Source organism: Vipera berus (genome assembly GCF_964194415.1).
Source record: "Vipera berus genome assembly, chromosome: 5".
In the NCBI taxonomy this organism is placed as follows: domain Eukaryota; kingdom Metazoa; phylum Chordata; class Lepidosauria; order Squamata; family Viperidae; genus Vipera; species Vipera berus.
Window position 1 is genome coordinate 82,166,553 of NC_138207.1, and position 143,380 is coordinate 82,309,932.

The window sequence follows — 143,380 nt, forward strand, 5'->3', positions numbered from 1 at the left end:
GGGCTGCTTATCCACCATCCAGACTATCCTGCGTTGCAACCTTTCATCAATTTTTCTCTTCTGTCCACGACCAGGGAGATTCGCTACAGTGCCATGGGTTGCAAACTTCTTGATAATGTTGCGCACTGTGGACAAAGGCAAATGTAGATCTCTGGAGATGGACTTGTAACCTTGAGATTGTTGATATTTGTCCACAATTTTGGTTCTCAAGTCCTCAGACAGTTCTCTTCTCCTCTTTCTGTTGTCCATGCTTAGCGTGGCACACACAGACACACAATGCAAAGACTAAGTGAGCTTCTCTCCTTTTTATCTGCTTTCAGGTGTGATTTTTATATTGCCCACACCTGTTACTTGCCCAAGGTGAGTTTAAAGGAGCATCACATGCTTGAAACAATTTTGTTTACCCACAATTTTGAAAGGGTGCCAATAATTTTGTCCAGCCCATTTTTGGAGTTTTGTTTGACATTATGTCCAATTTGCTTTTTTTCCTCCCTTTTTTGTTGTGTTCCAATACATACAAAGGGAATAAACCTGTGTATAGCAAAACATGTGTTCCTGCAATACTTTTCTGTGAGAAATACTTGATTTTCTGAAAAAATTTCTGGGGTGCCAACAATTTCAAGCATGACTGTATATTTTAAAGGTGTACCTAAAACTAAGATGATTTGTTCTTTTCCATTTCATAAACATTTCACACAGTGAAGTGAATGCTATTTTGTATGTAGGTTTAGCCATTCTATCTTATTATTTATTTTATTTATTTTCTTTTATTTATTTATTTTTATTTTAATCCCATTTATATCCTGCCCTTCTCCGAAGACTCAGGGCGGCTTACAATCTAAAGCACAAATCAATGTGCTTAGCAATAGCCTTCATTCTATGTATATGCCTGCTTATTAGGGCTTTCGCCCGCCCCCCCAAGCGGCATTATTACAAAGTCAGCTTATTGCCCCCAACAATCTGGGTCCTCATTTTACCTACCTCGGAAGGATGGAAGGCTGAGTCAACCTTGAGCCTGGTGGGACGCGAACCTGCACTAACTGCAGGCAGCTGGTGTTACTTAAGGAGGCATTAGCCCACTGCTCCACCAAGGCTCTTATCTTAAGTCCAAACTAAGATCAAGAGAAGAAGCCTAGATTTTGGGGCTCTTGAAATATATTCAGAATATCACAAATACTGAAGTTTTTTTTCCTCTTTCCAGCCTTCACAAAAATAAAGCCTACATGTATTGATAATCGACAAAAGTACACCACAGGTTGGAGCAATAGTGAAAGGAAATCTCAGCCAATGAATTTGCATTTGTACTATTAAGAATTGTTACATCATGCCAGATGTTAGACATATGCAAAAAATGAGCAGTACACATATATCCATCTGGGCTTTTCTCAATCCTATGACCTAAGAGTAGAATATTTTGGCTGCACTAAAATCACTCAAAATGATTATTGCTGGTGGATTTGGTGTGTCTCTTGTGCTGCAAAAGGCACTAATTCATTACTTCTAATTCTTAAAATATTTTCTTTTTTAAAAAAAACATTTCTTTGAGCAATGTTTCTATAGAATATGTTACAAGGAACACTTAACCTGGAACTTTACTTCACAGTTGTATGGTTTGAAAGACAAAAGAAACCCCAAAACTGTGGGTTGTTTAGAAATACCATGTTGCTATAGCCAGAACACTGAAAATATTTTGATTTTTTTTTGTCCCATCAAAACATTGGAATCCTTTCTTCCTTCTGAAGACAGACAACAATGGAACATTCTGAGCAGGACTGTTTTGTCCTGTGCTTAAAATAAAGCAGTAAGTTTTTTCTGTTTCAGGCACATCCTTATCACAAGGACATTTTTGTTTGCACAAAGACAATAACATCTAAACTTTTAGGCGCATCTAAGGTTATTTACAGCATGAGACCCTAATCTTCAAAACTATAAAGAGCACGCAATGAAAAATCTCTTCTGCTTTGCTTGGTATGAGCATTTTTGGTTGCTTCACCTTTTTGTAAGAGAAGGACCAGCAGAGCAGAGAAAGGAGTAAAAAGAAGGATCAGTTTAGTTGTTAAGGAGCCACAAGCAAACTAAGTGTAACCCCTACCCCCTTTACTGCCATTGACCCTTGTCTAATCCTAACCAGCTGTTGACCATTAGGATTCTTTTGCATAGGCTTTTAGCAATAAATCAGCTAATCAAGGTTGACTCAGCCTTCCATCCTTCCAAGGTAGGTAAAATGAGGACCCAGATTGTTGGGGGCAATTAAGCTGACTTTGTAATAATGCCGCTGGGGTGTGTGTGTGAAAGCCCTAATAAGCAGGCATATACATAGAATGAAGGCTACTGCTAAGCTTGTAAGCCGCCCTGAGTCTTCAGAGAAGGGCGGGATATAAATGGAATTAAAATAAAAATAAAAATAAATAATCTGAACTTTCACAGGTAGACCTGTCTTTTTTTTTCAACTGACACCTTTGCAATTTAAAGCAGGCTTGGTTCGTGCTGTGTGACAGATATATAGCTCAGCCTTAGGTAAAGTTATTTCAACTGAGCAGAGCTCTTTAGCACCTGCTTTTAGAACTGGAAAGCAGCCCTTGAACACTCAAATATGCAAGCGTGCCAACCTCACACAACTGTCACATGTGGGTCCTCATACATTTGGGATAAAGAATATTCTTGTAGCAATTAATATTTCTAAGAAAACTGCTCTGAGGATTGTCTCAAGGACAAAACACACCACTGAAACATCATACTACAGGTTGTCCCTGACTTACAACTCTTCAAAGTTACAACGGCACTGGAAAAAATCACTTATGACTGTTGCAGCATCCCTATGGTCAAGTGATCAAAATTCAGGCACTTGGCAACTGGCAGATGTTTAACAGAATAAGAGAATAACAGAGTTGGAAGGGACCTTGCAGGTCTTCTAGTCCAACCCCCTGCTCAGACAAATGTCCAGTCTCTTTTTTAAAAGCTTCCAGTGAGGGAGCAGCCACAATTTCTGAAGGCAAGCCATTCCACTGGTTGTTCTCACTGTCAGGAAATTTCTCCTTAGTTTATGACAGTTTGTGTGTGTGTGTGTGTGTGTGTGTGTGTGCACGTGTGTGTGTGTGTGCGCGTGCGTGTGTGTGTTTGTGTTCATATGATCACCATTTGTGATCTTCCCAGCCAGCTTTTGACAAGCAAAGTCAATGGGGAGTGAAGGTGGGAGCCAGATTCTCTTGACAACCACATGATTCACTTAACAACTGCAACGCTTCGCTTAACAACCCTGGCCAAAAAAAAAGTCATAAAACAAAGTGCAACTCACTTAACTGCCTTGCTTGGCAATAGAAAAGTTGGGCTCTAATTGCGGCCTTAAGTCAAGAACTACTCAATAGCTCGTTAAACATTGATACGTTATGTGCCCGTTTCTGATTTCTAAGACCACGTGGTTCAAGAGCCGGTGGGCAACCTTACATCACCCATGTTAAAATTTAAAGAAAGGGCAGGGAGCATGGGCAAAGGTGGTTTGAAAGAGAGCCACCTAGCATTGTGATCTGGTGGAGGCCCACCCACGCCGTTTTGAAAACAAAATCCATCCTAAACAAGGGGACCTCGTCCCACTAATTCGGAGTGGAGCATGCCATGGCTCAAGTTTCTTTGTTCTCGACGTCTGTGTGTGTGTGTGTGTGTATAGATGTATAGATATATATATATAGATATTAACAAACAAATGAATATATATATAGATATAGATATAGATATATAGATATAGATATATAGATATAGATATATATATAGATATAGATATAGATGATATAGATAGATATGAGTTTCGAGAGAGAACAGCAGAAAAATAAGACCTGGAAGCAGGGCGCCACAGGGAAAAGGGGCCGAGGGCTTCCTCCTTGGTTGCAAACAAGTGGAGCGGTCAGAAAGCGAGGACTCAACTGCTGGGAAGGTGAGAAGTCCGGTGGGTGGGGAGGGGGGGAGGAAAGATCACGCTGGGAGAGCGCGAGGAAAAAAAAAACCCTGGGCGAGCACAACACGCGCGCCAGCGCCAGCATTCAATCTTCAGACAAGCCCCTGACACGCAGCCGGCAAGGAAGGGGAGGGGAGGAGATCGTGTGAAGGTCGCAGAGGAAGCCGGGCGGGGACCAAAACAAACGCTCTGCTCGCTCCGACTGCAGCCAGGCTGTGTCTTTGAAGGGCAGCCGCGCACGTGGGGATGAGCGCGAGAAAAGACCCGTGGCTCGTTCCTCCCAGGAGGGCGACGTTGCAGGTTTGGGGAGAAAGGAAACCAGCGCCACCGGTCCCCAGCAAAACGGCACAAGAGACTGCCCCTCACACACAAACACACAGCCCTTTCCCTGCGCGCTCTTACCCCTCACAGAGCAATTCGAGCTGCGCCCCATCGTCTCGCTCGGCTCACGCTCCGCAGGCGCTCTGCTCTCCAAGCAAAGGACACGCGAGGGTTGTGCCCAGAGGACGAACTGCGCCTGCGCTCCAAGGTCCCGAACATGGCGACGAGGGAGGGCCTCTGCTCTTAAAGGGCCAGCTGAGCCCGAACCGAGGAGCACCCCTTTGAGAGGAAAGGATGCTGACGGGATTCGTTTTATGGAACTGGGTTGCCCTTCTCCTAGTCTACGTTCGAGGCAAATAATACGCTATGGTTGGTTTGGTCCCTGAATGAACCACAATTAAGCAGAGCACCTCAACGAATTGAACTGTCAACTCTGACTCACTAGGTCAGGGGTAGGCAACCTCGGCTCTTTTATGACTGGCTCAGGAATTCTGGGAGTTGAAGTCCATGAGTCATAAAAGAGCCGACGTTGCCTACCCCTGCACTAGGTAAAGGTTCCCCGTGCTAGTCGTTTCCGACTCTAGGGGCCAGTGCTCATCTCCGTTTCAAAGCCGAAGAGCCAGCGCTTGTCCGAGGATTTCTCCGTGGTCATGTGGCCGGCATGACTAGATGCCAAAGGCGCACGGAACGCTGTTACCTTCCCACCGGAGTGGTCCCTATTTTTCTACTTGCATTTTTACGTGCTTTCAAACTGCTAGGTTGGCAGAAGCTGGGACGAGTAACAGGCGCTCACTCTGTTACGCGGCACTCGGGATTCGACCTGCCAAACTGCCGACCATCTGATCGACAAACTCAGCGTCCTAACCCACTGAGCCACCGCGTCCCTTTCTCTGACTCACTAGAGTACCCCTAATGGCTTCCATTCACATAAGATAATTATAGGACATATTGTGGCTTTGTAGTGTATGTGGATAAACTCTGATTAAGCATATCCCACAAATGAAATGAGCCCCTAGGCTGGGTTTAAACAATAGTTTTAATCATATTTCCTTGAACGTGCAGCAAGGATTCACATTTTATGCTAATTTTTGGGTTTGGACAGAATTGGGTCAAAAACACCCAAGCAATACTATCAACCCACAGCTTGAAAGGTTGTGTACATGTATATCCTCACAATGGCACACACTTTGAGATAACTAGCATTTAGCAGAGATTTATTGTATTTGTTTCATTTTACCACAAAGAAGAGGGAGTCAAGCTGTTCTCCAAAGCACCTGAAAGCAGGACAAGAAGCAACGGATGGAAACTAGTCAAGGAGAGAAGCAACCTAGAACTAAGGAGAAACTTCCTGACAGTTAGAACAACTAACCAGTGGAACAACCTGCCTCCAGAGGTGGTGAATGCTCCAACACTGGAGGTTTTTAAGAAGAGACTAGACAGCCATTTGCCTGAAATGGTATAAGGTTTCCTGCCTGAGCAGGGGGTTGGACTAGATGACCTCCAAGGTCCCTTCCAACTACTTCTTCTTCTTCTTCTTCTTCTTCTTATTATTATTATTATTATTATTATTATTATTATTAATTTCAACTTCATTGAACTACATTTTCTGAATGCTAGTTGAATTTCTCATAATTCTTTAGTAACCTGATAAACTGAGGTCTTTTTTAATACCAGCTGTGCAGCTATTCAGACTGGGGAAAATAACTAGGTACATATAATGCCCCATTTTTTTTCCTTTTTCCAAGACCAAAGCCAGCTCTTCTTAGGGTTGAATAAAGGTCAATACATAGCTTTTATCTGTTTTTCACTTTAAAATGGTGGAATATAATCCTGTCAACCATGATCAGAGAGGTTTTCCAGAAAAATAACTGTGACTGTCCCTATATGGCTCTGGGGCTAGAAGCTGCTTACTCACCTATGTGACATAAATGAATGCAGAAGTTTTAGCCGCAACTGATTTTAATATTGCACTTTAGTTTGGAAACTAAAAAAAAGCTCATCCTCCCCCTTCTACCTTAGCTCAGGTGACCCACGCACAGTAGCAGAAATAAATTGAGAAGTCTGAAGGGTAGTTGAGAGAATCACCCAATTGTGACCAAAACAGTAATGCCCACTTCCAAGAGAAGAAATATCAGTTGACTGGAAAGAATGCTGAAATTTGCAGAAATTAAAAAACCCTTGATATTCCCTAAACAGAGAAATGCTAAAATGTTAAAAATGTTTTTTTTCTTTTTCTTTCTTTTTTCTGTTTTTCTTCCATTTCTTTCCTATTTTTCACTATTCTCTTTACATGTATATATATATATATATATATATATATATATATATATATATATATATATATATATATATATATATATATATATATATATATATATATATATATATATATATATATATATATATATATATTTGCAAAATTATAAAAATTATAAAACAACTGCCTAATGTGCAATCAGCCCAGGTTTGAATCTCAGAAGGGTATGGCTGACTGATGAAAACAAATAAGTTTGAAATGCGTATCAGTCTCCCTTTAATTCTTTGTTAGCAATCTAAAAAATTTACACAAATATGAGCTGTCACTGTTGTGACTACTGCCTGTCGATGGCCTTCGGTTAGGCCGAAACAGGAAATAAAGATTTGTCCCATGTTTGGGGCCTAGCAAGGTAATCTAAATAGTTAACAAGCATTTTCTATATAAGGTAAAGGTAAAGGTTCCCCCGCACATGCGTGCTAGTCGTTTCCAACTCTAGGGGCCGGTGCTCATCTCCGTTTCAAAGCCGAAGAGCCAGCGCTTGTCCGAGGACGTCTCCGTGGTCATGTGGCCAGCATGACTAGATGCCAGAGGCGCACGGAACGCTGTTACCTTCCCACCGTAGTGGTCCCTATTTTTCTACTTGCATTTTTACGTGCTTTCGAACTGCTAGGTTGGCAGAAGCTGGGACGAGTAACAGGCGCTCACTCTGTTACGCGGCACTCGGGATTTGACCCGCCAAACTGCCGACCATCTGATTGACAAGCTCAGCGTCCTAACCCACTGAGCCACCGCGTCCCTACCATTTTATATATATATATATATATATATATATATATATATATATATATATATATATATATGGGACGCGGTGGCTCAGTGGGTTAGGATGCTCCCTACCATTTATATATATATATATATATATATATATATATATATATATATATATATATATATATATATATATATATATATATATATATATATATGGGACGCGGTGGCTCAGTGGGTTAGGATGCTCCCTACCATTTTATATATATATATATATATATATATATATATATATATATATATATATATATATATATATATATATATATATATATATATATATATGGGACGCGGTGGCTCAGTGGGTTAGGATGCTCCCTACCATTTTATATATATATATATATATATATATATATATATATATATATATATATATATATATATATATATATATATATAATATATATATATATATATATGGGACGCGGTGGCTCAGTGGGTTAGGATGCTCCCTACCATTTTATATATATATATATATATATATATATATATATATATATATATATATATATATATATATATATATATATATATATATATATATATATATATATATATATATATATATATATATATATATATATATATGGGACGCGGTGGCTCAGTGGGTTAGGACGCTGAGCTTGTCGATCAGAAGGTCGGCAGTTTGGCGGGTCGAATCCCAAGTGCCGCGTAACAGAGTGAGCGCCTGTTACTCGTCCCAGCTTCTGCCAACCTAGCAGTTCGAAAGCACATAAAAATGCAAGTAGAAAAATAGGGACCACTACGGTGGGAAGGTAACAGCGTTCCGTGCGCCTTTGGCATCTAGTCATGCCGGCCACATGACCACGGAGACGTCCTCGGACAAGCGCTGGCTCTTCGGCTTTGAAACGGAGATGAGCACCAGCCCCTAGAGTCGGAAACGACTAGCACGCATGTGCGGGGGAACCTTTACCTTATATATATATATGTTGTTGTTGTTGTTAGTTGCGAAGTCGTGTCCGACCCATCGCGACCCTATGGACAATGTTCCTCCAGGCCTTCCTGTCCTCTACCATCTTCTGGAGTCCACTTAAGCTCACGCCTACTGCTTCAGTGACTCCATCCAGCCACCTCATTCTCTGTCGTCCCCTTCTTCTATTGCCCTCAATCTTTCCCAGCATTAGGCTCTTCTCCAGTGAGTCCTTCCTTCTCATTAGGTGGCCAAAGTATTGGAGTTTTAGCTTCAGGATCTGGCCTTCTAAAGAGCAGTCAGGGTTGATCTCCTCTAGGACTGACTGGTTTGATCGCCTTGCAGTCCAAGGGACTCGCAGGAGTCTTCTCCAGCACCATAGTTCAAAGGCTTCAATTCTTTGGCACTCAGCCTTTCTTATGGTCCAGCTTTCACTGCCATACATTGCAACTGGGAAGACCATAGCCTTGACTATACGCACTTTTGTTGACAGGGTGATGTCTCTGCTTTTTAGTGTGCTGTCTAGATTTGCCATGGCTTTCCTCCCAAGGAGCAAGCGTCTTTTAATTTCTTGACTACAGTCCCCATCTGCAGTGATCTTGGAGCCCAGGAAAATAAAATCTGTCACTACCTCCATTTCTTCCCCATCTATTTGCCAGGAATTGAGAGGGCCAGATGCCATGATCTTGGTTTTCTTAATGTTTAGTTTCAACCCAACTTTTGCACTCTCCTTCTTCACTCGCAACAAGAGGCTCTTTAGTTCCTCTTCACTTTCTGCCATTAGAGTGGTATCATCTGCATATCTTAGGTTGTTGATATTTCTTCCAGCAATCTTAATTCCAACTTTTGACTCCTCTAGCCCTGCCTTTCTCATGATGTGCTCTGCATATAAGTTAAATAGGCAAGGCGACAGTATACAGCCTTGCCGGACTCCTTTCCCAATTTTGAACCAATCAGTGGTTCCGTGTCCAGTTCTCACTGTTGCTTCTTGGCCTGCATATAGGTTTCTCAAGAGACAAATAAGATGGTCTGGTATACCCATCTCTTTAAGGACTTGCCACAGTTTGTTATGATCCACACAATCAAAGGCTTTAGCATAGTCAATGAAGCAGAAGTAGATGTTTTTCTGGAACTCTCTAGCTTTCTCCATGATCCAGCGTATGTTAGCAATTTGATCTCTAGTTCCTCTGCCTCTTCGAAATCCTGCCTGTACTTCTGGTAGTTCTCGATCCACATACTGCTGGAGTCTAGCTTGTAGAATTTTAAGCATAACTTTACTAGCATGAGAAATGAGTGCAATGGTGCGATAGTTTGAACATTGTTTGGCACTGCCTTTCTTTGGAATTGGAATGTAAACGGATCTTTTCCAATCCTGTGGCCAGGATATATATGTGTGTGTGTGTGTGTGTGTGTGTGTGTGTGTGTGTATGTATGTATGTATGTATATATATATGTATATGTATATGTGTATATATATATATATATATATATATATATATATATATATATATATATATATATATATATATATATATATATGTATATATATATGTATATGTATATATGTATATGTATATATATATATATTAACAAACAAACACTGGGATAGAATCAAAAACTAAAACAGTTTTTATTGATATATATATATATATATATGTATATATGGGATGCGGTGGCTCAGTGGGTTAGGACGCTGAGCTTGTCGATCAGAAGGTCGGCAGTTTGGCGGTTCGAATCCCGAGTGCCGCGTAACAGAGTGAGCGCCTGTTACTCGTCCCAGCTTCTGCCAACCTAGCAGTTCGAAAGCACGTAAAAATGCAAGTAGAAAAATAGGGACCACTCCGGTGGGAAGGTAACAGCGTTCCGTGCGCCTTTGGCGTTTAGTCATGCCGGCCACATAACCACGGAGACGTCCTCGGACAAGCACTGGCTCTTCGGCTTTGAAACGGAGATGAGCACCGGCCCCTAGAGTCGGAAACGACTAGCATGCATGTGCGTGTATATATATATATATATATATATATATATATAACTGTTATATAACTGTTATATATATATATATATAACAGTTATATATATATAACTGTTTAACGCCTCCCCAGATTACTGCAGCAGCGAGTTCATAACTGGAACCCTCTCGACCCCTGGCTGTTTAACAACCAAGCGCTTCCGAGCTGAGGGGCCGGCCATCCGGACGACCCCGAAAGTCTGCAACTCCGGAGGATGCGGCATCGCCCGTCCTGCTGGAAACTACCCGTCCCAGAATGCATTTCGGGGGCAGCAGGAGGTTGGTGGGTGGGCGGGCGCGTGCGGTCTGTGAGTAAGGAGCGGAAACAAAAGATCCGTCGATTGAGAAGCGGAGCGGCACCTCGGCTCCGGCCTTAACACGCCCCGCGAGCGCCCGCCCTCCCCCCCTTCCTGGAGCAGCCGACGCTCTCCTCCTCCTCCTCCTCTTCCTCCTCCTCGCAGCTTCCCCACACCGGTCCGCCCGCATTTCCCGCTGCCCATGGCGCTGAAGCGGATACAGAAGGTGAGCGCGCCCGAATGGGCCGGGCCAGGCAACCCCCCTGGTCGGTTGGGAACCCGGGCCTGGGGCGAGAGGGGGGGGGGGGAAGACGAGAGAGAGAGAGAGAGAGCGGCAGTTAAGCCAGAGTAGACTGGAGGGGAAACCGCTTTGCGTTTCGGGAAAGAGGCGTCTCTGAGGGGGAGGACAGCGGGACCCGGGCCTACCCGAAAGGACTTGAGGGCGAAAGGGGATGGAAAATAATGACTCCCCACCACCACCTTTTTATTTTTATTTTTATTTTATTTTTATTTCCCCCCCCCTTCTTTGGGAGGCAGGTTCTCTCAGAAACTCTAGGGATAATTGGGCCAACGATATTTATTGATTGATTTATTATTTATGTAATTTTAACGGGGGTTTTATTTATGCAGGGACAAATATATAATTTTTTTTTTAAAATTTGTTTTTAACTTTTGTATCTCGGTTTTTTTAATCACCCTGTAAACCGCCCTGAGTCCTTCGGGGGAAAGGGCGGTATATAAATGTAATAAAATAAAAATAAATAAATAATAAATAATTGGATTTGTACTACCGCCCTTTGGCCGAAGGACTCAGGGCGGTTTCCAGGGAATTGAAACGAGAAATACCCCAAATTGAAAACAATTGAAAAGATTGGAACAGTCCCTGAAAGAGTAAAAAAAAAGCCCAATGAAAAGGAAAATGAAAATGAAAAAAAGAGGCATTCTTCCTCTTCCTTCCCCCACCCCCCCACCCAGGGAAAAAAATGCTCCGTTCTCTTTTTTTTTTTTCGACAGGCACCCTTGTATTTCCTCCGGATTTAGTGAAATTGTCAAAATAAGGGGAGGAAATGATGCACGGGTATTTATTTTATTTTATTTATTTATTTGATTTATATACCGCCCTTCTCCTGAAGGACTCAGGGCGGTGTACAGGGCAATAAAAATAAGAATATAGGTTTTACAAGATTTAAAGTTAAATGATTCTGCCCAATGTTGTAGGTTAGTTAAAATAATGTTAAAACCCAAACCCATCACCACAGAAAAGAAGAAGAAGAAAGCTTGTCCATAGAAAACTAGCAAGTTAAGAGGTGTTTAGCCGTTCTTCGATTAAAAAAAAGAGTCTCAGTCTCCGCTGGTGTAATATTTTTTTTCCCTCCCTGGCCAACCGTTGAACCACCCAGACCCAGAATGGTTTTTTTTTCCCCAAGCAATGTTGTTCAAGGATGCTTTGCGTAGAAATTGAAGGTTAATACCCTTGAATTGAATGTTAAATGTTCCATTGCTGTAGGAAATGTTTTCCCCTTATTTGGGTGCTTTGAAAAGCTGCAACTGCTCACCACGTAAAATTAAATCTATTGCTGTCAGATTTTTTTTTGTTTTGTTTTTATTTTTTGATTTGTAGATTTTTCCTAAGGCTTTTTAACATTGCCTGGGCAAGAGAAGAAGGGGGAAAAAAGAGTTATTTCTGTACAGGCTTTTTTACTGCATCTTAGTAAATATACATATCAGACCTGGCTGGGTTGAAGTGTGTTGTAAGAGTGCCTCCTGCTCTGCTATTTTTTTTTTTTTGCAGCCTTTTGTGATGTTCTTGGAAGTGCATATGGGCAAGCAGTTGGTAGGGGTTTTTTTTTCCTACTTGGCAGGTTTTTTTGCCTAGCAGGGCAAGTGTATTTGTGTTTGGAATAAGAGGATGCGATTATGTGTATTCCACTTAAAGGTGAGGATCAACAGTCTTACTGAAGAATTAGTTTGAATAATTTGCTTCTGAATGCCTTATTTCTAAAGTAGCCTTTGCTTGTACCAGTTCTTGGAAAATTTCTGGTTTTAACTGGCTCCTTAGACTTTGCTTAATTAGTGTTAATTTTAAAATGTGAGAGGATTCAGATGTTGTCATTTGTTATTTATGTTGTTAAATTAGAGAAGCTGAGGAAGAGCAACTTAATGTCTTACCAAAAAAGAAAATGAAGTTTTTACTGATGACGTTAGCAATGGGGGTCATTTAATGAAATTTTATTTGCAAAAATAGGCAAGGAAATATTGCAGAAAACCATTATAATTACTCTAGTGTACTCTGTTCCAACCACGGGCATTGCTTTAATTGTTGGGAGATATTTTTGGGTGAAGATTTCGATCTCGGAACACTGTTCATAAAATCACCCTGTCATCTTTTCTTTCTTGAATTCACAGGGAGACCTTTGAGACAAGTTGACTACCACAGGAAATAGTATGCTGGGCTAATCATAAAAGTGTTCTTGTAATTCTTCACTTTATTAGATCTTTGTAGCCTCTTTGAGAAGTCAGTTAATTAGAAAGGCAAGGTTTAAATCAAATTATTTTTAAAAATAGAGTCCTTAGGATATGTTAAACGTTATGTCAAGGTTGAAATCTTAAGTGCCTTTAAAAAAGCCCTATTATAAATTTATTAAGAATTGCACATGTTTACATATGTCATATATTCTAATTAAGAATAAGCAACATTGCAACGTGAATGAATAATAGGAGGTAAACTTGCTTTTTAATAAAGTTAGACCCTAGTCAGATTATTAGTTTTTTCTTGGGGTACTAGGATATTTTAATATTATAAAATATTATTTATAAATATGTTGAGACCATCTAGTTGGTGGCATATTTGTTTGAAAATGTGGATGTCAAAAGGGTTTTTTTTCTCTCACTTGCCTGTATTTTTCAAGTACTCCACCAAATGGTTAGAAAGTAACAGTCAACAGCCCACTCTGGAAATGTTTCCCATAACCCAGATGTATTTGGAGTTCTATAGAAAAAAAACATTTTGTCAGGGTAAACAACTTATTTACATACACAAAATGCACTTAATAATTTGATGTTTGAAACCACAATCCTTTTTTACTCCTTTCACCATTAACTTTGTGTTTCTAAACGTATATGTAGATTTTCTGTATAGATATTGATGAAAGATTTGACTTAATATCAGATTGATCCAAAAACTTACAGAAACAGACTTTAAATGTTACATGAGATTATTTGTTTAAACTTCTGTTTTTTATTATGTTCTTAAATCTGATGATTAAGTGATTTTAAAAATATAGAGTGGATAACTGGAAATGTTCTGTTTTTGTTATCCTTAGAATAGATACAAAAGTATTTTGTTAACTAAGCAGGGAACATTTAAGAATTGAATAACAGTTGTGTCTTTAAGGCAGATAAAAATATTTGTAAGGAATTTCAGCTATATTGAATGAATTGCACTATCTCACTTGACTCGTACAATTTACTTTTTTCAGCTAAATGATTGGTAAATACCAATATCCTTATACACTATGTTAATTAAATGTGTATGATTGTTGTTGCAAGTGTAGTAATATTTCTTCCACTCATTCATATGAAAGAATCTCCATTAAGATTGTTAGAACTTTGTGAAGTTTCTGGGAGAGATTAAAATCTGAGACAGTTTCCCAATTACCCTTCCAATAAATGATATTTAACCCATATCTGAAGCTCTTTTTCCTTTTTCTGTCTTTTTGATGGAAGTCAAGGGCTGGTCAAATGTCAGTCACCTTGATGATCAGAAATTTTAACTGCAGTTTGGCCAGGTTATCTTTGTTTATATCATGACTATCATGACTAGCACATTTGAAATTGGTGTGGATCTGTTGGAGTTCCTAGCTAAACAGTATAATACTATTTTTAGTTATCCATTCAGGGTTTTTTTTCTTATATCTTAAAAAACCTCCCAATCTCCAATAGCTATATGTGTTTCAGTTTTCTGAAATCATCTTTATGATACCAGTTTGAGAGACGAGCTAGATTGAGAGATGACAAAGTGAACGGGAACTCTGGTGATAGGCAATAAGAGAAAGCAAAATAAATATAGGTAAATGAGGAAAATGACTTTAGGTTGTAGAATAAAACATTTCTTTAATAGATCAAGCATCAGAAGTAGAAACAATTTGTGAGTCTGCCAGCACTATAGCTGTTCAATCTTTGGACCTGACCTGTAACCTGCAGCTTCCCAAAGAGATTCCCCCTCAAATATTGAAAAATATACATTGAACTTCCAGTTTCTTTTCTGGCAGTGTTCAAAGAGCTTGTTTTTCCATATCTAAGTTTTGGGTTTGAACATGTGTATGTTCTGAATCTGTGTTGAATCTTAGTTTTCCATTTAAACAGTTGGGATTTCAGATAGTAGGAGAGGCTCTGTGGATCAGGGCAAATTAAGCGAGTGCACAGGGTTGCTTGAGAAGCATGCTGTAGATTGGTAAGGGTGCGTGTGTATATGCGAGAGGTACAGCATTGGTCAGGGTGTGTACGTGAGTGATGCATGGGTTGGGGAAGGTTGGGAAGAGTGCATGGGAGTGTTTGAGAAGGGCAGCATGGGTTGGAGAGAAGGGGGCGGGTGCGTAGGAGGCGCTGGGTAGATTGGGGAGGGTGTGTTGGGGCCTGCAAGTGGTGTTGTGCAGGTCAGGAAGGCGATGTCAGGATGTGTGCAGATTGTGCGAGAGGCACCATACAACTTTGGGGAGGAGGCTTGGGGATGCAGCATGGATTGGTGACCCATGTGAATGCAGAGGGATTGGGGGAGAGCGCAGGAGACGTACCCCCAGCAAATTACAAGCTTCCCTGCCAGCTTCCCTTTTACTTTCTAGGGATGCCGGCATGGAAGGTTGCAAATAGCAATCGTGTGGTCATGGGGTGCTCAGCAAATGGTTGTAAACGTAAGCAGTCAGATCACAATAATGTGACCCCCCCAGTTGTTGGGATGCACTCCAGAGACCAGTTACATCTGTCATGTAAGTTCCATTATAACTTTGAACAGTCATTGAATGAAGAATGAAGTTGAGAAACACCTAACAGCTGCTTTCGAGGAGCATTTTGCTTGCAGCAATACCCTTTCTCAAACATTTGCAGAATATTCAAAAACTTAACAGAAAGTACTTCTGCTTCTGATAACAATGGCTCAAGGTAGTCCAGAGAGCAAGAGTTCTGGATTTGAATTGCCCCCTGTGGTGCTTAAAGTGGAAACACAGCCAAGGTTTTGAAAAATGTCATGGCAGTTCAATATTTTATTGACATTGAGGGGATATTGAGGTTGGAAGCTTAAGAAAAAAATACAACTTACCAATACATTTAAATATGTATTTTGTGAATTCAAGAGATGGATTATTTGCAGCATTAGGTTTCAGATATTGCAAACAATATTTATAAATTTATTGAATTATATTTCTACTTCAATATTCTATAAAATTAAAATATGTTAAATATACAGCGTTCAGATTTCAGTCAGGAATTAAACATGTAAATGTATCTAATATATCTAACAAATGATAGCTATTTACTTGAGAAGCATATTGCTGCAGATCTCAAAAGATAATATTTCTGAGAGTTTGTGAATATAAATTGCAAAATATTTAAAAACCAATTCATAACCACTAACACCACCTCTGTTGACAACATCTAATTTCAACAGGTGAACCTGCCATCCGACACTTTGCAAAATGGCTCCGTCTTTAATATTTTCAGAAAGAAAGAAATATAGTGTTATTCCAGAGTGTAGAGGCTATTATCAAAAATACTGCCTCTCATCAACTTCTCAGAGGGAAGGTACCCATAATATTCTCTTCCAAATTAAGCAAGCAAGAAGGGCAAGTTGAACTTTTAACAAGACAATCCTGGAGATCCCTGGGAGTCAAGTCATAAAGAGCTTTATAGCCTAAAACCAGCATTTTGAACAAACTGGAAACATTTGCAGTGCTTGCACAATTGGAGTTGTGTGTCTTTAAAAACTTCCATTTCTCAGTAGATGGGCTGCTGCATTCTCTGCAAGGGCAGTTCGTGTAAAATATGTTACAGCAACTCACTTAAAGGTGATAAGGACATGAGTGGCTGTCACTAAAGGCATGTAGAGCCCCATCTGGGGCCTCAGCTGAAACTGGCTGAAGACATCTCTGGCAGTGGCTTTAACTGAAGATCCAACAACAGCTGTCAGCCTTAAACATTTGACTTACAGATCTTGTCTTAATGGAGACTTCAAGACTTCCACACTTCAACCCCTTCCAGAGTCAGTAAAAACCAGATTCCCACCTGGTTTTTAGATGAATAACATATCCATCTTGCTTCTGTCAGTTTCTCCTCATGCGGTGTTCTGCAGCTCCAGACATTGGATCAGGACTCTGCTGCATCTCCAGCTAGGTGTGGAAACAAGATTTACAGTAGGATATAATCAGCATATTGATAATAAATAATCCCAGGCAGCAAGTTTCCTCTCCCAGCAGCTTCATATAATATCTGTTAAAAAGCAAAGACGAGAGCCAAGCTAGAGGTGAGCCCTGCTGCCAACTAGAAGAACCCACTCAGGAAAGAATAGAGCTCCTATCCCAAATCCACACAGGTGACCGAGAAAGATTCTCTGGTCAAAGGTATTGAGCAGAGTGAGTGATGTGGCTTCTGTTCCATCCTGAGGCATGAATGCTGCCCAAAAGGATCCAGATGCTCTGCTATATCTGGGAAACTCTGCAACTGGACTTGGACATCCCAATGAACCAGATTCCATTCCTGAACCCCATATGGAGATTGTGTTCCATTTCCACAATGGCACTGCCTCCTATGGTCTATTCAGCCCAGCAACTTTGACATCATTCAGCATCCGTAGCTTTGCCTGGACAAACCTTTTCTGGAATTCTGTTTTAAGCCCTCAGCCTGGAAAAGTTCCAGAAATACACAGAGAACATAACAAAGTTGTTTGGTGCAATCTGATCCTATACCTAGTTGACTATCCTATTGATTTCAGTGGGCTTTGCTGTGCTTACTTCAGGTGTCAGTAACAGTGGTGGGGTATAATGAAACCATCTGGAGGTCAGTTGGAAAAAAGAACATTATTGAAATGGGTTATCAACAGCTTTCCTTGTTCAAATTTATGTGTTTTTTTTCTTTATCCATTACAATATCACTATCTTCCATTAAACTACTGGTGGTTTTGTTTTTCTATTGAGAAGTGAATGCTATATTCTATGCTCTATTTTGCTAGTTGTTTGTATATGATTTTACTTATTTGCTTCACTCTGGATTTTTTTTAAAATTTTTGCTGGTCATTGACCAACTAAATATTATTAAATTATATAAGCTCATTATAATATGGAAGCTACCTTCTGTAGGTTAGCATATGGTGAGAACTCAGTTTAATAGACTGGTTCATAAAACATACATTTGTAAACAGGGTTATGTAAGTTTGATGGGTGACTATTAGAATTTAAATAAATAATTGACTCCCCTGATTTTCTGCCAGGAGGGAACAGTTTTAGCAAAAAAAAAATTAAAAAAAGAATACCAATACCAGTATGAATTCTTGAAACAATTCACAAATACATTTTCCAGTGTAATAAATAAACATTAATTTTTATGGCTTCAGAACAAGGAATTACAAAAATATTGAAATAATATGTGGCCTAAAATAACATGTCATATATTCAGTTCCAAAGCAATGTCCTCTTTTTTCAAGATTCCCTCCCCTTGTTCCCAGCCGGTGATTACATCAATTTAGTTTTAAACGTTAAAATTGCTTCAGGTTACTACCTTAGAAAGAAATAGTCTTATTCTATATTAGGCCTCTAATGCTGGGTCCAATGTGGCAGTTACAGTTGAGATCTTTTCACTGGTTCCATTGTGCTAGTAATACACCTGCTTTTAAAAAGGATGACTGTGGTGCACTTGAATTTTTTGCAATTTAATGCTGACCTGATTTCTGACCCATCAAGTCAGAGAAAATTCACACGCTAATTCCAACAGAATTAGTTGGTTAAAAGTACAGGTTGCCCTGCTTTTTAAAGACCATTCACTCAGCAGCAGTTCAAAGCTAGTGATGCTGAATGAACGGTACTTACACCCAGTCCCTGATGTTATGGCGGTGATCAGCACTTACATCAATCACTTCTTGCTATCTCCCCCCCACCTCCAATCTCTGCCCTTTTCACCAGCCTCCCAAGTCATGGTGCAGATAGCAGTTGCCTGACAGGACGGACACCCCTCTCACCAGTGGGAGGAAGGTGGCAGCTGGGTGTAGCACAGCCAACAGATCTCAGATTGGTGAGGCTTTGTATTGTGATCCTGGGATGGTTGGCCATGGAGCTTGAGCTGGCACTTTTTGATGCCGGTAGTAGCACTGGGGGCGTGAACTACAGGTCAGGGGGCTTGTACTTCAATCCTGATGCTGCCGGGTGCCTACCACTGCTAAGAGTACAGAATGGCCACAAGGAGATTGGGGTGGGTGGTAGGAGTTCAAAAAGAGGCAGTCCCATTCCTTATCCCAGTTTGGGGCTGAGACGGACCAAGTTGGGAAAGCTTGGGTTGAGGTGGATCCTTGCCTAACGACCAGTAAAGGTCAAGGTTCCCCCGCACATGCGTGCTAGTCGTTTCCAACTCTAGGGGCCGGTGCTCATTGCCGTTTCAAAGCCGAAGAGCCAGCACTTGTCCGAGGACGTCTCCGTGGTCATGTGGCCGGCATGACTAGATGCCAGAGGCGCACGGAACGCTGTTCCCTTCCCACCGTAGTGGTCCCTATTTTTCTACTTGCATTTTTACGTGCTTTTGAACTGCTAGGTTGGCAGAAGCTGGGACGAGTGACAGGCGCTCATTCTGTTACGCGGCACTCGGGATTTGACCCGCCAAACTGCTGACCTTCTGATCGACGTCCTAACCCACTGAGCCACCCCATCCCTTGCTAATGACCAGTAGGATTTATTAAATAATTGCAGTGGGAGCTGCTGGGAGCAACTGCATCATTAAGCAATGGAAATTTTTCTCCCAGTTACCATTGTTAAATCAAGAACTAACTGTGCTATTATTTCTGTTTGGTCATGATCGGAAAACAAGCAAGTCGTTTATTTTATCTCTATAGCAATCTTTCTCAGAGAAAAATTCCAAGAAAAGTTTTAAAATCACCATAAAAACCAATAATTCTTAAGAACAGTAATGAAATTAAAAGTAATAATTTATTTCAGAAGCAAAATAAGGCAAACCTAAAAGCAGTCAAGTAGTCTCAGTGATTTTAGCATCAGCAGCTTAATTTCTTATGTAGACAGGAGCCATTAACACATACAATCTCTTGCATAATTAAGAGCATCCGCTGTGTTTCACAGTGAAGTAGATCTCTAGGAAGATTTTAGGGTAGTCAGCATTTTACAGATCTTTTATTTAATCTGGAATTGAAAATTGTAAAAAAGATCAACAGGTTTTTCCACTGCCTGCAGTTCAATAGCTTTGTTATAGGCCTTTGCTACATTCAACTTTCATGAGACTTGGAAATTGGACACTTGTGGATTCTCCTTTGGACTTGTAGTATCAGCGCTTTGCATAAATAAGTTATTTTCTCTTCTCCCTGAAACCTGAGCTCTTGGATTTAAAAAGGCACTGTGCTGGGAAAGATTTTGCCATTGGTTTCTTTGGACAAGTACACACTGAAATGACCTTTCAGGAGTGACACGCAGCACGTTTTTCAGAATAAAATTATTTTCAAATAAGCTTAATAGTTTTTGGACACCTCAGTTTCCCCAAGAAACACATTGGAAATTCTAAGAAGACCAGAGGAAAAAAAAATTTCAAATATTTTTTTCCCCTTCTGGAATTGAAGCTTTTTCAAAAATGGGTAGTGGGATGGCTATGTAAAATTATAATAAGATATTAATGCCTATTTAATACTGTGTTTAACAACTGCTATTAGTCCTTATTATGATTATAATTCTAGTGCTGCCTCAATATCTTTTTTGCATATGACATAATTTCTAATTTTCAGCTGTTTTTTACATCTAAGCTATAAATAATTAAATTAGTTAGTCCACTGCAAAATGATTTATAATAGTCCTATTTTAGGCATTTATTTTACATAAAACAAAGATATTCAAACTTTTAAAATTATAATCCTAGTTACCTTTAACTCAAGGTTATTTTCATTTCACAAAATGGTTTCCTGAATAACTATGCACAAGATATAATGTATTTATGATCCAGTCAAAAATTAATATTGTTCTGACTATGGAATTCTGTTAGCTTATTCCCTTGAAATAAAATCAATCAGCTTTCCCACTGCAAAGTCACTCCCACCCATCCAATTTGGGTGAACTTCCAGAACAGATGGGTGTGATGAAGATGTTAAATCCATCAATTCCAGTGAGATTCTCCAGTCTAAATAGCATTTGAAAGCATTAATGTTTGCCTTTAATGTATTACTGTTCTGAATATAATTTTGACTTCTGGCCTCTCTACCTTTTTGCTTCACATAGGTTTTTTTTATGGACATGTATTCTTAATGTTCCAGTTTAAAATAATCTTCACTAATTCTGTTGGTTGGAATGGTTCTTACCAAGTTTCTACCTGTAGCAGTACACTATTATTATTATTTTCTAACTTAATGTTGTCTTTTAGGCAAGAAGTAATTAACTACTAAAAATACAGTACTTAATAGTTTGTGTAAAGAATTTTTAAAAATTCTGTCCTACTGAACTGCTACACTGTATTAAGGGAATTAGTTTGTATTGAGTTGAATAAGACAAGAAATAGATTAGAACATTTTCATTTAAATTGACAACACATATAAACAGCCAAGTAGATCAATAAAGTTTGTACTAAAAAATAAAAATTTCCTTTAGTGCCTAAAAAGAGAGATTATAGCATTTTACAGTATATCACCCAAGGCATTGCTTCTTTTGTTTTATATTGGATTTAAATTTTATTTTATAAAAAGAGATACATTATGCATACTGTATACTATATCTGAAGTTGAATTGAGGGCTAGAACTGAAATATATAGATCAAACTCATGATTATCCTAGAGCTGGATTTAATACTAATATACAGGGAGGGAAAAAATTATTTGATCCCCTGCTGATTTTGTACGTTTGCCCACTGACAAAGAAATGATCGATCTAGAATTGTAATGGTAGGTTTATTTTAACAGTGAGAGACAGAATAACAAAAAAATCCAGAAAAACAACAGTTCAAAAAAAGATAAATTGATTTGCTTTTTAATGAGTGAAATAAGTATTTGATCCCCTATCAGCAAGATTTCTGGCTCCCAGGTGTCTTTTATACAGGTAATGAGCTGAGATTAGGAGCACTCTCTTAAAGGGAGTGCTCCTAATCTCAGCTTGTTACCTGTATAAAAGACACCTGTCCACAGAATCAATCAATTAACCAGATTCCAAACTCTCCACCAAGACCAAAGAGCTGTCCAAGGATGTCAGGGACAAGATTGTAGAACTAAACAAGGTTGGAATGGACTACAAGACTTATCGCCAAGCATCTTGGTGAGAAGGTGACAACAGTTGGTGAGATTATTTGCAAATGGAAGAAACACAAAATACAGTGGGACAAAAAAGTAGTCAGCCACCAATTGTGCAAGTTCTCCCACTTAAAAAGATGAGAGAGGCCTGTAATTTTCATCATAGGTATACCTCAACTATGAGAGACAAAATGGGGGGAAAGAATCCAGGAAATCACATTGTAAGATTTCTAATGAATTAATTCGTACATTCCTCAGTAAAATAAGTATTTGGTCACCTACAAACAAGATTTCTGGCTCTCACAGACCTGTAACTTCTTCTTTAAGAGGCTCCTCTGTCCCACTCGTTACCTGTATGAATGGCACCTGGTTGAACTTGTTATCAGTATAAAAGACACCAGTCCACAACCTCAAACAGTCACACTCCAAACTCCACTATGGCCAAGACCAAAGAGCTGTCGAAGGACACCAGAAACAAAATTGTAGACCTGCACCATGCTGGGAAGACTGAATTTGCAATAGGCAAGCAGCTTGGTGTGAAGAAATCAACTGTGGGAGCAATTATTAGAAAATGGAAGACATACAAGACCACTGATAATCTCCCTCGTTCTGGGGCTCCACACAAGATCTCACTCCGTGGGGTCAAAATGATCACAAGAACAGTGAGCAAAAATCCCAGAACCACACAGGGGGGACCTAGTGAATGACCTGCAGGGAGCTGGGACCAAAGTAACACAGGCTACCATCAGTAACACACTACGCCGCCAGGGACTCAAATCCTGCAGTGCCAGATGTGTCCCCCTGCTTAAGCCAGTACATGTCCGGGCCTGTCTGAAGTTTGCTAGAGAGCATTTGGATGATCCAGAACAGGATTGGGAGAATGTCATATGGTCAGATGAAACCAAAGTAGAACTTTTTGGTAAAAAGTCAACTCGTGTTTGGAGGAGAAAGAATGCTGAGTTGCATCCAAAGAACACCATACCTGTGGGGCTGTTTTTTTGCAAAGGGACCAGGACGACTGATCCGTGTAAAGGAAAGAATGAATGGGGCCATGTATCGTGAGATTTTGAGTGAAAACCTTCCATCAGCAAGGGCATTGAAGATGAAACGTGGCTGGGTCTTTCAGCATGACAATGATCCCAAACACACCGCCCGGGCAACGAAGGAGTGGCATCGTAAGAAGCATTTCAAGGTCCTGGAGTGGCCTAGCCAGTCTCCAGATCTCAACCCCATAGAAAACCTTTGGAGGGAGTTGAAAGTCCGTGCTGCCCAGCGACAGCCCCAAAACATCACTGCTCTAGAGGAGATCTGCATGGAGGAATGGGCCAAAATACCAGCAACAGTGTGTGCAAACCTTGTGAAGACTTACAGAAAACGTTTGACCTCTGTCATTGCCAACAAAGGGTATATAGCAAAGTATTGAGATGAACTTTTGTTATTGACCAAATATTTATTTCCCACCATAATTTGCAAATAAATTCGTTAGAAATTCTACAATGTGATTTCCTGGATTCTTTCCCGCCATTTTGTCTCTCATAGTTGAGATATACCTATGATGAAAATTACAGGCCTCTCTCATCTTTTTAAGTGGGAGAACTTGCACAATTGGTGGCTGACTAAATATTTTTTGTCCCACTGTAACTGTCAATCTCCCTCGGTCTGGGGATCCATGCAAGATCTCACCTTGTGGAGTTTCAGTGATCATGAGAACGGTGAGAAATCAACCCAGAACTACACGGGAGGATCTTGTCAATGATCTCAAGGCAGCTGGGGCCCTAGTCACCTAGTAAATAATTTATAACACACTACGCCGTGAAGGACTGAAATCCTGCAGCGTCAGCAAGGTCCCCCTGGCTCAAGAAAGCAATGTACAGGCCCGTCTGAAGTTTGCCAATTAACATCTGAATGATTCAAAGGAAAACTGGGTGAAAGTGTTGCGGTCAGATGAGACCAAAATTGAGCTCTTTGGCATCAACTCAACTCGCCGTATTTGGAGGAGGAGGAATGCTGCCTACGACCCCAAGAACACCATCCCCACCGTCAAACATGGAGGTGGAAACATTGTGCTTTGGGGGTGTTTTTTTGCTAAGGGGAGAGGACAACTTCACCACATCAAAAGGACGATGGATGGGGCCATGTACCATCAAGTCTTTGGTGAGAACCTCCTTCCCACAGCCAGGGCATTGAAAATGGGTCATGGATGGGTATTCCAGCATGACAAGTGACCCAAAACACATGGCCAAGGCAACAAATGAGTGGCTTGAGAAGAAGCACATTAAGGTCCTGGAGGGGCCTAGCCAGTCTCCAGACTTTAATCCCATAGAAAACCTTGTGGAGGAAACTGGAGATTTTAGCTGCCAAATGTCAGCCTCAAAACCTTAATGACTTGGAGAGAATCTGCAAAGGGGAGTGGGACAAAATCTCTCCTGAGATGTGTGCAAACTTGGTGGCCAACTACAAGAAACATCTGACCTCTTTGATTGCCAACAAGGGTTTTGCCACCAAGTACTAAGTCAGGTTCTGTGAAGGGGTCAAATACTTATTTCACTGATTAAAATGCAAATCAATTTATAACTTTTTTTGAAATGCGTTTTTCTGGATATATTTTTTTGTTATTCTCTCACTGTTAAACCTACCATTAAAATTATAGACTGATCATTTCTTTGTCGGTGGGCACACATACAAAATCAACAGGGGATCAAATAGTTTTCCCCCCTCACTGTATGTTTTTTTGCTTCTGTGACTCTGCATACATTTCAACACATATTAAAATTATTTGGGCCATCAAATCTAATCCTGGTCTTTCATGCAGGTATTCAGATTAAAACATCCATGACAGATGTCTAGCTTCTAATTGAACACATTCAATAAATTGCCTTCCCTGATTAACTGGGTTCACAGTCAAGCTATTGTTACTATTAGAATTTTGTTTTCTAATATTCAGTTGAGGTCTGCCTTAATGTAATTTAAATCTACTAATTTTGATTCCTATTCCCTGGGAGCACCCTGAGGTCAGATCAAGTCCTAGCCATTGTCTGTGACATCTTTCTGGGTATTTTAGGTATTTATCTACAGTTTAGTCATATATTCTTTCAAGTTTGTCTTTTCAAGCTAAATATCCCCAGATATTTAGTCATGGGACTTAGTTTCTAGATCAGGGATCCCCAACCTATGGGCCGGTACCGGTCCATGGCCTCCGGGCCGCAGAAATGGCTGGCGAGTGCGGACACGTGTGCATGCATCCTCCCCACTTGTGCTAGTGCTGCTGTGTGGGTGCTAGGAGCCCCGTTTGCCATTGCACGGGTGCTAGCACCGCCCCCAGCATAATGCGGGTACTAGTGCCCCACGTGCACAGGCACTAGCACCCTGTTTGCACAGGTGTGCAGGCGCCAGTGTCGCCACCAACACTGCCATGGGTGGGCGTGCGCCCCGCTTGTACATGCAAGCGCTAGCGCACCGCCACACGCGTAGACATTTTGCACATGCGAGCACGCGTACATTTCCCTGCTCCTTTCTTTCCCTCCAGGCCACCAACCCAGAAAATTTGGGGAGCTCTGTTCTAGATCACTCTTGTGTCCTTCCCCCCCAATATCTGTTCCAGGTTCTCTAAATCATTATTGCTATTTAATGCTAAGAATTGCACATAATACTTGAGAAATGGTAGACTACTTAGAGAAATCTATTTTTCTTACTTACCAGGATAATATTGAATTTTATTTCTGTTTTCTACAGTATAAACCTACCCAATTTTATGCCTGAAAATTTGAGAAGCATTTCCTTCACATCAAAGTCATGAAAAAAAAATTACTGAAGAGTACCAGATTCAGGACTGATTTCATTTCATCACTCCACTTGATATCACACTCAGGTAGAAGAACTCTTGAGCAGGCTTCAGATACATTTCTTGGACCAGCGATGTACAGTATTCGTTGCCTTCTTTTAACTGGTAATCTTGCTAAGCAGGATAGTTTGGGTTCTTTGTCAAATACTTCAATTACATTAAGATCTATTCTGTCTATAGCATTCCCCAAATCTACTCAATCCATGATAACCACTGGTAATCGCAGTTTCATTTTTAAGGGTGTTTGGATCATCCTTTTTACAGTATGGTCTGGAATCTTCCCAAGTTCCCTTTTCTCCCTTCTTGAAGATAAATATAATATTTGTTCTCCAGTTGTCTGGAATTTCATCGTTTCTCCAAGAGTTGTCAAAGGCATCATGGCACGCCTGATAATCAGCAAATTCCTTCATACCATAAAATCTAGTTCATCTAATTTTGGAGATATCATCTCACTTCAAGTGAGCAGGTATTCCACGACTGCATTTCATCCTGCCCCTTCATCCTGCTCTTTACATTTGCCAAATGGAACGTCTACAATGGTGGTGGCGAACCTATGGCACGTGTGCCACAGGTGGCACGCAGAGCCCTCTCTGTGGGCATGTGTGCTGTCGCCCCAGTCCTAGGCCTTCAGCTGGGTTCTATAAAATCTTTTCGCTTTAGGCCTCTGCAGCCATGTGCAAAAAACAAAAAAGGTTCAATCAATCAATTTCAACTTCTCGTGGGGAAAAAAAAAGATCTCGCAAAGTTGGAATTGAGTGATTGAACTTTTTAGTCCCACCCAGTCTGCCGTTACCACAGCCATGCCCACCCAATTTGCCACACCCACCCAATGGGCCATGCCCACCCAGCACCCAACGGTACATAAGTGGGTTTTGTCTCTAAAAGGTTCGCCATCACTGGACTACAAGAATAGGTTCTGCTTTTTCTGTGTGACCTGTTAGCATTTTGTCGTTTTCACTGAGCAGCTAATTCTTTTACCTTTTGTTATGAATACAACTTGGGACGCTCTTGTTAATAATTCATTGATTTTTGCATCTTCACCAATATCAGCTCATTTGGAGCTATAGCTTTTCTGACAACTGTAATTCTGGGCTGAATAAATGAGTTTATTTAAAACACATGCAAGCTGAGCTTTGCATTTGAAAATGAAGCAGATGGGCATTGAAAATGAGTCATTTTAGTCGTATTAAATTGCTTATGAAATTCTTTCACAAAAGAACCCCTTTGGCCCAATCATTTGGCATCCCTGGAAGCTTGCATTTTCAGGCAGTTGGAGAGCTGATGCAGTTATGACGTTCTTAAAGTAGGGCTTTATTATGTTAATACTTTTTAATATACTTTATTACTATAGTATATGTAAGTTCATTTCTGTTGTAATGTAAAAAAACAAATGAAGTACAACATACATTAATATTTGTATACTCGGGTTAGAATTAAAGTTTGTAGACTTATTGCTCTTCATATATATATTGTATGCCCGAGAATGTTATTTTTACCTCTTAGAAACTTCTAATTTAGTTTGCATTGTTAATGAAATTGTGCAATAGCTAATAAAATAATAACTTCAAAACATGGTAGTATAAATTATCACTGGCTCTTTCCTTGGCCCATGCAGGGTTTTGACTTAATTCATTGCAGAGGTCTACTCAGATTAAATCATGCTCAACTTTTTCCTTAACTCTTATTTAATCAGGGTGTTTGGAAGTCTGCATTTATGTCTTTCCGCATAGGCTAACAACTTTAGAATTGAAATAATATGGGAGTCATTGATTGTATTCATGAAAATGTATAAAATACATTAAATGTATGGAGATCAGTTATCTCACAGTAATGCTCAATACTAATTATCTTAGTTCCATTGTACATTTATTGAATTTTACATTGACTAAAATTTATTTTGATTTTTTTTAGTTATACATTTTGATCAAATCAATAAATTGGATCCAAATTTGAATAATTAATTTTGAGTTTGCTTATAACCTTCCAAATGTTTTTATGTTTCTTACAGGAGCTAAGTGATCTGCAGCGTGATCCACCTGCACATTGTTCGGCTGGACCTGTTGGAGATGACTGTAAGAGCTTTATAGTTGATGGCAAAATATTTTATTTATTTATAATGTATGTCGTAGTTAAATATTTAGTAAGGTAAATAATATTTTGTGTTTTTCAGTGTTTCATTGGCAAGCAACTATTATGGGACCTGTAAGTATGTAATTTTTATAACTGAGTTCATTTTTTGTTTACTTTATTAATCATAAACTACATTTTAATGTAATTGATTTCTGCATATGTATCTTAACCTAAATTCAAACGTATATTGTTTAGGTTTAGCACAGAGTGATGTGTGAATAAAGTCAGTGAATAAATTTTGGTTGGCTCTAAATAGTAATAGTAGAGTGTAGGAATGAGGTGTTGTATATATCCTGCACTCCAGCCCCCTACATTGCCACTTACTGGTTATCAAATCTTAGGCATTCCTGGACATACAGAATGTTAGGTTGGCTTCTAATAAAACTCTTCTCATCTGGGATGTGATCTTGGCTGAGTGAAGCAGCTTGGTATATATTACTGAGACCCATCTCAGCAAATAAGAAAATGCAAACTAATACTATATTGTAGGAAGTTGCTATGTGGCTTGTAATATATTCTGAGGTTTCAGAAGCCACCTTGTATAAAATCCTTCTTAAATACCTTTAAAAACTAAATAGAAGGAAAACCATTTCTCACTGATTAAACCAGTTTCTGATTACAAAATTATATGTTGACTGTTTAATATATAGTACTGTACAAAAGTTTTAGGCAGTTGGGTAAAATGCTGTAAATTAAGAATGCTTTCAGAAATAGAAGTGTTAATAGTTTATTTTTATTATTTAACAAAATGGAAAGTAAATGAACAGAAAAGAAATCCAAATCAAATCAATATTTGGTGATTAAATGACAGAATGTGTTTGTCGGGACTTATTACATACATTTGATGAAGTGGATTCTGATCCATGAACACTTATATAATACACGGTGTGCACAACTATTGGGCAAGTGAGTATTTTCATGCGTTATTTTCCACCTTCAAGCTGTATAAACTTGAATGCTTAGTGGATATAAGCATATCAGGAGGTGTGTATTTGTGTAATATGGGAGGGTGTGGCCTAAGGAGATCAACACCCTATATCAAGGTGTGCATAATTATTAGGCAGCTTCTTTTCCTCAGGCAAAATGGGCCAAAAAAGAGATGTAACTGACTCTGAAAAGTCAAAAATTGTAAAAAAATAAAATAAAAAAAATCAGAGGGATGCAGCACTCTTGAAATTACTAAGATACTGGGGCGTGATCACAGAACCATCAAAACGTTTTGTTGCAAATAGTCAACAGGGTCGCAAGAAACGTGTAGACGCACATTAACTGACAAAGAATTGAGAAAAATCAAACGTGAAGCTACCAGGAACCTGTTGTCCTCCAGTGCTGTCATATTCCAGAACTGCGACCTACCTGGAGTGCCCAGAAGTTCAAGGTGTTCAGTGCTCAGAGACGTGGCCAAGGTAAGGAAGGCTGAAACCCGACTACCACTGAACAAGACACATGTTGAAACAGCCTGATTGGGCCAAGAAATATCTGAAGACAGATTTTTTCAAAGGTTTTATGGACCGATGAGATGAGAGTGACCCTTGATGGACCAGATGGGTGGACCCATGGCTGGATCAGTAACTGGCACAGAGCTTCACTTCAACTCAGACGCCAGCGAGGTGGAGGTGGGGTACTGGTATAGGCTGGTACTAGCAAAGATGAGGTAGTTGGACTGCATCTTTCAAGAAAACCTTGATTTTTATGCAGGACAATGCTCCGTCGCATGCATTGAAGTACTCCACTGCGTGGCTAGCCCGTAAAGGCCTCAAAGATGAAAGACTAATGGCCCCCTTCCTCACCTGACCTAAACCCTGTTGAGAACTTGTGGGCCCTTCTTAAGTGGGAGATTTACAGTGAAGGAAAACAGTACACTTCTCTGAACAGTGTCTGGGAAGCTCTGGTTGCTGCTGCACAAAACGTTGATCGTCAAGAGATCAAGAAACAGAGAGACTCCATGAATTGGAAGGCTTATGACCGTTATTGGAAAGAAGGGTGGCTATATTGGTCACCGATTTTTTTAAAAAAAATGTCAGAAATGTTTATTTGTACATTTTGAGTTGCTTATTATTCTCACTTTAACAGATGCAGTTAAACAAGTGAGATGGGCAATTTTTCATTTGGTTGCATAATTCTGCACGCTAATAGTTGCCCAATAATTGTGCAAACATATTCTCCTAAGAAAGGGAAAACCTCGCTTTTACTTTCTTCAATTTTCAGGTTTGAGGTTTATTAACATTTTGGATTGACTGAGAGCACTGTAATTGTTCAACAAGAAAATTAATCCTCCAAAATACAGCTTGTCTGATAATTGTGCCCACAGTGTAATAAATTTGTTAGTATTGTACATGGTACCATAAATAAGTAGCCAATTGTAATTCCCCTTAACCCAAAATAGAAAGAGGAAACATGGAAAGCTAAACAGGTGGTCTAGATCTTAGGTGTGAAAATGAAATGGGAGTAGAAGATGCAAAAGTAAACAAAAGAGATCAACTGTCTCCAGTCTACAATATCACATGTTGATTAAACAGAAATACTCATCTGCTTTACTTGTGGTTAGAGGTGACAGAGTAGAGAGAATTTATTCCAGAGAAGAAGGAAATGAGGACCAGCAAGGTATAATAATGTGTTGAATTAGAAGTGGGGAGAGCCAGATTTAAGTATGTCTTTAGCCTTGGAGAAGATATTTCATAACGTAGGGTCAATCATATTCTCTTAGGCCAGGCTAATTCAAAAGGTGGTGCTGTGTACATTAATTTATTATTTTAGAGGCTTATGATATTGCATAATTGTTTTCAACCACTATTTTACTTATAATGAATCTTGCTACTTTGTTCCTGGGTCTAAGCAGAACAAGATTAGTTCAACCATATATTTATTTTTATTTGTAATTTTGATTTCTACATGCATGATTAGGAGCAATTCTTATTTATTAGAAATGCTCTTTAAATATTTAGAGCAAGGGTGTCAAACTTGCAACATCACGTTTCATGTCACAACATACAACTTTTTTTTCCATTGCCAGCAATGGGGTGGGCATGGTTTCACCATGATGCATCCAGCTTGTGGGCCGGCAGTTTGACACCCCTGATTTAGAGAATTCATTCATTGTTTTGTCTATGGAAAGTCTCAGTCATCCAGGTCATAGTTGTCCCAAAGATGCCTTTTCACAAGGCAACTGGACTGTCTTGTGTTTCTTTGAAGATGTTTCACTTTGAGAGAACATTTTTTCCCACCAGCAAGAAATCTACCAGTCACTTTCCTGAACATATACTTTAAAGCTGTAAGAAAATCACCATTTGCCAGCCTTCTTACTGAGATAAATTAGAGCTTAGCTGTCAGCATGAGGCTGAGTGCTGTCTGAATGATTTCTCTCTAAAATGTATAAAGATTAAAATAGTGGTCATAATCGGGTTTTTTTTTTTTAATTCCATTTATATCCCGCCCTTCTCCGAAGACTCAGGGCGGCTTACAAACTTAGCAGTAGCCTTCATTCTATGTATATGCCTGCTTATTAGGGCTTTCATACACCCCCCAAGCGGCATTATTACAAAGTCAGCTTAATTGCCCCCAACAATCTGGGTCCTCATTTTACCTACCTTGGAAGGCTGAGTCAACCTTGAGCCTGGTGGGATGCGAACCTGCACTAATTGCAGGCAGCTGGTGTTACTTAAGGAGGCATTAGCCCACTGCTCCACCAAGGCTCTTATTATTTTAAGAAAAAGATAATCAAGGTTTTCTGCAGGTTTGGATGAAAATCGGCTAAAAAAATGATTGCAACCTACGATCTGCATTCCGAATTAAGTATGAATTTCATGCAAAAGATGGAAAACCTTATCTTTTTCATTTTGTTTGTTTTCCAGCCTGACAGTGCTTATCAAGGAGGAGTCTTTTTCCTTACAGTTCATTTTCCAACAGATTATCCATTCAAACCACCAAAGGTAAACAGTAATTTTAAAATGCCATTTGTTCATTTTAATTGATGGGAAAATTTGCTGGGCATAGATATTTTATTAAAATAAGAGAATAGAACAAATAGATCAGAGGATAGAGCATTTTGAGATAATCACAGAAGAATTCAAAAGACAAATTATTTCACAATATTTTAAATTGAACATGGTGGCTTCAGCCATGCCTGTGCTTTTTTTAAAAAAATCTATTTTAAATGTATGTCTTCACAACAGACTCAAGTTGATGGAAATCTGAAATCCTAGAGAATAGGAAACAGATCCTACTAGCTTTTGATCAGCTTCTCCACCCTCAACATTTATTTGCCAGTATGCATTTTAGAGGAAAACTAATGGTCAATCTGTTACTTAAGGTTAAGTTAGTTCTTGGTTTTGGATCTGTATGTGCAAACTAGAATAGGAATACAGGCAGTCTTCGAGTTACGAATGTAATGGAGCCAATGCAAGGGTGAATACGTAGTTCGTTAAGTGCATATAAGGTATCTCAGTGTGGGGAATGCCATGGAGGACTTGGCAATTACTCTGATAACATGCCTTTAGTAGAAAGCTATATAAAGATCTAAAGGATGGCTTAAAGCTCCAATCATTTTATGTGGTGGTGGTTATAACTGTTGTTGTATTAATAACAGGATGAAGTAAAAGTATCAAATTCAATCCCTACCAAAAGTAGCAGAAAAAAATAACATAATTCCTACATCATAGAAACTGATTTTCTTGACATTTTTGCATAGACATATTAGGGTAGTATGAAGTCTCAGAGGGGCACTTTGCTTCAATTGTTCGTTTTAGGCAGAAGATGACTATTGATATTAATTGAATCGATTGTATTATGGATGTATATATCTCACAATTTTACACAAACGTATGAATAAAATATTAACTTATTTCATTATAATCAGCTATACATATTCTACATCTAAAAGCAACTCATTCATAAATTACAATTAACGCCGTCTTTAGTCCATTGAGTAACTAGCACCATAAATTTATATTTCTAGTGCTAAATAAGCCAGCAATAAACAAGAGCATGAATAATCTATTTCTGTTGCCCAGCCATGAATTTCAGTGTAATAAGTATGCAACAAGAATATGGACATCCAGAAATGTTAAAAATTGTCTCAAAATCAAATTAATACACATACTGAATTCTGCTGAAAACATAATAATTTTAAGACATTGTAAAAAATGTGTATTTGAATAAATTCATTACACTTATATTTATTCATTCTGCCAGATCCAATACCTCCTAAGACAGACATGTCAAACACAAGGCCCGGGGGCCAGATCCGGCCCGCAAAGTGGTTTCATGCGGCCCGCGAAGCCATCCTGGAAACAGTGAGGGAACAGCCCCCACTGCCTTGGCCCTGGCCCAGAGACCCTCCTTCTGCCAGAGACCCTCAGATCTGTCCCACTCCTGCCCAGGCCCCCATAGGCACCCTAAATGCGAACGATGTAGAGCTGGCCATGCCCACCCAGTAGGCAATACGCACTTTAGCCACACCCACCCAGTAGGCCACACCCACCCAGGCCACACCCACCTGGCCCCCTGAGGGCAACCGCAATGCTGATGCGGCCCTCAATGAAATTGAGTTTGACACCCCTGTCCTAAGAGATAATTGGGAGCTGCCAGAATTGGTAATAAGGTGGGTGGCTATATAAATGTTCTAAATTAATAAATTTTACCACTAATGATATCTTAGGGTCTGGAAAAATGAATATGTGTTTTATGAAAATATGACCTTGATCAGATTTGGGCACGAAGATAGCTCTGTCCTTCCAAAGAGAGGTTGAGTTGTTAGTTAATACTTAGCGTATATAATGTCTGAGAAACTTTCTAAAAACCCATCCAACAGATAGTCTTATTTCTTGATTTTGCATGGAATGACTCTTTACTGCTCATTCATAAAGGGTATTTTTCTTTGAAAAATGTCAGACAAAACAAAATAGAAGTTATCTAGTGCATGTGGTACAAGCGATTGAATTTTACTTTACATGCTTCTGTTGCAGATTGCATTCACTACAAAAATATACCATCCAAACATAAATAGCAATGGAAGTATTTGTCTTGATATCCTGAGGTCACAGTGGTCACCAGCACTAACTGTATCTAAAGGTAATTCTGTTTGTGAAGCATACCAGTGACATACTGTTTATGTACATATTGTATAAGGTTTATATTCTGCATGGATCCCTAAGCGAGATAATTAAATAACCAAGCCTGAATTTGTTAGTGTGGATTAAGCAATAAGACCATTACTATTGTCTTGGGTTGAGATTTTAAACTATGATCAAAGTAGTGACTGTAGCGGTCAGAATAGAGCCTTTGGAAGACGGGAGCATGCATAGGCTGAGAGAATTCTTCTAGAAAAAGTTCTGGAGAACAGAAGACCATTCTAGAAGACCAGAAGACCATTAGTAGTTGTAAAACTTCACCTAGACAGCAAAACTCATTGTAGAAAGAGTTAATATATGGTAATTTTAAAAAATGAATTTAATAGTTTATTTTTCGATTGGCACTTTTTAATCTGCACACAGCTCACAAACGTTTGTGCCTTTTAATAAAATTTGTTAATGGGAAAAATGCTACCAAACTCCTGATATTTTTTTTTAATAGCAAAATTCAGTATCAGGCATATTAAGCAAAAAAAAAACAAAAAACCAAACAAACCCCAAAATAAAAAGGGACTAAGAATTCGTTTCTGAAATATCCAAATCATCTTTGATGCCAGAAGCAATAGGAGAAACTGGAGATAGGGGAATACTGCTCCCTGGCATTTGTGCTAAGTTCTGAGGGATTAGTTGGAATAAACATTAGGAAGATCTAACTGAGAGACAAAGCCATAAGGCAGCGGTCTTCAAACTTGGCCCTTTTATGACTTGTGGACTTCCAACTCCCAGAATTCCTCAGGCAGCGTGCCTGGTGGAGGAATTCTGGGAGTTGAAGTCCACAAGTCATAAAAGGGCCAGGTTTGAAGGCCCCTGCCATAAGCTATGACAGTTTACATAGCTGGGAAAAACGTTATGTTACAAATATAAGTATCCCCGGATAACTAAGAACTACATGTAAAACAATATCTTACCATCTGAAAAGCAAAACTTTACTCCTTAATCTTAATTTTACTCATCTTTTAAACTGTTCTCTCATGATGATGTCAACTCCATACTTAGGAACCAAAATATTGAGTTTCTATAAGGTACAGTGGAGTTATTTTGGTGGCAGTGGTTTTATTAAATAATGTAGCACTAGTTTCATAGTCTTAGGTCTCCATGAATGAAAAATAATACAATTCTGCACAATTTTGTTTTATTCCTCTGTTACTGTCACATTGTTTTGAATAAAAAGTTACCCATGTTCTTTTATCTACAAAGAAATACAATTTAGTTGAATGGAGCAATTCCACAATTGTTTAAAATCTGCACCACAATTTTTGAAGATGCGCCTCTCAGATAAGAGCCCTGTGTTGTGTAATGAGTGCATGGAAACAATTTAGACAAGGCGCTGCCTTCAATTGAAATACCCTTTGCCTATGGAACCCAATTTCAAGTTGCCACTCATATACTATGTAGACCTTTTTTTCCCAACTTCAGTACCTTGGACCCATTTTAGATACCTCACTTATTCTTAAATAAAGATTTAAAGTGTTTTAAGTATTAAAATATCTTACATTCTTAAAGTAAGTAGTAAAAATACTTAATGGCCAGATACGTGCTTTAAAAAAAATCAGCTCAGGAGAGGGGAACTGGAACTTCTTACTAGAAATATGTCATTTATACTTCTCAAAACAGCTATGCTTAAGCACTTTTTAAAATATTTGGGAAAGGGAAGCTCTCTAGCCAAAAAAAGGAAATACAGAAACAGCCTCTTTTAAATTAATTGCATTTTTAAGATGCTAACTCCCGTATTAGTGTTTTGTTCTTAAAAATGAAAGGATTGCTAAATTTAGTTTCATGGTAAATTCTTTTTTTTTTAATTGAAAAGAAGTAAAATGTTTCCCTAAAGCATGTTGTAGCCCAATGCAGATATTTGGTATCTACTTATGCACATTTGGAGACGCGGTAGCTCAGTGGGTTAGGACGCTGAGCTTGTTGATCAGATGGTCGGCAGTTTGGCGGGTCGAATCCCGAGTGCCGCATAACAGAGTGAGTGCCTGTTACTCGTCCCAGCTTCTGCCAACCTAGCAGTTCGAAAGCACGTAAAAATGCAAGTAGAAAAATAGGGAACACTACGGTGGGAAGGTAACAGCGTTCCGTGCACCTTTGGCGTCTAGTCATGCTGGCCACATGACCACGGAGACGTCCTCGGACAAGCGCTGGCTGTTCGGCTTTGAAACGGAGATGAGCACCGGCCCCTAGAGTTGGAAACGACTAGTACGCATGTGCAGAGGAACCCTTACCTTTACCTATGTACATTTACATATGGGACTTGAATTCTCATGCTGCCCTGTTTTGGGGAGTGGGATAAAAAGGAGAATATTGCATGCTTATTTTGGCAATAGTTCTTTAAAAGTAAAGACGGGATGTATTATAGACTACTACAATAAAGACCCAAAATTTCTTTCAGAGTAGGAAGCACCTCTGGAATTGGGCAAAGTTACAATTGTGTTAGAATACGCAAATAATAATTTGCAGGAGCTAGTAAATCTGAGGAGCAGCTAGTTTCCTCAAATGTTGGAAAACAGGAACTACTGAATTATAAACAGATGAAAAATAAGTAGCTACTTTTGAGGCCTAATTATTACCTTACGTCATGAAAACTATAATGGATTATTTTTACTTTCCCTCTAGTGCTTTTGTCCATATGCTCTCTACTTTGTGACCCTAATCCAGATGACCCTTTAGTACCAGATATTGCACAAATCTACAAGTCAGACAAGGAAAAGTACGTATAAATATTATTTCAAAAATTGTAAGCCACTAGTTTGTTCTTTCCTGCTTTTTTTCCTCTTTGCACCCAAAGATATTGATGAAATGATTCAGTTATTTTACTAGACTTTATTTTTCCAGTCACATTACTTTTTGTTTTAAAACTGCGCACATGGTTTTCAAGTCCCGTTTCCCTTAATATATATGTTAAGTATGTAAGTTGAAGGGGAAAGGATACAGCCTTGTATCATGTTTCTCATGTTAGTCTGAAGCATGGCTTTCTAACCTGTATATGGGTTTCTCATGAGGACAGTAGCATGTTCTGAGATTCCCATTCTCCTATGCACATTCCACGTAAACGTTTTTCTGTAATCCCCGAAGCACTTATTGATGTATTGGCTTTCTCATTATCTAGCAGGCATCAACAATAATACCATTTGCACTTTTCAATTCAGGCATGGAGCATTTTTCATAAACCTAGCCCTATTCATTTAAACAGCATGAGCTGACTTCAACTTGAGAAAGTCTTTATGTTTAACAAGAAAACCTTTGAACAAAGATTTAAACTGATTTAAATTTAAAATACTCTGTCTTAAAACTGTTGTCTATTATGCTTTGGAGTGGTGAGACAACGGACATTTTGCATGTGTTCTTAATCTAAGAAAAGTAAGTAAGCAAATTGTATGTACACTTCAATTTACAAAACTTGGAAAATGTTTCACATACTAAACTAGCAGGATTCTTTTTAAATATCTCCTTAACTATCCTAAGATAAGAAGAGGAGAAAAGACATGAAAGCACAACATAATGACGATACTTCATAGCATTGTTATCCTTCAGTTATTACAGGAGTGAGCATCATGTATTTCTTGAAGCGTACCACATGCTTGCTGATTTGTGCCTGTAAAACTCCACCTTTATCAGAAAAAGTTGCTGTACAAATATATTGCTATGTTTTCTCACTGAGCCAGCAATTTACCTCTGGGTTTCCAATCCCTTGAGAAATCATTATGGATCTGGGTTTTTTCTATCTAATTCTCTCTTTGTCCATGGAAATCATCAACAACACATTTTGTATTCCAGCAGTTACAAATCTATCCAGTTAAAATGGTTCCTCCAAAATACTTGCTTTTTTATTCCACTGTGACCAGATAGGCTGCTACAAACCAATCTTGTACTCTTTAAATTTCTACAGTACCAAACAGATATGTCTAATTTTTTTTCCAGTAGAAAGACCATAACTATTTTAAGCCAGCTTTCCCAGTTGTGTGCCTTCGACGTGTGTTGGAATTGCAGCTCCCAGAATCTCTCAGCATCATTGTTTTCATGTAAATTCTGGATGTTGCAATACATCTGAAGGGTGCCAAGTTAAAGAAGGCTGTATCTTGTAGTTGATTGTATTTGCAATGTGATAACACAGCTGTGAATCATAAGCTTGTATATTTTCACATTTTTTTCTTGGACAGATATAACAGACATGCAAGAGAATGGACACAGAAATATGCAATGTAAACTTTGAAGACATTTTCTTATATACCAGAGTACTGTAAATTTTAGGGTTTTTCAAAATTAGAAGTAAATGGAGCACAGTTTACTGTTTTCAGTGTACCATGAAGCCCTTTTTGATTTTTACCCATGTAAGTGTGTTTCTGGAACAAGGAAATTAACTACAAAAATTAACCTGAAGACTGTGACGAGAGTATTTATCCTTTCTGTATGCTTTGCAAAAGACATTTATTATGTTTTTTAAAGATACTTGGACATCTGCATCTTCAGCCTACAAGATTCACAGTGCAGTTGTAGAGCAACCAAACTATTTTTGCTGACAACTAGGTGGTACATAATAAATATTCTGAGTATTTGAGATGTCAGTCTTGTAAGTCTGTTTGAATGTCATTCTTTGTTAGCTCATTGTATAATTTGTATTTTTTTACTGTATAGACTATATTTTATTTACCATATATTTCAACTCATTTTAGACTTTCTGCACAGTATTGAAAAATACAACTGCTACTAAATGAGTGAAGTATTCCTTCCCAAAGGAATATTCTATAAACTGATAGACTTCTAAAAACAAACTTTGCACTCTAATCTTCAGTATGCTGATTATGGGGAAACACATGGTTTTGATTTTGTTGCATACTTCTATTGCAATGTGAACTACTTGCACTGCTCTGTAGAAAGAAATGTAACTAAATTTGTTCTATTCACAGCTGACTTTTTATCCCATATGGGCAATATAATCTCTTGACATGTTAACAAAATTGACTTGAAGCTTTTCCGTATAAATAAAACATGTTTTTTACTACTTGTCTTGGCTGTTCTTTAAATCTAGCACATTCTTCACATGTGCATGCTCTGAAAAGATCAAAATATTGTTCAGTATATAAAGCACCATTGGGAATAACTGACCTATATGCTTGAAAATGCTCCTGAGAGCATTATAGTAGCTTTTCAACAAATTACTTATTCATCGTACACTATTGATTAAGCCGATTGATCTTTTTATCCAGTATAAACAATGTACCTTCAAGCTTGCAAAGTAGTTTGGAAAATGTGCTTATGATGAAAACAGTTGATTTTAGAAAATCAGAAATGCTGTGTAACAATATTTTGATCTGATATTTCTACACACAAGCTAATGCTAAAGCCAGTATGTGCATACTGCATGTTTGGAGAAAAACAGCCTTTGGTTCCTTACAGATAAGTGCATTATTTTTTAATGTAGATTTTATGGTACAAGCCAATATGAAATGCATTTTAATTTGTAGCTGAAATAATTCTAAAAAATGATTTAGCTAGAAGATTTTGCTGCCATAGATAAGTTAACGCTTTATTATCCTAGTGCTTTGCGACCCCAAAAAGTATTCAAACAAAAACCCATAACTGGAATCCATCAAAATGTGGCAAACATCCCAGAGGCTATTTTTCTGTTTAATCTTAATCTCAACATTTTTGCATCATGCTAATTGCCTATGAAAAAGTTGTTTTGTCTGCTTTGTTTTACCTCAGTACAATCTAAAGATGGAAGCTTTATAAGATAGCACTGAATTTTCATTGCATTAGTGTCATTGCATACTGTGAAACAGGCCATCTCTGCAAATAGCCAATACATGTTTCCATGCAGTAAATTAATCCTTCGCTATACTTGAAAAAAAGGGGTGCCATTGCTTGTGAAGCTATTAACATTCTGTCATCAGCATTTAAAAATGGTGATAAAAGATTGATTTTCCACATTTTATCTGTATTTAATGTTTAAAATAGGTTTGTCCCAGAATATTCCATATCTCTTCTTATAATAGGCTCTGTGAAATTTGGTAGTTTGATTTGCATGGCTGTTAAGTGAAAGAGTGTTTAATCTGCTTTGCTGAAATTATATGGAGGATGGTTTGAAATTGTTTAGATGTTATTATGCTTTGAAGTATACCTAATCGGAGGAATTTACTAACCATAATGCAAAATCTTCAGGCTGAGCAAAAGGTGCAAATCAGGTTGCTGCTTATTCTTCATTGGGTTCTATGAAGTATCGTTGCAAGTACCGCAAATGTCTTCAATTGACATTTAAAACAAGTTCAGAGACTGGTTTCATAAACTGAACTTTCAGACTAACCTTAATAAATAACAGTAACATCTTTAAGCAGACATCTGGACAAGAAATTCAGTTAACTAAAAGGTGTTAAGAATTCTGTAATTATTTGTGTTTTTTTGCATTTTCTGGAAATTGGTCATGTTCTGTTTTTAAGTGAATCATTATGAAGGGTGGTTTTATTCCCATGCCCCATCTCAATATTTGCTCAGTCCTGGTCCATCCATTATGGTGGCATAAATGTGTCTGTACTTCAGTCCCTCCACCAAATGCCAGTTTATACTGTACAGTGCCTTAGAGAGGGCACTAACTGAGCCATCCCATTTTCTGTATAATCCTCACTTGGCATTATTGGCATGACTAAAGCAAAGGATCTCTGTATCAGTGAAATTCTTAAAATGTAATCTTTAGTCATTCTAGTTAATGTTAAATAAGGCGTGCTTTCTAGCTACTTCTGATGTGGTATTTTTCTGCCTGAAGATGTCAGCTGAGGCTTGAACGAAAATAAAATTTTGATTTGAACTTGGAACTTGTAAAGTTGTATTTTTAACCCAGCAGTTTGACCTTTATTAATGAAAAAAGGAGTGGTGGTAGTAAGGTTGGTTATTGTATTACAAAAATTCCAATAGGGCTGCTTTGAGCACAGTATCCCCACGGCTCTTCCAAAAGGGGATATAAAGGCTCCTATAACCCACAGAAATATTGAAAGAATCCTGTGTCCACTAACATGATTCACAGAAATAAAAGATATTTATGCCCCGCGTTAAAGAACTAGAAACAAGGGGAGAGGCAAACGTAACATTAGAATGTTAATTCACCATTAGCAAAACAACAAAACCCTCTTCGTTGTTCGTGATCCTGAGCAAAATTAGTCGATTTCTGCCGTTTTCGAAGCATTAGATCAGGGGTCTTCAAACTTGGCCCTTTTATGACTTGTGGACTTCAACTCCCAGAATTCTGGGAGTTGAAGTCCACAAGTCATAAAAGGGCCAAGTTTGAAGACCCCTGCATTAGATGAAAAATATGGTAAATTTTAGAAGGGTGAACAGGAAGCCCAAGTGGAAAAAAAATTCTCCAGAAACGAAAGAGCACAAGCTGTTGAAACATACCACAGTCTACTCTGCAGAGATTCATATATCAAATGCATACAGCAGGGGGTTTTTAAACTTGGCCCTTTTTATGACTTGTGGACTTCAACTCCCAGAATTCCTCAGCCAGACACGCTGGCTGAGGAATTCTGGGAGTTGAAATCCACAAGTCAGAAAAGCACCAGGTTTGAAGACGGCCACCACCACCAAGCCTTCATCACCTACCGCCGCTGCTTTCAGATGGTAGCGCGCATGCGCCACTTTCATTTCCAATCCCATTCCGTCTGGGCCAGGGGTAGGCAACCTCGGCTCTTTTATGACTCATGGACTTCAACTCCCAGAATTCCTGAGTTGGGCGGACTTGACATACACGTGACCCATTGAACCCGCCTCCTATTCCTCTATGTTTGTCTTCCCGGCGTATGGGCGGGAACAACTCCTTCCTGTTCCCCGATTGGTCTTGCCGTAGACAATTAATTTCCCGCCAAAGCGATCACGTGCACGCGTTTCACCAAAGGGCTTTGAGGGACGGGGTCAAGGCTGGCTCCCAGCGTTAACCAGGATAACGGCCACAAGAGTTACTTCTTTGTCGGTGGCAAAAAAAATAAAAATAAATAAATCCTCCACTCCCTTCCTTCCTTCTTACGTTGTGGACTTTCGACTACTCTGCACCACGCGCAGAAACCGGAAGTTGGCGTAACCCCAAAGTGTGTCTCCCCCCACACACTCTCGGGCTGCCTGGCGCATGCGCCTCGCGGAGCCCGCCTCCCTTTATGCCTGAGGGGCAGGGCTAGGCAACCTCGGCTCTTTTATGACTCGTGGACTTCAACTCCCAGAATTCCTGAGCCAGCATGGCTCAGCTTGGAAGCCTCTCCCTTTCTCCTTAGCATGGCTGGCTCAGGAATTCTGGGAGTTGAAGTCCACGAGTCATAAAAGAGCCGAGGTTGCCTACCCCTGCCTGAGGGGGAAGGAACATCCGGGTCGGCCTCGGACCGCATCGATCGTGCGCGGGGGGTGGGGGCGGGGCGGAGGCGCGAGGGTCGCCTGAGGGGAAAGTGTGATGGCGGTAGCGCTGGTCGCTCGTCTGTTAGCGTCGGTATCCGTGTCTGGGCCACGCCGCGTCCTCAGGTAAAGCAAAGCCCGTCGCTCATCCCCGCTTTCCTTCCCGCCTTTTTTTTCCCTCTTCAGTCTTCGCAAGGCCTGTGCGTCCCTCCCGCTGACCTTCGTTTGGCGGGGATCGGGCTGGTTCGCCGAGTCGTAACTCGACGCCGCTTTATAAAATGACCCTCGGACTCTCTCTCCTGACACGAATTGGGGGTGGGGGGTGGGGGTGGGAGGAGGTTTCCAACGACCCTGGCCTTTGGGAGGTCCGGCCGGTTTATTGATTTTTATTTCTTTTAATTCCATTTATATCCCGCCCTTCTCCGAAGACTCAGGGCGGCTTACAAGCTTAGCGGTTGAGAAGCGGCTCCTACCTACCCACAGACTCCTCGTCTTCTTCACCTCTCTCTGCATGGCTTGCCTACTATCCTTGGAGGGGTTTTTTTTTCCCCTGTGGCTAAGTCGTGAGGGGGCCAAAGCACAGGAGGAGTTTGCTTCAGAAACGGGGGAAGGAAGATACAGGACCCTGCGCTAAGAATTGGGGCGTTGAGGCAGCGGATTAAAAAGACGAGCTTTAAGCGTTGGGATTTTATGCTTGCTTGCAATAATGGTTGTTGTTAGCTGCGAAGTCGTGTCCGACCCATCGCGACCCTATGGACAATGTTCCTCCAGGCCTTCCTGTCCTCTACCATCTTCTGGAGTCCATTTAAGCTCACGCCTACTGCTTCAGTGACTCCATCCAGCCACCTCATTCTCTGTCGTCCCCTTCTTCTCTTGCCCTCAATCTTTCCCAGCATTAGGCTCTTCTCCAGTGAGTCCTTCCTTCTCATTAGGTGGCCAAAGTATTTGAGTTTTAGCTTCAGGATCTGGCCTTCTAAAGAGCAGTCAGGGTTGATCTCCTCTAGGACTGACCGGTTTGATCGCCTTGCAGTCCAAGGGACTCGCAGGAGTCTTCTCCAGCACCACAGCTCAAAGGACTCAATTCTTTGCTGGAGTCCCTTGGACTGCAATGCAAGGTGATCAAACTGGTCCAGTCCTGGAGGAGATCAACCCTGACTGCTCTTTAGAAGGCTAGATCCTGAAGCTAAAACTCAAATACTTTGGCCACCTAATGAGAAGGAAGGACTCACTGGAGAAGAGCCTAATGCTGGGAAAGGTTGAGGGCAATAATGCTACTACACCCGGGCCTCCAAGAGAAGAAAGAGCCCCTCTCCTGGATACAGATTACTATGATTTAAGGTGAAATGTGCTAAATTGCGGGACAGATAAGTTGCTTCCTTTCTCAGCCCTTGTGCCTCGCTTATGGCCCCCTTGGCCTTTCATCCTGGGGTTATTTTATTGGGAATGTCTTCGCCATTGTTTCCTTCCTCCCCTTCTTTTGAATTATAAATAGGCGTTTAGGTCAAGAAGCTTTTATTAGAACGTGTTTGTTGGTTTTGAATATACTTAAGGGATTTGAGAAGGGTGTATCTTTATTAGTATCTACCTCGTTGGCTATTTTTTTTTTAAACTTGTGTTTCTAATCCGTGAAAGGGTTAATTAAGTGTTTTGGCTAGAGTGCAAAACTAAATCATGCAAACTAAAGCGCACAAATGTACAAATGTTTTCTGGCATCTGCCCCGTTGCAATCAATAAGCGAACAAAAAAAAACCCCGTGTTTTCTAGCTATGATTTACTGTTCTCAGATTTATGCTACATTTGATACCAACTGCTAAGCCAGAAATGAGCTATTTAATATGAGTCCGTGCACATTATTGACTTTGTGGGCTTGAGAATTCTGCGGACATTGAAAAAGATATACGGTATATTCTCTTTTGAATTTTGCGCGCTTCACAATAGTGCACTCCACAATAGTGCACTCGCAGTGGTAGGAATTTCCAGATGCTATGGTTCACCTTCCGGCCTATTGCTTTGCAATGGTTAAGTGTGGTAAAATGTGGATTTTATACATTTGAACTGAATTGTGAAGCTTTTGTATTTTCCCCCCCCCAATGTTTATACAAGGGTTCCCTGAGACCTGAAAATTGTTTCAAGGGCTCTTCCAGATTGAGAAACGCTGGCTTAGTGCAGTTGGTGAACTTTTAAAACTTAACATTGTGATTAATTTATATAGAGTTCAGACAAATATGTTCTATGAAATATGTCTTTTTGCTTGTTTTCCTCCTGTTTTCCCTTTGCTCCATAAGGTGCAACTTAACAACCTTGGTGATTTTGTGCTAGGCTTAGGTAAAAATATTTAAATTAGGACATTATTTCTAATTTTGTAATTAGAATATGGTTGTAACTGACTTTTTTTTTGCACTGATGATGGTTTGAATAATAAAACATCTGCAAAAAACCAGCCAAGCTCAGAGATCACCAAGGACTCATTCTCCTTTATTGGTCACTGCTTTCTCTTAGACTCTTCAGTTTTATGTCTTTTTTTTTAAACAATCCCTGTTTTCCCATCATTATATACTACTGTTACAGTTTAGACGCAATAATAGTTGATATTTTTGTTTCTGTCCACCATAGATGCAATGTCACTCCTTCACTGGAAAAATATTTTTCAAAATATTTTAGTTCTGACAGTTGTCCAAAGCGTCCTCTGCCATCATATCTTACTTTTCTAAATAAACAGCGTGACCATTACAAGAAAAAATATCCAGGTAAGAAGTTTGCCTAAAGTTAAGAAATTAGTTTCCTTGATATCTGTTTAATGTACTTTTTTGAATTTAGCTTTAACCCATTCAGAGTTTGTCCGGGCAGGTAATAAATTTTGTAAAAACTGAAAGAAATAACTCCAGAAAAATCTGTTATAAGTTATGCATATAGTTAATTCATTATAAATGCAAGTGAGATAGATTTTGAGGGGTGGCATAAAAAATATATCACTGTTTTACAAATGATTTTCATATGCTTTTGATGCTACTACAAGCAAAAAGTGCCATCAACATATATACCTTTAATGTGTAATTGCACAAATTAATGGGGATAACCAATTTTAAAGATTTTTCTGTTTAAATGAAAATATATACACATATATGTTAAAAATCAAGGAATTTTAAAAATCAAGAATAACTTTTAACTGATTTTCATATGCTTTTGATGCTACTAGAAGCAAAAAGAGCCATCAACATATATACCTTTAATGTGTAATTCTACAAATTAATGGGGATAACCAATTTTAAAGATTTTTCTGTATAAATGAAAATATATACACATATTTTAAAAATCAACAAATTTTAAAAATCAAGAATAACTTCCAGCTATTGATTCAAGTAGGGGAAAAAAATCATCTCAGATTTAAATAGAGAGATGAAGAAACTCAAGTCCAGATAGTTTTGGCCAGTATCTGGAAGCATCTAATTAAAAGCAGTCATTCAATTTGCTATTTTATCTATGCAGCAAAGAACTGCCACAAAGAAAAAATTGTAAGTTACTTATGCAACCTCCTCCAATTCTTTGAAATCAGATTTAAGTCAGGGGGTCCCCAACCCCTGGTCTGTGGACCGGCACCGGTCTGCAACATGTCAGAAACTGAGGCATGCAAACAAGCAAAGCCCAATCTTGGGATGCAGGCAGCACATGAAACCATGCCCTTTCAGTCCACAGAAAAACCTCTCCACGAAACCAGTCCCTGGTCCCTCTTTATATTTCAAGGAACTGCACTACTGCAGAGGACCCCAACCTTTTGGGCACCAGGGACTGGTTCCGTGGAGAGACGTTTTTCCGCAGACCGGAGGGGGCATGGTTTCGTGTGCTGCCTGCATCCTGCAAATGGGGCTTTGCTTGTTTGTGCAGACCGGTTTCTGGCATGCTGCAGACCAGTACTGGTCCACGGGCCAGGGGTCTTGAGCATGTTATCTGGACTGAGTTCGATCCTGTTTCCCCTGATGATGTGGACAGGATCATGGGGAGGCTGAGCACCACCACCTGTTTGTTGGATCCGTGCCCCTCCTGGCTGGTTTATGCGGCCCGGGAGGAGACAAGGCTGGTTCCAAGCAGTAATAACTGCTTCTTTGAAGGAGGGTGTCTTCCCTGCCGCCTTGAAGGAGGTGGCAGTGAGACCCCTCCTCAAAAAGCCTGCCCTGGACCTGGCTGTTTTAAATAATTATCGTCCAGTCTCCAACCTTCGTTTTTTGGCGAAGGTTGTTGAGAGTGTGGTGGCGCATCAGCTTCCTCTGTTCCTGGAGGAAACTGATTATCTGGACCCATACCAATCGGGTTTCAGGCCTGGACACAGCACGGAAACGGCATTGGTCGCGCTGGTGAATGATCTCTGGTGGGCTCGGGACAGGGGTTGTTCCTCTGTCCTAGTCCTATTAGATCTCTCAGCGGCTTTTGATACCATCGACCATGGTATCCTACTGCGGCGTCTCAGGGGGTTGGGAGTGGGAGGCACCGTTTTATGGTGGTTCTCCTATCTCCTGGGCCGCTCGCAGTCGGTGTTGACGGGAGGGCAGAGATCCACCCCGAGGCCTCTCGTTTGTGGAGTTCCTCAGGGGTCAGTTCTCTTGCCCCTCCTGTTCAACATCTACTTGAAGCTGCTGGGTGAGATCATTTGTGGTTTCGGGGTGGGGTATCATCAGTACGCTGATGATACCCAACTTTTTCTTTCCACCCTGAACCAACCCAGCGATGCCCTCGCCGTGATGTCTTGTTGCCTGGAGGCGGTCCAGGTCTGGATGGGAAGAAACAGGCTTCGTCTCAATCCTGCCACCTTTAAGACTGAGTGGCTGTGCATATCGGCATCTCGGGTTAACCAGACCATTCCACCTTTAACGATGGGGGGTGAGGTGTTACCCCCCGTTGATAGGGCTCGCAATTTAGGCATCCTCCTTGACTCCCGGCTCAATTTTGAAGACCATATAGGAGCCGTGACCAAGGAGGCTTTTGCCCAGGTTCGCCTGGTGCGCCAGTTGTGACCCTACCTGGACCGAGATGCCCTACGCACAGTCACTCATGCGCTCGTGACCTCCCGTTTAGACTACTGCAACGCTCTCTACATGGGGCTGCCCTTGAGGACCACTCAGAGGCTTCAGCCGGTGCAGAATGCGGCCGCGCGAGTTGTGATGGGGGTTTCCCGATACTCCCATGTAACACCTCTACTCCGTGAGCTGCATTGGCTTCTGGTTGCCCTCCGGGTGAGATTCAAGGTGCTGGTAATGACCTATAAAGCCCTAAATGGCTTGGGTCCGGGATATCTGAGGGAACACTTGCTGCCAGCATCGAGTTCCCTTCGTCCAGTGCGCTCCCACAGGGAGGGTCTTCTCAGGGTGCCGGCGGTAAAAGATTGCCGGCGGACAATACCCAGGGGGAGGGCCTGCCCTCTGGAACCAGCTGCCCGTGGAGCTGAGGACTGCCCCCGATCTCCGTTCATTCCGCCGGGACCTGAAGACCTGGCTCTTCGAGCTCTCTCGCCCAGGCTGAGAATTTTAATTTTAATTTTAATTGGGGTTTTTTACTTTTTCAGGGACTGTTATAATTTTTTTAATTGTTTTTAACTTTTTTATTTCTTGTTTTAATTACCCTGTAAACCGCCCTGAGTCCTTCAGGAAAGGGCGGTATACAAATCTAATAAAATTAAATAAAATTAAATAAAATTAAATAAATAAATAAATAAATAAATAAATTTACTGTGATGATTTTTTTTCCCAGCGAGACAGTCTCCCTTTTTTCTTGTTATATAAAAGAACTGTGAGTGATTATCATGTTTTCATAGTTAAAGAAATACAGTTTGCTCACTAAATCTCTTTGTTTAGATTTCTCAGATAATCAGGGTAATTGTGAATGGTATGGATACTAAAGTTTAACTTAGTCTGTCACTGCTCTGATATACATGTGTCTTCCTTTTTCATCATGTAAACACTGTTAACCTTTATAGATTATTATTACTATTATAGTCGTTGTTACTGTTATTAACTAGACCTGAACAATCAGCAGCTCATGAAAGAGATTGGGCGTATCTGGAGGGAATTACCAGAACCTGAAAAACAAGTATGTATGATTTTGTCCTCTATATTATTTGTTTGCTTACAAATAGAATACTATTTTTATTGAGAATCGTGGAGCACAGTGGCTCACGTGGTTAGGACGCTGGGTTGGAGGTTAAGCAAGCCTACATTAGAGAGCCGAGTGTTACCATGGAGCAGAGTGCTCTCCCATCCCTTGCTCCAACAACTCTGAAAGGAACCCCCAACTTGGCATCCCCAGACAATGTTAATCTCACCGGCTAATCCTTTCAACCCAGAAGCATTGCTTCCAACATGAGTGCAATGCAAATTACGGATCATTAACTCTAGAACTGACCAGAAATGCTTCTTGTATTCATAGAAGTATAGTATCCTATTTCTTTAAATTTTCAGTGTTGATTGACAGATGTATATACATGTTTATTGCAAAATTTAGTTTTCTTTATTTTTAGCATTATGAAGCAATTGCAAAATCTGAATGGGATAGATATAAAGAACAAATGGCTAAATATAAATCTGAGCTAAATCCCGCAGAGGAGGCAACTTTGAAACAGGAAAGAAGAATAAAGAGGCAAGTAAGGAAAGAAGCAAGAATAAAGAAGGTTAGTGTTTTCTATTCTATTATCCAAATATTTGAGGATGTTGTATCAGCAGATCCTCAGTATCCTGATTTTGTCTGTGTGCAAGTTTTTTTTTCCTTTCAGAATATCTCTAGCTGTGACTTACTGTGTACACATACGATTATTTTAGTAAAGAAACCTCTAAATGGTGTTTATTCACCCTAACAATAAACGACACGATGCACATCTTTTGATCCAAGATATATGTCATCAAAGGACCTTCCCAATTTCCAAGCCTATTATTATTATAATGGTTCATTGCACAATCAACCAGATGTTCAGACTTAATTTAGCATTTTTATCTATCTATTCAGTTCTTCTTCGATATCATCAAGATGTTGATGCTTGATGATATTGAAGGATGTAAACTGTTCCAAGTAAAACTGCCTTCTACAATTGACTGATGATAATTTTGTCAATGCCAATAATAAAATTAATTGGTTTTTGTCTGAATTAACGATAAAGCCAGTATGCTTATATTCAGATTATTCCTTTCTGTTCTCCTTTACAATCTTCTGAATCTTTACAATAAAACATCTTTTAAATAAAGTGATTAAAGTGCCTGATAATGGAATGCCGTACTAGTAAAACTGGAGTCTCTAGTAAGGACTGGAATTCAGAGCAGGCTCTGAGCTACAGGACGCTTCCAAATTGCCTTAATGTGCAGTCTCTTTCTTACTGACTTTCCTTGAATCTGTTCCACATCAGTAAACACATTTGTTTTACAAAGGTCCTTTTAAGTTCTCCATTGTTCAGCATTGTGAATTTACAACTGAATACAATGTCAAATGAAATACTTGCATAATAATGTCCAATAATGTTACTGTAGGAATTAACAGCATTTGGAAAACCAAAAAAAAGGCGGAGTTCCTTCAATATTTTTGTTTCTGAACATTTCCAAGAAATCAAAGCGACCTCAAATAAGGTAAACAAAACGAGATGGAAAGTAGCATAAAAAAGAAGGTTAAACTTTGTGTTACTACAAACCCCTGAAATGAATTGGTTTACTGTACCCCCCTACTCCCCCAGTGAATAAAAGTAATGGTGGAAAAAATAATAATATACAGGTAGTCCTCGAGTTACAACCACAGTTGTGCCCAAAATTTATGTTGCTAAGTGAAACGTGTTGTGAGTTTGCCCCATCTTACAACTTTTCTTGCTACGGTTAAGTGAATCATTGCATTTGTTAAGTTAGTAACGTGGTTGTTAAGTGAATCTGGATTCCCTGTTGATTTTGCTTGTCAGAAGGTCGCAAAAGCTGATCTCAGGACCCCAGGACACTGCAACCGTCATAAACACGAACCATTTGCCACGCATGAATTTTGATCATGTGACCATGGGGATGCTGCATTGTGTGAAAAATGGTCATAAGTCCCTTTTCTCAGTGCCGTTGTAATTTTGAACGGTCACTAAGTGAACTGTTGTAAGTTGAGGACTACCTGTATCACCTAATTTTAATGACCGAGTTTTAATTTTGTTACCATGGGAGTACCGGACTGTGTGGGCTTGTGCAGTCAAAGAAGGGACCAAACCCCAGAATGAGTTTTGGCACGACTCGAGCTTTACGTGATCCTGTTTTAAAACCTTGAGATTTTTTTTAAATGTCGTAATTTTTCCCATGTTCCTTCATAGTTTGAAGGCAGGGGTAGGCAACCTTGGCTCTTTTATGACTCGCGGACTTCAACTCCCAGAATTCCTGAGCTATGCTGACTCAGGAATTCTGGGAGTTGAAGTCCGCGAGTCATAAAAGAGCCCAGGTTGCCTACCCCTGACCTAAGGGATTCATTATAGGGGGAGTAGAAAGATATTATTTTATAACATTTTAAAAATGAAATTTCACAAAATTGCTGGTCTAAGTTTAAAATGGGTTATTTCAGACATTTTGGAAGTGTTTCAAACTCAAGGTTACTGTAATGTTCAAAATAGCAAACTAAGTTTCATGGTGATATTTTTTTGCACTTGATACATTTCAAAGTGAAATGTTCGGTGCACCCATTTTTTACACTGATGGGAACTTTAAATCTAAAACATAATTGGTTGTTGCCCATTTCTGATGACACAAGATTAAATTTCAGTATGAATTCTAAGATATAGAAGATCTTCCAATTTTGATTGTAAAAGAAATTTCTTTGTACTTCATGCAGTCAAGTAGGTAAATCAATAGTTTACACCTCCCGCTTTGTACTTCCAGTGATTCTATTTTTCCAGGTACAAAACATTAAATTTTTCATGTAATTCATCATAAATACTGAAATTCTGTCCTGTACATTAACTATTGTAATGGATGTGTAAATTTTGATTGATTCCTATCGTTAAGGTTTAATAACTTGGCAAAAAGGTTAAGTGCTGAACAGAGTAGTTCTCTATATCTCTGGAGGCTTTTCTCTAACAGAGCATAGCCTCTTTATGTACTTCGCATGAACTATGATGTTTAGAATTCCCTGGACTTTTATATCCATTAATCCGAATGGTCATGCCAACAATGACCCTTAATAACCAAACTTAACCTTAGGAAAGTCTCAAAAAGTAAGCCTTTTCACCAAAGATGTATTTCTGAGGTCTATACTTGATTAAGTTTTGAAACTTGTATTTGCTCCATAAACCTCGAAAGGTCAGGCCCAATACATGACATCATAATTAAGAAGTAGATTATGTTCAGGAAACTCATAGAACCTTCTTGTATTCTGACTGCACCTTGAATTGGTTTTCAATGTCATAGTGCCAATTTCATCTCTGAAAATTCTTACTAATTTTCCTTTTTTTTTTTAGCAGTTAGTTTAAAGGCTTACGGTAGATATTATTTCCAGTTTCAACACATAGGTTATTCTCTGGCTTTGGAGATCTGCAGAGAAGAAACAACATGTTTCCAAAAGCAATGTTAGGGTTGTTTAGTCATTAAATTAGCTAGCAAGTAAGAATTAAGGAAAGCTATTTATAATTTTATCAACTCTTTTGCTATCCCACATTTCATTCTTGCTTCACACATAACTGTCAACAAAAATTAATTTTGGTGAATTTATAATGGTATTAATTGTGAATTACTTATTATTTACTTGTAGATTTTCACAAGTACTATAAAAATGATTGAAAAGCAGTATAACATATTTTTATTTACATTGGATCATTTGGTAGTCTCATTTTAGAAGAATAAATATTGTCCGATATGAGTACAGAACAAATAAAGTGACTTAAGGGATTTCCACATAATTTTAGTGAATTATTCTTTTTTTTTTCTTTTCACATAGGAAAAGTTTCATGCTTTATGTGAAGAATGGAAAAACCTGCCCAGTTCTCAAAAGCAGGTACTATCATAAAACTGATATTGGTGCCAGGTTTAGGCTGATTCTACATTAGGAATCTATCATATTTTAAGTCTGCAGCCAAGGGTTTTTGAATGTTGATAATTAAATGTTCACTTGGGAAGGAGTCATTGTCTATATCGTAGCTTAATTATTGGAAACAGGTGAGTATATGAACCTAGGGCTGTAGAACTGTTATATCTGAATTATGATTTGTTTATTAGGTAAAAAAAAGATCAGGAAAAACAGCTCCTTGCATCAGATGAAATAAGCTATGTCTCATCAAAGTTTATGCTATTCCATAAAAATTGTTATTTGAAAAAGACACTTGATTTTTGGCTGTCCTAGAGTAACATGGCCCACGGGTCGGCAGTTTGATACCCCTGACTTAAGCAATGGAAATTCCAGTTCCACTTGCCACTGTTAGTCAGATACTACTTGTACCCCAGAGCTTAACTTTCTTCCAAATAATTGTGGAAACAGGTTCAATAATTTCAAGGCTAAGACTGAGACCCAGGAGAATCAGTTTTTCCTATTAAAAATACAATTATAAGGCCTCATTTTATTAATTATTAAATAACACACACAACTATTTAAAAGGAGCTATTACTTGACTACTAAATTCATCAACAAATTCTTCACCAGTACCTGCTTTGTGCATCCATGTATTATTTTTTTTAAAAAATGCAAGCAGTATTTTAATAGCTAGACATTGCAAAATTCAGTAATACTCAAAAGCTGGAACAATATTTGCAGTTTTGACAGTGTCTCAGTTATATAAATTTTAAGTTAATGATGTGAGCAAATTTGCCTTAAGGTCTTTTTTTTCACCTTAAAGTACGGATTAAAGCATACTTGTATTTGCCAGATATGAAACCTTATATACATCTGTTTCAAACAGAAAAAGATCATTTCTAATCAAGGTTTGATTCTCCCCCTTCCCCATAGGAATTTGAATTTCCTATAGAATGTTAAATCCTGGAACATATTAATTAATATAGAGATATTAGAGATGGCTGAGGTTTGGCAGAGAAATGTTTCATTTGTTGTGTATGTGTATGGTATTTTTCCTTTTAACAGCAGTTTGTGCAGACAACTTCAGCATTTCAGTAAACCCCATTTGTTTGTAACTGGTTCCTACATGAAGCTAAACCATAATGAGATGGTTTTTTGGTTTAGAGAGTTATACAGACCAAGCCATAAAAGTTTGTAAATCATGGTTTACATCTTTGCACAATTCATATGAATTGCTTCTAATTTGGAGTTATTTAAAATGCGATTAAAGATTGTGATTTAATATGATATGTGACTAGCTCATATACTGCTTTACAGGTCTACAGCCAGCTTGCAGAAGATGATAAGATTCGCTATGAAAATGAAATGAGAGCATGGGAACAGCAAATGAAAGCAAGTGGCCGTGGGGATATTCTAAATTATAAATTCACAGTGAGACGAAAACGAAATAAACCTGTAACAGAACCTTTAAGCTGAAAATAAATATTTGGAAAGCAATATTGTTTCGTCAGCAACAAAGAAAACGGGTGCAAGAGTAAACCATCTGAGGAATAAGTTTAAAAATGTGTTATTCATTATTCCTGACAGCAGGTGAAAGCATTTGTCATTGAGGGTTATTCCTTATAAATACAAGTATTTTACTTTTTTTTTGTAAACAGTCAAACATTTATAATCAAGTTTGTGGAAAATAAGTGATCGCTAATCATGAGAAAGGTGATTTTTTTTCCCAAAAATGTCTAAATAGCCACTGGACGTAGACTTTTTTTTAATTAAAAGACCTTGAAGTACAAACTTGTGTCCTGTGATTTATAGGAATTTAATTGAAATATTTATTGCAATGAAATATTGCAGCAATTTAGTCGTTTCTGACTCTAGGGGCTCATCTCCGTTTCAAAGCCGAAGAGCCAGCGTTTTTGTCCAAGGACGTCTCCATGGTCATGACTAGACGCCAAAGGCGCACAGAACACTGTTACCTTCCCACCGTAGTGGTCCCTATTTTTCTACTTGCATTTTTACGTGCTTTCAAACTGCTAGGTTGGCAGAAGCTGGGACAAGTAACAGGCGCTTACTCTGTTACGCGGCACTCGGGATTTGACCCACTAAACTGCCGACCTTCTGATCGACAAACTCAGTGTCCTAACCCACTGAGCCACCGCGTCCCTATATACTTCAATCATGTAATTAAACCATTGCTCCACAAATTTTAAATAATATCTTCAAGATACATTTTAATGTTACCTACTAACGGCACATATGAATGTACACGTAACAATTACAGAAAACTATAACAAGCTTTATGCAAAATATATTAATATTGTTGTTTAGATCTGGCAGAGGGATTAGTACTGCCAATAGCTTGTGTCATCAGAATGAGTCCTAATTTAACTTCTTCCACTCCAGAAGTTTGGAGATGTCAGAAAAGGTTTGAGATTTGGGCTGGTGGGCAGGGAGAGAAATTAAAATGAATAAAATGAAGAAACCCTGCAATTTGAATGTTGCCCTTAGGCCTCTCCCAACTAGGTGGCAACAGTCATTGTCTACAGCACTAAAAGTGTTGCAGTCCTTGTTTTAGGAGATTAAAAGCTGGATTGAAACTCTTCTACCTCCAGTGACAGGGAAAATAGTGCAATGGTGAAGTGGGGTGGTGGTGGTGGGAGAATTCCGGTAAAAGTAAGTATCTTGGAAAGGAAATTAGTAAAAAGTTTCATACCAGTGATATCTGGTGTGTCAAGAAACCTGTATATTTTAATATTTACTTTGTAATGAAGAACTATGGCTTTCAGCATTAATATATAGACTAGTGGGCAGTAAATATTTGTACATGGGCAAACTAGCAATTGTCAATGACAGCAGAAATACTCCAAGCTGCTCATGTAGAGTTTGAGGGAGAAGTGGAATTATATTGCATCACTATACAACAGACATGTCAAACACAAGGCCTGGGGGCCAGATCCGGCCCGCAAAGTGGTTTCATGTGGCCCGCGAAGCCATCCTGGAAACAGTGAGGGAATGGCCCCCACTGCCTTGGCCCTGGCCCAGAGACCCTCCTGCCAGAGACCCTCAGATCTGTCCCACTCCTGCCCAGGCCCCCATAGGCACCCTTGATGCGAACGATGTAGAGCTGGCCACGCCCACCCAGTAGGCCATACGTACTCTAGCCATGCCCACCCAGTAGGCCACACCCACCCTGGCCATACCCACCTGGCCCCCTGAGGGCAACTGCAATGCTGATGCAGCCCTCAATGAAATTGAGTTTGACACCCCTGCTATACAATCTTTGTTATGGAAAACTAGGACACAGAAACTCACTGGAACCCCTCCCACATATGATTCTGGGCCACTGTTATTATCTTGGGGGGGGGTGAACTAACTTCTGGTAGCTAATGGCAGTTAATTGATTGCTTTCTCACTTTTAAAACTACATTTGCCTCTTCCATAATTCAGTTTTCAAAACCAAGGCATTCTTGCTTTCCCTGGTCATTGATACTATCTGATGAATTCGCTACTATAATGATTTTTCATTCTTTTTATTTTTGTATTCCAGTTTGTAATTCTTAGATGAGAAACAGTATTCAAGCATGGTGATTTAGCAAAAAATAAATATATTAAGTTAAAGGACTGGGCATGCAATAATAAAATAGACAATCTAATAAATATAATCTAGATGGCTAGCGAACCTCTCTTTTTTTTGCACAAACAAGGTTTCATAAACATGCCATACATTGTTTCAAGAAATATATAGTATATTTCATTGCGTCTGATCTTTTTTCAAAGGAGAAACACATTTTTTCAAGCTTTAAGAAGGTAAAGTTGACAAATGTGGTACGAGGTAGTCTAACTGGTATGGTGGCGTTTGAGACTTTATATTTCAATGGCTTTATTAACTATTGCACACAAAAAATTTATACTCTAAAGCAGTGTTTCTCACACAGTAGTGGCCAAGATTGTAGAAACCTTTTGGGAAAAGTGTGTTTTTGAGGTTTGATGACTAATAACACCACTTTTTTTTGGAGTAGTACCGTAAACGTATACATCAATGGAAAGATAACTTAATAAAGAATGTAATGCAACATAGATTGTTCAATTATCTGTACTGTATTCTATGAAACATTATAGCCAAATAAGCAGAAAAAGGAAGCACAACTTGCTTAGGTTGATATCAGGTAGCTTTCCTTCATCTGATTGTAGCCAATGAGCATAAGTGTTTAGAGAGCCAATCAGGTGTCAATCTTGCTTTGGCAATGAGCCAATCAGATCCCAGTAGGACTCAGTTACTGATGTCATGTATTGAAGCTGAGAGGAGGACATTTGTCAGTATGTTATATGTGATCACTATCTAGTTGGTTGGGTTGGTTTTTTTGTTTTCTTTCATTTAGTGAGCTTGTAAAACGCAGTGGCGTAGCGTGGGTTGTCAGCACCCGGGGCAAGGCAAGTAATTTGCGCCCCCTAACCTGTGGATTTTAGCACTCGAGTCTCTTCCACTAGCTCAGGAATTCTGGGAGTTGAAGTCCATGAGTCATAAAAGAGCCAAGGTTGCCTACCCCTGAGTTAGGTTCAAGGCAAAAAAGGGTCTCTGGAGAAGAGGGAAAATGCTAGTTTAAAACTGAAACAAGGCAACTTTAAGGTGCCTCAGCTGTGATTTAGGATGAGACAAAGAGAGGACATGGCGTTGAAAATGGTTAATGGGGCATGTTTGTTCCACTCTTAGTGGACGTCAGGATAAACCCCACGAGAGAATGACCTTACAACAGATGTGAATAGGCTTGGACTACGTTTGTAGATTGAGTGCATACATGACATGGAGCGATGATGGGCTTCATCAAGATTTATGATCCCACAATTGGCTAGTTTTCTCCATCTTGTCCTAAACCCTGGATACCAACCACGGTTTATGGCTTAGCATGTGGCGTGGGGTTGACCCAACATGTTAGGCGACAAACAATGACTTCCAACTTACAATGCCTCAGCTTCCCAAGGTTATTCCAAAGCCAGAAAAGCCAACCAACCCACCCTGCAGCTTTGCCTGCTTAGGCTGAACCCCAGGAATTCATACTTGCTGCGGCGCCCGACCTATTTTCTGCCCAGACGCTGCTTATCCAAGCCAAGCCGCCTCCTTCTCTTTGGCACCTCACCCCAAAGATTCGCCGGCCTGGCTGGAAACTCTCGCTGCTGGCGACGTGTGTCAGGGGGGGGGCGGTCCCGATCGCCTCCTGCAGGGGGAAACGAGTGGCCGCAGAGAGTCAATACAGCAGCAGGAGGAGGAGGAGCAGCAGCAGCAAGCAGCCGCAGGTGCGGCGGCTGCAGTTGTTACCTGACTGCCAGTCAGTCTGACGTAAGGGAATTGAGCTTTACCTGTTGGTTTAGCATCCTGCCAGCAAAAGTTTCAGTCATTCAAAGTCAGCGGACCAGGCTGGGTGCCGAAGACTTAGGAGCAGACAGAAGGGAGAAAGTTGGGAACTTTAACTGAGTTTCCGAGTGAGGTACTATCATTCCTTCTCTTTGTACCTTTATCCACATCCATAACAATAAGAGAGTTGGAAGGGACCTTGGAGGTCTTCTAGTCCAACCCCCTGCTCAAGCAGGAGACCCTATACAATTTGAGTAGTCTCCTCTTAAAAACCTCCAGTGATGGAGCAGCCACGATTTCTGGTGGCAAGCTGTTCCACTGGTTAATTAATTGTCCTCACTGTCAGGAAGTTTCTCCTTAATTCCAGGATGTTTCTCTCCTTGATTAGTTTCCATCTATTGTTTCTTGTCCTGCCTTCTGGTGCTTTGGATGTATAAGTTCACACACACACACACACACACACCATTCTTTGCTGTCATGTCACCCCAATGATACGTTTGGTTTGCCATTAGGGTGCTGTGTGAATGTGGTCTTTAAATAAACCGCTGTTTATTAAATAAAACAGTTTTTTTTAAAAAAAACAAACAAACCCCCTTTAAATAAAAGGGAAAGTCTGTAGCTTGGGAGTTTGGAGAGAGAAATGTTTTGACACAGTTAATGTGTGTTTCTGTGATGTTCACGAAGCCCCGGTTGAATGACATGAAACGAATCCCAGTTTATGGCCAATTTGGGGAAGGCGGCATCTGAGCGCTCGTTTTCCCCGCACCGGGTCCGGTCAAATTCACACACTCTTGAGCCAATCGAACGCATCCTTGTCTTTTAATCCGGTTCGCGCTCCAGAAACTGAGATTGAAGGCAGAAGAAGAGTTCAAGCTTTTAATGGGGGGGGGGGGCGAGGGCTGCTTTTCTGCATTCCAGCAGGACAGGATTTATTTATTTATTTATTTTTTATTTTTAAAAAAGCGCCTTTTGCAGAACAGAGACAGCACGGGCGCGCCCACAAACACACACACACACGCACACGCACACGCACCCGACCACGTCCTCTCGCCCCCAAAGTCTGCATGCACGGTTGGATCGGCAACCTGCCGACGCAGCTTTCGTTCCAGAGCAGGGACCCCCGGAGAGACGCTGCAGCAATCCTCCCCCCGCGGGAAATCCACCCTCTTTCAAGCCCCGCCGCGCCCCCCGCCTTTGGCAACCCCGGGAGCGCCTTGGGAGAGCCTCCGCAGCGGAGCCCCGGGCTTGCAGGAGGGCCGCGCTCTGTGCACGCTCAGGAGCCGCCTTCTCCTTTGCGGGGGGGAGGAGGGAGAGAAGGCTTCCGTCCTTCTGTTGCTAAGCAAGACAATTGTTAAGTGAATTTTGCCACACATTTTAAGTGAATCACTGCTGTTAAGTTAATAAAACGGTTATTAAATGAATTTGGCTTCCCCATTGACTGTTTATCAGAAGAGCATAAAAAGGTGATCACGTGACCCCAGGACACTGCAACAATCAAATTTTACTGAGGTGCCAAGCATCTGAATTTTGCTCACATGATCACAGGGATGCTGCAACGGTTGTGTCATAAGTCATTCTTTTTCAATTGTAATTTTGAACAAACATTAAATGAACTGTTATAACTCGATCAGAAGGTCGGCAGTTTGGCAGGTCGAATCCTGAGGGCTGCGTAGCAGAGTGAGCGCCTGTTACTCGTCCCAGCTTCTGCCCACCTAGCAGTTCGAAAGCACGTAAAAATGCAAGTAGAAAAATAGGGACCACTACGGTGTGAAGGTAACAGTGTTCCATGCGCCTTTGGCATCTAGTCATGCCGGCCACATGACCACGGAGACATCCTCGGACAAGCGCTGGCTCTTCGGCTTTGAAACGGAGATGAGCACCGGCCCCTAGAGTTGGAAACGACTAGCATGCATGTGTGGGGGAACCTTTACCTTTACCTTTTAAGGCACTTATGGACTCTCATTCTGTTGTGTATTCACACATTAACGTTATGTTACCAAGTTCCAGTTATGAGGTAAAACTTCGGCAGCTTTTGACAGCTGTGAAAAGCTGCCGGAACGCTACTGCGCAAGCGCAACCGCTTGACAGCTCTCGGCTGTCAAGAACCACCGGTTACTGCGCAGTCGCGAGCTACCTTGACAGCTCCGCGCTGTCAAAGCGCTCCTTCGCCGATTGGCCCGCTTGAACCAGCGGGAAACCGGCACAGCCCTGATTGGTCGCCGACCGACCAGCTGGAGTATAAATAGAAGCACTGTAAGTCTGTTCTTTGCCCGGTTCTGAAATAAAAGGTTTTCGTTAGCCAGCTGTCTCGCCTGCTTTTTCAAGCTATAGAGCACATTCACTCATCCACCTGGCAGCAGCCACTTGCCATTTGTTAAAATAAATAATTCAGGTATTTTACCTCCTACTCAGTGAATTTGCTGTGATAGGAAAGACCATGGAAGATGGTAAATATAGGAAGGGTAAAGATGGAATATGGGACGCGGTGGCTCAGTGGGTTAGGACGCTGAGCTTGTCGATCAGAAGGTCGGCAGTTTGGCGGGTCGAATCCCGAGTGCCGCATAGCAGAGTGAGTGCCTGTTACTCGTCCCAGCTTCTGCCAACCTAGCAGTTCGAAAGCACGTAAAAATGCAAGTAGAAAAATAGGGACCACTACGGTGGGAAGGTAACAGCGTTTCGTGCGCCTTTGGCATCTAGTCATGCCGGCCACATGACCACGGAGATGTCCTCGGACAAGCTCTTCGGCTTTGAAATGGAGATGAGCACCGGCCCCTAGAGTCGGAAACGACTAGCACACATGTGGGGGGGAACCTTTACCTTTTTTTAACTCGGGGACTATCTGTACTGAATATTTTTACTTAGGAAATAACTTAAGCCATGGTGAATAAAGCACAGCAGGGCTTCCAGGACAGCCCCAGGTTGGAAAAAACGAAGCTGAAATAAGCAGCTAGGGCAGGGGTAGGCAACCTCGGCTCTTTTATGACTCATGGACTTCAACTCCATGCTGACTCAGGAATTCTGGGAGTTGAAGTCCATGAGTCATAAAAGAGCCGAGGTTGCCTACCCCTGAGCTAGGGTGAGCAAACTTTCCCTTTTAGCTCTCCTCCAGTGATCATCCGGCTTTTTCCAAGCAAACTTGCCTGGCAGCCCTAAACCAGGACAATCAGTAAGCCAGACCTACCCATCCTTCACATTAATTGCTCAGAAAGCAGAGCACAATCACTCCTAATTGACTGAGTCCTGAACTTACAACGGTTCATTTAGTGACCGTTCAAAGTTACAACGGCACTGAAAAAAAGTGACTTAGGACCCTTTTTCACGGTTACAAGCTTTTGCACCATCCTCATGATTCTGTGATCAAAATTCAAACACTTGGCAACTGTCTCATATCTATGATGGTTGCAGCATCCTGGGGTCATTTGATCCCTTTTTTGCAACCTTCTGAGAAACAGAGTCAACAGGGAAGCCCGATTCACATAGTAAAAACCAGGTTACTAACTTATCAACTGCAGTGATTCGCTTAACAAGTGTGGCAAGAAAGGTCGTAAAACGGGACAAATATCCCACTTAACAAATGTCTCGACAACAGAAGGTTTGGGCTCAACATAATCTTATGCAGAATTGACTTGGGTAGTTGTGTGGTGTAGTTGGTTCACATGGTGCGGTAGGATGGAGGGTTTGTCAGTGTGTTGGGGGGGAGAGAGCACGGGGGGGGGGAAGGCTCAGCTAATCTCAATGTACGCACGTTGTACTTTGACAATAAAGGTTTATTATTATTCTTATTATTAATTGCGGTGGCAAGTCGAAGACGACCTGGAGCGGACGCGCGCCTCTACCCTTTCTTATCTCTACGGTTCACGCGCCGGGTCCTTTGATTTCCTTGACTCCCTTTTGTTTGCGACATCTACTGACGCGCGCCGAAAAAGCAAAAGGGGGAGGGGCGCGAGTGGCGCGAGAAAGCCGGGCGCCGCGAGTTGGCGGGAAAGCCGGGCGCGCGCGCCGGCGAGAAGAGGCAGCGGCGTCGCCATCGCGCCTGCGCGTCAGCGAGCCCAGGGCTGTTTCGCGGGAGGGAAGGGAGGGGAAAACAACGAAAAAAAACAAGATGGGTTTGTTCGAGCTGTGCCGGGAGGCCTTCGGTACGGGCGACCTGTACCAGGTGCTGGGCGTGAGCCGTGAGGCGTCGGCCAATGAGCTCCGCCGTGGTTACCACAGGCTCTCGCTCCGGGTGCATCCCGACCGCGTTGACCCGGCTGATAAGGAGCGCGCCACCCGGCATTTCCAGGTAGAGCCGAGCTCCGGGGGAGGGCTGGGGGGGGGGAGGCTGTTATATTTTCCGATTATGCCCCCGGAGCCTGCCTTGTCTTTTTACCGCGGGGGTAAGGGGAGTTAGTTTGGACCAGCACGAGGATGGGGGACCACCAGGAAATCCCAGGGCTGCAGGTTAGACTGGGAAGTTAAAACACACACACACACAAACACACACACACACACACACACACATCTTGGCAGAAGCAAGAGGCAAGCTATCGTGGAAGAAAGCTGCAGGACTAGCTTTATTTGGCCGCCTTCAGTTGATTTATTTCAGGGGTCTTCAAACTTGGCCCTTTTATGACTTGTGGACTTCAGCTCCCAGAATTCCTCAGTCAGCGTACCTGTCTGAGGAATTCTGGGAGTTGAAGTCCACAAGTCATAAAAGGGCCAGGTTTGAAGACCCCTGATTTATTTTATTCGATTTATATATACCGCCCTTTCCCCGAAGGACTCAGGGCGCTTTACAGGGTAATTAAAACAAGGGATACAAAAGTTACAAACAGTTTTTTTTAAAAAAATTACCTCGGTCCCTGAAAAAAATAACAAAACCCCAATTAAAATTAAAAGTTGAAGGCCGGGCAAAGCTCTAGACTTGCTTAAAGAGGCGACAGCCTTGGCTAACCTCGGGGAAAGCTAACCTGGGAAGGACCTAGGGCAGGGGTAGGCAACCTTGGCTCTTTGGCGACTCGTGGACTTCAACTCCCAGAATTCCTGAGCCAGCTTGGCTCTTTGGCGACTCGTGGACTTCAACTCCCAGAATTCCTGAGCCAGCTTGGCTCTTTGGCGACTCGTGGACTTCAACTCCCAGAATTCCTGAGCCAGCTTGGCTCTTTGGCGACTCGTGGACTTCAACTCCCAGAATTCCTGAGCCAGCTTGGCTCTTTGGTGACTCGTGGACTTCAACTCCCAGAATTCCTGAGCCAGCTTGGCTCTTTGGCGACTCGTGGACTTCAACTCCCAGAATTCTGGGAGTTGAAGTCCATGAGTCACCAAAGAGCCAAGGTTGCCTACCCCTTACCTAGTGGTTAGGGAGGAGACTCGATTGGAAAGCTTAGTGTGGCATCCCATTCTGCGCTGAGGCCGTTTGAAAAAGGCAGATGTAAAAATACAAGAAAGCCCACGAGAGTTAGCTGCTGCGACAGTACTACAAAACCCATATTGGCGAGTGTCACAAAGGCTGTACTGTGTGGTCCCTTGCCGGAGACAAGAGACAACTAGCAAGTGGAACGTTTCCAGTCGCCGCACCAGGAAGAGGACACCCGGGGACACAAATGGGAGAGAATATATAAAAATATTCCAGGTATAGCTTACAGTACTGGCCCAAATGGTGGAAACCTTTTGGGAAAAGTGTATTTTTGAGGTTTGATGGCTTATACGTCAGTGGAAAGATCATTTAAGCAACAGTGTAATGCAATGTAGTTTGTTCAGTTATCTGTACTGCATTCTGTGAAAGGTTAGATAGCCAAATAACCAGAAAAAGGAAGCACAACTTGCTTAAGGTTGATACCAGGTAGCTTTCCTTCATCTGATTGGAGCCAATGAGCATTAGTGTTTAGAGAGCCAGTCAGGTGTCGTCTTGTTTTGGCAATGAGCCAATCTGATCACAGTAGGATTCAGTTACTGATAATAATAATCAGGGCTTTTTTTTCTCATAGAACGCTCAGAACGGAGTTCCGGCACCTTTTTTGGATGGAACCTTGTAGGGTAGGCAAGGCGGGTTGTATGACATGTGTGAGTTCTGGCACCTTTTTCTTTTACAAAAAAAGCACTGATAATAATAAACCTTTATTGTCAAAGTACAACATGTGTACATTGAGATTAGCTGAGCCTCCCCCCCCACTCTCTTCCCCCCAACACAAAGTGACAACAGACCCTCCATCCTACCACACCATGTGAACCAACTACACCACACACCGGCCTCCCAAGTCAATTCTGATGTCATGTATTGAAGCTGAGATGAGGACATTTGTCAGTGTGTTATGTGATCGCTATCGACTTGGTTGGGTTTTTTTGGTGTTCTTTCATTTATTATTAATATTTATTTTATTAATTCGGTTTATATACCGCCCTACTCCCAAAGGACTCAGGGCGGTTTACAAGGCAAAATTTAAAAACAATACAATATAAAATTAAAATTAAATTAAGTCTAGCTGCAAAAATTAAAATCACAATTTAAAAACATTAAACCCCTCAGTCCACACCAGATAGCTCAAAGAGCCAGGTTTTTAGGTCCCGGCGAAATGAACAAAGGTCGGGGGCAGTCCGGAGTTCCGTTGGCAGTTGATTCCGTAGGGCAGGCGCGCCCACAGAGAACGCCCTCCCCCTGGGGATCGCTCGTCAGCAATCCTTGACCGGTGGTACCCTGAGGAGGCCCTCCCTGTGGGAGCGCACAGGACGATGGGACATTGATGCTGGCAGCAGGTGCTCCCTTAGATAATCCGGGCCCATGCCATTTAGGGCTTTATAGGTCATCACCAGCACCTTGAATCTCACCCGGAGGGCAACTGGAAGCCAATGCAGCTCGCGGAGAAGAGGTGTTACATGGGAGTATCGGGAGACTCCCATCACAACTCGTGCGGCTGCATTCTGCCAAGAGTTGACTGGTAGCGATGTAAAATAGTATTATTAAGTGAACAAGGCTACAGATATAAAGAAATTAGAAGAAAAATTGGTGGAAACGTAACCAAAGGTGGCATTTCTACGTTTTTGAAGGGTTATAAGGAGACTCTGTCACTACAAAACCACACTGGTAAAGGCAGGAAAAGAAATGCAGTGTGAAGTTGAGTGCAAGGACTGTTCGGCACAGACTGCAAGAATTTGGCCTAAAATCTAGAATTCCATGAAAAGAGCCACTTTTCTTTCTCAAAGTTGAAAAGACTAAACTGGGCTAAAACTCATGTTAATGTAAGTATTAAGCAACATGGTGATAATGTTTGTATATCATTTTTTCTATCGTAGTGGTGGTGTTATTAGCCATCAAACCTCAAATATACACTTTTCCCAAAAGTTTTCCACAATTTTGGCCACTACTGTAGTGTGGCAATTAGCCTTGTGGAGGTTCTGGTTGGGTTACTAAACTTTTAACTGACATTCTCAGGCTAGCTTGGTTTAATGTAACCTCCCAGGGCTTGGTGATGAGGGGGGGGAGGAAAAACTGGAGGTGGGGCTCCAGCCTTCGTGCCATTCCAAGCTTGTGGCATAAAAGAAGAGGAACGTGGGTGGGCAGAAGTATCCCAGATATGCCCAATTGGTGGTGGAATCGTTTCAGACCCATAAAAGCATCCTTATTTGAATGAAACAGGAAGCATGTCCTTCGGGGGTTTCTTGCCTGTCCATCCCACAAGTTAATTTTAAAAACAAAGGTTTTGGCAACTTGGCTTGTGTTCTGTTTTTGACTTCTACCTGCTATAGTGATTTGCAGGGCTCTGCCTCTCAATCATAAACTAAATGTAGACATTTATGCCTCCTGAACTCCTTCCCCCAACCCCATATGAGAAGCAAAGGGGAACATAAATTGACTTTTCACAAGATTCTTATGGTGGCCTGCCCTGTCTAATTACACTATTACCATCCTGTAGTTTTAATGTTTGGCTATGAATTGTGGGCTGCTTAGAGTCAATTGAAGTAGCATAAATCTGCTTGCAGTGAATAAATTGTTATTTTTATATAAAAAAAGCTTATACATCTGAAGAACAAACAATATATTTTGAAGATTCAGTTGTTTTGTTTTAAAAAGTTTAAATTCTGCTTACTTAGAGTGGCCCCAATTTACTGTACTTAACAAAATGATAAAACTCTTCAGTAGCTTTACTACTTTACTATTAGGAAAAAATATGATAATGTAACATTCCTTGGCCTAAAATAGGCCCTTTGGAAAAGGCAAGAAGAAGGCAGCAGGCCATTTACTGGATTATTTGTCTGGTATCCTCCTAGATCCTTGGCAAGGTGTACACAGTACTAAGTGATGAGGAACAGCGGGCGTTATACGATCAACAAGGGATCGTGGATGAGGAATCAACTGTGTTGACCCAAGATCGTAACTGGGATGAATACTGGAGGCTGCTATTCAAAAAAGTGGGTTTTTTTTAAACTGTATACTAACTATATAACTGAATTCCCAGAATTATTTCCAGGATAACATTTTGTATATGTTACGATTGTGTAGGTTTTGTACAATATATCATTTTATGATGGACTCTTATCAGATCTAAAGCCGGTTGCTAGGTTGTTTTTTTTCCATTACTTCATTGTTCCCGACATGGGCAGCAAACAAATTTAATAAAGAAGGCTTAGTGAAAGCTATAATTAAAGAGAAGCAGTTCTGATAATTCTGGAGTTTTGTACAAATGGCAGAAAATATTAATTTTTAAATCCATTCCTGCCAAAATACAAATAACTCTTGAAGTTACTAATGAACATGGGTCTTGCGTCTGAACTTCCCAGACTTCACACTAGAATCTCCAAATAGAGCTGGAAAATATTCAGCTCAAAGCTCACAGGAACTTCTTCCAAGCAGTGGTTACATTGCTGAACTAGATAAATTGCCGATTTTACTTAAATTGTGACTGTCTTCTCTGGCTCCAGACTCCGCATACAGAATACCTTCTTATTTCATGAATAATAAAATAATAATAATAAACCTTTATTGTCAAAGTACAACATGTGTACATTGAGATTAGCTGAGCCTCCCCCCCCCGTGCTCTCCCCCCCAACATACAACTGAAGATTCAGTTCAGATAAGCTTGAACGATAGGAAAAGAAAAACCTTTTAAATAATAGTGAATGTAGGAATAGAAAAAAGTATTTCTAACTTAAGCTCGCAAAAAAAGTTTTAATTTTTTTTTTAACCAACTAGATAACTGTAAAAGATATTGAAGATTTTGAAAAGAAGTACAAACATTCCACAGAAGAGCTGGAGGACATTAAAGCCGCATATGAAGACTTTAAAGGCGATATGGACAAAATCATGGACTCTGTGCTATGTGTTGATTATACAGATGAACCAAGAATAAGACAGATTATTCAACAAGCTATTGATTCTGGAGAAATTTCATCTTATAAATCCTTTGTAAATGAGTCTAAGAGAAAGATAAATAGACGAAAAAGAAGGGTATGTTTAACTGGTGATAAGATTTATTAATAAAGCTTGTAACACTAAATATAATTCTAAATATATCAATGTATGTAACAGGGGTCTGGCTGAGGAATTCTGGGAGTTGAAGTCCACAAGTCATAAAAGGGCCAAGTTTGAAGACCCCCTGGTATATAGCATTTACCATTTATCTTTACATTATAATCCTCATATTTTAAATCAAGGTGGAATTTTTGAAAGTGACTTAATTCCCTTTTGTATTATCTTACATTCTAGTGATTATTAGGAAAAAAATATCTAAAGCTATGAAAATAATCTAAAGTTAGTAGTCAGTGTCAAGTACAGAATACGCATATGTGTTTATTTGAAGATTTTTTATTAGAAACAGTTATTAAAGTTTTGGATTTATTCCTGGGGATTCAGGCCCAGGTCCTCACTTTATTAAAAGTTCCTGCGTGGTTTTGGCCACCTTGACCCAAAGAATGGTTGCTGTGGGAATATTTCCTGATGAAAGGCTAAATAAATTGCAGTGGTGATTTGGATTAGGAAAGAAGCTGATAGTTCATTTCAGTATTGTTGCTGTTTTCAGGCAGAAAAGGAAGCTAAAGAGGCAGAAGAATACAAGGAAGAAATGGGACTTGGTGAAGGAGATGATGATCTGAAAGTACTAATTCAAGTAAGATAATGAAAAGATGCTTAAAGATCCTTGGGGGGGGGAGAAACCTTTCTAAACTGATCAAAGAGTTCATAAAATGTCAAAATTTAGCATACAGTGACTTGCATTGGGACAAAGAACTTTACTTCTTGATCTATGGTGGAGGTTCCAAATTGACTGTGATTTTCCTATACAAAACACAGCAATAATCTCCCGGGAATCTGTTTCTGATCTTTGTAGCATATTTAATGAATAGGCATCTTGATAACAGCAGCTCATAGATGTTACACTTACTTCCTTTGTAATTTTTAAACAGTAGTTTTGATTCTTCCAACAAACTTATTTTAAGTCTGCATTTAAGTCTGCATGTTATTTTAAATCAGGGGTGTCAAACTCAATTTTATTGAGGGCCGCATCAGCATTGCGGTTGCCCTCAAGGGGCCAGGTGTGTATGGCCAGGATGGACGTGGCCTACTGGGTGGGCGTGGCTAGAGTGCGTATGGCCTACTGGGTGGGCGTGGCCAGCTCTACATCATTCGCATCAAGGGTGCCTATGGGGGCCTGGGCAGGAGTGGGACAAATCTGAGGGTCTCTGGCAGAAGGAGGGTCTCTGGGCCAGGGCCAAGGCAGTGGGGGCCGTTCCCTCACTGTTTCCAGGATGGCTTCGCGGGCCACATGAAACCACTTCACGGGCCGGATCCGGCCCCCGGGCCTTGTGTTTGACATGTCTGTTTTAAATACTTTCACGTAGATGCTATTGTAGTTTCTGAATTATTTTGATAAAATGTACACCCTCATTGTCATTAAGCAAAGTGGTAGCTAAGCAAATACGTGACCGAGATACTGTAAAGATGGCGGGTTGCTACCGTCTCACTCAGATAAAAGTTCTGTAGTGCATTGTGCCAGTGTTAACTATTCTCACTCAGGAGTATATTCTCAGGTGCAAAAAGTTGGTGTAAGTGTGTACATTACTAAGAAAATTAATATTTTTTACTACCATTTATTACCATATTTGCAAATGGTCACTATCTGAGGTAGTTGTTAAATGAGAAGCTGTAAATGCTTTTAATAATAGAAGCTAATATTTTGCTTTTTTTTAACCAACTTGTTTTTATTCCATTTAACAGAGCAGAATAGATAGTCGAAAAAAGGAAATGGAAGATTTTCTGGCTGGGATGGAAGCAAAGTATGCAAACAAACCCAAAAAAGGAAGAAAGAAAGCAACTGCTAAAAAATGACTGATTTTATAAATGGTTTTCGTTTACCCCTAATTCGCAGCACACTTTCAGCAGTTAATTGATGTAAAACAAAAAGTGTTGCAGGATTATAGATGCAATTAGCAAATTTCCAGCAAAATAGCTGTGAACGTTTTGTAGGAATAGCCTTTCTGCACAGAAACCTTGAACAAATCCTTACTATACTATATTTCTGTAGAATAATATTGTTCACGAGTTGAATGTAAAACCTTCTTTAAAATTAAAAAAATGAGCAAACTGTTAAATTTAAATTGTTTTCAGAAGTGTACCAGAAACATTACAGGTGAAACCTTGAAGTTAAAACTACGTAGCATACTTACCCACCTTTGGCTCTTTGGTGGAAAAAAAAATAGAATGAAAAACTTTAAAATATTCTGGAAATTCATTTTTCCATTTCCAATTTCTGCCACTTAAAATCCAGGAGGTAGGCCTCAGCTCTGATATTTAATTTCAACTCAAATACAGTCTAGAAAATGTTTTTATTTGCATACAAAATAGTCTCCATTTCACAACTTAATAAGTCTCTTTCCCTATCTTGTTTTTTACTTCTTTCACATGGTATCGAAAAATGCACAGTTACCTTTATTTTATACATAGCTTCAGCAGTTAATGGTTTGCATTTATTACTTCATCTTACTAGTTAGTCTTTGTTGAATTACATCAAAATTATGTTAGACATTAAACACAATATTCATGTTGCTATGTTTTTTATCTCTGACTCTAGATTACTACCTCACCACCCTTGTCTCCTACAAAATGTAAAAAATATTCTGTCTTCCCAACAAGAAAACCCTAAACTGTTAAATTTGACTACATGGTGAAAAAGTTTCTACCAAACTTTTTTCATTTACTTAAAAAGAATATTATGTATTGACCACAGTTGAATAGTACACAACTAAAGCGGTGCCTTACAATCTTAGCCAAAGTTAGCATTATTATAAAGTGATTAAACATGTATGGATTTAATTGGGAAATAATGGTATCCTGCATTTAAATACATAAATTAATTCAAATATACTGTGTTTAGTCCTGGTCACCTTTCAAATACCAACTTTTTCCAAATACGTGAACTAGCAATGATAACCTTCAACTGTTTAAACTTTTAGGGAAACTACTGGAGGTGCAGGCCAAGCAATAATCAAATTTAATATCGTTGTAAATAATATTGCTAAACATATTGCTATTAAGTATCAATAATTCGCAAGTCACTGAATCTTAACGAGTGTCGCCACTGCACTCTTCAGCCAGACGTTTTGTAACAGAACATACCAACAGCATGATCGTGGAGTTCCACAGAACATAAAACTTTTAGTGCTCCATTAAAAAAAAGGGTGACAGTTTCCGCTGGCACAAAATTCTCATGCAAAAATGTAGTCTTTGGCAGTTGTTATACAAAAATAAGACTCTTCTAAAGAAAAATTGCAAATTCTTCTGTAAACAGATTTGATATTGCTGTCGTTTTAATACTGCTTTCAAAAGCTTCAGTAGAGTCTCCCTCTTGGAGATGGATGGCTTACAATCCTTGCTTGTTTCGTGATCCAGCTCGACTGTGTGTTCTTACAGAACCATGTAACTGAAGACCTACTAAGCAAGAATGAGATAAGGCTTGAAAGTAACCATACAATTCAAGTCAACTTTGTACCTGTAGGAAAAAAACATCATTACGGCCTGCAAGACATCCAAGACTTTAATAAACCCCGTTGTAGATTTTTTTTTCCAAGCGTGCATCTGTTATCGGCCTTTCGCACAAGACCACATCTTGTGTGAAGCAAGTTTCTCTGCAAAGCTACACGGAGGCGTTTTGTCAAGAATTAAAACCAGAACTGTGTTTGAATAAGAACCGTTTTGGACATTCTGATATTCAGGTTCTAGCGACTGAGCTAAGTCTACTTATCATCTGTCTGTGGTTTTTATTCTTATGTGGCAGGACAGGTTACTGTTTGTCTTTCTGAAATCACAATCTGGCTGCTACCCTCTTTCGTTAAACTGACGGGATAAGCTGAATGGGAACAAACCCTGGAATGTGTCCTGAATGAGATTTAAAAGGTTATTCCAGCTCCAAGAAACAAACTTTAGGCAAAAAAGACAAAACACATTTCCAAAAAGATGCCAATTTTTTTTTATGACTTGCAACCGAGTGGATGACATGCATTCCCAAATCCGTTTCTTTACTTCTTACCCAGAGCAGGATGATCATGTTTATCTTCCTCGTCTTCATCAAGAAAATGACCAAGAGGCTGGTGCTGGAAAGAATTAATATAGGAAGAGCTAGATATCCCTAAACTGGTTCCCACGACACCTACGTTGACAGGATCTGTCGAATAATAAAAAGATTCCCGTATTGAAGTCTTTTTATGTTAATTGCTCCACAATCTTAAAAAAGCGTTTTAATTATCAACCTACCTGTGCCAGCAGATCCTTTATTATTTCGTGGCTGATTAGCACAATCAATAACAGTGCAAGAACGACGATATTGTGATTCTGGCTAAAAGGTTCAAAGAAAATTATTGCATCAGGCCCTGGATCAAATCATACAAATCCAAAATATTCAGCAGAATTTTCATGGTTCCGACCCATCCTAAACGCACAGAAATAGGTCTCCAGGTTACTTTCCAAAGGAAACACATACTGGTATTTGCTTGGATGCAAATCAATCTCTCTGCTTGATCTGGGACATTTCCTGTTAAGGTTGCATGAAGAGTTATACAGGTAGTCCTCGACTTACAACAGTTCACTTAGTAACTGAAGTTACAACGGCACTGAAAAAATAGTGACTTGTGACCGTTTTTTTCACCCTTATGATTGTTGTAGCATCCCAGCAGTCACAGGATCAAAATTCAGACGCTTGGCAACTGACTCGTATTTATGACGGTTGCAGTGCCCCTGGGGTTACGTGATCACCTTTTATAACCTTCTGACAAGCAAAGTCAGATTCACTTAACAACTATGTGGCCAACTGAACACTTTTTAACAACTGCAGCAAGAAAAGTCGTAGAATGTGGCAAAACTCACTTAACAAATGTCTCACTTAGTGATAGAAATGTTGGACTCAGTTGTGGTCGTGAGGACGATCTGTACTTGCATTAAATATTGCACATGCTCCCCCTTCAGACCTCTGACAACCTATACATCCTGGAATTTTTCCTGAGAGGCCTCCAAAAGAAGGAACTCTGTATTCTAGTATAAATGCAATTTTGTCACACCTTACCCAAAATGCATGCGACGTATTAGGCCTGGAAAAGCTCTCAGGTAATAAAAATTTCTCTTGAACCGGTTGATGGCTGACGTCATCTGCTATTGCACTTCGAGCCCGGTTAACATTTACCCGGGATTTCTGCAACACGAAGAGAAAAAAATGGGTTTATATCCAAGACAGCTATTTTAAAAAATTGGAAACGAGCATCATTTATATAAACAGTTTTAACTCTCAGATGCTTGGCTAAAGACGGGGTTCGTAGGAATATTTAATGCAGCTTTCCTACCAATTGGATTTAACCCAAAATACAGAATTTGGGCTGTAGGTGTTGTGATGATCTTGGCCTATGAAGTTTAAAAGCCTTATTTAAGAGATACTATAGTTCCACATAAAGTGAAAAATTGGAAATATCTATACACATAATACAAGAAATACAAGTGTTGTCACGAATCACAGCAATCAGCCTTACTGGACAGCTGAGTTGAACCCCGCCTATTTCCCAAACAAGATCATTATTGTTCAGTTTCTAGATCATCTACCTCCTATAGCATCTCTCAGTGATAATACATCCCATTATTTTAGGCTTGTGTTAGCATATTTCAGGGACGCGGTGGCTCAGTGGGTTAGGACGCTGAGCTTGTCGATCAGAAGGTCGGCAGTTTGGCGGGTCGAATCCCAAGTGCCGCGTAACAGAGTGAGCGCCTGTTACTCGTCCCAGCTTCTGCCAACCTAGCAGTTCGAAAGCACGTAAAAATGCAAGTAGAAAAATAGGGACCACTACGGTGGGAAGGTAACAGCGTTCCGTGCACCTTTGGCGTCTAGTCATGCCGGCCACATGACCACGGAGACGTCCTCGGACAAGCGCCGGCTCTTTGGCTTTGAAATGGAGATGAGCACCGGCCCCTAGAGTTGGAAATGACTAGCACGCATGTGCGGGGGAACCTTTACCTTTACCTTTTAGCATATTTCAATGAGTATTTGTAGGGGGGAAAAATCCTTGAAAGCCACTAATGAAAACCCTATAATTTAAAACTCAAAAGTAATTTTAAAACGCTACATTTTTTTAAATCAGAGGTCATCTACAGGGGGCAGCAAGAAACTAAAAAAAAGAAAAGAAAAGAAAGAAAGAAAGCAGCTGACTTACCATTTGCTTTTGGGATACTACATGTTCGGTCCCTTCTATGGTACTAATAGGAGGCAGGAGATTATTTCTGCTTAATGGCATTGGAGAAGGTGATGATGACAGCTGCTCATTTGCAACAGAGCTGGAAAAACAAACAAACAGCAGTTCTTACAAACTGTCCGACTCCATACAGCTGACACGAACTTCTTTAAATGATGCAGTCGGCAATGGTAGCTCTTGCTAGTTGAAGTACTGTTTGCCTGATGGCCTGGGAACAGTTTAAGATTAAGCAAGTGGTGAACTCCACATTAGGTGCATTTCAGTGGAGTTTCTTTTTTTTACTTTCGTAACTAATGACGGGATGGTTTTACTTATTTGATTTCCATCTTGCCCTTTGCTCAGAGCGGAAGTTGATATGCACAGCACTTTCTCCTGATTCTCTGCAAACTTAACAGTCTGGGGTGATGAGGTGATGTTGAAAAAGAGAATCTAAAGTCTCCAAGTGAATCACTGTGGGGTCACCTGGGTACTCTTGCAATTCGCTTCCGGGTGCTCGCTTTTTATACTAGCATGCATCTGTTTCAAATATGTACAAGACTTATTCAATGCACCAAGACAAGTTCTAATTAGTCTAATTTTACTGAAATAAAAAGAAATTAGTCATCCATCCTTATGTTGCCTGAAAGGAGTACCGTAATTCAGATGCAAAAAACAGGCAAACAAACAACAAAAAAAGTGAGACATCCTTTGCTTATGAAGTCTACAGCAGGGGTCCCCAACCTTGGCAACTTTTAAGACCTGTGGACTTCAACTCCCAGAATTCTAGGAGTTGAAGTCCACAGGTCTTAAAGTTGCCAAGGTTGGGGACACCTGGTCTACAGCCTTCAACGAAGTGTTTTCATCTGTAATTGAAATGTGTCGGGCCAACATTTATTATCACCTCCTTTAGCTTTTGGCATTTATCCACCCAATGAGCAGATGCCATACGCTCCTGACGTAAGTCATCACTGTTTCGAAGTTGCAACGGGGTCATACTTATAATACTTCTAGATCCATACTGGATTACTGCAAGAGATGATTACTGTTCTGGAGAATGGAAGATAATGTAGCTGCTGCAACCAACCAAGGTTTCAGCAGCCAATCTCCTACGATCCGATCTCTTAGTTCAACACTGAACTCAACACAGGCTCTAAACCTGCTATTCCTTTGCACCGCTTTACTGCACGATATATTCCCTCACTGCCAAAGGTTAAAAAAGCAGCTTTGGTGGTTGTCGCCAGGAAGTTAAGTTTTATTTCTATAAGCTGCCCAGAGTCACTGTGAGTTGGGCAGCCATATAAGTTTTCTAATAAAACCTATTAGAAGCTTTAAAACAGGGGTGTCAAACTCAATTTCATTGAGAGCCGCATCAGCACTGCGGTTGCCCTCAGGGGGCCGGGTGGGTATGGCCTGGGTGGGCGTGGCCTACTGGGTGGGCATGGCTAGAGTGCATATGGCCTACTGGGTGGGCGTGGCCAGCTCTACATCGTTCGCATCAAGGCTGCCTATGGGGGCCCGGGCAGGAGTGGGACAGATCTGAGGGTCTCTGGCGGAAGGAGGGTCTCTGGGCCAGGGCCAAGGCAGTGGGGGCCGTTCCCTCACTGTTTCCAGGATGGCTTCGCGGGCCACATGAAACCACTTTGCGGGCCGGATCCGGCCCCCGGGCCTTGTGTTTGACATGTCTGCTTTAAAAGAAGCTAATAAAAAAGCTTTAGGACAAAACATGGAAGGAGCAACAAGTATTATGAAGGGGGAAAATCAAGATAAAATCCAATCAGATTTTATTCTTGATGGTACTAAACAATAATAGTAACTTAATTCAAATTGGACAATACTTGGAATCTGGAGTACTTTGCAGGTTAGGTTAGCTTACATTTTTACTTTTCTATTTGGTTTCTACATAACTTTGGGAAGCGTACTTTGTGCAATTTAATCCTATTTCTGGTCTTAATGACACCAATTTTCCTTGATTATAGATTCGCCTTCACCCCTTTTAAAAATATGCCCTATTACAGACATGGCTCACGTTACATTCATTTTTTTCCCCTTTCCTCTCCCCCCCTTTTTTTCCGCATATTTTATTGTTCATCTGCACCCATTTCCAATTTCTACACATTTTAGTTCCATATCTCTTTAAATGATTTTTTTAAAAGCTTTTAATTATTATTGTTGGCGGTGTTTTGGCTATTTGGCTGTGTCGTGTTTGATAACTCTTGTACGCCACTCCGAGTCATGTATATGAGACAGGCGGCTCCATAAATTTACCAAATCAGTCAACAAATGATAGCGGAAGGAAGGAATCCAACTAATTTTATATCTCAACATACAGCCGCGTTCCCCTGATGATGTCATCTAAGGGTCGTGGGGTTCCTGAGCGAGAAAGGCTGGCATTGATAGGATGCAGGGTACGTGGTGGGGGGTTACGCCTCCTCGCCGACTGTGCACAGTAGGACAGAGAAGATGCACTGAGCTCAAGGGGACGATTTGGCCGAGCTCTGGTCGACAAGATAGAACTGGATCCTGGCCTCATAAGCATTCTTTCATCGTAGTCTCTAAAACCAAGACAAGGAGGAAAGGCACAAGGATACAATCAACTATTAATCAGCTTTTATAGCATTGGGGTAAATTATCCAGTATATCATTACAAATGAATCATCTTTCTGCTCCATAAAGCATACAGATATAAACTGCTGACAAATGTTGTTCCTTTCCCAACTAAGACTGTGTTAAAAGCAAAAAAAAAATAATGTTAAATGATAGCCTATTCTGGCTTAACTGCCATGGCACTGAACGACCTTATTAAATAAGAAATTTAAATTAAGAGGGTTTTATTGATAAATAGGTAGCTATTCGTACAAACTGTTTATACAGCAAGGAACTGTGAGTTTATTTATTTTATTTATTAGATTTATATACCGCCCTTCTCCCGAGGGACTCAGGGCGGTGTACGGGGCAATTAAAATACGACATACAAAAGTTAAAAATAGATTAAATTTAGCCCCAAACAAAATAAATTAAATTATTAATTTTAAAACCCCAATCCCTCAGTTTGTTGCACAGGTTTGTTTAAAGGGGGAAAAAATACTCTGCTGCTAGCCAGGAGTTGGAAAAAATATCAGTTCCACCAACTTAATGGATATCTACAAGAATTTAATGGATATTCATTTTTACAAAGTTGAGGTAAGTTTATTTATATTTCCAATATTTTCTGTTTTCAGCTTTGTGAGACTGAATGGTAGTATACGCTATTTAGGGTTTCTGTACTATGACATACCAAATAGCAAAACATATCTGATCTTGGCTGATCCTAAAGCTAAGCAGTATCGGATCTAGCTGGAGCTTGGAGGGAAGATCATCAGCAAATGACATCCTAGAAGACAGCCCTGCTAACTCCCTTCTGTATTGTTGCCAAGAAAATTGTATAGACATGTCCATATAGCCGCCAGCAACCCAGCCCAATACAAGGGAATCTTTATCTTCACACTACCTTATACAATTTTATCCTTGTATTTAAATTTTAGCTCCTGTCATTTATAAATATCTAGTTATATTTAATCAACTATCTTTATTAAAGCATTATTATACATAAGGATCCCAATTCTACAGTGTAATAAATTGTGCATTTAAACTAAAAGAAATTCACAGCCTTACTGGTTTAATACAATCTAATATAAAAATGCATTCACATTAGACCCATTTTAACTAGTTAGCTGACTAATTATTTGCAGAAGTATTCTGTTTCCATAGGATACAAGAAGAAGAAAAAATATTCAAAAGTCAACTTTAAAATATCTGTCTGAACAAAGACCAAGCCTTGAATACTTCAGATTCGTCTCCATAATTGGAAAGCCAGCTTTATGCAGAACAAACAAATTCTTGTAAATTCTTACAATATTTTGTCCATCAAGGGCAAGTTCCTCTGATGTAAGGGAATCCCATGAATTACCATCAAGCCATTCAAATTACGTTGTGGACCAGCATTTGTACCTTGAGAAACATTTACCTGTGGATTAGAAAAAAATAAATTAGGTCATAATTAAACAATAACAACAAAGTTAATTCGCAATAGTTCATTCCCACTGGCCATTTCTACTAAAAATGATAAGAAAAGAGAATGTTATTTTCTACAACTGTCAAGGAACTGCTCCCAATTATGATGCAATGAGCAACCTAGAGAAAAAATGCTTTAATTTTGGAAGCAATTGCGTAAATATAACATTTATGCCAGCTATGTTTTTTTATAAATATCTACTTTTGTAAGTAGATATTTATAATAACACTGTTGAATTCTACTCTTTCTAAGTACTGTCTACTCATTCCCAAGCAATGAGGATCTGATGAGCAACTGGGCTGGCTGGATCTGCCTTTTGAGTACCATACATATGATAAGTTATACAAAAGGATTCTAGGAAATGAAAGGAAAAGGAAAAAAAACTGAATTAAACCACTAACACAATATTATTACAGAATGCCCCTATACTTGCAGACTATGCACAGTGAGAATCAGAATATATTTTAAAAACTCAAGAGAGATTAACTTACGGTAGTTAACTTTAAAGGAATCGTGTTCCTTTCTGATCTCCGTTAAGCTGAGTAGAATCAAAACTAACATCTTCTGTGCTTAATCAAAACCTCATAATAATAATAAAAGTTGGAAGGGACCTTGGAGGTCATCTAGTCCAACCGCCTGCTCAGGCAGGGAAACCCTATACCATTTCGGACAAATGGCTGTCCAGTCTCTTCTTAAAAACTTCCAGTGTTGGAGCCACACAGTATTCTGAAAAAAACTGAATGCTTATGTTTCAACTCTATTCTCAAAATATAAGAAAGAACATTTGCAGCACAAGACAGAGACTTCTAAAAGGTGTGCTAACACATGACAAAAAAAAATTTGGAAGGACAGCTGGTCAAGTATTAAACTTACCGGATTTGAAGGGATAGACGGCATCTTTGTTTGTGGCATCCGAGGCAATACCAAAGGCAAAGGTTCAAACTGCATAAAAGGACTCCCTGAATCTGTTCTGTTTGCTTCCACAGAAATGACATTCTTCCCATCATCTACCAATATCCCAAACAAATAACAAGAGGCGTTATTTGACCGAGATCCTTACAGGCAAAGTTTTCAGATATTAAAAAAAAAACACTTACGGCCTCATTTCTCTCATAATTGCTGAAAGAGCTACAGCAATACCTGGTTACACTTGAACATGTATTTTATACTTGCTAATTTAACAAGCATCAATAGATTAAAGAAATTAAATGTAGCACAATATTCCTGCTAAATTTGATTAGGAATCATTCACGCAGTAACTATTTTTATCGGGTGTGTGTGTGTGTGTGTGTTTCAAAGCCCACTATTATGAGGACTTGTATGCACACAGCTGCTTGTGAAACAAAATAATAAGATCTCAAGAGTCGCAACACAGGTTGTTTCTCATATTTTAAGCATCTAATCCTGTCATTGGCAGAAGCAGCTAGGGATGTGCCCTAAATGGAATCTGCGTTTTCTTTCAACTCTGCCTTGTGAGCAGAAACATCTTCAAAGGAAAATACACAGACAGTTCTAGTCCAGTAATAGTTTAGAAGAACAGAGTATAAATAAAATAAATTTGTCAAGCATAGCTTAAAACATTAATACCAAGCATTATTAGAGATAGAAAAGCTCCAAATATAGCATTAAAAAGCCCAATACTCTTTTAACGCCTGCTTGAGCACTGTCAAATACATTCTTAAAATGTGATTTACCCTCTCCAGGTTATATTCAAGTCCATGTCGCATTACAAAAGAACATAATTACTAATGCTATATCGGTATTAAAATTATTTTGGGGAAAAGAATTTTTGAAAGAGGCATCCATTATTCCAGGGGTGTCCAAGCTTGGCAACTTGGAAGACTTGTGGACTTCAACTCCCAGAATTCCTCAGTCAGAGCCGTACTGGTTAGGGAATTCTGGGAGTTGAAATCCACAAGTCTTCCAAGTTGCCAAGCTTGGACACCCCTGCGTTTATACAGACAGAATTGCAGCCTAAGGACCAACCTGATGTTGGACCTTCCCAATGCCTGCAGATTAGCTGCTCCATGTAGCCCAAGACTTCGCTCCACACATCATCAAATACGAAAGAAAGAACTGCATCTCTCATGCAACACGATGGTGAGATTGGAGGGAAGCCTAATTTCCGTCGGGCTGGTGAAAGTCCCATTTTCCATTCGTGCATTTCTTCTTCCCTTTGAAAAAAGCAGGCAAATATTACAGCTGCTCAGTACTTAAAAAACTGTTGACTGACAGCTTCTCACAGAGCTTCATCTTATCTGCTGAACTGGGATTTGGAAATAGAAATTGGTAAAAAAACAACTATTAGAGCTCTTCTCCACTTTTATAGGAGGTACTGAACAATCTGATTGAATCCCTGCCTTTGTCAGCCTCTTCCGCTGTTAAGACATCTCTGATGGGAGAAGAACAAGTCAAGCAATCGCCAAAGGAATTCACAACAGGCGTTGCTGCTAGATAATATCTACTGCCCCTCACCATCCAACACCCCGACAAAACAGTTGAACAGAAAATTCCAGCACTGGTTTCCTAATGAGGAAAACCAAACGGATTCTGATTGAGTCAGAAGTCCTGGGGCTAAATAAGAAAGTTGAACACAGAGACGGCCTGTTTTGGATGAGTTGTAATTCCCTAAAGTTGTAATTCCCTGAGTCCTTCGGGAGAAGGGCGGTATATAATTCAAATTAAATAAAAATAAATAAATAAATAAAGCAGTGATGGCGAACCTTTTAAGAGGCCGAGTGCCCAAACCGGGACCCAAAACCCGCTTGTGTATTGTCGGGTGCCAGGTGGGCGTGGCCCATTGGGTGGGCGTGGCTGCGGTGGTATCGGCAGACTGGGTGGGACTAAAAAATTCAATCGATTCCAACTTTGCGAGATCTTTTTTTTCCCCCGCGAGAAGTTGAAATTGATTGATTGAACCTTTTTTTTTTGCACACGGCAGCGAAGGCCTAAAGCGAAAAGGTTTTATCAAACCCAGCTGAAGGCCTAGGACTGGGGCGACGGCGCACGTACCCACAGAGAGGGCCCTGCGTGCCACCTGTGGCACACGTGCCGTAGGTTCGCCACCACGGCCCTAAAGGAAACTTCTACTATCTAGGAGTAGTCCTTAATCTTCAGCAATTGCTTAACTTGCAAGAGGTGGTTGCGCTCCTGCTCAACCAACAATCTGGCAGTGACCCACATCTTGATTACATCCCAGCTTGAACACTGCAACACGCTCTATGTGAAGCGATCCCTGAAAAAATGTTTGAAAATCACAATTATTGCAAAACGCAGCAACCAACTAGTGCAGGATTCAGGGAATCATACAGTACAATCAATGATTGTAAAGATCTGCCTATCAAAACAATCTGTTACTCTGCTGGCCTAAAAAATCACCTCACCTTTTATGAACCCATCCAGTAATTAAGTCTGGCCAGATACTCTTATAAAAGCTATTCTATTTTCAGAGGCCAGCCTTCCAGGTACTTAGGAGCTGCAACTTCTTGCACTTTGTTGAGAGCATAAAATGTATTTATTTCAGGAGTCCCATTTAGGCCATTTTCTTGACAACCTTCTAAACGTTTTCGGCAAAGACACATTCCCCCCCCCCGCCCAGTGTTTCTCAAAAGCATCCCTAAAGATGTTTTGCCCAATTAGTATTAATTTTTAATGCTAATGTTTTGATTGAAAACATGCTTTAAATTTCTTAGTGTACTCACAACCATAGCTAAATGTTAACATTAACCGTTTCATGAAAATGAAGCAAACTTCCATTTGACTTATTTATCTCTGTAGTAAAGATGGAGACTGCCTTATTTATTTATTTTATTTATTATTTTATTTATTTTAATTCCATTTATATCCCGCCCTTCTCCGAAGACTCAGGGCGGCTTACAAGCTTAGCAGTAGCCTTCATTCTATGTATATGCCTGCTTATTAGGGCTTTAAACACACACCCCAAGTGGCATTATTACAAAGTCAGCTTAATTGCCCCCAACAATCTGGGTCCTCATTTTACCTACCTCGGAAGGATGGAAGGCTGAGTCAACCTTGAGCCTGGTGGGATGCGAACCTACACTAATTGCAGGCAGCTGGTGTTACTTAAGGAGGCATTAGCCCACTGCTCCACCAAGGCTCTTGGGTGATCACAAATAATTCTTTAGCCAGCAGCTAAAGCAGTGGTCTCCAACCTTTCTCAGTTGGTGGACCGGAGGAAGAGGGAGGGGGAAGCATTTTACACGCGCGTGCACACACGCAAACAGGGCCGCAAGCACATGCGATGCAAACGGGGCAGTGCTGGCACCCCCGTGACACTCACTAGCACCGCCCCGTTCTTGCCACGCAGCGCCCCATTTGCATAGCAGCAGCAGCGCTAGTGCGAGTGGGGGTGAGTGCATGCACCGGCCAGCCTGTTCCACGGCCCGATGGCCAGCAGGCCACGGCCCGGTAGTGGGTGTGGTTCACAGGTTGGGGACCCCTGGGCTAAAGAATTAAAGGACAGGTTTTGCTAGAACATATTTGACAATTTTTTTAAAAAAATCTATACTTGAATTAAGGGACGTGGTGGCTCAGTGGGTTAGGACACTGAGCTTGTCGATCAGATGGTCAGCAGTTTGGCGGGTCGAATCCCCAGTGCCACGTAACAGAGTGAGCGCCTGTTACTCGTCCCAGCTTCTGCCAACCTAGCAGTTCGAAAGCACGTAAAAATGCAAGTAGAAAAATAGGGACCACTACGGTGGGAAGGTAACAGCGTTCCGTGCGCCTTTGGCGTCTAGTCATGCCGGCCACATGACCACGGAGACGTCCTCGGACAAGCGCTGGCTCTTCAACTTTGAAACGGAGATGAGCACCGGCCCCTAGAGTTGGAAACGACTAGCACGCATGTGCGGGGGAACCTTTACCTTTTACTATACTTGAATTAGCCTTGGTCTATCTTACTGGGAGTTACTTATTTAAATTATTTTTTTTAAAAAAAAATAATAATTCTGTTTTAAATTGTTTTAAGTTATGAAGGGATGAAATGTAATAAACCAGAGCAGATTCTCATACATTTCTAAATAAGAGTCCCTGCTGTTCAGTAAGTTTCCCATCCCTGTTAAACCCACCCACCCTTCCTTTATCTCACCTGCACGACGACGATGCATCACCTCAGGAAGTTGAGTACAAAGTGATACTGTACATTACAAAAGTACCTGCCTTTTCCATAAGTTCCTGCAGAACGCCTTTCCTGCTGGGATCTGGCAGGGCCCCCCCTTTTTAGCCTTCTGAAAGGCCAGAAAGAGCTGGCTCTTCCCCCCAAGGGCTGGAATAAGACGAGGCAGGAAACTGGGAATGGTTGTGTTGGATTCATGCAAGGGGGATTTGCTCAGGCACCAGGTTTTTGGTTTTGTTTTTTTTACCATTTTCTGGTTTTTAACTAATGTTGGCAGCCACTTTTAAGAGTTGTCCTCTGTGGATGACCACATCTTTTAAATAAATAAATACTAGACTTCCATCGAGCGGTTAACGCTGAAAAAGAGAATAATCGTTTTTCTACGTTCAAAACTAAAAGAAAAAAAAAGTCTCACAGGTTTAGACACTGTTTGGCGCAGTGTATCTTTTTTTTAAACGTTAACAAGAAACATACAGTTCTAGGTGGTTGTAAAGTCGCTACTTATGTCGCTGTGAAACGTGTTCCAATACCTACACATCTCTGCGGTCAAACGCTAAGTATTCCTCCATTATGCCTTCAGAGACAATCACAGTATCTTCCAGGTCTTCCTTCTCGAACATCTTCAGCTCAGGGACTTTGGAAAAGTTGCCTTCTTTACCGACAGGAGACACAGAAAGGGGAACCTTTTTGCCCCAGATAGTAAACCTGAGCGACAAACAAGGCTTTTTTTTAACGTCCATAATAAAGTTGGCTCCATTTTCTTTCAGACCAAACGAGCAGGGAATCGATTGTTTGTCTGTCTGTTTGCATTTAAAATTTTTATACCCTGCTTTGTTCGCAGAACCAGGTATTCAAGCGGCTTACAGATTTTAAAAAAAATAAATACTGCCTTTACACAGACGCCGTTACACTTTTAGGCTTGGCACAATGGGGGTGGGGGGAAAGGAAGAAAAGCAGAAAATTCTATGCAGTGTTATCTGTAGCATGTTTCCTGAGTCCATCTTGAAGTACATATTTTGCACGTTCTGTGTTTTGGATGGCAAACCTCAGACAGGGACTGCAAAGGATGTGTACAGAGTGGGCTTGAGATAACATGCAAGAAACAAGATCTTAAATTAGAAAGATAAGCTTACGGAATGCAGGAAACTGGATCGTATATTAATCCTTGTGTTAATTGAAAGGGATAAGCAATAGATAAGGAAAAACAACCAATTTCGGGATGGCATGTAAACTGTTAATGTTTAACGGCTAAAGCTATTGTTTAAGACATACATATATGAGTGAATGTTAACCAATAAGCACACAGCTGCTCAAGACTCGTGTGAGTCTCCTTTCATACTACAGTTATCTACTTCAGTGTGCCCGCTGCGTGATTAGTTTTAAAAAATAAACAAAAGTTTGTAGTTCCCTAGAGTTTTTTAAAACAAAAATCAAGGTACAGGTAGTTCTCATTCAGCCACTGCCTGCCTTGGATGGCGACTATTCATAAATGACAGTAATAAGCGGCGATAAAAAATTTCAATTTTTTTCAACCAATCCGTGCATTTATGACAGCAAAAGACTTCAGCGTGAAACTAATTAAGATCTGGTCAGTTTCAGGCAGCAGAGTCCCAGGGAGAGTTCTAATCAACCAATTAAGGTAACAAGAGTTGAACTGGTTAACTTGAGGTTAGCGTTTTTTTATGGAATTGCTGTATTGCTCAGCTGCAGATAGCAACCTCTCTGTCCTGCCAGAGGGAGCAAAAATGGCGGGGGTGGGGTGGGGAGGAAATGGATCCAGCACAGGACACAAAAAAGGGTTATCTAAATGAGATGGCAGCAGCTAGTAATCTTTGCGGTCTCTCTGTCATGTGGTTTGCTTAGTGACCGTGTCACTTAGAGATCATTTCGCCGATACCAAGGGCAGTCATTAAATGAGGACTACTTCAACACATAAACACGCAGTACCAAGAATTCCGTAGGAATTAAATCCTGAATGGGATACAAAGAATGGAATCTGTTGATAATTCTTCTCACCTATGGTCACCCTTTCTCACTGTCCTGGGGAGAGGAAGCTTAGAAACAGTCATAATATGAAAGTAGAATATATGCTAATGAAACGTCTTCAAGAAAACAAGCTAAAAAACCAAGGACCCCTTATATCAGGGGTAGGCAACCTCGGCTCTTTTGGACTTCAACTCCCAGAATTCCTGAGCCAGCCATGCTGGCTCAGGAATTCTGGGAGTTGAAGTCCATGAGTCATAAAAGAGCCGAGGTTGCCTACCCTTGCATTATATTCATAACCTTTTTTAAAAAAAATATCATGCCTTGTTGAACAACTATTACCCTCAAAATACTTTCACAATCCTTAACCCAACTTTATACTTTCCCTTCCTCGGGGGCAGTTTTCTCAAATTTATCCAAAAAGTATTTGCCCCTCACAGACTGCCTAAATTCCTGCTGAGATTAAAATAATTATTCTAAGTCAGAATAACTGGTGGTTACAATAGCAATAACACTTAAGACTTATATACCGCTTCTCAGTCCTTTACAGCCCTCTCTAAGCGGTTTACAGAGTCAGCGTATTGCCCCCCCCAGCCAACAATCTGGGTCCTCATTTTACCCACCTTGGAAGGATGGGAGGTTGAGTCAACGCTGAACTCTTCATTAATTCATTAGGTTGTATAGGCTGTTTCTACATTACTTTGTATGTGACATTTGATTATCCAATGGCATGGCAACAACTAACATTTGAGTTATTATTGTCCAGAGCTCAGATCCAAAAAGAAAATTAAACAGTAGCCTAGGGCTTTTGTTATTTCCCTCTGAGCAGCAACTTGTAAAAAGTAACTAAACTTTTTTCTTTACATACTGTATTTTCCGGCGTATAAGACAACTTTTTAACCCATGAAAATCACCTCAAAAGTTGGGGGGTCGTCTTATACGCCCAGTCGTCTTATACGCCGGAAAATACAGTATAGCTTCTAGTAAATTATTCCCAGTATGCCTTTTAATATAGAAGGTAGGCACAAAGGCCTTTCCTGGTTTTGTAGAGCCAGACCAATAATGTCAACGCCTTTTAAGAATATAGTGCATACATGGAAGAGATGCATTATCGATGCTACAGCTGCTTATTTAACAGAAAACAAACAACCCTGGTTTGTATAGAAAACTCAAGATAGAAATGGGACTGAATATTCGAATATTCATCTCTTAAAATGAAAATAAGATTGTAATTTTAAAAAGTTCACTTTCTGCTGTGGATGACAAGAGCTTAGTTGGTTCAAAAATAAATAACTGCAATCCTTGTGAAGTGATCGCAGGCACTTACTCACTAGGATCTTTCTCTTGCGTGGGACTCATGCTTGAAGTTAAAGTGCTGCACGCTGAACTAATATACCATCCATAGCCTTCATCAGTGGGCATCACTATTTGCTTCCCCACAATCCTGATGTTAAAGAGAAAATTATAAAATTTATTTATTTATTATTTATTTATTAATGGGACTTATATCCCGCCCTATCTCCCGAAGGACTCAGGGCGGCTAACAACAATAACATATAACAGAAATTAAGATAAAATTAAAATTAAAGTCATCTGTGCAATAAATTAAAATTAAAAATTAAAAATAAATTAAAAATTGTAAACATAATTAAAATGTCTGTCAGTCCAGGTCAGCCAGGTGGAAAAGGAGTGTTTTGAGGCCGCGGCGAAAGAGATCTTGGGACCAGAGATCTTGGGTCATCCGAAGCTCAGGGGGGAGCTGATTCCATAGGACTGGCGCTCCCACAGAGAAGGCTCTTCCCCTGGGGTTCGCCAGCCGACATTGTCTAGCCGACGGTACCCTGAGGAGGCCTTCTCTGTGTGAGCGTACTGGGCGATGGGAATTCGTTCCCGGTAGCAGATGGTCCTGCAAGTATCCCGGCCCTAAGCCATGTAGGGCTTTAAAGGTAAGTACCAGCACCTTGTGAAACGTTATCTGCTCTAAAAATTATACACATACGTGAGACCAATCCTAGAATGCTGTTCAACTGTCTGGAATCCTTACCGCTTTATCAGACATCAACACAATCGAGCGAGTTCAGAAGTACTTTACATGAAAAGTCTTGCATTCTTCTATCCTTAATAGAATACCCTGTGCTTCAAATTCTTGGCTTGAATAGTTTAGAACTGCAATACTTGCGGTCAGACTTAGGTATTGAATACAAAATTGTACATAGCAATGCTTTGCCTGTAAATGACTTGGTTAGCTTTAATCGTAATGTAACACGTCCGAACAACCGCTTTAAAATTAATGCAAACCGCTTCTAAACTCGATTGTAAAAAAAACCCTCCATTTTTGTAACAGAATTGTCAAAAGTCTCCAGAATATCTTACCTGATTCATTTTTCTCGGTCATTAACTTTCAGTTTTCATTCTAACTTAGTTTCATTCTAACTTAGCCTCTGTGGTTAAGAGGCTAGTTAAGAGGCTACTGCTCCATATATAAGAGGGCCCTAAGGGGGCATGCATAAGTGCCCTGGCATGCCTATCGTACCTGTCGCATTTTGATTTTCTTATTTTCTTTGTGTGAATTTGTAATTTTTGTTTGACAAATAAAATAAAATAAAATAAAATAAAATAAAATAAATAAATAAATAAATAAATAAATAAATAAAATAAAATAAAATAGGCACGCCCCAAAGACAGCTAGCAAATATGCAGAGGTTGCAAGTCAAAAAAGCAGACTGCATGCCATAAAGCAGGGTTCCCCAACCCCCCAGTCCGTGGACTGGTAGCCGCGGCAGGCCAGCAACTGGTCCACACAAACAAGCAAAGCCCCATCTGCGAGATGCAGGCAGCACACAAAACCACGCCCCCCCCCCCTCTGGTCCGTGGAAAAACCTTTCTCCACGGAACCGGTCCCTGGTGCCCTAAAGGCTGGGGACCTCTGCCATGAAGGACACCACCCACATAAACAGAGTAGCTCTCTAGTACTCTGAAGTATGCAGCAGTAATATATATTTGAGATACCTGAGGTGAGGAAACCTTGACGTCCATTGTTCGCATTCCTCCTCTAGGCTAACGTATAAACATGGTTTTTGTTCATAAAGGAGCTCATCAATATGTCTGAATATTTGCTGAACTTGCCGGGTAGCAGCCTTATCAAATTCCTAGGGGAGGAAAAGGCAAAAAAAAAAATTAGTTGGGAAGATATATGACATTAATCACGTTCTCAGAAGGCTTTTTTAAAAAACAGAAAGGTAAAATTAATATTTTATAATACTACGCAAAAGAAAAAGACTGATCCAAGAAATGAAATTACTTGCTTGGAAAATCTCAAAGATTGTCTTTCCAGGGATATCTAAAATAAAGTCAACTAAAATAGATTAAAAAATGAACCAAGGCATCACAGGCTTAATACAATCTTCAGGTTTACCAAATTAGAAAAAAATGTTAAGGAAAGTAAATGAAAAATAAAACAATTACTTTTGGAAGCTATAATAATTATCAGGGTCATTAAATTCTGGCTTTGGTTTTTTTTAAAACAGAAATATTCCGAAATTTGTCAAGGCTCTCTTACAAAACTCATTCATGAGCTCTTCAAGATCAAAGTGTGAGAGCATACAGAGATTCTTATGAGACTCTTATCTAAACTTACTCAACCAAATGGTATAATTCAATAGTTGTCAACCTGTGTTCCGTGAACCCCTGGGGGGAGGCGCAATATCACAAGGGATCTGCAAAGGCTTGAAGAAATGTTACGATTTCATGAACAAGGACAAAGATTCAATTTTGCAGCTACTAAGATTGTTGGACGAGCAAGCACAAAAACAGCCAGGGAAATGATTGAAGCCTGGGAAACAGTCCCCTCGTCAGTCAACAGGAGTGCTGATTTACCACCAGCCTATCAAGTACTTAGAAGGCGAGGGCTGGGCAGCACAAGGAAATGACAGCTAATGATTTAAAAGCCAGCCATCAACACACCCCAATCAACATCCCAAAAGCCACATACAACAGGCAAGATAAATACCACACACAGAACAGCACACACTCTGTTAGAGAGAGGTTCCCTGAAGATGGGCTCCAGCACAAGTCTGAAAGATTGGAAGACAAAACCCCTAGTCCTGGTGACTGACCCAGATCGGATCCTGCAACATTATCCTGGGACATGTATATACGCCTTCATTCATTAAGATTTAAATCTTGAGTTAAGTCTTGGGGATCCATGGCCATGGTCTGTGGTTATAAAAGACATTTAAAGGGGATCTGTGGTGAAGAAATGGTTGAGAACCATTGCTATAATATAAAGTTAAAGGACAATACTTACATCATAGCCCCAAGAAAAAACAGAACTGTCTTCAGTCGAGGTGCCTGTGAAGCTCTGACAAGCAGACCATGAGTTTGCATTGTCTACTTGATAGTTTGACTCTTTTGTACTTTCAGACTCACTAAAATGCATATTTTGGAGGGAAGAAAAAGGGTAAATCAATCTTGAGAGAAAGTAATATGCATGCTGACAACTTAATTTTTCAAATAAAATTGTGTGTGTGTGTGACAGAGATAGACAGAGAGAGAGACAGAGATCAGGCGCAAAGAGTCAGGATCAGTGGTAAGGTTGCAACACAGAATTTTTTTTCAAGCCTATACACAAGAATCTGGCCAACTAAAGTTCAGTACTAAATTGGCATCAGAAAAGGGTCAACGGAATTCAGGAGGGGTTGGACTTGGAGTGCTTGTGGGAATGCAATGACTCTAAGCCAGGGATGTCAAACTCAATTTCATTGAGGGCTGCATCAGCATTGTGGTTTCCCTCAGGGGGGCGGGTGGGTATGGCCAGGGTGGGCGTGGCCTACTGGGTGGGCGTGGCTAGAGTGCATATGGCCTACTGGGTGGGCGTGGCCTGGGCAGGAGTGGGACAGATCTGAGGGTCTCTGGCAGAAGAAGGGTCTCTGGGCCAGGGCCAAGGCAGTGGGGGCCGTTCCCTCACTGTTTCCAGGATGGCTTCGCGGGCCACATGAAACCACTTCATGGGCCGGATCCAGCCCCCGGGCCTTGTGTTTGACATGTCTGCTCTAAGCTAATGACTTGCTTAACTCCCAGCTCTGCCTGCTCTTCTCCTACATTATACACACAGACAGGTTTTTATCTTTGTAAGTGCCCAAAGTCATTGACAGTGAGTTGGGCAGCCATATAAATTGAATGAAAGAAGTTGTTCCTAATGCTTTTGCTATATAGTGTGTCTATTTAAAACATATTTTACTTTGTACAAACACTCATTGTGGGTTTCCAGAATGGTTGTACTCTATCATCATGACCAAATACAGTCCTGTTTCACACACAGTATGGCTTGTTCCTTTTGCTTCTAGCATTATGTCCAAGCACAGCTATTTAATATAGCTTTTGAACGGAGGTTTACAAAAAGGAAAATGAAAAATGGATATAAGAATGCTTCTTTTATAACTTTTACTTTCTTAAAAGTAAAATCCTCCACCACAATTAATTATATATCCCAATACCTTGAAATATCTTCTTGACTTTCAGTGGATGGGTAACTGTCATCCAGTGAGTCTGGCAGGGGATGATGTTCTAAGGTATTCTTTGTAAGTCCTCGACTAAAAATAAATTAAAATGACATTTGTTTGGCGACACTGAATTTCTTCAAATCAGTAAACAAACAGCATTAAAAATTATTAAAAAGCGTATCGTATTCTCAGTAACTTCAACAGGAAATTCCTAGTTTATTAACCACAAACTTTTTACCAATTCTCTGTCCTAAAGCACTTATCAACCCAGACAGCCACAATTCATGAACCTGAAAGAGCTGAGGTTCATTCCAGTTCTACAGAAAAAAAATCAACCAGCTTATGCAATCCTGACAAGGGAAATTTACTGTAGCCCTACAAGGAAACATAACATATTTGAACAAGAAATGCATGGAAAATTATTAAAAAGCGTATCGTATTCTCAGTAACTTCAACAGGAAATTCCTAGTTTATTAACCACAAACTTTTTACCAATTCTCTGTCCTAAAGCACTTATCAACCCAGACAGCCACAATTCATGAACCTGAAAGAGCTGAGGTTCATTCCAGTTCTACAGAAAAAAATCAACCAGCTTATGCAATCCTGACAAGGGAAATTTACTGTAGCCCTACAAGGAAACATAACATATTTGAACAAGAAATGCATGGATGTCCAAGCACTGTTATGTAAACATATATATACAGTATTATCTCATGCCTCTCCTCCCAGAAATCTATTAAAAACAAAGAACTCGTTCAAACAAGGTGGGAATTATAGGTGGTACTCAACTTACAACCAATTGTTTAGTGATCCATTCAAAGTTACAACAGTACTGAAAAAAGGGACTTATGATTGTTTTTCACACTTATGATTGTTGCAGCATCGCTATAGTCACATGATCAGAATTCAGATGCTTGGAAACTGGCCTGTATTTACAATAGTTGCAGTATAATGGAGTCAAGCGATCACCATTTGTAAATTTCCAAGCTGATTTCCAATAAACACTCAATGGGGAAAGCCCGATTCAACTGCATGATTTATTTAACAACAGCGGTGATTACCTTAACAACGGTGGCAAATGTGGTCATAAAACGGGGCAAAACAATTGCCTTACTTAGCAACAGAAATATTGGGCTCCATTGCAGTCCTAAGTCAAGGACTACCTGTCCTGTACTTGTTTTTGATTTAGCATGTTATGTGAACCCAGTTAGTATGGCCCCATAAATCATGGCTGTATTGTTGTTAGTTGCGAAGTCATGTCCGACCCATCGCGACCCTATGGACAACGTTCCTCCAGGCCTTCCTGTCCTCTACCATCTTCTGGAGTCCATTTAAGCTCACGTCTACTGCTTCAGTGACTCCATCCAGCCACCTCATTCTCTGTCGTCCCCTTCTTCTCTTGCCCTCAATCTTTCCCAGCATTAGGCTCTTCTCCAGTGAGTCCTTCCTTCTCATTAGGTGGCCAAAGTATTTGAGTATCAATTTCAGGATCTGGCCTTCTAAAGAGCAGTCAGGGTTGATCTCCTCTAGGACTGACGGGTTTGATCACCTTGCAGTCCAAGGGACTCGCAGGAGTCTTCTCCAGCACCATAGTTCAAAGGCTTCAATTTTTGGCGCTCAGCCTTTCTTATGGTCCAACTTTCACAGCCATACATTGCAACTGGGAAGACCATAGCCTTGACTATACGCACTTTTGTTGACAGGGTGATGTCTCTGCTTTTTAAGTGTGCTGTCTAGATATGCCATGGCTTTCCTCCCAAGGAGCAAGCGTCTTTTAATTTCTTGGCTGCAGTCCCCATCTGCGGTGATCTCGGAGCCCAGGAAAATAAAATCTGTCACTACCTCCATCTATTTGCCAGGAATTGAGAGGGCCGGATGCCATGATCTTGGTTTTCTTAATGTTAATCATGGCTGCACAAACCCAGAAATGGCTAAACTTGTCAACTCTCTGCTTTCCTTTGCATACTGTGCAAACGCAACCCAGAGGTGTAAGCAATGCATCACGCCTAAACAAATCACGTTTTAATTCAGAGAAATCCGAAATTCTTATGCCACGTTAAGGGGTGAAATCTGCTATGTCTCTGCATCTCCCTTCCTCGTGAGAAACCATAAAAGCTTTTCTGTCGGTTCGACGTCACGGGAAAGGTAAGGCTCTCTCCGGGGACACGCAGACTGTCATGGGACGCTTCCCAAAGAAGCCCCAGAGATCACCTCCTCCTCCGGGCCCGGCTCCCCGGATTTGACCTACTTCAGGGGTAGGCAACCTTGGCTCATTTATGACTCGTGGACTTCAACTCCCAGAATTCCTGAGTCAGCTATGCTGGCTCAGGAATTCTGGGAGTCGAAGTCCACGAGTCAGCTATGCTGGCTCAGGAATTCTGGGAGTCGAAGTCCACGAGTCAGCTATGCTGGCTCAGGAATTCTGGGAGTCGAAGTCCACGAGTCAGCTATGCTGGCTCAGGAATTCTGGGAGTCGAAGTCCACGAGTCAGCTATGCTGGCTCAGGAATTCTGGGAGTCGAAGTCCACGGGTCAGCTATGCTGGCTCAGGAATTCTGGGAGTTGAAGTCCACGGGTCAGCTATGCTGGCTCAGGAATTCTGGGAGTTGAAGTCCACGAGTCAGCTATGCTGGCTCAAGAATTCTGGGAGTCGAAGTCCACGAGTCAGCTATGCTGGCTCAGGAATTCTGGGAGTCAGAGTCCACGAGTCAGCTATGCTGGCTCAGGAATTCTGGGAGTCGAAGTCCACGAGTCAGCTATGCTGGCTCAGGAATTCTGGGAGTCGAAGTCCACGAGTCAGCTATGCTGGCTCAGGAACTCTGGGACTCGAAGTCCACGAGTCAGCTATGCTGGCTCAAGAATTCTGGGAGTCAGAGTCCACGAGTCAGCTATGCTGGCTCAGGAATTCTGGGAGTCGAAGTCCACGAGTCAGCTATGCTGGCTCAGGAATTCTGGGAGTCGAAGTCCACGAGTCAGCTATGCTGGCTCAGGAATTCTGGGAGTCGAAGTCCACTAGTCAGCTATGCTGGCTCAGGAATTCTGGGAGTCGAAGTCCACGGGTCAGCTATGCTGGCTCAGGAATTCTGGGAGTCGAAGTCCACGCGTCAGCTATGCTGGCTCAGGAATTCTGGGAGTCGAAGTACACGAGTCAGCTATGCTGGCTCAGGAATTCTGGGAGTCGAAGTCCACGGGTCAGCTATGCTGGCTCAGGAATTCTGGGAGTTGAAGTCTACGGGTCAGCTATGCTGGCTCAGGAATTCTGGGAGTCGAAGTCCACGAGTCAGCTATGCTGGCTCAGGAATTCTGGGAGTTGAAGTCCACGAGTCATAAAAGAGCCGAGGTTGCCTACCCCTGACCCACTTCCTTTCCCCACAAGGACTCGCCCCCCCCTCCCGTCTTTAAAGAAATTTGCAGCAGACGCGGGTGCAGTGCCGCCTCGAACCGCAAGGGGGAGCCCTGTGGGAGCGCACGAGCAAAAGAACGTGGGAATACCACCACCACCACAGAGGAAGTTAGAGGAAGGAGGCGAAGAGAGCCTCGTTCAGGCCGCCGCAGGGCTCCCTGGAAGGCAGAGCGCTTCTCCGGAAAGGGCTGGTTACGCCTGGAAAGGCTCGGAGGGACCCAGGGTTTGACCCAGGAGAACGTCACTCACATCCCCTGGACGTCGGGGGGCACCGGCTTCCGGGTGTATCGCGAGATCATCCTCCCGCCTCAGCGGTTCATCTCGGTCCCCGTCGGCGCAGCCGGTTGGCCGGCTCGGCCCCGGCCGCCATGGCGACGCCCCCTCCTTCCCTCCCTCTCAGGCCGAGCGGAAGTCTCTTCTCTATGGTGGGCAGAGGGGGGGGTGGGGTGGGTCGCGCAGGTCGCGGCGCGCAGCGATGACGTAGGGGCAGCCGCTTCGGCGAGGGCGGCCAGGAGGTGAAAGCGGCGGCCCTGCGGTGAGTCCCGGTGGGTCGTTTGTTCTGGCAGCGCAGCGGGTTCTTCTTGGCGGGCGTACATCTTGTTTTTTTTTCCTTGCGGTTTCTCGTCAAAAGTATGGGAATATCCGTATTATATCTAGAAAGAGGAAGTGGCGTGGATGTTTAACAATAGTTACCTTTCTTCTTTTTGCAAACGCTAAAGCAGTGATCTTCAAACTTGGCCCTTTTATGACTTCTGGACTTCAACCCCCAGAATTCGTCAGCCAGCGTGCCTGCTGAGGAATTCTGGGAGTTGAAGACCACCAGTCATAAAAGGGCCAAGTTTGAAGACCCCTGCGCTAAAGCAACTTCAAAGCCAGGGGGTCTGCAGACTTAGCCCTTTTACGACTGGTGGACTTCAACTCCCAGAATTCCTCAGCCAGCGTGCCTGGCTGAGGAATTCTGGGAGTTGAAGTCCACCAGTCGTAAAAGGGCCAAGTTTGAAGACCCCCTGTTGAAAGCCAATGAAGTAACGAGTGATATAGCACTTAGTTGAACTGACAGTAGTGCCTGAGAGGAAATCGGAAAGTCAGAATAGAGCTGGAAGGGACCTTGGAGGTCTTCTAGTCCAACCCCACTGCTCAAGCAGGAGACTGTAGCAGTCTGTTCTTAAAAAAAAACCTCCAGTGGTGAAGCACCCACAACTTCTGAAGGCAAGCGGTTCCACTGGTTAATTATTCTGGCTGTAAGGAAATTTCTTCTTCATTGCTTCTCTCCCTGATTAAGTTTTCGCTATTGTTTCTTGTCTTGCCTTCTGGTGCTTTGGAAAATAAATTGACCACCCCACCCCCCATTTTTGTGGCAGCCCCTCAAATACTGGAATACTGCTATCATGTCCCCCCCCCACAGTCCTTCTTTTCACTAGACTAGCCAAACCCAATTCCTGCTAGCCGTTCTTCATATGTTTTTGTGTCCAGGCTTTTATTTTTATTTTTTTATTATTTTAATTCCATTTATATCCCGCCCTTCTCCGAAGACTCAGGGCGGCTTACAAGCTTAGCAGTAGCCTTCATTCTATGTATATGCCTGCTTATTAGGGCTTTCACACACACCCCCAAGCGGCATTATTACAAAGTCATCTTAATTGCCCCCAACAATTTGGGTCCTCATTTTACCTACCTTGGAAGGATGGAAGGCTGAGTCAACCTTGAGCCTGGTGGGATGCGAACCTGCACTAATTGCAGGCAGCTGGTGTTACTTAAGGAGGCATTAGCCCACTGCTCCACCAAGGCTCTTTTAATCATCTTAGTTGCTCTTGTCTGCACCTTTTCCAAGCTCTCAACATCTTTTTTCTAATGTTGTGACCAAAATTGGATGCAGTATTCCAGGTGTGGTCTTACTAAGGATTTATAAAAATGATAAAAGGGGTTCTTTTTTATTTATTTATTATTTATTTATTTATTATTGGGACTTATATGCCGCCCTATCTCCCGAAGGACTCGGGGCGGCTAACAACAATAACATACAATAAATACAGAAGTTAAGATAAAATTAAAATTAAAGGCCTCTGTACAATAAATTAAAATTAAAATAAATTAAAAATTTTTAAAGAATGATTCATTCTAAGATTGACAAATCAGTTGGTAGCAAACAGCTCATTCACTTACTGGCATTTTAATATTGAAGCACTGTTTGTAGAAATGGCTTTAAAAATTTTTCTCTTTTTAAAAGGGGCCTGCGAGGTGCAGAATGGAGGAGTTAGGTTTTGAGACTGTAGATGATGCAGTCCATTACCAATTATTCCTGATACATGAATCAGAAGACCCAGAACATCATCAAGATATCCTACAGCAATATATTGAAAAAATACTAGCATATTTTGCCCCTATCCTGGTTTCCTACATCTGGCAAAATGAGTCATTTAATCTAAAGTACAAACCTGCAAAAGGTAAAACTGGATTTATAACTAATTGTGTCTTTATACACACTAGCAATCCTACTGCAACATTCTCTGCCTTCTTAAGCACTTTGTAGTGTATGTTTTGGAAAAGTGGGGGGAGAATAGTATTCCCACTGTTGTAGTGGCAGTGTTCTTCACAGCCTATTTTCTCAAGAAACATGGTTATTATTGTTTATGTTTCAATTTGAGATGACTTGAAACTGTGTAAGACTTGAAACTGGCCTTCGCCCAGGTTCGCCTGGTGCGTCAGTTGCGGCCCTATCTAGACCGGGATGCCTTGCGCACAGTCACTCATGCACTCGTGACCTCCCGTTTGGACTACTGCAATGCTGTCTACATGGGGCTGCCCTTGAGGACTACTTGGAGGCTCCAGCTGGTGCAGAATGCAGCCGCGCGAGTGGTGGTGGGGGCTTCCCGATACTCCCATGTAACACCTCTACTCCGTGAGCTGCATTGGCTTCCGGTTGCCCTCTGGGTAAGATTCAAGGTGTTGGTTACGACCTATAAAGCCCTAAATGGCATGGGTCCGGGTTACTTACGGGAGCACCTGCTGCCGGCATCAACTTCCCTTCGTCCAGTGCGCTCCCACAGAGACGGCCTCCTTAGGGTGCCGTTGGTCAAAGAGTGTCGACTGGTGGCCCCCAGGGGGAGGGCGTTCTCTGTGGGCGCGCCAGACCTTTGGAACCATTTACCGGTGGAGCTTCGGACGGCTCCCGACCTTCGCTCCTTCCGACGTGACCTAAAAACATATTTATTTGAACAAGCCAGCCTGGTCTGATGAGTTTAGGGGTATTTTAACGCTATTGTATTAATTTATTGAATTGGGCCGTTGTATTTAATATTTTTTAATTTTTATATATTGTATTTTATTGTATTGCCCTGTACACCGCCCTGAGTCCTTCGGGAGAAGGGCGGTATAAAAATTAAATTAAATAAATAAATAAATAAATTTGATTCATACAAAACATTTTTTTAAAAAAAACAGGCTTATGTTTTTATATTCTTATATATTTGTTGCTTAAAAACGTAAAATTAACAAAATTTGATTAAACCATGGACAGCAAACAGTTTACCAACCCCCATTTTCTGTACCCACAACCCCAAATCACATGCCAAAATTTGGTGATGAAATTGCCAACATTCAGCAGTACAGTTTCCCACAACAAAGCAGTCATTTTTGGCAACATAAAAAAATTGTGAAAAACAGGAAAAATGTAATCTTTCTCCAGTGACTTCAATGACATATGCTTCTAAGCCAGGGGTAGGCAACCTCGGCTCTTTTATGACTCATGGACTTCAACTCCCAGAATTCCTGCGCCAGGCGGCTCGGGAATTCTGGGAGTTGAAGTCCATGAGTCATAAAAGAGCCAAGGTTGCCTACCCCTGTCCTAAACCCTTTGAAGGGCAGTCAGGCCAAAAAGATTGCCCATCCCTGTTCAGCTGTTTATCCTAATTATGAGAACATTGTACTGTTCCTTTCTCTTTCTCTTATCCCTGCTGTTTCCTTGCATTATCTTGTTTATCTTCCTGCCAATCTCTAGTACCGAATACAGAATTTTTTTTTTAAAAAATTGATGGTTAATTATGTAAAATAAGTCCTAACAAATTGTTACCCCAAAAGATTTAAATGCTTAAAGCAGACAATGAAAGAGTAGTAAGAAAAAGAAAGAATGAAGCCGCTGTGTATATGTGAAAAATTTGCAGTTGTTCCAATAACAGTTATTTTGACGTGATTACAGTAAGATAATCCACTCTCTTTTGGGGGATTTTGCTCCCATGATCATGGGGATGCTGCAGTGGTCATAAGTGCGAAAAACAGTCGTAAGTCACTCTTTTCAGTGCCACTCTAATATTGAAAGGTCACTAAACAAATGGTTGTAAGACAAGGACTAGCTGTACTTAAAAGCTGTCAGACTTGCTCTGGGAATCTATTTACAGTATTTGTTAAATAACAAAGAGAAAGTTATTTCCCTAAAAGTAGCAAAATTTTGCTCTATTGTGTATGAGTTTGTCTCACAAATGGTTGCTAATAGTTCTTATTGTCAGGGGGATCGTTTTGTGTTGTTTTATTGCTTGTACTTTTATTGGTCAACTGATTTAAATAAAGTTCTTTCTGTTGCTTTGGTTTGTTTTAGTATAGATGGATTGAATGTTTTAGGCCCAGGCATATGCTGTTTAGAAATAATAGAAAAAACTTACAGCTTGTTTTTTTATTTTGGCAGTGGTTTACTCTCCAAGCTTGTTTCAGTTTAGTTTCTGAACATTTCGTTACCTGACTAGGCAACATCAGCAGCAGGATGATGATCACAAAACATTTATAAGCTAAGGAAAATAGGCAAGAAAATCCTGGTGGTGATGTTATTTAGTCTGGTAACGAAACATTCAGAAACTAAATTGAAACAAGCTTGGAGAGCAAACCACTGTGGAAATATTATTATTATTATTATTTATTGGATTTATATACCGCCCTTCTCCTGAAGGACTCAGGGCGGTGTACAAGGCAATTAAAACACAATATACAATATACACTATACAAAGTTAAAATAAATTAAATTAAATTAGCCCTAATAAGTAAAACACATTCTAAAAGTTTAAAAATTAAAAAACTTAAAATCCCAATCCCTCAGTCCTGGCCGGCAAGCTCAAATAACCAAGTTTTCAGGTTGCGGCGAAAGGAGTGAAGGTCGGGAGCCATCCGGAGCTCAACAGGGAGTTATATGCTGTTTTAGGTTTTGGAGTTAAGCGTCATTGCTTTTAATCTTTTATGATCTGTCCTGAGTCACTGCTGATAGATGGGTGACCATATAAATTGGTAAATAAGATACTGAATACTAGGATTGACTGCCAAATGTTTTCTGGGAATCATCTAATAACTTCTGTTCTTCTAGGAAATCTACCTGCTCACATTGCTGGTCTCACAAAGTTTGGAGATAACATTGAAGATGAATGGTTTATTGTTTACCTTATAAAGGAAATTACAAAGGAATTTCCAGAATTATTAGCTAGGTATTTTTATTTGCTCATTAAATAGATGATGATTTTAGCTGTTCCTTGTAAACATAATTTAATGCATTTAACTTTGCACACGCTTTACTGAAATAAAGTTTGGAGGGAGGGGAGGAATTTTTCTGTCAACAAAGACTACATTATCGCATGGTATCCATATGCATTGAATTAAATTAGGACACACTAATTCCACATTATGAGAGAATACTCTTTATTTTGAACAGAGTGGATGATAATGATGGTGAATTCCTTCTGATAGAAGCAGCTGATTACCTTCCAAAGTGGTTGAGTCCTGAAAATAGCATGCATCGGGTAAGAGATTTAAGAATTGCAATAGTGGCAAATTTAAGAATGTCAAATACCTAAAAAGCTAATTTTTTAGGAATATATACTGTAATTTATTTTGAATTTCTTCATTATGTTTTTCTGTAAGATTTTGGAGGACTTCATCCTTTCAGTGATAGACTTGATAATTTCTGAGAGACTGTAAAAAAACTTTCAGATTTAAGAAATTAATATATATATATATATTGTCAGATATTCTTTCATAGTGGAGAATTATGCATAATTCCATTACCAAAGACTCCTGAAGGGAAGAAATTACTACCTGGTGTAAACCCTACAATTTCCCAGGTCCTGAAATTGTTTTCTGCCCATTCTGAGGATTTTGTGGCTTCAAAATCTATTAAAGCAGCGGTTTATAAACGCATCAATGGGTAAGTGACTGAATCTGAATATACATGTTCAGATATATATATATATACCCGTATATACCTGACATGCTGGTTCATACACGTTTATTTATAGTAGTTATTTTTGATCACAATATTGGGAAGTAACATCCTGTCAGTGAATGTCAGTTCATAGTAGATGTATTATAGTATAATTTCCATAATAAAACCAGGAAACAGTTCTTTTGACCACTTTACTGTAGGCTGCTACTGCCAGATTTCTAAATAAATGATGTTATTTGGGAGATGGAGGTAGTATAACTATTGATACACAGGCTCTCACTTATAATGATTTTTGGTGTTTTTTTTAAAAAAAAAAGATCAGTTGAAAATTTGAAAGGTTAAATAAAATATGAAAGCAGCGCATTCATTGTAATAGAGTTCAGCGGTGGGAAGTGTTGTGTTTCTCTGAAAACAAAGGAAAGTAGATCCCAGACAAGGGTCTGTGTTAGGCAGTAGCCTGCATCTGAATTGTTGAGCCACTTGTGATACAAATAAGAAAACTGTTTTTTCCGCCAGTTTGAGCAAATTTAGAAGACAACCATCATAAGTAGCTTAAGTTTTCTAACTTAAGCTCCTTCTCCACATATATACATGTGTGTGTGTAAGATGTTAAATTATATGGGACGTCCACAGATTTTTACTTTTATGTTCTAAAAGAGTGTAAGCAACCTATATCAACAGTTTCCTCTATCAGGATTGTGTCTCTTATTTTATTTTTTTATTTTTTGCACCTTGTTGCAATTTTGTGCCCTAGGTATCCTGAGAAGATCCAGACCTGTCTCCATCGAGCTCACTGTTATCTTCCAGCAGGCATTGCGGTAGTTCTGAAGCAACGTCCTGCATTAGTGTCAGCAGCAGTCCAAGCTTTTTACCTTCGAGATCCCATTGACTTAAAAGGATGCCGCATTTTCAAAACCTTCCCCCCTGAAACACGTGTGATGGCATCAGTAAGTGCGGATTAAGCTTCCGAGTTAGTCTGCGCAATTAATTCGCCCCGTCGTATGTGGTTTACGAATGATTTATTTGGGCTTTTAATTCTGCCCTTTTTAAGTACAAATCTTAACAACCTAACTTGCCTAATCTCCAATCTCTTGTATAATTCTATAATCTCTTGCTTGCTCTCTCTTGTATAATTCTTCAAATAATATTACAAGTAGCCCTCACTTGACAAGTGCCTTGGACAGCAACCCTTCGCACAGTCCTGACCCTTGTGACCAATGCCCTCATTCACAAACCATTGCCAGTCTGTAAAGCAAAGGAGAGCTGAAATAAAATCATGGTGTTTCACTTAGCCACTGCTTCACTTCGTGTTGACCCCGACTGTGGTTGCTAAACAAGGGCTAACTGTAATAGGCCAAAGCAGATTCAAAAAGGTTTTCAGAAAAACGAACTGTCAACGTTGCTAACATTGGATGCTTTTGCATTGACAACAGATAGAAATGTAGGCAATTTTTCCCTTTTGCTTTTAGAGTTAGATAATGCTGGGAGGGGGAATTTGAATGAGAATCCAGCTGGACATAACTACACTAAACATAGCGTGAGAATCAAGATTATTGAGCCAGAGCTGATAAAGAATTGTTGGGCTGGAGAGCCGGAGAGGAAGCCTTGCTTCAAGCTAATTGGGGAACGTGATTTATGACTGTAAATTGAAGGAGGGAATTGTGCTTTGATACTATGTCCCTGGTGGAGGGGAATTCAGTTTTTGGCTTCGATTATGTACGTGCCGATATTATGCTACTCGAATAAAAGACCCTTAGGCTAAACAATGCCTCAAAGTTCTTTTGAAGAGTTTCATCTGTCTGAACCATGACATGAATCTTTAATAAAATATTCTGATATTTTTCAGGTTACTTTTACAAAGTGTCTATATGCACAATTGATTCAACAGACATTTGTACCAGATAAACGGAGCGGCTACTCATTACCTCCTCGTTCACATCCTGAATACAAAGCTTATGAATTAGGCATGAAATTGGTAAGCATCTACCTTGACCCTTGATATTTATACAACAAAATATTAATTTCAGGATACACACACACACACACACACACACACAGAGAGAGAGAGAGAGAGAGACAGACACACACACACACACACACACACATATATATATATACAGATATACTGTAGAGGCACACAAACAAACACGCAGGCTACCAAAGACCAGAATCCATACACAAAGTAAATTCATCGAAGAGAATACATATAATAGAACTCAGATAAGATCAAGATGCTCACAGCAGTATTCTCTAATTGCCTATGTCCTCTTTGGCTCTCTTGTCAAATAGGATTTAATGGGATTTCTTCTGGTAGCCAGATTATCAAGATAAAACTTACAACATCAAACCAAGTGTTTTATTAATTTCACTTCCCCTGCTTTGGAAAAGGGAAGAGCTTTGCACGCTTGCAACGCCTTGAGAATCTGCCTAAGGGAGGGTATTAATACAGGCTCTAGAGAAGTATTTAAAGTAGGTAAGTTATTTTAAGTAATTTCTAGGATAATCTCTTGAAGTTGAATATAAATATTTTGCTAATGTTTATGTTACCAAACCTTAGCTAACATATGTTAGCTAATGTTAAAATCTTACTAAGACAATGCTCAATTTGTACCATTATTCAGCCTCTTTAACTTGACAGAAACATATACATCATCCTCTAATATTCTGTTTTAATTCTTCATTAAAAGAATGCAATAAGAATTATAAATATTCCTCTAGATATAGCAGGGCACCTCCCCTTGCAGTCAATTGGATTTTGACTCTGGTTTTCCCTGTGTATTTTTATTCCAAATGTTCTTTTAAAGTATTTTGTCTAAAGATTCTTCTCTGGCAGGTGGCAGCACCTAGCTGAGTTTATTTAATCTTGACAAATAAGCCAGGTTGGACCTAGTTAATAGTTGGATGAGAGACCACTGGCACAGTTTTAGGGCTGTAGATCAGATTAGAAATAAAAAGAAAAACCCATCACAGAAAATGGCCACAGCAAACTACTACTGCATATTTGGTATAATTGCTAAGCAAAGAAGGTGTTGAAGTACAATACAAAGCAAATGTCTTTACTTTGAAAATGTATTGCAACTATTCTTACATTAAGATGTGAATATTATACAGGTGGGTTTTTTTTTCCATATCGTTTGCAGGCTCATGGCTTTGAAATTTTATGCTCGAAGTATAATTCAGCTTCTCCTGATTCCAAGAAACAAATACTGAACGCTTCATTATGGGATAGCTTTCTTAGGGCTCTCCAGAAGAACAATTATTTTAAGGTGAGATATGTATATAAATTAGAAGAAAGCAAACCTGCCTTAGCTCTTCAATGAAATGGTCTGTTGTCAAGATAATGTTGCCACACTTTAAGCCAGACGTGTCAAACTTGTGACGTCACACAATGTATCGGGATGGTTTTGCCATTGCCGGCAATGGGGTGGGCGCGGCTTCTGGATGACGTGTCCGGCCTGGCGGGCCAGCAGTTTAACTCCCCTGCTTTAAGCCATAGCCTAAATTTATATTTTAAAAGGAGCAATGTCCTCACCACCCTGGGCTGTTAACATGATAGTGGGATGTAAATCAAATAAATATTGTTGGGATTCATTCTTCTAGGTTATTTCTGGGCTTTAAAGGTGATCTAACAAGACCATCCAATTTCATGGAATTAAGCCCTTTTTCGACTGCTAAATGTCTGTTTGCTTTCTGTTGAGTGTAAACATACATGCAGTTCCTTATACAGTATACAGTTCCTTATACAGTCACAAACAAGGTTGGAGAAGTTCAACTACTGAAATTTTTGATTGAATGGTATTTTGGAATGTTTTTGTTCACTTCCTAATTACACAGTTCAGCCCTTGTTTTATCATGAATGTTGATAACTACATTCAGTAATCATGTCTTATGTCAGAATCCATTTATATCACATTTCATAAATGTGTGGTTAGAATACTGGGCCTATCCTAGGGATTCTGCCATCTCTCCAAGGGGGGGGGGGAGAGGATGTTTATTCAGATTGCCGTAGGCTGTTTTCAAAGACCAGGAAAGCTTTTGATCTGGGGGGAACAGAGGGGGAGAGAGTGATCTGGTTCCTATCTCCATTTGAAACTGAAAGGAAGAAGACAATAACAATAAAACGCAAAAAGTTTTCCCTTTCCCAAGAAAGGGCCTGACACCTAAGTAACTGATGTGAGCCTGACCAAATGGACTCGAGGGGCGGGGGGGTTGAAACAGGAATGCTTTATATAGTACTGAAATGTAACTCAATGTCAGATCCCGTCTTGTATTGCCACAACCAATCTCATCCTAGTAAACTGTTCCTTTTAGACAAACTTGGATCCAGGAGTTCTTATTTCCTAAGATGTGGATTGGGGTGGGTCCTGACATCTTACTTTGACAGGATTATATCACTGTGATATGTATTAGCCTCTAATATCTTCTTTAAAAAACAACAATTGGGTTCTAAACTGGACACAACGGAGCAGTAATTACTAGGGTTGTGGAAAACTACTGAGTGATTTGATTTGACAGTGCTTATTGGCAGCTAACAACAAGGCAGATTTGCAGGCAAAAAGAAAAAAAGAAATGTACTTTGATGGTGTGGAATGAATTGGATGGCTGCGAAGGATGTTACAGTTCCGATGGCTTTTTCTGCTGCTTTTGTGGATTGGTTACAGACATTACGTAATGCTGGATGTTCACTTTTCTATTAGAAGAATGCCAGGAATGAGGAGTGATGGGCAGGCTCTATGACAGTGACAGGATAACCAGTCATAACTTTCATAACCCAATATTTGTGGCTATCCAAATTCTATCAGGGTGGAAGGCTAACGTTCCTTTAGGTTTCGTTCACATTCTTCTCTCTCGGCCTGTTTAATATGTCGCAGACAAGCGTTGACATTCTCTCGTGCTACGGAGATCTGATTTATTGGATCCTTGGTGCTCTTTGAGCATGGTACTTTTCTTGTTGCAGACGTTTCATTACCAAACAATGCAATATCGTTAGCACTGATAACGCTACCTAGTTTGGTAATGAAAGGTCTACAAACCACCACACTCAGAGAGCACCAGGAATCCAACAGTTCAACCCTGAGCTACAAATGTTCTCTTTTATAGGTCTGATTTAGCTGCAAAGAAAAACAACAACATTTGGCTTCCTGTTGTTTTAGCACCAAAACAACAACTTTTGTGGTTTTGCAGAAAGTGTCTTCACTGTCTTAGTATAATATATTCTAAGTGTAGGTTAACAGATTTTAAAAATCGTTTTGTATATTTCCTTGTGGGTCTCTGACTAAAGAGGCCTCCGTTGACTATTGTTTTCTTTTCAAAGGGTGAAATAGAAGGCTCTGCTCAGTATCTTCACCAATTGCAAAGGGCAGAAAACTATTTTCTACAGACTGTAGCCAACTCAGAAAGGTGAGATAAAGTTGGTTGTGTTTAATTTCCTTGGTCAACACAGCTGACTCAGGAATTCTGGGAGTTGAAGCCCATGAGTCATAAAAGAGCCGAGGTTGCTTACCCCTGCCCTATACCATTTCACTCAAATGGCTGTCCAGTCTCTTCTTAAAAACCTCCAGTGATTGAGTATCCACAACTTCTGAAGGCAAGCCGTTCCACTGGTTAATTGTTCTCACTGTTAAAAAAAATCCTCCTTAGTTCTAGGTTGCTTCTCTTCTTTGTTTAGTTTCCATCCATCGCTTCTTGGCCTATCTTTAGATGCTTTGGAAAATAGGCTGGTGTTGTGATTCAGGGTCAGCCTGTGGGTTCGGCAGTTGGGTCGGACGACTCAGAGGAGGAGGAGGGGGGTGTTGAAGAGCTTGCTGAGGGGGTTGAAGATCTTGCTGATGAGAGCCCTCTGCCAGGCCCCTCCCACTTGGTCACCATGGAGACCCAGCTGTGTGAGCCTGACAGCGTGGATGAAGATGACCCACAGCTGGCCCTGTTCAAGGACACCCGACACAGGAGGCAGTCAATTAGGAGTAAACAGAGGAAGGCAATGGGGCTCCTCGGAAGGAGGCAGAGAGAAGCCACGCCCTGAACTCTATATAAGGGGAATGTGTGGGAGGGCTGGTTTGCTGAAGGCAACCGCTTGGATAGTTCCTGTTTCTTAAAGCTCCTGTTTCTTGGTTTGTCTTGTTCCGTTTGTTTTTGTAGCAATAAATTTGGCAGGCGTAATTCCAGCCTCTTGCCTTCTTGTAAAAGGGGTTGTTCCTGCCTTTTCTGCAGGGCCGGTAGCAGGCTGGTACAGAACAGCTGGCCTCCATTTCTTTGTATTGGAATACTGCTATCATGTCATCCTCAGTCCTTCTTTTCCCTAGATTAAACATACCCCAATTCCTGCAACCATTCTTCATATCTTTAGTCTCCAGGCTCTTCCCTGCACTCTTTCCAGAGCCTCAACATCTTTTTTTATATTGTGGTGACCAAAACAGGATGCAGCATTCCAAGTATGGTCTTACTAACGCTTTATAAAGTGGCACTATAATACTTCACGTGATTGTGATTCTATCCCTCTGTTAATGCAGCCTAGGATTGTATTGGCTTTTTTAGGTTGCTGCCACACAACTGCTGGCTCATATTTAAGTGACAGATCACTAGGACTCCCAAGATCCCTCTCACAGTTATTGCTACTGAGCCAGGTTTCACCCAATATGTACCTGTACATTTGGTTTTTCTTTCCTACATGTAGAACCTTACTTTTCTCTCCGTTGAATTTCATTTTATTAGATAGGGTCCAGTGTTCAGGTCTGTCAAGATCCTTCTGCATCTTAAGCCTGTCTTCTGGGATATTGACTATTCCTGCCAGCTTAGTTTCATCTCTACATTTGAGGAGTTTCCTTTCTATTCCCTCATCTAGATCGTTTATGAAGATATTGAATAATACCGTTTTAAAACAGAATCTTGAGGTACCCCACTGCTTACTTCCCTCCATGTTGATTTAAAAAGCCGAGGTTTGCCTACCCCTGGTCTAGTGAATTCTATCAATTATTCCTAAATGATTCTTGAGCCATGTGGTGGCCTAGAGGTGGCGCTCTCGCCTCACAATCAGGAGGCTGAGAGTTTGATGCTCTGGGCGCAGTGAGTAATTACTTGCGAATTTCACATAGACATCAGGAAGGGCATCGGGCCAATAAATGCTCAGCTCCAATTGCCTCCCCCCCCGAAGGAACGGATTACACAGTCATTAAAAGGGGGGGGGGAAATCCTAAACTATTTTCATTGTTGTTTTCAATAACTAATTATAATGTTATAACCCAAATTATAAGAAATTTTACAGCAAATTATTTATAGCTGGGCTTGAAAATGATGTTCAGTGAGAGGCAGACAAACCACACTTTCCAAATAATATGGAATAACAACCAAATATTTAACCATTTGCTTTATGAAAAGCTTATTTATAGGTAGTCCTTGCCCAAAATGGAGCCCAGGATTTTGGTCATAAGTCATTGCTGTCATTATGTTTATTTTTTTATTTATTTTATTTTAATCCCATTTATATCCCGCCCTTCTCCGAAGACTCAGGGCGGCTTACAATTTAAGCACAAACCAATGTGCTTAGCAGTAGCCTTCATTCTATGTATATGCCTGCTTATTAGGGCTTTCCCCCCCCCCCCAAGCGGCATTATTACAAAGTCAGCTTATTGCCCCCAACAATCTGGGTCCTCATTTTAGCTACCTCGGAAGGATGGAAGGCTGAGTCAACCTTGAGCCTGGTGGGATGCGAACCTGCACTAATTGCAGGCAGCTGGTGTTACTTAAGGAGGCATTAGCCCACTGCTCCACCAAGGTACCACATGACTGAACTCAATTTTACAACCATTTTTACGATAACCATAAAGCAAGTCACTGCAGTTGTTAAGCAGATCAGATAGTTATTCAACCAACCAAGTGTATGCAAATCCAGCAAATCCATTGGCCATTTTCTACTGGAAAATATAAATGCTTATAAATGTGAGCCAGTTGCCTGGAATGCAATCATGTGACCCAGGGAGGGAGTGGCAGCAATCTTAACTTCGAGGACAGGTCATAAGTAGCTTTTTTTAAGTCCGTCGTAACTTTGAACAATCATTAATGAGGACTACTTGTAGGGTATGAAAAGCAGTTCTTTCTACTAGTGAGATTATGATTGGATGAGTTGTGGAAAAGTAATTCTAAACATAGCCACTTCAACATGTTTAATAATGTATTTTGGTATTGTATTTCCTTTAATAGTTCAGTTGCTGTGAGCCCAGGGGAAGAAATCATGACAATCTTAAAAAAAAATTCCTTTAATTTGGAGGATTGGAAAAAGAGCTCAGGCGATCTACCTCCAGAGGATGGTAAGTAGTGGGAGAGTTTTAAAAATAATGATCAGAGTTACAGAAACCTATAAATAATGATTTTATTGATTGGGGGTGGGATTTTTTTTGTTTTTCTTGCTTTTTTGGCCATCCGACAGGAATGGAAATGACATTTCATCAAATACTTTTAAGGCAGAGATCCCCAACCCCCAGTCCGCAACCTGTTGGGAATCGGGCCGCACAAGCAGCAGGCGAGCGAGCGCACGAAGCTCCATTCACGCACGCGAAACCATCCCCTCACACACAAACACACACCCAAGTTCACCGTTGCCAGTCCCCAGAGCCGGAAAGTTTGGGAACTGCTGCCTTCACGGTATTAAATACTGTTCTTCTTAGAATGCCATAGAATAGGGTTTGAAGCGCTACTGCCAAAATTTAATAAAATGTATGGGATAAGTGGTGTTTTTAAGTATCTGATTACAGCTGTAGCACACTACTGGCTCACAATTAAGTGGTGATCTCCTGGGACACCTAGATCCCTTTCACAGTTACTACTGTTGAGTCAGGTGGTGACACAGTGGCTAGAATGTAGTGTTGCAGGCTACTTCTGCTCACTGTTGGCTGCCAGCTATTCGGCAGTTCGATTCTCACCAGCTCAAGGTTGACTCTGCCTTCCATCCTTCTGAGGTCGGTAAAATGAGGAGCCAGATTGTCAGGGGCAAATATGCTGACTCTGTAAACCGCTTAGAGAGGGCTGTAAGTAAGGCACTATGAAGCGATATATAAGTCTAAATGCTATTGTTATTGCGACTGCCTATTCTATACCTGTAAATTTGATTTTTCCTGTTGATACAGCCTAAGCCATGGGTAGGCAACCTCGGCTCTTTTATGACTCATGGACTTCAACTCCCAGAATTCCTGAGCCAGCATAGCTGGCTCAGGAATTCTGGGAGTCGAAGTCCATGAGTCATAAAAGAGCCGAGGTTGCCTACCCCTGGCCTAAGCCAAAGCAGTCCTAGGCTGTATCATCACAAAAAGTGATAGTACCACTTTATATTGCACTAGTGAATCCACGCTTAGAATATTGTGTCCAGTTTTGGTAACCAAAATAGAAGAAGAAAAAAATGCTGAATAGAGTGCAGAGAATAGCAACAAAGATGATAAGAGGTCTGGAGGCTAAACCATTCAATGACGGGAACTAGGGTATAATCTGGCTTAAGAAAGAGAAGGATTAGGGATGACTTGATAGCTGTCTTCCAATACTTTGAGGTGCAATCACAGAGAAGAGGAGGTTGACTTATTCTCCGAAGAGGGCATGGCAAGAAGCATTGGTTGGAAGCTTGCTAGAGATCCAAGATTTGGAACTAAGAAAAAAATTTCTGACAGTGAGGATAATTAATCAATGGTACAGCTTGTCTCCCAAAGTTGTAGGTACTACATTGCTGGAGGCTTTTAAGAAAAGTTTTAACATCAATTTGTCCAGGATGGTGTAAGGTCTCCTGCCACGGGCAGGGGGTTGGATTAGAAGACCTCCAAGTTCCCTTTCAACCCTATGGGTCGAACTTAAAACTTACATTATATTATTATTGTTTATTAGTCTGTCATTATTGTTTGTCAGTCTTATCATCTGGTCTAGCGGTCTTCAAACTTGGCCCTTTTATGACTTGGGGACTTCCAACTCCCAGAGTTCCTCAGCCAGCGTGCCTGGCCGTGGAACTCTGGGAGTTGAAGTCCACAAGTCATAAAAGGGCCAAGTTTGAAGACCCCTGCTTTAACCTGAGATAACATTGCATCAGACTGTTGGATTAGGCATCTAACACCATTTCTGTCTTACCTAGTAGTGTTAATATCCCAACTCAATTTTAGTCCCTATGAGGACCTAGCAGTAGGGGAACTATTGAGTACAAAATAGATATGCAAACTCTGTGAATTATTCTGATGATTCTGAAATTGGCATATAGCAACATGGCTTCATTCAAACCTAGTCAGCTCCCGTCATATTTTCTGCAAAAAAACTAAAAGCTTTTTTCAACATTTCATCTTTTCCTAATAAATATGCAGCTGCTTGCAACTTTCACATATGTTTTCCTTTTTACAGTCAGCAGTATTATTATTTATAAGCCACCCAGATTCACAGTGTGCAGCTGTACAAATTTGTTTAATAAATAAAAATTATCCTCACGCTATATGCTACTCTTTTAGATGACAGTTGGCTGGAGATTTCTCCAGATGCTCTCGATCAGATTCTTAAGGAGACATCTGGCACAAATAAATCTGCTTCTGCCTCAGAGCAGAACTATGACTTGTCTGAGGTTGCTGAAAGCATGAAGGCTTTTATATCCAAAGTCTCAACATACAAAGGAGCAGAAACACCATGGTAGGTAGTTACATAACTGACTGGAGCATGCTTCCATTATAATGTAATAATTTCTGTATTGGTGAATCATTTTCAAATAATCTAAGCCAAATTTGCGAAAAGAACTCTTAGGCATTTATATCAAATTTATGTCTGTCAAAAACAATTATTACTTGGTAAATAACTAAGTATTACAAAAATAAATATTTAAATTGCAAATGCAACTTTTGCTTAGTGTCCTGAAACTGAACTTCATTTCTGCAAGAAAATAGGGGGTAAAAACTCAATTCTATATAACGTGTAGAAAAATAGCCAGAATAAAAGAATTGGATAGAGGCGATCTATACATCTGCCTGATTCAGGCAAATTGTATAATAGCAGAGATTACTGCATGTTTAGCTTAATTGTATAGCAAATAATTTATCTGTTTTAAATGCTCAATCCTATTGCCCCAATTGATACCAATGATTAACCCTTTTTTTAAAAATTGTGACTTATACTGTGTTTACCCGACCCGGTCTTATTTTTATTTTTATGCCTCCAAAAGAGGCACTAAGTCTTATTTTTTGGGGGGGAGAGGGGTGTCTTTTCTCCTCACCTCGTGGCAGAAACATTGACAGCCCCACCCAGCCGGCCCACTTTTTCTGCGGCCAAAGGAACAGCTTCATTCTGCAGCCAAGAATGGGGCCCGCATTTCGCCGTCAGAGGCCTTTTAGAAAGGCCTCTGCAGCCGAGAACTGAGCTACAGATGGAATCCATAGCTCGGTTCTCGGCTGCAGAGGCCTTCTAGCAAGGCTTCTAACTGTGAAATGCAGGCCAAAGCTCCCTTGTCAGCTGTAAAATGAAGCTGCTCCTTTGGCCGCAGAAGAAGTGGGCCGGTGAGGCAAGGCAAGTGCCATTCTATGGGTGTCCTGGCTGCAATGGTAAGCTCCACCCCCAAACACACAGCCCATTCCTAGCTTGATTTTTAGGCGTGCGCCTTGCCCCCAAACTAGGGCTTATTTTTGGAGTAGGGCTTATGTTAGGCCCACCCCCAAAAATTAAGCTAGAGCTTATTTTGGGGATAGGACTTACTTTTCGGGGAAACACGGTATTTAGACATAATATTTATGTGGTCAATATTTATTTGTAAAAATCCTTATCACTTATATAGGAAAACCCATGCTGCAGTTCCATGCTGATTATTTTTTTAGGAACCTACCTAGATATTGTCTTTGGAGATTTTCAGTCATCCAGGTCATAGTTATCCCAAAGATGCTTTTTCACCAGGCAACTGGACTTTCTTGTTTTTCTTTGAAGACGTTTTGCCACTCATCGAAGAAGCTTCTTGGATGAGAAGCAAAACATGCTCAAAGAAAAACACAAGTCCAATTGCCTGGTGAAAAAGCATCTTTGGGCTACCTAGACATTCCAAAGAAAAGAGAGGGAATTTTCACCAAATCCCAGAGAATTTTTACTACCCTGCCTGTTCTAGAAAGGAGAAGTGATGAGGTGAAGAAGTCATTCTGTCGATAGAAATTGCTGCCGATTCTAAGAAATCATTTCCATAATCTTCTGCATTATATATATATTACCTCAAATACCAACGACAACATAAAATATAATTATGAAACCTTAACTTCCAGGTCTTCTGCTGAGGGCCCTGTCAGTTTTGATGTTGACTCATTCACAGAGGCTTTGGATAAAATCCTGGGTGAGTTGCCTGGATCAGGCAAGGGGATTAGAATGAAATGATCTGAGATTAAGTTTCCCTCTCGTCTCTGTCCTGGAGTCACATATAGGGCACTAGATTTGGATACCTCATTTTCCCTCTCCCCAAGTATCTGTTCTGTACCAGCCTACTACCAGCCCTGCAGAAAAGGCAGGGACAACCCCTTTACAAACAGCAAGAGGCTGGAACTAAGCCTGCCAAATTTATTAACGTAAAACAGAGCAAAACAAGACACGAACCATGAAACAGAAGCTATTCAAACGGTTGCCTTCAGCAAACCAGCCCTCCCACACATTCCCCTTTTAAACAGTTCAGGGCGTGGCTTCTCTCTGCCTCCTTCCGAGGTGCCCCATTGCCTTCCTCTGTTTACTCCTGATTGACTGCCTCCTGCGTCGGGCGTCCTTGAACAGGGCCAGCTGTGGGTCATCTTCATCCACGCTGTCAGGCTCACATAGCTGGGTCTGCTTCGTGACCAGATGAGAGGGGCCTGGCTGTGGGCTCTGTGGAGCCTAAATATTATTCTCAGCAAGCTCTCCAACACCCCCATCCTCCTCCTCTGAATCGTCCGACCCAACTGCCGAACCCACAGGCTGACCCTGAATCACAACAATATCAGTTGTTTCTGGTCTTATTCTGACGACATTTCTGCGTTGCTTCTAGGGCCAGATTCAGAGGAGCTGGACTCTGATGACTTAGAAGAAGAAGAAGATTTTGAATTTTTAGACAGTGATGAAGAGCCTGATTTAAAAGCTGATTCTCAAGGAGATACAGCATCTTGGAATGAAACAACCCCAAATCTCCAATCATACATGAATGAAATGGATCGTGAATTATCATCCACCACTATTGGCAAAAGCTTTACCAATCAGAAGAAAGAGGTACGTTTAACTTAGACCACCTTTCCGGTGACTTAAGACGAAGGCATGGCTGCCAGGGTTTTTTTGTTGTTTTTTTCCTATAAGTCAGCTACAATATGAAATTAGATAGCATTTCATAAGGTTTTTTTTCCAGCCTAAACCAGGGTTTTTCAACCAGTGGTACGGGTACCACCTGTGGTACGTTGGCACCTAGCAGGTGGTACGCGACCATCCTAGAAAAGTGGTAGCGGGGGAGGGGAACGAGCTGAACCGGTGGCAGCACCGCACAAGCCTGAGTGAGAGATGGCTGGAGCTGCAGGGCTGTCAGGGCTCAGCGGAAGCCCCAGGATCAGCACCAGGTTCCACTGGAGCTCAGCGCTGATCCTGGCACTTCTGCTGAGCCCAGAAGAAGCGCCGATCAGCTGGAATGTTGCAGCATCTCCAGGGTCTTGTGATTTACATTCAGATGCTTGGCAACTGATTCAAATTTATGACGGTCACAGTGTCCCAGGGTCACATGAAGTGACCAAAACCTGCTGCAACCACCCAGCAGATGGCGGGGGGGAATAAAAACCAAACCCCCCATCCCCGCTGCCAATCCTCAACAGAAATGCTCACAAGAATGAAAACCTCAGACAGGAGGAAGAGCGCCACTGGGAGGGCAGGCAGGTGTCTTACTCGGCTGTGGCTTGGGGGGCACTTTTTTCAGTGCCATTGTAACTTCGAACAGTCGCTAAGCGAACTGTTGTAAGTCGAGGACTACCTGTATTTCATTAATTTTTTCTTTCTTTTTTTTTTTTGGTCATCAAGTTTTTGACACCTTGCTAGGCGACTGGTGGTACTCAGATCTTGCCATATCCTAAAAGTGGTACAATGGGTGAAAAGGTTGAAAAGCCCTGACCTAAACGACTTCCGAGTCCGGTGCTAACAGAAATATAACTTCTATTTTCTATGTCGTTATTTAACATAGGTGAGATCTGGGAAAGTATTTCCACATGAAGACCCTAACACAGATTTGGAAGGCAGTCAGAGTAAAGAAGATCCTGATATAACACCTGTGGACATTGACGTGAACCTTGTAACGAACTTGTTGGAATCCTATAATGCTCAAGTTGGCTTACCTGGACCTGCTTCTAACATTCTGCAGAGCATGGGAGTATGTTTGCCAGATAATACAGACCACAGACCTCATTAGCCTTTCATTGATGCAAGAAATTGGTTTCCTCACTTAAAAGCTACATTGCTAAAACCTTTTTAATTAAGTTCTCAGAAGATGCTTTTGCAGGCAGATTTGAATCACTTGGGAGTATCCTTACCAACTACTTAACCATCTTGTGGAATCTGTTTTTCTGAAACAATAATTGTAAAGCGCCGAGAAAATGGACTCTTGCAAATATTTTTATAATCCCCTTTTAGATTCATTAAAATACTTGGGATTTTCTTGCAAATATCTTGATTTTTTTTTAAAGACACTATCTACAATTTTTAATAAACATTAAACAACTTTTCAGCGATCGGAATACGTTGAATATATAATGTGAGATACATATTATGATATATATATATTAAAATGAAGCGATATAGCAAAACAAGTATAAGCATAAACAATTTAATATACAGAGAAGCAAATGCATGTTTTAAATGGCTGAAACACAATGCTCAGCATTCAGAAAGGAAAGGCATTAAATATATTACAGATGTCTCCAAATTAGCAGGAAGAGAATATTCCGAATAGCATCACCAGGAAGAAGAATCCCTTGTAGGTCTTAGTGGCTGGCACTAATTTGATCAATACTAATTTGATAGGTATGAGGCGGCATACCTATAAACAATGAGGCAGTAAAACTGAAGAAAGATTTTTCTTTCAGTGTTTAAATACAGGTGAGTGACAGTACTGCAAAAAGGTGTGCTCTTTAATAAGCATTTTTGCTTCTCAGCTTCAAAGCTGAAAATGAATTTACATGGCAACATTTAGGCTACAGCTTGCATAAAGTTCAGGCCCACTCTACTAAAGTTTCCAAGCTAGATGCTGTGAACCGCCCTGAGTCCTACGGGAGAAGGGCAGTATATAAATTGAATAAAATCATAAATAAATCCTGCCATGAATCCAATTATTGTGCAAGTAATTTCTTTTCAAATATTACACTTTGCCAAAGGATTTTGCAAACTCTTCAGATGACAAAATTCAGACAAAATCCAAAACAGCTTTTTTAAAAATACTGTTAACATAAAAAGTAAAATACAAAACAGAAGAGAGAGAGAAAATGAAACAAAAGCATATATTCAACATCAACAACAGGGGGAAAAAAGTATACAAAAAAAGAATCCAAACGGCTTTTTGCAGATGGCTCAGTTAAATGTAAAATGCTTGTCCTCTTAAGATTTTACATACGTTTACATATATTCTGAATTGCGATTGTCTAGCACAGGAGTCCCCAACCTGTTCAATAATCATGACCCCTTCATGAAGGTGACCCCCTCATCCACTCCCAAACATTTTAACATGTTATTAATAGCAGACAAACAATGAAACAGAAAACAATACACTAATCAAAGAACAAGCAAGGAGAAAACTACAGTTTCACCCACACTGGCAAGGCAAGCTACTATATATAAAGAGAGCAAACCCCACACTTATTTTTTTATTTTTTTATTTTAATTCCATTTATATCCCGCCCTTCTCCGAAGACTCAGGGCGGCTTACAAGCTTAGCAGTAGCCTTCATTCTATGTATATGCCTGCTTATTAGGGCTTTCACACACACACCCCAAGCGGCATTATTACAAAGTCAGCTTAATTGCCCCCAACAATCTGGGTCCTCATTTTACCTACCTCGGAAGGATGGTAAGCCTTGAGCCTGGTGGGACTTGAACCTGCACTAATTGCAGGCAGCTGGTGTTACTTAAGGAGGCATTAGCCCACTGCTCCACCAACATCACTTAACACTGATGATGTTACCTTTTCAGGTAATGAAATGTCTGCAAGCAAACAAGCTCAGAAAGCACAAAGGATTCAACAACTGCCATTTTTAGTGATCTCTGCACTGCATGTTATGAAAAAAGAGACACGTTCAACAGCTAGCTAGAAAGAATAAGTGATACTGAACAGGACAAAAAAAACCCTTCTATTCCTCCTTGTATATTATAAATGATATTATAAAGTATTAATAAGAGGTAAATGAATGTAGGGCCTTGGTGCTCTCTAAGCTTGGTCGTTTTCTTGCAGACATTTCATTACCCAACTAGGTAACATCAGTGCTAGTAAGGGATGGGGTTTACTCTCACTTTATATTCTAGTGGCTTTATATAGAATACAAAAGAATATTTTAGAATCAGCTATAGGTAGAATCAATTTCAACAGCTGAATTCAAAAATCAAGTTTAGGTCTGAAAAATAGTAAATGTAGAGAAGTACAGTAATGTTTCCCAGAACCAATGTTTATGTGATTTTAATTCTACCTTTAATACTAGAGATTTAACTGAAAGGGGTATATTACACAAACTTCATCTTAACTTCTACGTGGCAGAGAATGAGACAGTGGATACTCTAATCAGATTTTCTATTGGTAAGGCTGCAGGGGAAGGTGGATTATATGATGAACTATATAAACACAGATTTCCATGCAATCTTATATAAATAAACTCAACATAAATCATGCTGGACTGAATGTAAGCATAGTGGCTGGCTTAAACGTCCTGTTAAAAAGGAGATTGTTCATTATTTTTCTATGAGTTCTATTCAGTTATCTTAGGATCTTAGTCATCTGGCATTTTGAAATGCCAAAAGAAATACAAACTTGACATGTGTAGTGGAAGATATGAAGTGCTATAAAATTAATACATCTCAGTGACATGCCATGTCGAACACATCAACTGTTTGCTTAAAAACACCAAACATTTAAACAGTAGTGAAATCCTCTTTTTTGCCTCTCTAAAGCCAGTAAGACAAAACATTTCAACATCAATAGCATCAGGGTCGCGCCCCGCGGGCCCGACACTCACCGGCACCGCAGGCTCGACTCTCACCGGCACCTTGTCTCCGCGCCCCCGCCTGTCCTACGCCGTGCCCCAACGTCCTCGGTGGGGGGCGAGCCGCGTCTGCACCTCAACGGCCGCAGCGGCAACGGCGGCCTGCTAGGAGCTGCGCGTCTGCACACATGTGCGCCGGGTCGGCTGGAGCCTTGGCGGCGCGCGCATGTGCACAACAGCCCGACCTCGTCTTGCCGGTTACGGTGGCCTCGCGGAGCCCTGGGCCCGAACCAGCCGCAGAATCGACGAGCTTGTCACACCGGACTGGGCCCCGGAAGCTGCTGGAACGGGGAGCGAAGCCCGAGTCCGAGCCAGCACAGCCAAGAACCCACCAGTTCCACAAAGGAGGGGCAAGCGGCAGGGCGGAGCGGCACTGGAAGAACTGGGGCGGGAGGCGCCGGTTTTGGGGTCGGGTGGGGTGGCGTCTGGTGGCGACGGCAGAAGTACGCGAGGGGACTCACCTGGGGGGTGGAGGATGCCGGGTGATGGGACGGGACACAAAGGGAGGTGTTTGGGAGGGACAGTCTTTAAGTAAGGGATGGGCGGATGTGGGTGCGGTCGGGTGGGCCGTGGGCGTGTACGTGCAACATGTATTTAACAGTGTTGGGTGTGGGTAGCAGCCAACGCTGGCTTTATTCCTTTTGGAATTTGATTCTGGTCAATAAACTGTTCCTGTGAACTCGGCACTCGTCTTGGTTGCTTGATTTTCCTGCTCTCCGGACGAGGCTTGAGAGAAAGCCAGCGTTTCACCCTTTCATCTTGCCTTCCGAGCGACAAGTGGGTGAGTTGTCATGGTGGAGGGATTGCAGGGGGTCGCCCCAGCGGTTGTTCCAGAGAAGGAGGTCGGGGCTGTTGCAGCCTCCTCCGGGACGGTGGACGTGGGAGAGGTTGCGCTTCCGGCGGTTCGGCCTAAACAGCGGCTGTCGTTGCTTGAGGACTGCGCAGTGGAGCCGAGGGAGGCAGGAAGCCAAGACCACGGCAGAGGATGGTGGCTGGGCCCTGCCCTGGGCCATAGAGGTTTTGAGGAGGCCCACGAATCCCAGTCGAGGGGCCCCTCGTCGGTTTGGAGGGAGCGGTGCCTCATGGAGGACGATGGTGAAGAGTGGAGTTATTCCACCACCCCAGGCAATCAGACTATGGACATTTTGCGAACCAGGTTTGGGGAGGCTGGTGGCCAGGATCCAGGCCAATGGTCCCCTTCTGGGGCTCCAGCAGGACGGGCTGGGCCGTCCCGTTCCCTTCTGGATGCGCCACCATTCCAGAACCAACCTGGACTTGGCGTGCCCCGTGAGGGCTCAGCTCCTGCAGGCCTCGGCCGAGGTGCTGCGGGGATGTGGTCGGGGACAGACGACAGACCTGGCCAACCGACAACACGGCTAGTTGGAGCCTCTCCCGTTCTGGGGCCGCAGGTGGGCTCATGGGGGCCCGGAGTGGTGTGGGGTCCACCACCTTTATCGGTTTCCTATGACGGCCACCCCGACCGCCTGGCGATGTTCCTAGGTGATAGGCCACATGGACCAGTATGCCCAGGCTTACGTGTCCCAGCGGGCTATGGTGGTAGCAGTGACAGCTTGCTTGCAAGGAGAGGCAGCGGCCTGAGCGGCCGATTTATATAGCGACCACGCTCGGGAGCTTGGGGATGTCGGCCTGTTCCTGGAGTCGTTACGGGCCCGTTTCGAAGACATCTCTCGGGTGCAGCGGGCCGAAGCCGACATCCTTTCTCTACGACAGCGAGGCAGACCTGTGGTAGAGTATGTGAGGGAGTTCCGTAAGGTGGCCGGGAAATTGCACTTATGGCCAGAGCGCCTCCTCATCCACCATTTCAGGGCTGGCCTGGACGGGGCTCTCCGCCGGGCTTGTGTGGTACGCGGCGTCCCGGCGCGGCTGCAGGAGTGGTACCGTGTGGCCGTGGAGCTGGATGTGGGGCTGCAGGACGTGCGGGGACAGACCGAACCTCCCCCTGGAAGCCGACGGCCTACCGAAAAGGCAAAAGCGGACCGGCGGCCTGTGGGGGCGTCTGTGCGGCCTCCCTCCCAGCCAGCATGGGCTGTCCTGAGGTGTTTCAGGTGTGATCAACCGGGACACCGGGCGGCCGATTGCCCACTGCCTCCTGCCCGGGCAGCCCCTTCTGTCTCCTCAGCACGAGGGACCGGAACCCGGAGGTCCGCAGAGCGGACACGAGCCGCTCACCAACTAGGCGGGGACATCTCCAGGCCAACAGCTCCTGTCCGGGTGGAGACACCAGCAGACACACAGCCCGCACAGTACGAGAGTCCAGAGGAACAGGAACTAGACGAGGACCCAATGGTGAGTGCTCCGGTTTGTCCCTGTGTATTCCCTGTGGTGCTAGTCAGTCCCCGTACGGGTCAAAAGAAAGCGTATAAGGCCCTTGTCGATTCGGGTAGCACCCAGTGCCTTATGAGCCAGGCAGTGGTGGCTGGGCTAGGGGTCACGATAAGGTGGCTGGCCACTCCCCTAAGCTTTCAACAGGTGGATGGGTCTCTCTTGGGGGGGGCGCCCATCACTCACGTCACTGAGCCAATCCGGTTGGAGATGGGCGATCACTGGGAGACTCTGCGGTTGATAGTGGTACCGTCCATGACGGAGACGGTCATTCTAGGGCTCACGTGGTTGGACCGGTGGGGCCCCACGATCTGGTGGGAGGGGGGTTGCCGCCATCTCCGGTTGGGGTTGGGGCCACAGCCCCCGCGGGAGCACACGTTCTTGGGACCACCACACACGGGGGAACGAGAGAGGGCCTGCGGGGGTGGGTTAGTGCGGGAGGCTCAGGTACCTCGAGACTACTCCGACTTGCTGGACGTGTTCAACGAACGAGAGTGCGACACACTGCCGCCCCATCGCTCCACGGATTGTGCCATCGAGCTGGAACCTGGTGCCAAGGTGCCAAAACCCCGGATGTACGCTATGTCACCGAAAGAAATGCAGGAACTCCGGTGGTATATCGACAAAAACCTGGAGCGGGGGTTCATACAGCCAGCACGATCTAGGATGGCGGTGCCCGTTTTGTTCTGCGAGAAGGACGGTGGGCTTAGGCTGTGCGTGGACTATCGCGGTGTGAACGCAGTGTGTGTTGAGCACCTTTACCCGCTCCTGTTGATGAAAGACCTGCTGGCCCATCTAGCTAAAGGTCGGATCTTCACCAAACTGGACCTCAGAGAGGCCTACTATCGAATCAGGATTAAGGCCGGGGACGAGTGGAAAACGGCATTCAACTGTCCCCTGGGGAGTTTTCAGTTTCGGGTGATGCCGTTCGGGTTACAGGGAGCCCCTGCTGTCTTCATGCAACTGATTAACCAGGTCTTGCATGAATTCTTGTACCGCGGGGTCCTGGTCTATCTGGACGACATTCTGGTTTACACAGAAACGCTGGAAGAGCACATCGCCTTGGTCAGGCGGGTGCTGGCTAAGTTACGCACGGCTCTTTGTCAAGCTGTCCAAATGCGAGTTCCACAGAACACAGCTCGATTATTTAGGGTACAGGATCTCCACAGGTGGGGTGGAAATGCATCCAAAGAAGGTAGAGGCCATCCAGCAATGGCAGGCTCCGCGGACGCGGCGTCAGTTGCAAGGTTTTTTAGGTTTTGCGAACTTCTACCAACAATTTATACCTTGTTTCGCGGCCATTGCCCTGCCACTCACGGACCTCCTCCGTACACGACAGCTGACAGTACAGCCACATCCCGGACTACGGGTGGGGTGGACCGTAGAGTGCCAACGGGCCTTTGATACACTCAAGGCTCTTTTCGCTAAAGAACCGGTTTTACGGCACCCAAACCCTGCCCTGCCCTACGTGGTCCAAGCAGATGCGAGCGACGTTGCTCTCGGGGCCGTCCTCCTCCAGCGAAACAAGGACGGGGCGCTTCAGCCATGTGCCTATGCGTCTAAAAAATTGTCTCCCGCAGAGCGCGCCTGGGCGATATGGGAAAAAGAGGCTTTCGTGGTACGCTGGGCACTGGAACTTTGGCGACATCACTTGGAGGGGGCTGTCCACCCGTTTGAGGTGTGGACAGATCACAAAAACTTGATGGCTCTACAGACACCCTGACGGCTCTCGCCCAAGCATGTACGGTGGGCGCTATACTTCGAGATTCCGCTTTACGTTAAAGTATGTTCGGGGGGGGGAACTTTCTGGCAGACGCACTGTCGCGTATGCCACAATTTGAAAGTAAGAGGGAGGACGTAGTGCAGGCGCTTGTGCCCACCGAAGGTCTGGCTCTGGAGGGGGATGCTGTCCTAGCAGCGCAGGATGAGCTCTGTGAGGACCTTCAGAAAGCCCTCCAGGGGGACAACTGGCTGCAGACTCACCCAGAGCTCGTGATAATGCGTGATGGCTTAGCCTGACACGGGACCCGGATATACGTACCTGCCACTTTGCGGGAGCGAGTGTTATATCGGTGTCATGACACCAAGCAAGCCGGGCACTACGGATTTTTGAAAACCCTGCATTTGGCACGCTGGCAATTTTGGTGGCCTCACATGACGAAGACGGTGGAGGACTACGTGCGACGGTGCCACGTTTGCGCTACTACCAAACCCATGGTGGGAAAACCTTTGGGCCTCCTCCAGAGAGTAGCCGACCCTACCCGTCCGTGGCAAGACATTGTCATGGACTTTATTGTCGAGTTGCCCGAAAGTAAGGGCCACAATGTCATTTGGACAGTGGTGGACTTGTTTTCTAAGCAGGCCCATTTTATTCCCTGTAAAGGACTGCCCTCGGCCCGTCGATTGGCTTGGTTCTTTGTAACACATATCTACCGTTTACATGGGGTGCCGCATCGTATCATTTCAGACCGGGGTGTGCAGTTCACGGCGCGTTTTTGGAAGGAATTTGTTAGGTTCATCAGATCAACACGGGCTCAGCAGGGCGTACCACCCTAGCACCAACGGCGCGGCGGAACGGGCCAATGCCACCGTTGAGCGTTACCTGCGTTGCTATGTGTCGTACCAACAAACCAACTGGGTGGACCTTCTAGCGTTTGCGGAAGTGGCATATAACAACGCTGTTCATAGTAGTACGGGATTTTCCCCCTTCAAAGTGGTGACGGGCAACGATTTCGTCCCCATCCCTGAGTGCAGCCCGGGGGACGGAGCCCCCTGTCAGCCTCAGGAGTGGATGAGACAGATAGAGGAGGCCTGGGGTGCAGCAAAAAAGGCGCTGGAACGGGCTGTGGTAACGTATAAGGAGCAGGCCGATAAAAAACGAAAAGCGTTCGCAGTCCCAAAGGTGGGGAATTTGGTCTACCTGTCCACCAAGTATCTACGTACCCAAGTCCCCTGTAAGAAGCTAGGGCCCAAATACATCGGGCCATTCCGGGTGGTACAGGTAATTAACCCCGTAACGGTACGGCTACAACTACCGAGGATCCTAGGTAAACTCCACCCGGTTTTCCACAGTAGCTTGCTGAAGCCTGCCACCACAGCTTCAACAGCAGTAGGGGAGGGAGGGCCTGGGCCCACTCACGGCGAGCATTACGAGGTTCAGGAAGTCCTTGACTCCAGGGTCCGTAGGGGGGCTATTCAGTACCTAATTAGGTGGAAGGGGTATCCCTTAGAGGAGGCAACATGGGTGTGGGAAACTGATGTACATGCCCCTCGGCTGGTGCGGGCATTCCACCGATTACACCCTGGCAAACCAAGGGGGGAACGGGTGGAAGCCGCGAGCCGGGTGGACAGCTGCTTACCTCTTATGTCTTCCCCTGCAGGAGGGGCGGCATGTCGCGCCCCGCGGGCCCGACACTCACCGGCACTGCGGGCTCGACTCTCACCGGCACCTTGTCTCCGCGCCCCCGCCTGTCCTACGCCGTGCCCCGATGTCCTCGGCGGGGGGCGAGCCGCGTCTGCACCTCAACGGCCGCGGCGGCAACGGCGGCCTGCTGGGAGCTGCGTGTCTGCACACGTGTGCGCCGGGTCGGCTGGAGCCTCGGCGGCGCGCGCATGTGCACAACAGCCCGACCTCGTCTTGCCGGTTACGGTGGCCTCGTAGAGCCCTGGGCCCGAACCAGCCGCAGAATCGACTCTCGGCGCGCCGACGGGCTTGTCACACCGGACTGGGCCCCGGAAGCTGCTGGAACGGGGGAGTGAAGCCCGAGTCCGAGCCAGCACAGCCAAGAACCCACCAGTTCCATGAAGGAGGGGCAAGCGGCAGGGCGGAGCGGCACTGGAAGAACTGGGGCGGGAGGTGCCAGTTTTGGGGTCGGGTGTGGGGGTGGCATCTGGTGGCGACGGGGCGGAAGTACGTGAGGGGACTCACCTGGGGGGTGGAGGATGCCGGGTGACGGGACGGGACACAAAGGGAGGTGTTTGGGAGGGACAGTCTTTAAGTAAGGGATGGGCGGATGTGGGTGCGGTCGGGTGGGCCGTGGGCGTGTACGTGCAACATGTATTTAACAGCGTTGGCTGCAGGTAGCAGCCAACGCTGGCTTTATTCCTTTTGGAGTTTGTTTGATTCTGGTCAATAAACTGTTCCTGTGAACTCGGCACTCGTCTCGGTTGCTTGATTTTCCTGCTCTCCGGATGAGGCTTGAGAATCAGAATCTATTAAAATGAGATTGAATTGACAGAGATAGTAGATCTCAGGTTTCTTTCTCAGGAAGTTCACTTTAGGTTTTTCTTTCATATACTGGATGAACCAGGTGGTATGGATGGATATTATTTAAAACTTACTCCCTTTCCCTTTTAGTCTTGACCATCTAGGCCTATAGTTAGAGAACGTACTCTTCCTCTGGGATTCAGTAAACCTATTTTCTTATGATCCCAAGAAAGGGATAGAGTCTTCATATAAAATATGTTAACACAATATAAGGCTACAGGGCTTCCCCATTGTGCTCCAACCCCCCCCCCCCTCCATGCACACACACACACTTGTAACACATATACAAACACTTCCTGGCTATCAAAAGACATGACCCACTATTCCTCATATCCATCCACAAAGACTCCAAAGGACACAAGTTTGATCTAACCGGGATCACAATTTTAACCCAAGCAAAATCAAGGGGAGAAAAGAGAATTCCTCGAATTCTGGTTCTCCACCAATGTCAATAAACAGACACATTAACATTGACCCAGTCTACCAACCACTGAGAACAAAACTACTTCAATCCCGAAGGCAGCATTTAAAATGAACAAACAGGAACCCTACCACACAGCAACAAAAATCACGACACACACACACACCCTTCTAATAAGAAACCAGACCATGTCTCAACAACAACAGCCATCCATCCAAACAACCCGAAACCAGACCATGACTCAGAGGCAATCAAACGAACAAACACCATTTGCATCACACAGACGATACTTCAAGCACCAAGCACTATGGCCCAGCAACAACTAGACAATCAACCAGCCTGAAACCAGACCATGACTCAGAAACATTGGGACAAATAACACCCAAACCAATTTCCATCACAGAAAAAGGTATTTAAAGGCCAGTGCTCCAAGACTTCCGGTTGTTCGCCATTCCTGGCGGACGGGAGAATTCCCTGCTCCAGAAATCTCCTGCGCATTGGAGGAGGGGGGCACCGCAACAGCGCTGCGGGCACCTGAAAAAAACCCCACAAAAACCTCCGATCAAGCGTTCTGAGGACGTGGGACTCGGCGGGCACCCTGCTCCTCGGTAGAGCCTAGTAAGGGCTCCCAAAAGCGAGCGGGGTGGGAGACATGGTGCTGTGAATCCTTTTTGCTATCTTCAGTGCGCGAAGCTGCGAGTTCCGAAGGACGTGGAGCGACCAATTTCTCCGTCAGAAATTAAAGGAATTTGGACAATTGAATACCATGAGTAAAAGAATCTTAAAAAAAAACAAAATTTGGACTTGATTTGGATTGCAGAAGGGAAGCTAAAAACGGAGGTCGGTCCCTTTCCACTGTGGCAAAACTGAAGGCAATTGCCTGACAGCTGCAGCTGTAGAAAGACTTTTGAGCTTTTAAAACTTCCAAGTTTCTGTTTTAAATAAATAAATAAATAAATAAATAAATAAATAAATAAATAAATAAATAAAAGTTAAGCCGACTCTATCCCTGGGAGGGAGACCGGGTCAGACAGTGGATTCCATTGTGATGTAATAAAAGAGTCTGGAAGTCTTCGACTCTCGTTTCCTATTGGAACCTTTGATGTTACTGTGACGGTCTGAACTGTTGCAATTGAACCTTTAAGGATCAAACTTGCTACATATTGACTTTCTCATCAGCTCGGTAACATAAATTGCTTCTTAAAAACTAAAAAGAAAAGACTGGTAAAACTGCCTGCTTGAGTGGAACTGTTGTGCTCTGGCTGTTGCAACTGGTTGATTGCTAGTGAGGAAATAGTGACCTTAAAGGCCAGTACTCCAACAGACAAGCACAATTCAAAGTGCACTGAAGATGTCTTCCCGAATGGAGACGAAACATTTGCAGCCAAATCGCCAAGCTCAGAGATCAAACCAACAGCCCAACATCTACAAATGTTTTCCAACAAAAAGTAAAATATAAAATTTCCTTATATTTATTATCAAAACATTTGAGCGCACCTTTTTTACCTTTCCCAGGATTGGCTACTATACCTAGCAATAGTTCCTGCTTATGTCACACCTGAAACAAATCTTGCCCATTAATTCACCATGCAGCCCTAATGAACAAAGGATAATTGTTTTGGTGGTGGAATTAGTCTTCCTTTGTAGGAGACAGAAATATGATATTAACTGAACCTTGTCATGGAAAAGACAAGATACTGGGTCTTCACATTTTGCCTGGTAAGGAAACTGCTAAATTGCATGTGATCTCACTGAAATGGATTTAAGTTCTACCTGTCGGGCCTCGGGAGCCCGACACTCGAGGGGGGGCCCCTCCACCTCCCCGGCACCCCCTGCCTGGCACCCGCCAAACTTACCTGGCTCCTCAGCGGTCCGAGAGGCTCCGGAGGCCGCGCCGGTTTTGACCGGCTCCATGGCGGCCCGAAAGGCTCCGGGGGCCGCGCCGCCGCTTCAGCTGCCTCCAGACGCGCCGCGGCTGCCGTCTTCGCCCGGCGGCACGTCTGCGCAGGGCTCCCCGGCCCACGGCGTGACCGGTAGAGGCCCGGACCCACCCTGCGTCTTGGCGGCCTGGGAGGCTTCGGGAGCTTCGGCCGCGCTACAGAAAACTTCGGAGACCCCGCCGCTGCGGCTGTCTCCTCCGGCCGACGCCATGCCTGCACGGGGCTCCCCAGCCAGTGGCAAGCCCAACGGATGCTCCAGGCCAGCTGAGGGCGGGGCTGCCGCTTCGGGAGCCCGCAGCATGACACCGGCCTTTCCCCGGCTTCGGCTGCCGGAGCTACGTTCAGCGGACTGTGTTGTGGAGGGAGGGGGTGAGGGAGAGGAGCATGGTGGCGGCAAAGCATGGGAGGGGGCTTACCTGACTGGGCGTCGGGCGAAGGGGCTTGTAGGGGAGGGGTGGGGAAGTTATAGGGGATGGGAGGGCGTGGGCGTGTTTGGGTGGAGTATGGGCGGGTGTTTCGGGTGTGTATATAGTAGCGTTGGCTGCAGGTAGCGGCCAACGCTGGCTTTGTTTCTTGTTGTGGCTGTTGCCTTGGAAAATAAAGTGCTTCCAGACCGCAGCGGAAGTCTCTCGTTCCTGTGTTCGGCACTCTGCCCTGCTTGCTGCAGGATGAGTTTTGACAGAAAGCCAGCGTTGCATAGCACTGCGGCCTTTCTGCCTTCCTGCTGTGTTCCGTTTTGTGTGCCATGGCAGAGGGCTTGCAAGGAGCCGCCTTGGAGACTGGAGTGGAGGAGGCTGGCGTGGCCGGGGCGGAGGCGACACCACCTGTGGAGAGGGAAGTGGAGGACGCCCAGCTAGTTGTGCGGCCTAAGGTGCGGGAAGCACCACCAGCAGACCCTGCGGTGGAGTCCCAGGGTGCCAGTAGCCAGACCCTGGGGGGGGAGTGGTGGCTGAGCTCGGTCCTGGGGCGTACGGGACTCGAGCAAGGACGAATGGGCCGGCCCAGTGGGGCTCCACTGGGTTGGAGGGAGCGTCGGTTGACCGATGACGACGGCGAAGAATGGAGCTATTCAACCGCCCCAGGGAGCCAGACTATGGACGTGCTGCGTGATAGGTTTGGAGAGGTCGGGGCACGTGACAGCAGTTCCTGGGCGGCCATGGGCCCTGAAGGAGACACGGGCCAGTGGTCTCTTGGAGGGGCACCCAGTCAGCCAGTGACGTCCCGTTTCCGACTGGCCAGCCCGAAGTTCAAGGTGCCCGGGGAGGGTGGCGTTCGGCCCTCATCCACGCGGGCACAAGGAGGGCGTGATGCGTGGCCAACACCTGATCGGGGCCCTGGACGTCCGGCACCCAGGTCGGCGGGGGCGTCCCAGGCCCAGGCCCCTTCACCTGTCAGGCAGTGGGGTCCGGGTGTGGTATGGGGACCTCCACCGCTCACCATAACCTATGATGGCCACCCCGACCGCCTGGCTATGTTCCTGGGTCAGGTGATTAACCATCTGGATGGGTATGCCCAGGCCTACACGTCACAGTGGGCGATGGTGGTGGCGGTCACCGCGTGCCTTCAGGGAGAGGCTGCGACCTGGGCAGCGAATCTCTACAGTGACCACGCCCGTGAACTCGGGGACGTTGGGCTATTCCTGGATGCCCTGCGCGTCCGCTTCGAGGATGTTTCCCGTATACATCGTGCGGAAGCTGAGGTCCTAGCCATCAGGCAGCGGGGACGGACAGCGGAGGAGTACGTGCACGAGTTCCGCAGGGTTGCGGGCAGGTTGCGCTCGTGGCCCGAGCGCTTGCTGGTGCACCACTTTCGGGCTGGCCTTGATGGAACTCTCCGGCGGGCATGTGTGGTGCGGGGGGTCCCCGCACGGCTTCAGGACTGGTTCAGGGTGGCGGTGGAGCTAGACATTGGATTACAGGACACCCGGGGTAGGCCTGAGGTGGGTCCTGGAGCCTGGAGGGTCGCGGGAGGGCCGAAAACCGAGAGCCGGAAGCCCGGGCCGGCGGTGTCACAACCCGGCCCACCGGCGCCCCGTCCAACGTTCCGCTGCTTACGATGTGACCAACCGGGCCACCGGGCAGTGGACTGCCCGTTACCACCGCCGCGGCCAGGGCCCAACCCTCCGGTGGCACGGGTCCCAACCCCCAGGAGAGCCGCGGAACGCTCCAGAGCAGCGTACCAGGTGGCCGACAAGACACCCCAAACGTCAACTCCGGTGCGTCCAGAGGGGCCAGCGGATGGACGGACCGACACATCCGATGGGTCTGAGGATCACGAATACGAGGAGGACCCGATGGTAAGTGCTCCAGTGTGCCCTTTTGTGTTGCCTGTGACGTTGATAAGCCCACGAACAGGCAAAAGGAGGGAGTGTAAGGCTTTGATCGATACAGGTAGCACGCGCTGCCTTATCAGCCTGGCAATGGCAAGGGAGGCCGGCATCCCCCTTCAGCGGCTCCCCAAACCTCTCCGGTTCCAGCAGGTAGACGGGTCCCTTCTGGGTGGGGCACGCATTACGCATGTGATGGCACCGGTGAGGATGGAACTGGGTACACACTGGGAGACCCTCCGGTTTGTCGTGGTGCCGTCCATGACGGAGGCGGTCATCCTGGGGCTCACGTGGTTGGACAGATGGGGCCCCACGGTCTGGTGGGAAGGGGGGTGCCGACACCTTCGTCTTGGGACAGGGCCCCAGCCCCCTGCAAAGCAGTCTTTCATGGGTCCGGAGGGGATCGGTGGCCCAGAGAGGGCCGCGGGGGTGGGAGCCGGGATACAGGTGCCACGGGAGTACGGCGATCTAGCAGACGTCTTCGATGAGAAAGAGTGTGATGCCTTGCCGCCCCACCGCCCCACGGACTGCGCCATCGAACTGGAGCCGGGGGCAAAACTGCCGAAACCCCGCATGTACGCAATGGCACCCCGGGAGATGCAGGAGCTTCGACAATACATAGATAAGAACCTGCGGAGGGGGTTCATCCAGCCCGCCCGGTCCAAGATGGCGGCCCCTGTCCTGTTTAGGGAGAAGGACGGGACCCTAAGACTGTGCGTGGATTACCGGGGGGTTAATGCGGTATGTGTGGAGCACTTGTACCCCCTCCCTCTGGTGAAGGACCTTTTGGCCCATTTGGCTACGGGCCGGGTGTTCACCAAATTAGACCTCAGGGAGGCATACTACCGTGTCCGGATCAAAGCCGGCGACAAATGGAAGACGGCTTTCAATTGCCCGTTGGGGAGCTTTCAGTTCAGGGTAATGCCGTTTGGTCTGCAAGGAGCCCCCGCGGTCTTCATGCAGTTAATCAACCAAGTCCTGCATGATCATTTGTACCGGGGGGTCCTAGTCTATCTTGATGACATCCTCATATATACGTCAACGCTGGAGGAGCATGTGGCCTAGTTCAGTGTGTACTGACCAAACTGAGGGACGCCCAATTATATGTGAAGCTCTCTAAATGTGAGTTTCACAAGCCCTGGCTGGACTATTTGGGATATCGGGTGTCCTCAAACGGGGTGGAGATGGACCCAGGGAAGGTGGAGGCCATCCAACAGTGGCAGGCCCCACGAACCCGGAAACAGTTGCAGAGCTTCCTGGGTTTCGCTAATTTGTATCGTCAGTTTATTCCGAACTTCGCTTCCATTGCCTTGCCGCTCACAGATCTACTGCGGACAAAGCAAACAGCAACACCGCCGCGGCCAGGGCAAAAGCTAGCGTGGACCACTACATGCCAGCAGGCTTTTGAGATGCTCAAGGCACAATTTGCTAAGGAGCCCGTCTTGCGACACCCGAACCCTGACCTGCCCTACGTAGTGCAGGCTGATGCGAGTGACGTGGCTGTTGGAGCTGTCCTTCTGCAACGGCATGCGATGGGGGAGCTGCGGCCCTGCGCTTACGCCTCCAAGAAACTGACCACCGCGGAGAGGGCTTGGGCTATCTGGGAGAAGGAGGCTTTCGCGGTCCGCTGGGCCTTGGGGACTTGGAGACACCTTCTAGAGGGGGCTAGCCAAGAGTTCAAGGTATGGACGGACCATAAAAACCTGGAAGCCCTGCAAACACCCCGTCGTCTGTCCCCGAAGCACGTGCGATGGGCCCAGTACTTTCAGCGCTTCCGGTTCCGTCTCAAGTATGTGCCCGGGGGTAGAAACTTCATGGCAGACGCGTTGTCACGGCTACCACAATACGATTGTCGGAAAGAGGAGGTAGTACAGGCACTGGTACCGCCACCCCGCCCGGTGGAGGGGGCGGAGCACAAGGCTAACGCCTTGACAGACGACTTCCTGCGGACCTGTAAGGGAGCGTTGGCAACTGATGAATGGATGCAGGTGCACCCCAATACGCTCTCGTTGCGGGACGGCTTAGCTTGGCACGGGGTCAGGCTGTATGTGCCTGCGGCGGCACGGGATCAAGCGCTCTATCAATGCCATGACGCCAGGCAGGCAGGCCATTACGGATTCGTAAAAACCCTACATTTGGCCCGCCGCCAGTTCTGGTGGCCAACCATGAGGCGAGACATTGAGAGCTACGTGCAGAAATGCCGCATTTGCGCAACCACCAAGCCCTCCACCAACAAACCGGCAGGCCTTCTGCAACAGGTGGCAGACCCCGTACGACCTTGGCAGGACATTGCCATGGACCTTGTGGTCGAGCTACCGGAAAGCAGGGGGTACAATGTTTTGTGGACAGTAGTGGACTTATTCTCGAAACAGGCCCACTTTATCCCCTGCAAGGGGTTGCCTTCGGCCCGTCGGCTGGCCTGGCTGTTTGTCCAGCACATTTACCGTCTCCACGGGGTGCCACGACATATCATCTCGGACCGTGGGGTGCAATTCACGGCCCGGTTCTGGAAGGATTTCGTACGTTACATCGGAGCAACACAGGGCCTGAGCTCGGCGTACCACCCAAGCACAAACGGAGCTGTGGAACGTGCAAACGCGGCGGTGGAGCGATACCTGCGTTGTTACGTTTCATACCAGCAGTCTGAATGGGTGGACCTGCTATCCTTCGCGGAAGTAGCCTACAACAACGCAGTGCATAGCAGCACCGGGTTCTCCCCCTTTAAAGTAGTCTCTGGTTACGAGTTCGTTCCCATCGCAGGTTGTGACCAGGGGGCCCCTGCATCCTGCACACCTGGGGAGTGGATGCACCGGTTGGAGGAAGTGTGGGGGATAGCACACTTGCCTGGCACCCGCCGAACTTACCTGGCTCCAAAGCGGTCCGAGAGGCTCCGGAGGCCGCGCCGGTTTTGATCGGCTCCATGGCGGCCCAAAAGGCTCCGGGGGCCGCGCCGCCGCTTCAGCTGCCTCCAGACGCGCCGCGGCTGCCGTCTTCGCCCGGCGGCGCATCTGCGCAGGGCTCCCCGGCCCACGGCGTGACTGGTAGAGGCCCGGCCCCACCCTGCGTCTTGGCGGCCTGGGACGCTTCGGGAGCTTCGGCCACGCTACAGAAAACTTCGGAGACCCCGCTGCTGCGGCTGTCTCCTCCGGCCGACGCCATGCCTGCACAGGGCTCCCCATCCGGTGGCAAGCCCAACGGACGCTCCAGGCCAGCTAAGGGCGGGGCCGCCGCTTCGGGAGCCCGCAGCATGACACCGGCCTTTCCCCGGCTTCGGCTGCCGGAGCTACGTTCAGCGGACTGTGTTGTTCGGGAGCTGGCGGGCCCATTAGGGGACGGGTCCCTCCCCGCCGCGGTGCCCGGGTGGCTGGGGGTCCCGAGCGTGGACGACGACGGGGGGGTTCGGAGTTGGGCGCGGCAGGGAGGGGGTGAGGGAGAGGAGCATGGTGGCGGCAAAGCACGGGAGGGGGCTTACCTGACTGGGCGTCGGGCGAAGGGGCTTGTAGGGGAGGGGTGGGGAAGTTATAGGGGATGGGAGGGCGTGGGCATGTTTGGGTGGAGTATGGGCGGGTGTTTCGGGTGTGTATATAGTAGCGTTGGCTGCAGGTAGCGGCCAACGCTGGCTTTGTTTCTTGTTGTGGCTGTTGCCTTGGAAAATAAAGTGCTTCCAGACCGCAGCGGAAGTCTCTCGTTCCTGTGTTCGGCACTCTGCCCTGCTTGCTGCAGGACGAGTTTTGACACTACCTGAGAAGCAATTATTTTACCTTATTTTAGAAAATGAATTCGCCTTACCATAGGAGCTAAAATCAATATTTTATCTGCAGCAAGCTTTTACTTTTTTTCTCAAAATCTGGCAACCAAACTACCTTACAGCAATATTTTGGACAGAAATATATAATCATCAATGAAGGATAACTTCATAAAGATCCAGTTTGGTGCTCTGGTTAAGGAATTTGGCTAGATACTAGGAGATTCTTACACTCTAACCCAATCTTAGTCATCTAAGTGACTTTGAGCCAGTTACTGGCCCTAAAAAGAAAACAAGAATAAGCCTCTTCCAAAAGTCTTGCCAAGAAAACTACAGGGAGTTGTTCATGCAGTTGCCTGATGGCAACACTGAATCAAAGGGCACACATAAAGAAAAACTCCATTGAAGCACTCTAATGGATTATATTAAATGGAACTTTGAAAGACAACTAGAGAAAAATGATAGAACGACTGCATCAACAATGAGGTGACAACTTCAGCTGTTGTCGTTTTTATAGTAGTTTTGCCTTAAAAAGTCATAATATCTCTGTATTTGAATTTTAGAAACTACATTAGCAATCAGCAAGTGTATATCGCATTTTACGACCGTTGTATCTGTTTTTTCTCTTTAACCTTATTTTACATTGTTCTCCAAACTCCTACTGGTATTATTTAACTCTGCCCTGTATTTCTGAAAAAGTGAGTGTGAAATTAATTCCTAAACAGAGTGCATATCCCATCTCTGTGTTCCAATATTATTTTTCTGGAAGGGTTTTAAAAATATCCTAGAAACCTTTGAACTAACCTACTTCATGTAACTACCCATTATAACAGCCAAGTCCCATCCTGCATTTACTCTCCATGTTTACATCAAACTGAGAAGGTGTCTGTGAAAACAGCATCAATGAGTATCCATGGATTAGAACTTGTGCTACCATTCTGTGCTTGAGCATCTCACACACACACACACACACACACACACACACACGATGTAGCTGAATTGATTTTGAGAGTTTCAGTTCCAACTGTGGTTGTAAGTTGAGAACTACCTCTTGTGAAGCCCCACCTGTCAGGGACACCTCGTCACGCCAGCCCATCTGTCCCCGACGCGCCGGCCGGACTCTGGTGTCCCCTTCCTGTCTCCGGACGCCGTTCCCCGCACCAGCGCAGAGGAGCGGCTCCCCCGTCGCCACCGGCCGGGTACAGCATCCAATTCTCCGAAGCTGCAGCAGCTCGCCGCCGGCCAGCTGACGCCCGCGCCTGCGCTGGACGGCTGCGCGGCACCTGAGCGGCTGGCACCAGAACCGCCGGCTGCGCCTGTGCCCAAACAGCGGGAGCGATGCCAGGTGACCGCCAACCGGCCAATGGACGCGCCTGTGCAGGATGGCTGCACGGCACCTGAGCTGCCAGCACCGGAGCCGCCGGCTGCGCCTGCGCCTAAACAGCGGGAGCAACGCCAGGTGACCGCCGACCGGCCAATGGATGTGCCTGCGCAGGACGGGCGTGCAGCACATAAACATCTGGGACCAGTGCAGGTAGCCACCGGCCGGAGGACGGTTGCACCTGTGCCAAGTCCTTTCGGTGCCACAGTTCTACAGGGCTCACAGACCTCCCTCCAGCGAGAACAGGACGATAGAGAGGCAGCCAGTGAAAGGATGGCTGGGGTGGCATAGGGAGGGGGCAGGACGAGGCTTACCTGGCAGACGGCCCTACGGGCTACCAACGATGTGCACGGAGGGAGGCCGGTGTGCAGGGTGATGGGTGGGGTCTTTATGAGGTAGCGGGCGGATGCTGGTTTGTTTTGGAGGGGTGGGGTTGGGGCGTGTCCTCATGATAAAAGAGCGTTGGAGCAGGATGCTGCCAACGCTGACTTTATTGCGATTTGCTGTGTATCGGAAGAATAAACCTCGTCACTCGTTCCTTAGCTGTGTTTGTGGTTCATTGTCAAGGACGTTTGTGACAGTAAGTCAGCATTTTCCTGGTTTCTCTTTTGCCGTTACCTCCCTTCACTTCGGGGCATGGCAGAGGAACCACAGGGGCTTGCTTCGGCAGCTGATAGGGAGGGGCCCGTGGGAGCTGCTGCTGCGGCACCACCTGACTCGGTTGCAGTGGAGGGGCCCCAGCCGGTGGTGCAGCCCAAGATCAGGGGTGATGCGCTCATGGCTGGCAGCAGTGGAGGCCGGGAGGAAGGGCCCCGAACTCAGAGCGGGAAGTGGTACAGTCCTGCACTGGACCACTTGGACTTGGCCCATGAAAAGTCCCATTCAGGAGTCTCAGCGTCAGCCTGGAGGGAGCGACAGCTGACGGAAGAGGAAGGCGAGGAATGTAGTTATTCCACGGCTCCAGGGGCCTACACACTGGACGTTCTGAGGGACCGGTTTGGGGAGTTTGGATGCCAGGAACCCACACCCTGGCCGCCCGTTGCCCCAGGCCATGAGGCGTGACAGTGGTCGCAGAAGGGGACAACGCCCAGTCAGACGGGCCAGTCCGGCTTCCGTTTGGCAAGCCCGAGGTTCCGTGGGCCACCATCTCAGCCGACGGTTCCGGGGTTTGCCTGGTCTGAACTGCCACCCCCGAGAGCACCGGGCCAGACGGAGCCTACTGTGTGGACAATGACGGCTGGGGCTCCCACTAGGCCGTTGAGTGGGCAACAGCAGGCACCAGGTATGAGGGGGCCCAGGTCCCAGGGGGGACCCTGGGGGCCAGGGTTTGGGGCCCCCCGCCCTTGCCGGTGATGTACGATGGACACCCCGACCGGCTCACATGTTCTTGAGTCACACCATCCATCACTTGGACCAGTATGGTACGGCTTATGCCTCCCAATGGGCCATGGTGGTAGCAATCACCGCAAGCCTGCAGGGAGAGGCTGCGGCGTGGGCGGCTGACCTGTACAGCGAGCACGCCAGGGAGCTGGCTGATGTTGGACTGTTTTTGGATGTGCTGCGTACACAGTTCGAGGATGTGGCCCATACACACAGGGCTGAGGCAGAGGTGGTAGGGCTGCGACAGCAAGGCAGGCCTGTGGCGGAATACATTGGTGAGTTTCGTTGGGTGGTTCGCAAGCTACGCTCCTGGCTGGAACGCCTTCTGGTACACTACTTCCAGGCTGGGCTGGATGGGGCTCTGTGCAGGGCGTGCGTGGTGCGGGGCGTTCCTGTTAGACTGTTGGAGTGGTATCGTGTCACTGTCAAACTCAACATTGGGCTACGGGAGTGCAGAGGACGGCCGGAGGGGGCATTCGGGCCCCGCAGGGTCCCCGACAAACCGAAGGAGGACTGGAAGACCGTGGCAACAACAGCAAAGCCACCCGTACCACCATTGAGGCCAACCATTAGATGCTTCCGGTGTGACCAGCCAGGACACCGGGCTGCCGAATGCCCACTGCCAGCGCCCCGTGCGGCCACAGCCACTCCTCCTGGCAAGGGAGCCACAGCAAGGAAATCGGTGGAGCGGTTGCGGGCAGCCCACCAGATGGCAACCATCATGGCCATGGCGACACTGCCAACAGGGACGGAGATACCGGTTTCTGACGGCCCAGAGCCCTATGAGAGCCAGGAGGAGCAAGAGGAGGACCCCATGGTGAGTGATCTGGTGGTGCCCTTCACGGTCCCGATAGTGCTCGTTAACCCACAGACAGGTCGGAGGGAGACCTACCCAGCGCTGATTGATTCAGGCAGTACCCGATGCTTGCTCAGTCAGGCGGTTGTCACCCAGTTGGGCCTTGAGGTGCAGCGGTTGCCAACCCCTCTCCGTTTCCAGCAGGTAGATGGGTCTCTCCTGGGGGGGGCACCGGTAACCCATGTGACGAAACCGATCCACCTGGAATTGGGAACTCATTGGGAGATGTTGCGGTTTATCGTTATTCCGTCTATGACGGAGGCAGTAATCCTGGGACTTACATGGTTAGACAAGTGGGGTCCCACAATATGGTGGGAAGGGGGGTGTCGACACCTATGGTTGGGGATGGGGCCACAACCACCACGGCATGCTTTTGTGGGGCCTGCTGGCCAGCCAAGTGGCGAGAGAGCCCAAGGGGTGGATGGGGTGGCGGAAACCCACGTACCACAGGTGTATGCCGACCTGGGTGAAGTGTTCGACGAGAAGGAGTGCGATCTCCTGCCTCCGCACCGAGCGACGGACAGCGCCATCGAGCTCGAGCCAGGTGTCAAGTTGCCAAAACCGCGCATGTATACCCTGACACGCCGTGAGATGCAGGAGTTGCGACACTACATGGACAAAAATCTCGCAAGGGGGTTTATTCAGCCTGCCCGGTCCAAGATAGCGGCACCTATATTGTTCCGGGAAAAGAAAGATGGCACACTCCGCATGTGCGTCGATTTCCATGGTGTCAACGCGGTCTGCGTCGAACACCTGTATCCACTGCCTCTCATGAAGGACCTTCTGGCGCACCTGTCAACAGGACGCATATTCATGAGGTTGGACCTACGGGTAGCGTACTACCGGGTGAGGATCAAGGCTGGGGATGAATGGAAGACGGCATTCAATTGCCCGTTGGGCAGTTTCCAGTTCCGGGTCATGCCGTTCGGACTCCAGGGAGCCCCAGCAGTCTTTATGCAGCTGATAAACCAGGTGCTACACAAACACCTGTACCATGGGGTGCTCATTTACCTGGACAATATTCTAATATACTCCAACACCATGGAGGAGCATATCGCCCTTGTACGCCAGGTGCTACGAAAACTGCTAGCCACCCGTCTGTATGTGAAGCCCACGAAGTGTGAGTTTCATAAGACCAGATTAGATTACCTGGGGTATCGGGTATCGGCGAACGGAATAGAGATGGACCCCCGTAAGGTAGAGGCCGTGCAGCAGTGGCAAGCGCCACGGATGTGAAGACAGCTGCAAAGCTTCCTAGGTTTCACGAACTTTTATCAGCAATTCATTCCAGGCTTTGCTGCAATAGCCCTGCCGTTGACAGACCTGTTGCGTACGCGGCAGACTGGGGAGAAACCACGTCCTGGGTCAACGTTGGCATGGACCACCATGTCCCAACAGGCGTTCAAGTCCTTGAAGGCCCTGTTCACTAGGGAACCAGTATTGGCGCATCCCAACCAGACATACCGTATGTGGTCCAAGTGGACGCCAGTGACATCACGGTGGGGGCTGTGTTGTTGCAGCGAAGTGCGGAGGGCGCACTCCAACCATGCGCCTACTCGTCCAAGAAACTGTCATCCTTGGAGCGTGCATGGGTGATTTGGGAGAAAGAGGTGTTCGCCGTGCGCACGGCCCTGGAGACACGGCGTCATCTATTGGAGGGGGCCGCCCACCCCTTCGAGGTATGGACAGATCATAAGAACCTGGAGGTCCTGCAGTCGTCAAGAAAATTGGCGCCTAAACACGTCAGGTGGGCTATCTACGTCCGGCGGTTCAACTTCGTGTTGAAATACGTGCCAGGGGGACAGAATTTTCTCACCGATGCATTGTCACGGCTTCCACAATTTGACACCAAACGGGAAGCGGTAGTCCAAGAACTTATGCCTCCAGACAGCCCAATGGCTGTTAACCAGGTAGCGTGCAAGGTGGGAGATGATTTGTCCTGTGCTATATGCGACGCGCTGGCTACAGATGCCTGGCTGAAGGAGCACCCCGGCCTTCTCACCATGCATGACGGCTTCGCCTGGCATGGGGATAGGCTGTATGTGGCCCTGGCTCTTCGTTCCACTGTTCTGTACCGGTGCTATGATGCCAAGCAGGCCGGCCATTTTGGCTTCCTTGAGACCCTGCATCTGACGCGGCGACAATTTTGGTGGCCGTGCATGAAGGCGGACGTGGAACAGTACGTCTGGAGCTGCCACGTGTGTGTTACAGCAAAACCTCGTCTTGGAAAGCCATTGGGATTGTTACAGACGGTGTCTGACCCTGAACGACCATGGCAAGATATTGCCATGGATTTTATCGTCGGGTTAACAGAGAGCAGGGGCTATAATGTGATCTGGACGGTTGTGGACCTCTTCTTCAGGCAAGCGCACTTCATCCCCTGTAAATGACTACCATTGGCCAAAAGGTTGGCATGGCTGTTTCTCTCTCACGTGTACCGATTACACGGGGTTCCCCGGCGGATAATCTCCAACCGCGGAGTACAGTTCACGGCATGGTTTTGCAGGGAGTTCCTGCGCTGGACGGCTGCACGGGGCTTGAGCGGCTGGCACCAGAGCCGCCGGCTGCGCCTGCGTCCAAACAGCAGGCGCGACACCAGGCAACCGCCGACCGGCTGATGGACGTGCCTGCGCAGGACGGGCGTGCGGCGCGTAAACAGCTGGGACCAGTGCGGGTAGCCACCGGCCGGAGGACGGTTGCGCCTGTGCCAAGTCCTTTCTGCGCCGCAGTTCTGCAGGGCTTGCAGACCTCCCTCCAGCGAGAACAGGACGATAAGAGAGGCAGCCAGATGGACTGGACCGCCGCAGGCAGCCGCTGGTTGGTTGGTGGCCATGCCTGCGCTGCCCCTTTCTTCGGCCGGGCCTTCGGGCGGACCAGTAGGGGGGCCATTTCGAGTGTTGGGGCAGGGCGGGCTGGTGGAGGGGGGGACGTGACCACAGTGAAAGGACGGCTGGGGTGGCATAGGGAGGGGGCAGGACGAGGCTTACCTGGCAGACGGCCCTACGGGTTACCTACGGGCCGGTGCGCAGGGTGATGAGGTAGCGGGCGGATGCTGGTTTGTTTTGGAGGGGTGGGGTTGGGGCGTGTCCTCATGATAAAAGAGCGTTGGAGCAGGATGCTGCCAACGCTGACTTTATTGTGGTTTGCTGTGTGTCGGAAGAATAAACCTCGTCACTCATTCCTTAGCTGTGTTTGTGGTTCATCGTCAAGGACGTTTGTGACACCTCTACTTTCAGACTTTCTTCTTCATTTTTAATAGGACAAGAACCAAGGAGAAAAGGTTATAGTAAATGAATAGCAGGAGTTCGTCTCCTAGAGATGTGGGGGCTCCATCACTGGAGATTTTCTCTAGAGTGTATTGTGGATCCCTGCGCTGGGCAGAGGGTTGAACTGGAAGACCTTCGCACACCCTTCCAAGGCTAAGATTTTGTCATTGTATATCAAAAGAAATACAATTCTCCCCCACTTTTTTTCCTTTTAAGAGCGGGTAAAAGATTGTGACCAAAGATTTACCTGCAAGTGAACTATCAAGATAGTAGAAAATCAGGCTTCCAGTTTGCGATCGTGGCGCTGGCGGACATTTGACGAGATCGCTCCCTCCACTGTCTGGTTTTCTCCCGCCAGGGGACCCTGAAGTTGCCTTGGAGGGGCGACGAGCATGAAGAGGACCTCCGAGTGATCGCGGAAGGTTGGCAGCCCTCCAGTTTGATACGGGGCAGCTCTTTGAACTGATGGGAAAAGGATTGGCCATTTATGACCCATCATTAAGCCACTGACAGCCAAGGCCAAACTTACTACCAAGCACCTTGAAAGCACATGGAAAATTGGGTGACATTTTACCTTCTCTCTACCCCAAGTACCTTTCCTGTTAAAAGCATTCTGAAAATTTATCCCCTTCTGAGGAGAGGGAAACTCCATTGCCCCACCCTCTAAAATGGCGAATCTTGCTTACTCAGGGGAAATAAAGCTTTGAAAAGATTAACTTACCACAATTGGATATCTGTCTTCTGTTTGGAATTTCGGGACACAAAAAGTTCCTACTCTCAGATAAGAATCTAGCCCAGGATCTGAAAAAGACTCTAAATGCTATTGGGGACATCTTGTGGTAAAGCCCGGTACAGCAGTTTTATTAACTCTGACAAACAGACTTGTTCAACTGCCCAGATCTGACCTTGGTATTATCTATGAGGCACTTAATCTTGAGAGAGCAGCTGGGTAATGCAACTGGTAGGAACAGTGGAGGTGAACACTTACTGACTTCCATTTAATAAATAGCCTTCACTAGAAAGACCGTCTTTAACTATGTCAGAAATGGAGAAGGATCAACAAAAGATATCGGATATGCTAAAACTTATACCTGAAATCATCTCGGAAAACACTGATAAACTTAAAGCTAACTTGAAAGACAAAGGTGCTGGCTTACCTCCAGAAAGCAAAATCCTGATTGCAGCCGGAAAACGATTAACTCAAAAAACAACAGGAGTGGAACAAGTGGATACCAAGACAACACAGTCTATTGAAAATCCAGACAACGAAGCAACAATTCCAAAACTGGAAACAACCCTTTATGTAAATCAGAAGAAATCTGAGGGGAAAAAAGACCAGATCGAATTGAACACATCTACAGTATATCAGAACAAACACGGGGATCTGGGATATCAGGGCGACAGTCTAATGATTATAAATGGGCCAGATCTTTCAGAAAATTGGCAATGAGATGGTCTCCCGAAATACAAATAATACGTACAAGAATGAAGGGAGATCTACGGTATTTGATGATTTAAAAACACTGGTATGGAAGCCTAGTTGGCAAAAGAAGAAAGCTAAAATTAGGTTCAAAAATTGGGGCCGATTTATTAGAGAGGACCTTAAACTGTCAGTTAGTGGGCTAAAGGGAGATTTTGAGACAAAGGGAAATCTGATTACTAGATTTAAAATAGTTCAAAATAGCAAAAAAATAAGGGATTAATCTGCTTAATATTGAAGATTTAGAAGTACAAGGGAAATGTAAACTATTAGAAAATAGGTTTGAATTATTGACTAGCCCAGAGGATATAATCAAGGTGGTGATGTATTAGGGTGGGAAGTAGAAAATGTTTATGGAATAGAATAAAAATATAGTTAAGTAATTAATATGTGTATTTTAGATATTATAATTTTCATTATAATTTCATTATAATTTCATTATAATTTTCATGAAATGAGAAATTTGGGTTACCTGAAAGTTAAATACCACGTATATTAAAGATCAAACTGGAAATATGTAATTAAAAATTAAAATTAGGTAAAATTTAATTACAGGACATTGATTGTTCATTAAGATTTATTAAGATATGTATAAGCAAAAAATGTATTTATAACTGCGATAATGAAGTTTATACTAAGTTTTGATACAATTAGAAATTTGTTAGCTTAAATATGAAATAGCAAATGTTAAGGGAAACAGAGAAGAAATATTTAATGATGTAACCTGAGATTCCTACCAAAGATTGCATTACTGAACTATTGTTCACCCCAATTACCATGTTGCCTTCTAAATACTTATATGTAAAACTGGAAAATTAATAAAATATCTTTAAAAAAAAGATAGCAGAAAATCAGTGCAAGGCAGCAACCGCCAGAAAGCATGGAGTGTGGGAAACTCTTGGATCCACCATCAGACACAAGCAGCACTCTGAAAAACCCACAAAACAACCCATAAATGCTTAGAGTGTGGGAAATCATTTGCTCACTGGTCCCTCCTTTTGACTCCCAGGAAGGTCAATGTGGGAAGTGAAGCCAGGCAAGGATTGGAGTATGACACATCCTTCTCTGGAAAAGATGCCAAAGATCTCTAAAGTCTCCCCAGACTAAAACCCCATAAATGCGTGGAATGTGACTTAGGCTTTAGTCGAAAGTCAGATCTTCTTAGACATCAGTAAATCCACAATGGAGATGTGGGAAATATTTCACGTTCCAAGGTACCATCTACGAACAGGTCAAGGGCACACCAATGGGATCCCTGATTTCGGGGGTTATCGCAGAGGCAGTCCTACAAAAACTAGAGACTGTAGTGATGACCAGATATCGCCCCAAGTTCTGGGTTAGATACGTGGATGACACCTTCATGGTCATCAAGAAGCAAGAGAGTGCAAAATTTATGAGCGAGTTAAATTCGGTCTACCTAGACACCCGCTTTACAACTAAGGAGACCAATGGTGCACTTGCCTTCCTGGATATGCTGGTGTTTGTTGCCAAAAGTGGATTGTTATCCATTCCGTGTGTCATAGCCATAGCCCTGGTCATTGCCCGTGTTCTTATACCAGAGGCTCTAGGAGGTTGTTTCTCTTTTTCCCTGTGTTCTACAATACAGGGTGATTGTATGGTTGTGCAGTTTCAATTTTGATGCAATGAAGCCCTCTGTGGGTGCTTGCGCTGTTTGCATCCACATCATTAAAAGCTTGATCTTTTAACATTAAAACTGTTTTATTAGTTTTCTTATTCTATCCCAGTGTTCGTTTGGTTTGTTAATTTGAATATGCCTGGGATTCGTATCTTTAGTGTCATCAAGGAATACTACCCGAGAGCTGTACTGCTCACAGCCAGGAGATGGGAGAGACTCACACGAAAGGTTACTAGCATTTATCACAAACTAGCCTTTTTACATGACTGTGTTGTGATTCAGTGTCAGCCTGTGGGTTCGACAGTTGAGTCGGACGATTCAGAGGAGGAGGGGTTTGGAGAGTCTGCAGAGGACAGTTCTGAGGCATCGCAGAACTCTCAGCCAGGCCCCTCCCATCTGGTTACTACTCAGACCCAGCTGTGTGAGCCTGACAGCTTGGATGAAGATGACCCACAGCTGCCCCTGTTCAAGGACGCCCGAAGCAGGAGGCAGTCAAGTAGGAGTAAACAGAGGAAGGCAATGGGGCACCTCAGAAGGAGGCAAAGAGAAGCCACGCCTTGAAACTGTTTAAAAGGGGAATGTGTGGGAGGGCTGGTTGCCGTAGGCAACCGTTTGAGCAGCTTCTGTTTTAGTGGTTCGTATTTTGTTTTGCTCAGTTTGCTCTGTTTTGGATCTGTTTTCTCTAAATAAATTTGGCGGTCTTACTTCCAGCCTTTTGCCTTTTGTAAAGGGGTTGTCCCTGACTTTTCTGCAGGGACAGTGGTAGGCTGGAACAGAACAGTTTGCCTTCAGCCTCCCACCCCTTATTATTATTATGGAGCAGCTACATGCTGAGAATGCCCAGCTCACCCAGCAACTCGCTTTGTTGGCAGCTCAGGTGGCTCAATTGCAAGCTCAGGTCCATGCTGCACCCCCACCATCACCACCACCCAGGATAAAATGCCAAGTTGCGATGCCGGATAAATTTAATGGCAATCCAGAACTGTTTCCTGCTTTCCTGGGACAATATCAGCATGAGAGCAGCTGATTTCCCAACTGACCGGGATAAGGTGGGGTTTGTGTTAAGCCTACTTTCTGGTGATGCAGCTCATTGGGGCACACCTCTGCTGGCTCAACCTAGTCCATTGTTGGACAACTTTGTGGGATTTTGTGATCATATGCGTCTGATGTATGAGGACCCTATAAAGACGCAGACTGCTACTCGACGCTTGAAAGCTCTGAGGCAGGGTCAACGCCCTCTACAGGGCTATATCAGCGATTTTCAGCTGCTTAGCCAGGATTCCATCTGGAATGAGGCTGCGCTTGTGGATGCCTTCTAGGATGGATTGTCG

The 143,380-nt window shown here is 43.2% G+C and overlaps 6 protein-coding genes across 12 annotated transcripts in view; 4 read left to right on the forward strand and 2 right to left on the reverse strand.

Annotated features, from left to right (window-relative positions):
- CISD1 (CDGSH iron sulfur domain 1) overlaps positions 1-4,456 on the reverse strand; it is a 23,643-nt gene extending 19,187 nt beyond the window's left edge. Inside the window, exon 1 of the mRNA XM_081330025.1 lies at positions 4,352-4,456. Within this exon, the coding sequence (XP_081186151.1) occupies positions 4,352-4,382 (31 nt within the window). The 5' untranslated portion in view covers positions 4,383-4,456. The remainder of the gene's footprint in view (positions 1-4,351) is intronic.
- Positions 4,457-10,619: 6,163 nt separating this feature from the next.
- UBE2D1 (ubiquitin conjugating enzyme E2 D1) lies at positions 10,620-40,952 on the forward strand. 3 transcript variants are annotated; one of them, XM_081329240.1, is made up of 8 exons: positions 10,620-10,816; positions 25,787-26,000; positions 27,904-27,967; positions 28,066-28,097; positions 31,877-31,954; positions 33,989-34,094; positions 36,767-36,860; positions 38,311-40,952. In XM_081329240.1, the coding sequence occupies exons 4-8, from the start codon at positions 28,089-28,091 to the stop codon at positions 38,354-38,356; spliced, it is 333 nt and encodes a 110-aa protein (XP_081185366.1). In that variant the 5' UTR covers positions 10,620-10,816; positions 25,787-26,000; positions 27,904-27,967; positions 28,066-28,088; the 3' UTR covers positions 38,357-40,952. The 3 variants fall into 3 exon arrangements, with proteins under 3 accessions (XP_081185366.1, XP_081185365.1, XP_081185364.1); XM_081329239.1 differs by having other exon boundaries at positions 25,787-25,922; XM_081329238.1 differs by lacking the exon at positions 25,787-26,000.
- A 1,448-nt stretch (positions 40,953-42,400) lies between these two features.
- On the forward strand, positions 42,401-54,298 carry TFAM (transcription factor A, mitochondrial). The gene is made up of 7 exons (XM_081329132.1): positions 42,401-42,646; positions 45,134-45,267; positions 48,528-48,598; positions 49,026-49,175; positions 50,023-50,118; positions 52,439-52,495; positions 53,825-54,298. The coding sequence occupies exons 1-7, from the start codon at positions 42,579-42,581 to the stop codon at positions 53,981-53,983; spliced, it is 735 nt and encodes a 244-aa protein (XP_081185258.1). The 5' UTR covers positions 42,401-42,578; the 3' UTR covers positions 53,984-54,298.
- Positions 54,299-61,950: 7,652 nt separating this feature from the next.
- On the forward strand, positions 61,951-69,425 carry DNAJC9 (DnaJ heat shock protein family (Hsp40) member C9). Its single transcript, XM_081329562.1, has 5 exons — positions 61,951-62,136; positions 66,099-66,239; positions 67,021-67,275; positions 67,847-67,933; positions 69,040-69,425. The coding sequence occupies exons 1-5, from the start codon at positions 61,957-61,959 to the stop codon at positions 69,148-69,150; spliced, it is 774 nt and encodes a 257-aa protein (XP_081185688.1). The 5' UTR covers positions 61,951-61,956; the 3' UTR covers positions 69,151-69,425.
- A 203-nt stretch (positions 69,426-69,628) lies between these two features.
- FAM149B1 (family with sequence similarity 149 member B1) lies at positions 69,629-94,003 on the reverse strand. Of its 3 annotated transcripts, none has more exons than XM_081329560.1 (15): positions 93,847-94,003; positions 90,190-90,285; positions 89,001-89,121; positions 87,704-87,843; positions 86,022-86,138; positions 83,246-83,416; positions 79,564-79,751; positions 78,451-78,584; positions 77,417-77,529; positions 75,854-76,078; positions 73,509-73,629; positions 72,377-72,502; positions 71,572-71,653; positions 71,348-71,482; positions 69,629-70,749 (listed from the first exon to the last, which is right to left on the reverse strand). In XM_081329560.1, the coding sequence occupies exons 1-15, from the start codon at positions 93,894-93,896 to the stop codon at positions 70,682-70,684; spliced, it is 1,887 nt and encodes a 628-aa protein (XP_081185686.1). In that variant the 5' UTR covers positions 93,897-94,003; the 3' UTR covers positions 69,629-70,681. The 3 variants fall into 3 exon arrangements, with proteins under 3 accessions (XP_081185686.1, XP_081185685.1, XP_081185687.1); XM_081329559.1 differs by having other exon boundaries at positions 69,629-70,752; XM_081329561.1 differs by lacking the exon at positions 83,246-83,416 and having other exon boundaries at positions 69,629-70,752.
- Positions 94,004-94,009: 6 nt separating this feature from the next.
- ECD (ecdysoneless cell cycle regulator) lies at positions 94,010-115,092 on the forward strand. Of its 3 annotated transcripts, none has more exons than XM_081329557.1 (14): positions 94,010-94,142; positions 95,825-96,041; positions 98,942-99,059; positions 99,284-99,371; positions 99,597-99,775; positions 100,548-100,740; positions 101,640-101,768; positions 102,934-103,059; positions 105,108-105,193; positions 107,990-108,096; positions 110,260-110,434; positions 112,039-112,106; positions 112,785-113,002; positions 113,952-115,092. In XM_081329557.1, exons 2-14 carry the CDS (start codon positions 95,843-95,845, stop codon positions 114,174-114,176), a joined length of 1,911 nt encoding a protein of 636 aa, XP_081185683.1. In that variant the 5' UTR covers positions 94,010-94,142; positions 95,825-95,842; the 3' UTR covers positions 114,177-115,092. The 3 variants fall into 3 exon arrangements, with proteins under 3 accessions (XP_081185683.1, XP_081185682.1, XP_081185684.1); XM_081329556.1 differs by having other exon boundaries at positions 94,088-94,227; XM_081329558.1 differs by having other exon boundaries at positions 94,108-94,132.
- Positions 115,093-143,380: the final 28,288 nt, after the last annotated feature.

Coding starts and splice junctions, on each gene's coding strand:
- UBE2D1 (XM_081329238.1), top strand. CDS start 10,793: ATGGCGCTGAAGCGGATACAGAAG. Junction 27,968..28,065: donor TGGACCTGTTGGAGATGACT/GTAAGAGCTTTA, acceptor TGTGTTTTTCAG/TGTTTCATTGGCAAGCAACT. Junction 28,098..31,876: donor AAGCAACTATTATGGGACCT/GTAAGTATGTAA, acceptor TTTGTTTTCCAG/CCTGACAGTGCTTATCAAGG.
- TFAM (XM_081329132.1), top strand. CDS start 42,579: ATGGCGGTAGCGCTGGTCGCTCGTCTGTTAGCGTCGGTATCCGTGTCT. Junction 48,599..49,025: donor TACCAGAACCTGAAAAACAA/GTATGTATGATT, acceptor CTTTATTTTTAG/CATTATGAAGCAATTGCAAA. Junction 50,119..52,438: donor TCAAAGCGACCTCAAATAAG/GTAAACAAAACG, acceptor CTTTTCACATAG/GAAAAGTTTCATGCTTTATG.
- DNAJC9 (XM_081329562.1), top strand. CDS start 61,957: ATGGGTTTGTTCGAGCTGTGCCGGGAGGCCTTCGGTACGGGCGACCTG. Junction 66,240..67,020: donor GGAGGCTGCTATTCAAAAAA/GTGGGTTTTTTT, acceptor TTAACCAACTAG/ATAACTGTAAAAGATATTGA. Junction 67,934..69,039: donor ATCTGAAAGTACTAATTCAA/GTAAGATAATGA, acceptor TCCATTTAACAG/AGCAGAATAGATAGTCGAAA.
- FAM149B1 (XM_081329559.1), bottom strand. CDS start 93,896: ATGATCTCGCGATACACCCGGAAGCCGGTGCCCCCCGACGTCCAGGGG. Junction 83,417..86,021: donor CAAGAGAAAGATCCTAGTGA/GTAAGTGCCTGC, acceptor TTTGTCGCTCAG/GTTTACTATCTGGGGCAAAA. Junction 76,079..77,416: donor CCCTTGATGGACAAAATATT/GTAAGAATTTAC, acceptor TCTTGGTTTTAG/AGACTACGATGAAAGAATGC.
- ECD (XM_081329557.1), top strand. CDS start 95,843: ATGGAGGAGTTAGGTTTTGAGACTGTAGATGATGCAGTCCATTACCAA. Junction 105,194..107,989: donor ACTGTAGCCAACTCAGAAAG/GTGAGATAAAGT, acceptor TTCCTTTAATAG/TTCAGTTGCTGTGAGCCCAG. Junction 108,097..110,259: donor CGATCTACCTCCAGAGGATG/GTAAGTAGTGGG, acceptor CTACTCTTTTAG/ATGACAGTTGGCTGGAGATT.